General features: G+C 38.5%; 1 long non-coding RNA gene across 1 annotated transcript; it reads right to left on the bottom strand.

The window, feature by feature from the left end:
* Window positions 1-39987: 39987 nt before the first annotated feature.
* LOC136862793 (uncharacterized) lies at window positions 39988-143848 on the bottom strand. The gene is made up of 3 exons (XR_010859064.2): window positions 143615-143848; window positions 81705-81777; window positions 39988-40185 (listed from the first exon to the last, which is right to left on the bottom strand). It is a non-coding gene; the product is annotated as an uncharacterized lncRNA (long non-coding RNA).
* Between the last annotated feature and the right edge of the window lie 331 nt (window positions 143849-144179).

The following is a 144179-nucleotide window of genomic DNA, read 5'->3' as shown; positions in this document are numbered from 1 at the left end:
TTGGCACGGGATTGTTAATTACTAAGACGGTATTTGTCATCGATATCTCAAAGCCCGTGTACTCAGTTTGCATTCGCGTATTGCAAAAAATGTAATCGGTACGTGTTCCGCGATCGTGAAGACTGTGTGCGAATCGTTGTTTACCGTTCGGTATAAATTAATGGCGTGTGTGCGGGAGCACCATATTACACAGACGGCGATGGAAGAAGCCAGGACCAGCAGTGTATTTTGTAAAGCCATGCAGTGTGATGCAATGATGGCGTAATTTACGCCGACGCAGCGTCCTGGGGACCATGATGAATGCTGAGACCACACCACTTAAGTTCATCTTAAATTATAAGCATGCTTAGATAGAAGAATTGTCCTAGTTCGATCCTGATGTAGTTTAATTGTAAATGTCAGTATTTTTGTGGCTGTGCTGTGTTTTTATTAATATACAGTAATGTTTGGTTTCAGGGGAAATGCATGTTCGAACCCTGAAGTTTTCTTATTATTATTTTTCCTCTTTATTAGATGGAAAAGAGGGAAATTATTAGTTGTAGATAGGGGTATGTGTTTGTCATGGTGTTACTGTGTATTTCAATTTATGTCATGAGATGTAGAATAGAATCTTTGTTAAGGAGGCTCCACAGCCAAAAGATTGTATGGGAACAAATTTTTGTAGGGAACAGATTGTTTGTTTTAGTGCACGGAGCATGATTTATAGGTAATTGCATGGCAGATATATCCAGCCTAAAAGTGCATCGTTGAGTTAGTGTCTTTCAGACAGGAAAAGAGGACCAGCTAATTGTGAATGTGATGTGTTATAATATGAGAGAATGGCAAGATTAGCCCAGTACTCTTATATATTTATATAGATTTGTGTTAAGACAGGACAGAGGTGCCTGCAAAGTATTATAAGGGGAAAATATAATGGCGTTAGCTGCGTAATTAGAGAAAGGTTTTATTTGCTTAGATTATTCATTTTCACTACGAGAGTCGAACTCTTGTACCACGAGGTGTTAGGTCAGATGTGCCGTGTGTCATATAATGTAGCTGTGTTGAATTGAAATGTGTAATTAAGGTCGTAGTAATGCGTATTGAAGAGCATTGAGTTGAGTTCGAGGCCTACTGATTGCATATTGAACAGAGTAGTGATTTGCGGCGTTAATATGTCCCGCGGTATGTTAGAATTCCTCAGGCAAGAATTAAGAATCCAATTAGCTGATGTCACCTTTTGCGAGGCCTTACAGTTGGATAATTAAAAGTGCTAGGAAATTTATGATCCGACGTGCAAGATGATCTACCCTCAACATGTTTAACTGAGTCAGGATTTCCATGTGGTTTCTGATATAAAGAAGTTTAGCATCTCATAAAAATTGTATTTGAGTTATGTGTGTACACAGTGATATTCACTTAATTTTCTTTGCATGATATTTATAGGATTTATTTGAGAGTTTCATTTATATTAAATTTTGTCATATATTTTATTGATATTTATGTGTCATTGTCATCGTTCTTAAAGACTTGTTTCTTAAATACAAGCCCGTAGATCATTTTGACGGGAAGTTGGATATTTAAGCTATCCATTTGTAAAAGAACGGTCAGTTTGTAAATTCAGTGTAGATTTAAGGTAGGAACACCTGGAAAAATGTGATTTGTTTATAATTGTTGTAAATAAAACTTGTAATATGAATCGGATCTAGTATAATTCCATTCTGTCACGGTACGTCTTATAAAACGTTTATTGAAATAATATCCGTCAGGATTCATTAAGGTAAATTTAACTGCGTCGACTCGAAACGAAGTGTATATATTTCCCCAGATTTATTTTGTAAATATTTTTATATTAATACGGGATATTGCCCGTCTTTTCATGTAACGTATTAGTAATTTGTAAACCGGGCGAGTTGAACGTGCGGTTGGGAGCACGCAGCTGTGAGCTCACATCCGGGAAATTGTGGGTTCGAACCCCACTGTCGGCAGCCATGAAGATGGTTTCCGTGGTTTCCCCATTTTCACGCCAAGCAAATGCTGGGGCTGTACCTTAATGAAGGCCACGGCCGCTTCCTTCCCATTACTAGGCCTTTCCCCTCCCATCGGCAACATAAAACCTATCTGTGTCGGTGCTACGTAAAGCAACCAGCAATAAAAAATGTAATCTGTAACAATGTGCATGACACATATTTGTGATTTTGGCATTTGTTTGAGCCACTTTCAAGCGTTTTATTTATTTATTTGTTTATTATATCAATCACCTATAATGTTCATAGACAATAAATCTATCTTACCCCCTATTTTGCATTTTATTCATGTAATTTTGTTGCCGTTTCCCGATCACATACCTATGGTATATTTATCCCGAGATTTTTGATTTATTTTTAGCCCTGATCTTATTTTATGAACCGAACACGGAGCACTCTGACAGCACCGGGAGACTATTATAGGACGGGAATGGTACACTATATATTAGGCCGTGATAAGTGGCTTTAGTATGTGAACTGGGATGTAAATTAACACCACACTTCTGGTTTCCTTTTACAGATTCTACTTTTCATGCAACATTCAACACGTTAGCTACATTCAACTGTCACATTGCCTTTTCGACCAGCATGTCAACAAACCTACATGTCTTAACAACGTTATAGCATCATATCAAATGAGATGGTCCATAGAGGTCCAATATCAACACTGTATATTAAACTTCTACTACAACCTCGTACTTCTTCATCAAAGTGACCCACATCATCACCATATGCTATTGACTTTTATCGAAACAAATAAATAGAGGTAACTTGACCATCCTTGAACATTATTTTATTCAACATTATGTTTGCTTGCTTGCTTGTTGTTTTAAGGGGCCTAACATCTAGGTCATCGGCCCAACATTATGTTTTAAAAATACGATTTTGCCAGTATCCATTATTCGGGAGATAGAAGGTTCGAACCCCACTGACGGCAGCCCTAAAAATGGTTTTCCGTGGTTTCCCATTTTCACACAAGGCAAATGCCGGGCCTGTACCTTAATTAAGGCTACGGCCGCTTCCTTCCCACTCCTAGCCCTTTCCTGTCCCATCGTCGCCATAAGACCTATCTGTGTCGGTGCAGCGTAAAAACAACTAGCAAAAAAAAATCGATTTTGATCGTCATTCACATTATCTAGTTCTAACCGCTAGTCTTCAAGGCTTTTTATATATTAGGTTCATTTTTATTTATATGTAAATCAGGTGCCAGATTTTATTTCAAGGTTGAACCCATAGCTGATATTGCCTATATGTAAGGCGAAACATGTACCAGGTTATTTAACATGTCAGTGCAATTCAACAAAGACAAGATTTATTGTATCGATTATGTGGTCAAATTAATAAAATAACTTATTGTTATTATATCAATCAAATATCCTCAATACGGATCAAAAATGATATTTATCACATGTAATATTAATGCCACCAGGCAATATAAAACCTAACAAGTATTTGAACCTCAGAATTAAAATAGGCAAGATTTCTAGAGATATTACGTTTCTTAAAGATTTGCTTGAAATTAGAGTTGGTACCTAAGTTTCTCAAATCTTTACAAAGAAAAGGTCTTCCTCATTGAAAATCTAATGTCACTCAAAAGAAAGTAAATAGCATATGGTTAAAAACTGAAATCAAGCTATTATACAAGAAGAAATCTTTACTAAATTTACAATTATATATGACACATTTGACCATCTCTCAAAAATTATCTTCACATGAATGGATTTCATTTATAAGGTACACTGACCTTAAACTATCATACATATTGAGACAGGAAACAGAAAACCCTATACCATAAATTAATTTGTTATAAGAAAACAAACTCAAAACATCTGACCGAAATACAACCAATGAAGTGTCCACTTCCCATTTGACTAATATTTCCACAACCGGGCGAGTTGGCCGTGCGCGTAGAGGCGCGCGGCTGTGAGCTTGCATCCGGGAGATAGTAGGTTCGAATCCCACTATCGGCAGCCCTGAAAATGGTTTTCCGTGGTTTCCCATTTTCACACCAGGCAAATGCTGGGGCTGTACCTTAATTAAGGCCACGGCCGCTTCCTTCCAACTCCTAGGCCTTTCCTATCCCATCGTCGCCATAAGACCTATCTGTGTCGGTGCGACGTAAAGACCCTAGCAAAAAAAAAATATTTCCACTACAATCTATATATATATAAAATAACTTGTCCTGACTGACTGACTGATTCATCATCGCCGAGCCAAAACTACTGGACATAAAGAAATGAAATTTTGGGGATATATCCATATTAAGACGTAGGTGCTCGCTAAGAGAGGATTTTTGGATATTCCTTCGCTAAGGGGGTGAAATTTTAAAATCAGTTGCTCTATATCTCAAAACTTTAAAAGTTTACAGATGTAAAAATGAGTATTTAGAATCTTCTTTAAAAATAAGGACACACGTATTTTTTTGTTTTCAGAAAATCCCAATAGGAGGGGTGAAAAAGGGTGAAAATGGGGAAAAATGGGTTGAATGCCTTTAATCAGGATACCGGTACTTATATCTCAGAAACTGAAGATATTACAGACCTGAAAATTGGTGTTTGGGATCTCCGTTAAAAATAAAGAAACACGTATTTTTTGTTTCTGGAAAATCCAATTTAGGGGGGTGAAAAGGGAGTAATATCTTAAAATGAGTGTATCTATCTCAAAATTTTTAAAGGTTATAGATGTGAAAATTGGTATTTAGAATCTCCTTTAAAAATAAATAAACACACGTATTTTTTCGTTTTTGGAAAATCCAAATATTGGGGGTTAAAAGGGGGGAGGGTAAATTTTTTAAAATGAGTGTTTCTACATCTTAAAACTTTAAAATTTACAGATGTAAAAATTGGTAGTTAGAATCTCCTCTAAAAATAAAGGAACACGTATTTTTTGTTTCCTGTAAATCCCAATAGGAGGGGTGTAAAAGGGTGAAAAATGGGTTGAATGCCTTTAATGAGGATACATATATCTCAGAAACGAAATATATTACAGAACTGAAAATTTGTATATGGGATCTCCTTTAAAAATAAAGAAACACGTATTTTTTAGTTTTGGAAAATCCAATTAATGGCGGTTAAACAGGAGTGACAAATTGGGTGAATTTTTGAAAGACTATATCTACAGAATATCTTGGAAACGTAAAATGTTACAGACGTAAAAAGTGGGTGTTTGGAATCTCCTGTAAATCTAAAGAAACATAGGTGATTTGTGTTTGGAAACTCCACTTAAGGGGAACTCAAAAGGGGTGAAATTTTAAAATGAGAATTTTTACAGTTTATCTCAAAAACTTAACATGTTACAGAAGTGAAAAATGGTATTTTTTTATCTCTATTTAACATAAAGAAACGTGTATTTTTAGTTTTCGGATATACCACTTGGGTGAAAGGGGGGGGGGGGTAAAAGTGACTGAAAATGGTGTTGAATTCTTTTAATTAGGCTACTGATATCTCAAAAATGAAGATGTTACAGACGTGAAATTTGATATTTGCAATCTGCTTTAAAAATAAAGAAACACGTATTCTCGGAAAATCCAATGAAGGGGGGGGTGAAAGAACTGAAAAATTAATTGACTTAATTGTATGAGAATACATACATCTATTAAAAACTAAAGTTGTTACAGACGTGAAAATTCGTATTTGGATCTCCTTTAAAAACAAAGAACAACGCGTTTTGGGGGGAAACCATCTTGGAGGGCGGGAGTGTAAAGGAGTTGAATTCCTTTCATGAGGACACATAAATCAAAAACTGAAGAAGTTAGAGTCGTGATAATTGGTATTTAGAAAATCCTTTACTATTAAAGAAACAAGTATTTTTTGCGGGAAAATTCACTTAGGGGGGTGGGGGGAGTAGTGTGAAATGAAGTGAAAAAAGTAAATTATTTTTATGGGTATACTTATATCTCAAAACTGAAGGTAATAGACGTGAACATTGGTGTTTGGAATCTTCTTTAAACATAAGAAACAAGCCTTCTTTTAATTTTTTTGTGGGGGGGGGGGGGGGGTCGGTAAATAAACTTAACGGCGGTGGGGTGTAGAAGGAGGTGAGATCAATTGATTTTACTGTTCTTAATGTACTTATAAGGATCCTCGGCAGCGCGCCGGCCTCTCACAGCTGGGTTCCGTGGTTCAAATCCTGGTCACTCCATGTGACATTCGTGCTGGACAAAACGGAGGCGGGACAGGTTTTTCTCCGGATACTCCGGTTTTCCTGTCATCATCCATTCCAGCAACACATAATAATAATAATAATAATAATAATAATAATAATAATAATAATAATAATAATAATAATAATAATGTTCCGGACCGTCGTCAAATGTGCGGACCGCGCTGGAAACGGCTCCTGGACGGGTAATGACTAAGAATGCAGTCCAGCCGCGGGTTCAGTGCCTTCTAGGCACCCAATATGACACCACGCCGGATCTCCTGAAGGATTTTATCCATATTAAAAATGATTATAGTAAAAGATGGCAAAGATTTACGGACCCAACTGACCGGGAGGAATACCTGAGCCTAGCCCGGGAAGTACGAAATCGATTGCTGGAAAAAAAGATTGAAAAATGGGAGGAAACGTGCCGTAATCTAACAGAAAACGAGTCATATCGGGAATTTTGGTGGATTCTCGCAGAAAACGAGTCAGACCGCGAATTTCGGCGGATTATATATCTAAAACAATAAGCATTCAATTATAAATTTCAGTATAATACCGTAGCGAAGCACGGGTATCTTGCTAGTTAACCTATATAACACAACCTTCTCTGATCATGAGATGAATCTATTAGATAAGGGCATTAAACATAATTGGCCCAATCACAAAAAAGCAGAGGACATAATCACTGAAACCTAATATCGATAAACAAATTCCGATTGACAAACAAAATGACGTACGTTAAGTAAAACAAAAACTTCCAACATCTATATATATAAAATAACTTGTCCTGACTGACTGACTGACTGACTGACTGACTGACTGACTGATTCATCACCGCCGAGCCAAAACTACTGGACATAAAGAAATTAAATTTTGGGGATATATTCATTTTAGGTGCTCGCTAAGAGAGGATCTTTGGATATTCCGTCGCTAAGGGGGTGAAAAGGGGGTGTGAAATTTTAAAATGAGTGTATCTATATCTCAAAACTTTTAAAGTTTACAGATGTAAAAATTGGTACTTAGAATCTTCATTAAAAACAAAGAAACACGTATTTTTTTGTTTTCGGAAAATCCCAATAGGAGGGGTGAAAAGGGGTGAAAAAGGGGTTGAATGACTTCAATGAGGATACTTTTATCTCAGAAACTGAAGATATTACAGACCTGAAAATTGGTGCTTAATATCTCCTTTAAAAATAAAGAAATACATATTTTTTGTTTTTGGAAAATCCAATTAATGGGGGGTGTGAAAAGGGGGTGAATTTTTAAAATGAGTCTATCTATATCTCAAAACTTTAAAAGTTTAAAGATGTAAAAATTGGCATTTAGAATCTCCTTTAAAAATAAAGAAACACGTATTTTTTTGTTTTCGGAAAATCCCAATTGGAAGGGTGGAAAAGGGTGAAAAGGCGGTTGAATGCCTTTAATGAGGCTACTTATATTTCAGAACCTGAAGATATTACAGACCTGAAAATTGGTATTTGGGATTTACTTTAAAAATAAAGAAACCGGTATTTTTTTGATTTTGGAAAATCCAAATAATGGAGGGTGAAAAGGGGGGTGAATTTTTAAAATGAGTGTGTCTAAATCTTAAAACTTTAAAAGTTTACAGATGTAAAAAAATGGTATTTAGAATCTTCTTTAAAAATACAAGAACACGTATTTTTTGCTTTCTTTAAATCCCAATAGGAGGGGTGTAAATGGGTGAATAATGGGATGAATGCCTTTAATGAGGATACATATATCTCAGAAACTGAAAATATTACAGAACTGAAAATTTGTATATGGGAGCTCCAAGAAACCGGTATTTTTTTGATTTTGGAAAATCCAAATAATGGAGGGTGAAAAGGGGGGTGAATTTTTAAAATGAGTGTGTCTAAATCTTAAAACTTTAAATGTTTACAGATGTAAAAAAATGGTATTTAGAATCTTCTTTAAAAATACAAGAACACGTATTTTTTGCTTTCTTTAAATCCCAATAGGAGGGGTGTAAATGGGTGAATAATGGGATGAATGCCTTTAATGAGGATACATATATCTCAGAAATTGAAAATATTACAGTACTGAAAATATGTATATGGGAGCTCCTTTAAAAATAAGGAAACACGTATTTTTTTGTTTTTGGAAAATCCAATTAATGGCGATTAAACAGGAGTGACAAACTGGGGTGAATTTTTTGAAAGACTATATCTACAGAATATCTGAGAAACGTAAAATGTTACAGACGTAAAAAGTGGGTATTTGGAATCTCCTGTAAATGTAAAGAAAGATAGGTGATTTGTTTTTGGAAACTCCACTTAAGGGGAAATAAAAAGGGGTGAAATTTTAAAAAGAGAATTTCTACAGTATATCTCAAAAACTTAACATGTTACAGAAGTGAAAAATGGTACTTTTATCTCTATTAAAATTAAAGAAACGAGTATTTTCAGCTTTCGGAAATACCACTTGGGTGGAAGGGGGGGGGGGTAAAAGTGACTGAAAATGGTGTTGAATTCTTTTAATTAGGCTACTGATATCTCAAAAATGAAGATATTACAGACGTGAAATTAGACATTTGGAATCTGCTTTAAAAGTAAAGAAACACGTATTCTCGGAAAATCCAATGAAAGAGGGGGGGTGAAAGAATTGAAAAATTAATTGAATTAATTGTATGAGAATGCATACATCTAATAGAAACTAAAGTTGTTACGGACGTGAAAATGGTATTTGAATCTCCTTAAACAAAGAAAAACGCGTTTGGGGGGCGGGAGTGAAAAGGAGTTGAATTCCTTTCATGAAGACACATAAATCAAAAACTGAAGAAGTTAGAGTCGTGATAATTACTAGTTAGAAGATCCTTTACTATTAAGAAAACAAGTATATTTTGCCGGAAAATTCACTTACGGGGTGTGGGGGGGGGGGGAGGGGAGTGTGAAAGGAAGTGAAAATAAAGTGAATTATTTTTATGGGGATACTTATATCTCAAAACTGAAGGTAACAGATGTGAACATTGGTGTTTGGAATATCCTTTAAACATAAAGAAACACGTCTTCTATTTTTTGGGGGGGAGGGGGGGGGTAAATAAACTTAACGGCGGTGGGGTGTAAAAGGAGGTGAGATCAATTGATTTTACTGTTCATAATGTACTTAAGGAGCCTCCGTTGCTCAGGCGGCAGCGCGCCGGCCTCTCGCAGCTGGGTTCCGTGGTTCAAATCCCGGTCACTCCATGTGACATTCGTGCTGGACAAAACGGAGGCGGGACAGGTTTTTCTCCGGATACTTCGATTTTCTCTGTCATCATTCATTCCAGCAACACTGTCCAATATTTCATTTCATTTGTCACTCAACGATCATTGCCCCAGAGGTGTGCTTCGGCAGCCGGCACAATTCCTATTGTCGCCGCTAGATGGGGCTTTATTCATTCCATTCCTGGCCCTGTCGAATGACTGGAAACAGGCTATATAGTTTCGATGTACTTATTCTGATCATAAACCGATCATTTTTAATCTTTCCTGGGTTCGTTTTCAACAGCCATCTTTTCCTTCGGAGAACGTTCTTAGATTACAGTAGATTCTCCTGGCATGTAAATAAAAATTTAAACACATTTGAAATAAACGATAGGAATGAGATGGACCGTCAAATTGTTCACCTCTATAATAAGGTCAACAATGCACGGAAGTATGTCATTGGTATCGCCAGAAATCCCGCACACTTGCCTACGCGCGACGATGGTGCTGGTCACATTGTAACAATGACACTGGCAGCAGATGTAATTTACCGCCAAGTAGCGGTCTTGCATCTTGCTGTGGGGTCCAGAACATCTTTTAATATTAATAATAATAATAATAATAATAATAATAATAATAATAATAATGTTCTGGACCGTTGTCAAAATTGCGGACCCCCCTGGAAACGGGTCCTGGACGGGTAATGACCAAGAATGCAGTCCGGCCGCGGGTTCAGTACCGCCAAGGCACCTAAGACGACACCACGCCGGATCTCCTGAAGGATTTGATCCATATTAAAAACGCTTATAGGAAAAGATGGCAAAGATTTAGGGACCCAACTGACGGGGTGGAATATCTGGACCTAGCTTGGGAAGTACGAAATCGATTGCTGGAAAGAAAGATTGAAAAATGTGAGGAAACATACCGTAATCTATTAGAAAACGAGTCAGATCGCGAATTTTGGCGGATTCTCGCAGAAAACGAGTCAGATCGCGAATTTCGGCAGATTATATATCTAAAACAAAAAGCATTCAATTATAAATTTCAGTATAATACCGTAGCGAAGCACGGGTATCTTGCTAGTTGATTAATATGATAACATCTAACAACAATTACAACGTCTCGAAACAAATTCAAAACCTGAAATCCAAAATCGATAATAGCAACGTAATATTAACAAAGGCAGACAAGGGCAACACCATAGTAATAATGAGCAAGCAGGATTACAGAGATAAAACATAACTTTTTTCAAATAAAACCTATACAATAATTAATTAAAATCCAACAAACAATATACAGCAAACTTAAAGAACCTTTTTAAAAATTCTACTTTCATTTTAAATGATCAAGATTATCAGATTATCAAGATTACCTACTGTAAGATCATTAACCAAAATTCATACAAAGGAGGTCCCCATTTGACCAATAATTAATAGTATGAATAGTCCTATCTATAAAACTTCTCAATTCCTACACAAATTCCTAAAAAACATTTCAAATTCAACAATTCCAACCCCATAAAAAACTGGATCAAACGTTGCAATTCCCTAAACAAATTCAGTCTGCAACCAAGATACGTTTTATGTTCTTTCTACATTACTAACATGTATACAAATATTCCTATCAATAATACTATTAACATCATAAAGAACAATCTGACAACAAATAGCACAGTAAGTAAAATCGAAATTGATGAATGCTTAAAATTACTCAGTTTAGTTTCAATTTTCAATAAGAATATTTACAAACAGGAAGGTTTGGCGATGGGAAACCCGTTATCTGGAATATTAGCTTACATATACTTAGATAATCTCGAGCACAGTACGATAATTAATAACATCAATGGACTCTGTCTTAGGCATTGTTACGTTGATGATACCATAGCAATCATAGACAAACAAATCAACAACAGTGATAACATATTATTATTCCTTAAAAATTTAGGTAATAACATTAAAGAAGATGTGATCAATAGCTCTTTAAAATTCCTAGATATCAAAGCCACACCAGTATCAAACAAGTTCGACTTCCAAATATACAGAAAGTCCACCTTTTCTCCGACAACCACAAAAAAAATCATTCATTATATCCCAACTCACATCAAAAAAGCCACTTATCACAGTCTAATATATACGGCATTAAAAATCTATATGTCTTCTACAAATTTTAAAAAAGAATTATAATTAATTAATGAAATAGCTAAATTCAATGGATTTAATATGCATACAATTAATAAAATCATCAACAAAACCAAATTAAAACAAGCTACAAATTTAACTCCATTAAAACCTGCCAAACCAAAACACGCTAAATTCACATTCACTAACCATGCTATTCATCCAATTACCAATTCCTTAATGATACACGATGTAAAAATAGCCTATACAACAAAAACACTAATCATAACTTTAATCATAACTCTATTAACGTCACAGATAATCGTTACTCTGGATCAGATATATACAGATTAAAATGCTTTACATATCATTTTTCTTATGTTGACCAAACTGGCCGCAGCTTTTCAACCAGATATGTCGAACATTACAATGCACAAAGACACAATAAATTCTCTGCTATGGCCAACCACATGAGGGACACAGGGCATAAATTCACTATAATAGAACAGGACAAGATGGTGACTACTGTGTGTGTGAGTCTGTGATATCCGTAGTGGATAATGGTGTAAGATGCAGTGACAAATGTGGCAAATGCAGAAAAGTAGTTAAAAATGGGATTCTATGTCATAAGTGTGATGAATGGTACAATTTTCGTTGTGCAAATATTGTAAATAGTACTGATGTTGAAGAAAGTGTGTGGCTGTGCCCCAAGTGTAAACAAACTGATAGTGAGGCAGAACAACAAGACTTATGTGCTCTGAAACTTGAAAATGAAAGCTTAAAGGACAGAGTAAAGAAACTGGAAGATAAAGAAGACATTGGAGAAGAAAGATCGCCGTGGACGAAAGTGACGCGTAGCCATTTTAGGCCTAATGTTAAACATATGGGAGAAACTACATACAACTTAAAACCGGGAAAAAACTCTTTGCAGTGCCAAACAGATTTCAGTCATTGCAACAAGTTCCAGAAGAAGACACATCAAGTTTTCCAAATTATTTCAAATCCAGTGGAGGTAACCTACAGAAGAAGAACACCAACCGAAAATCAAGATCGCCAAAAATTCATCTCTACGCAGACAGTCAAAGGCGGGGTATGGCAGAAGGCATCAAGGATAAGCTGCAAAATACAGAAACTGAGGTTTTAGGACTAATAAAACCAGGTGCCAAAACTGATCCTGTATCCTGTGTTAGAGAAGGACAATTATGTGGTGATTGTGAGTGGTACAAATGACATTACTGCAAATGAAGGTGAGGAACTAATTACGACCCCCAGAGGTAAGATTTCCAAACTACCTGACTCAAAAGTAATTGCAGTTAATGTGCCACCCAGGTATGACCTTTTAGAGGACTCATGTGTGAACAAAGCTGTACATGATGTAAATATAAAAATCAAGAGATTATGTAAGAGTTTTAGACAGTGGCGGCCGGTCAGTACGTGCTACCGGGCTCCAGTACGCAGCTTGGAACTGTAAGGAATATTATTTATGTACAGTACAATTATCCTGGTGCCTTTTCGTTGTTTTGAGTACGATATGAATTTGTGTTTTGTGCAAATCAGGACGAGATCTGTCGAACACCTAGCGCCGTTCTCCCGGGGAACAAGGCTCGTGCTCATGTGAAGTGAGCCCTTGCCTGTAGCCTGAAGGAAGCAATACGCAGGCGCAGCCAAGCTTGCAACACTCCCCCTAGCCGGCGGAGTATACCGTAAACCGGGATCAACTTTCACTGATCCCGTCTATAGTTACTTCCTCTCCCGCAAGGGGGTAGAATTACTCGATGTCTCCTGCTACCCGGAGCGCAGCGAGGGATCCAGTCGGCCGTGCTTATGTTGAACGTGGTAAGCAAATCTGACACTAGAGAGTAGCATCGTCTGGGTTCGAAAGTAAAGCGTAAGTGGAGGCAATCTATCTCACACATGCTTATTAAAATATCCATCTTCCTTTTGTGTCAAAAATAAGGAATTCGTAGGTGAGTCAAAGAATCTTTGACTGACCCTAAATGTTATCCCGCATTACAATGTAATTTACTCTGGTGAAATGAAATAGCGTATGGCTTTTAGTGCCGGAAGTATCCGAGGACATGTTCGACTCGCCAGATGCATATCTTTTGATTTGACTCCCGTAGGCGACCTGCGAGTCGTGATGAGGATGAAATGATGATGACGACAACACGTACACCCAATGATGGTTAAAATTCCAGACCCTGCCGGGAATCGAACCCGGGATCCCTGTGACCAAAGGCCAGCGCGCTAACCATTTAGCCATGGAGCCGGACATTTACTCTGGTAATAGGGGAGGTCTCAATGAATCAGTTGGCAGCTCTTTCAGTTACTTTGTGCGGTTTTTAATCTCGCGGTTATATTACTGGTGCGTGTTTTTCCTGTCATTGTGTTAGTGCTAAAGTTTATACGAAGATTTATCAAATTATTTATCCACTGCAGTGTATATAAAGTGAAATTAAATTAGTGTTCTTAGTGGGGATCTATATTCCCACGATTCTATTTGCACTGATGTAAGTTGCGCCATTAGGTTAGTAAAAACAATATTTCTCCAATGAATTATTTATCTCGTAGACAGTTGTCGAAGAATTCATCTGCTTCCAAATTAATGTTGTTTTTGTTTGTTCTGAGTTATAAATTGTGAGAAAAGTTGTATTTTTATTATTATTATTATTATTATTATTATTATTATTATTAGTAGTAGTAGTAGTAGTAGTAGTAGTAGTAGTATTACCAAGTTTGAAGTATGCGTTGTTCATCATGGCAATATGCAGATTTAAAACAGCGTATTTAGCTTGTTTTTTGTAGCACGTAGGACGATTTTTTCACGAGCCGCCACTGGTTTTAGAAATGTCTATGTAGTAGATACTTTAGGTCTTGGCAGGCAAATGTTCACTAGGCATGGGTTACATCTGAATGGCAATGGAAAAGCAACTCTCTGTAGACAAATTGCTATAATTATCAACAGAGATTTGCAAACTAATATGCACTTAAGAAAACCCATACCACTAAATTGGCATATACAGGGAAACTTGCCAGAAAACCCAGATCCTTAAATCAAGATCTATGTACAAAGATCTGGGTTCCAGGGACGTTCTCAACTCATGAGTCAAAGGTTACCCAATTACAACAGTCAAGTTTTAGGGAGGAAGGGGGTCTGAGATTGCTCTTGGTAAACTGTCAGAGTGTAGTAAATAAACAATTAAAATTCGGTACATTGATGGAATCTTATGAAAGTGACGTGGTGATACGAGTGGAATCGTGGTTGAGAGAAGGGGTGGGTAATAGAGAAGTATTTCCAGAAGGGTATACAGTCTATTGTAGAGACCGAGGAGATAAGATGGGAAGGGGGGGGGGTGTTTATTCTGGTGAAGGAAACTTATTGTTCACATGAATGGTTTGCTGATGAAAGGGATGAAATATTAGGGATAAAATTAGTTTGTGATAATATATGAAGGAGGTGGGAATTATAGGAAAATATAGGCCTAGAAGGGAGGAAAGAGTCATGGAAATATTTGAGAAAATAATAAATTATACTCATAAAAACAATAATAATGATATGGTAAGAATTGGGGGAGATCTGAAGTTGAATGGAATGGAGCTGCAAGTGAAGCCCATGAAGAGAAACTGGCAAAAAGGTTAATTTAGGAGGGAGGATTTACACAAGTATACAAGAACCGACTCGTCTCCATAACTTGCTAGATGTATTCTTGGTTAAACTATGGGAAATTGTTGATAAAACTGAAGTAATTGAAGGAATAGGTGACCATAAGGCTGTAATAATGGTACCAAAAATGCTTAATAAGGGGGTCATACAAGACAAGAAATTATACAGAAAAACTAAAGTTGATGAATTTGGCACTTACCTTAAATCACAATTCAGTTGTTGGATAAGTGAAGGGAGTAATGTGGATACACCATGGGCTAAATTTAAAGGAATCATTTGGGAAGGAGAAAAGAGATTTGTACCTGTTAAGAAGGGTAAAATGACCTCAGACCCTCTTTATTATACAAGGCAAATAAGAAAATTAAAAAGAAAATGTAGAACAGTAAACAGGAAAATCAAAGAGGGTAGGGAGAATGGAGAAACAAGAACACAGCTAATGAGGGAACTGAATAGAGTGAAAAAGGAAGCAAAAGAGAATTATATGAATGGCATACCTCAAGAGGGTAATGACCACAGAGGGAAATGGAAAAAGCTGTATTCATATATTAGGAATCAAAAAAATACAGGAATGCAAATTCCTACAATGGTGGGAGAAGGGGATGAACACTATTTAACAGATACTGAGAAAGCAAATCTATTTAGTACGGAATTCAGAGATTCAGAGACACATAAGGGAAACAAGAAGCTTCTCATTCACAAATGAAGATATTTTCAGAGAAATCCAACTGCTTCAGCAAGGAAAAGCAGCAGGAAGTTATCAAATTACTGGGGAGGTATTAAAGACAATGGGGTGGTACATAGTGCCATATTTAAAATTTCTCTTTGACTATGACTATGTCATAAATAATAGTGTAATACCAAAGGATTGGAAGGAATCTATAATAATACCAATTTATAAAGGAAAGGGTGATAAAAAAGGAAACCAGAGAACTACAGACCAATCAGCCTGACCAGTATAGTTTGTAAAATACTGGAGAGTTTAATAGCAAAGTACATCAGAGAGATATGTGATGATAAAAATTCATTCATGAGGAGCCAATATGGATTTAGAAAGAAATTTTCTTGTGAGGCACAACTGGTGGGATTTCAGCAGGACGTATCAGATCAGTTGGATTCAGGAGGCCAGTTAGATTGCATAGCCATAGATCTTTCCAAAGCCTCTGATAGAGTGGAACATGGAATATTATTAAAGAAATTGGAGGGAATAGTATTGGACGTAAGGGTTATACATTGGATAAGAACATTTCTAAATTCAAGGGTTCAGAAAGTCAAAGCAGGAAATAATATATCACAGGAAGAGAAAATTTCGAAGGGAATTGCACAGGGTAGTATAATCGGTCCGTTACTTTTCTTAATATACGCAAATGATTTAGGGAACAATGAAATGAAATGTCGTATGGCTTTTAGTGCCAGGATATCCCAGGACGGGTTCGGCTTGCTAGGTGCAGGTCTTTCTATTTTACGCCCGTAGGCGGCCTGCGCATCGTGATGAGGATGAAATGATGATGAAGACAACACATACACCCAGCCCCCGTGCCATTGGAATTAACCAATTAAGGTTAAATCCCCGACCCGGTCGGGAATCGAACCCGGGACCCTCTGAACCAAAGGCCAGTATGCTGACCGTTCAGCCAACGAGTCGGACTAGGGAACAATATAACATCAAAAATAAGATTGTATGCAGATGACATAATTGTTTATAGGGAAATAAATAACATTGAGGATTGTTCAGAATTACAAAGGGACCTTGTGAGTATCCAACAATGTGTTGAAGAAAATAATATGAAGGTTAATGGAGGCAAATCAACTGTTACAACATTTACAAACAGGAGCTTTAAAACTGAATTTGAATATACTTTGGATGAGGTAGTTATCCCAAAAAGATGGCAAGTGCAAATACTTAGGTGTGAGATTTGAAAGTAATTTGCACTGGAAGGGTCATGTTGATGACATTGTTGGGAAAGCATACAGATCGTTACGTGTCATAATGAGGCTACTTAAAGGATGCAACAAAGAATTAAAAGAAATCAGTTACTTAAGTATGGTTCGTCCATTATTGGAATATGCAAACAGTGTTTGGGATCATCACCAAGCATACCTAATAAAAGAAATAAATAGTGTGCAGAGGAAAGCAGCAAGGTTTGTAACAGGATTTCAGGAGAAAAAGTAGTGTATCAGAAATTTTAGAGGAACGTGGGTGGGAAACTTTAAGTAAGAGAAGGGAGAAAACTACACTTATAGGATTATATAGAGCCTATACAGGAGAAGCAGCATGGGGAGAAATCCGTAAGAGGCTTCAGTTGGAAAATAATTATATCAGCAGAACTGACCACAAGCGTAAAATTAGAAGGAATTTTAGCAGAAGCGATTGGGGTAAATTTTCATTCATTGGGAAGGGCGTGAAGGAGTGGAACAGTTTACCAGGGGTAGTGTTTGTTCCTTTTCCAAAATCTGTACAGATATTCAAGAAGAGAAAAAACAGCAACAGAGAAAATAAATGAAATGTTAGAGGGCATTCGACCAGTGCGGGATATTGTAAATAAAAAATGTGTGTGATTAAATTAATTCCATCCCCTGGTCTATGGAGTTTGGACAGCCCAAGTAGGGGACTGCCTGTAGGGGTGAAGTACAGTGGGGACTTTGAGGGCCCTGGGACCGCTACGGTAGCTGTGAAGGCCCTTCAGGAACTCTGAAAAATGGTGGCAAAAAAGGCTCTGGTTAAGATGCAGCACGTCGTTATGCTACTTATATTCGAAAATGGGTAAAAAATAAATAAGTAAATAAATGCAATATTAATTTTAATCTTATACCAGTTGTATAATATTATTAGAAGTAATTTCACATACTGTATATGACTTGATTATGTTTGTAAGTACAGGAGATATTATAAGTAGAATTTTGTAAACAATATAAATTTATTAAGGATGAGGTGTGTGTTTAATAGAAAAAATTGTTAGCGTAAACTGTACAATATTGTATTCTAGGAAAATTTTCTTCTTCTCTTGTTCATTTAAAATTTAGTGCTTGACAATAATGTATTTTAGTGTACCATTTGCCACTGAGGTAGATACCTCATTTGCAAATAAAGAGATTTTGATTATTTATATGTAAATCTGGTGTCTGATTTTATTTCAAGGTTAAACCCATGGATAATGTTGCCTATATGTAAGGCAAAACATGTACTATTTTAATTAACATGTCAGTGTAATTCAACAAAGGCAAGATTTATGGTATTGATTAGGTGGTCAAATTAATCAAATAATTTATTGTTATTATTTCAATCAATAAGCCTATGAGTGTTTGAACTTATTGGAAGTGAGTGGAAAGCAGTATGAATCTTTGTTTGACAATTAAATTAAGCCCATAATTAACACGTAATCACATCAACATGAATGTAATTGCTGGAGAAGGAGATCATACTTTAACACTCTCATGATTGTAACACTTTGATGCCGCAGGTCGTGCTACTTAAAGTGTGCAACGTATTGAAATATAATTACAAATACTAAAAAAACAAGCTAAAATTGTTCCACCTATTCAAACTGTGAAGATTACATCAATTCAGGTTGCATTCAGGAATTTTAGCAGAAGCGATTGGGGTAAATGTTCTTTCATTGGGAAGGGCGTGAAGGAGTGGAACAGTTTACCAGGGGTAAAATTTTATTTATATGTAAATCTGGTGTCCGATTTTATTTCAAGGTTAAACCCACGGCTAATGATGCCTATATGTAAGGCAAAACATGTACCATTTTAATTAGCATGACAGTGTAATTCAACAAAGGCAAGATTTATTGTATTGATTAGGTGGTCAAATTAATCAAATAACTTATTGTTAACAATGACAGCACCATATGCTATTGATTTTTGACTTTTATCTTATGTAAACAAATAAATACAGGTCACTTGACCATCCTTGAACATTATTTAATTCAACATTATGTTTTAAAAATTACGATTTTGATCGTCATTCTCATTATTAGATAGTTCTAATAAAACAGTCAGAGCAAACAAAAAAAGTATGTGAAGTTCACCTTCAACAATCCTAACATTTACGTAATTACTAATTTATTTAAGAAACACGACATCAAGGTAGCGTTTTCAACGAACAATAACACTAGGCACACAACTGTAACATGTTTAATAAGAACGAAGAAGAATGTTTCCAGGATTCAGGAATTTATAAGTTGATATTGTGACTTCCCCTCTCGGAGAACAATCATCGAACGAGAAATGCAACCATTCAAGCTAAGGGCGCCAATCTTTAAGTTGAGGACTTAAAGATAAAAATTTATAATCAAGCTTGGACGGACTCTTATCACAGGGGTGGGGTGATAGTGCACTAATCATTAAGCAGGAGAATTAGAAATCAAAAGGCTAATTAAGGCAGATTGATTAAAGTGAACTAGAAAAATACTATTTATTATATTTAATATAAATGACGACAGTTTAACGAGAACTGAATTTAAAATAGAAAATGAATTTAACAAAAAATTGAATGACTCTACTTCGCGAAAACTTGCAATATCTTTAACTCGCTTGCTCACCATGTAGTCTTGTTCTGCTGGTCCTTGGAAAGCTTCCATCCTTGTAGCTGGAACATCACCGGTCGTCTTTGAGATCTCTTCATCTGCAGCTAAGTACCATTCCTGCCTTGCACATTGCACCTCCCACTAATTGGAAGATGGCTTCAAAACTAACACTCCCTATTATGCTCTATCCCATATATTGGAGATAAGCCCTAAGTCATAGTTAGAAGAACCACCTTGGGTTATATGGAGAGGATACTCAATTAAGAATCCTTCCAACTTTACTGAAAATGTGCTCTGAAGTTTCATTTCTATCTAGATTAATACTACCTATTGACTTAGACTGGTTCAAACCGGTAGCCGAGCTGTACGTACTTCCTGATGAGAGTGGCTATACACCCCTCATCCAGAAATTCCTAAGTACCACGTCGTGGTAATGAAGTAATTAATGTAGAATACTAATGCAGAATCAAACGAAGAATCCGAAGAATCAAGTAGAAGAGTGTAGAATAATCAAGTAGAAGATGAAGCCAAGAGCTCCAACACGCCCTTTTATAACCTTCTCTCGCGCTAATTACAGGTCGCTACACGTGGTCCAATCAGATGACACGTCTCTCCCCACTCCAGATATTAGAGTTGACGGGTCTTAACCATGATATCAACTGTTCTTCTATTAGTCCTTTCACTCAGTATCCATGGCAACATGACGCTCCTTTGAAAATATAGGCGGTGATCAGTTTGAATAATTCTGGTCGAAATACGGTAGCTATCGTTAGGACGCGTGAACACGTGCTCGCTTTTCCCAGAACTTGATGTCTAAATTTGTCCTTCCTTCTTCCTCGGTGATGTGGCAAGATAGAGGAAATCTACTGCAAGTTAATTTTAAACTAATGTCGCAAGAATCTAAGTGAATATTAGGATATTCAGCCCTCGTTTACAAGTCGTAGTTACAAAGTAATGAAATGATAGTGAGCAAATGATTAAACATGAATTATAATACAATTACATACCAAGATAAATATCATGACGTTAAATTCCTGAATTAATTACACATAATAAAATTAACATAATTACACTGTAACGTCTGGAACGTTACATACGCCCCCATGAGTTCTTAACAAATATCACATGAGTTGAGAACTCACACACTTACTCCCACATTGACTTGAAATACCTCTATTACCTGCCCATTACGAGCGACATTATTTTCATACAATTAATTATATCTCACTTTTTCCATATCTCTCTTAGACTGCTTACCATTGCGAATGTCTGTTATTTCAGTTCATCTTGAGGTTTAGATGCTAAATTATGCCCAACATGAGCAACTTTCCACTTTAAAAAAAAACAAGATTATCTTTGAGAATATAACATAATATATATACAATTCAGATTACAAACTCTGCCGAGTGTCTATTTGTCCTTTTACTCCCCATCTTTCCGACATTCTTTGCCAGATAGCAGTAACACGTTCTCTTCCAATCTTTTACATTAAAACCATGGAAAACAAATGATACAAACAATTTACACTTTTATCACTCTTTCGAATGTTTCAACCTTATCTTGAAGCAGGATGCAATACACTTCACACGAATACACACGTGATTTAAGCTCACGGTAAAATTATTGCAAGTTAGAAATGCACATACGGGAAAATTAATTATTTGCCGTCGTCAGCTTTAATTAGCCTTCTGTAACATCTCAGAAAACAAATAATCTATAAAATTTCATGGCCTCACATACAGAAAACAGATGATCTATCGTCAATGAACGAGCGTAACTCTACCGCCACACAAACACCTCCCTTGTTTACAAACACAACTAGGAAATACCACCACAATTGAGACGTAAACTCATTCCGCTCGTAGTCTGACATAACAGGTAGCAACTTCCCCGCGTTACTGACCTATATCTTACAATCCGGTTCAGCCACCTCACACGACAGGTATCTCCGTAAACTACTAATGTTATATGAACCATTCATTACGCTCTCGCCATCCGCTAACTTGTAAGCACAGGGTCCTAGTTTTCTATGTACTTTATAAGGGCCTTGATATAAAAGAAAAAATTTCTTTGTTACCTTATCCTCACTATTTGACAACATGGGAACTCTCACCAAAACCATATCACCTACCTCAAAGTTATCAAGTACCTTACGTTTCTGCTGCCTTTTACGTTTATCTCCAGATTTAATCAGGTTCTCCCGTGCCAGTCGGACGTAAAATTCAGCATTACGAGGTGGTTCCTCAGGCAAACCTAACACTCTCACTACGCTCTCGCATTCAATACACAGACGTATTGATCCATCAGACTTAGGCACGACAATTAAGGGATTAACATATTGACTGTTTGATAATTCAATCACATCGTCTGCTAACATAGCTTGAATTTGATCCTCTACGGCTATAGCATATTTGTGTGGTATTGGATACCGCGGTCCGTTGAATGGAGTCTTATCCAGCACAGAAAAAGAATGTTCATACAGATGGGTAACACCAGGTTTCTCGGAGAAAATCTCCACGTGTTCACATAACACTTCATATAACTTGTCCTTCTGGATTTCATTCAACTGATTTCTACTTACGGCTTCTTTCAAGCCACATATTTTATCCTCATTAATCCACAACTGGCACAACTTCAGGCCCTCACTAGCCTCTTCATTAACTTTAGAAACCTCTCTCATTCTCCACACTGTACTAACTTCCGTTTTCCTCTGAATTTCCTCCTCAAACTTGACCTTGATATCCTCATTAATCCACAACTGGCACAACTTCAGGCCCTCACTAGCCTCTTCATTAACTTTAGAAACCTCTCTCATTCTCCACACTGTACTAACTTCCGTTTTCCTCTGAATTTCCTCCTCAAACTTGACCTTGATATCCTCATTATTCCACCTCAAATTTAGCACTAACTCATTGTAATTTAACTGAGCCAATTTTAACGTTAACCAGTCAGATCCCAAGATAAGATCAAATATCAAATGCGGAATTACCAAACATATCTGAACGCTAATAAAATTATTAATACAGATCGGAACAACTACTTGTTTACAAATTTGCTTAGACTTCTTTCCAACAGCCGTAATGATGAAAGTAGACTTAACAGGCATTTCCTCCAACTGAATACCCTGTTTCACTAATGACTCATACCACTGAGAACTAATACATGATATTTGGCTACCAGAATCAATCAAAACTTTAACCCACGCCCCCCAGACTTTCAATTTAACAACGGGATTGACTACTTTATTACTTGAATCTCCATTATTCTGCTCGGGTTCATACAACAAATCGTCTCTAACATCTAGGTCATATGGTAACACTTTCATGACAAGACACTTCGCTACCTTCGTACTAGGCTGGAATTCTGACCTAACATTACAGCCTCTAGTTAGTTTAAAGGTTCCCTTTGTGTGTTGACGTTGGACTCATTAGTACATTGCTCTGGCCTCCGTTGGGAATTTCCTGTCCTATATTCAGGTGCTCCGCTCCTGCTGTTATGCTGAGGTCTGAACTGATTGCGAGCTTCGTGATTCTGTATTCTACCGTTATGTCTCATTCCGTTGTGATGACTAAAGTTCTGAATATTCTCCGTTCTACTCCTAAGGTTACCTAAAGCATCAAAACTGCCTAGTAGGTTCCCCATCTCCTGAATAGTACCAATTTTTTGCATGCAGGCCGCTTCTCTCACCCTGTCCGGAAAATGTCTCAAAAGTAGTCTTACTACATCAGACCCCTCGGTTATACCATCTAAGTTCTGACAAATCATGACATGGGCCAGGAAGTACTCGGTCATAGTGACTCCCTCATGCTGTTTGTACCTCCCAAATACCACCCTTTCTCTCTCCCTAGCTTGTATCGCTTCATTCCAGAATTTCTCTCTAAACTTATTTCTGAATTCTTTCAGGTTCGTCATCGTCTGCCTATATACCATGAACCAAGACCGAGTTTCTCCTACAAAAGCATGGTCAATATTTTCCATAACGTCTTCCCAGTCCATAGACCCTTCCTCTAGACGCTTTTCAAACCGTTTTTCTATCATCTTAAGGAAATCTAGCGGGTTCGTTTGTTTCCCATTAAATTTAGGTAGTTCAATTTCCCTAATGTAGCTATTTCCTAGACATTGCCTTCCCGTGAAAACCTGTTTATCCTTTGCCACCTGTTTTAACTGATTTTCTGATTTCTCCATCCGGCATTCTACATCTCTGTCTCTCCTATCAATTTCTCTCTCCAAATTAACCTGCTTCTCTTTCAATGTCCTAATTTCAATCTTATTCTCTTCAGCTATCGCAAACCTTTCTTCACTTGCCCGGGTCTCATCTTCTATTCTAAGCTTTACTGTGTCAATCTCTTGTTGGACGTGGTCTTTGAATATCCGTATTTCCCCTCTTTGAGTCTCAACTCCCTTATCAATACTAGTGACCTGCCTCATTACTTCCTCCCTAGTAGAGTTGTTTTCCTTCCCCATTAATTCCAGGAATTCACTTCTCTGCTCCGCAAACTTTTCTTCTACCTCTTTCCCTTGCTGTACATATTCGCTTTTCTGGTCCTCTAATCGCTTATTAAAATGTTCATTTTTTACCACCAGATCGCGTAACTGCCTACTGTGTTCGTCCATTCTCCGATTCGCTTCCTCCTTATTTTCCCTCATCTCCCTACTTAATTCAGCTTTAGTTTGCTCTAACTGTTCTTTAAGTTCATATTTAATACTCTCAATTTTAGTGTTATTTTGTTCTACATCTGTTTTAATTTGTTCCAATTCACTTTTAAGCTCAGATTTAGTTTGTTCTACATCTGTTTTAATTTGTTCCAATTCATTTTTTATTTCAGCTTTACTGTCCTCTATCTTACTTAACATTAACTGCATCATTCCCATTAACTGATCATTATTATTACTTTCATTGTTAGTGTTTACTTCCGCTTCGCCCCCCATCCTACTATCATCTGACTCCATACTGACTTCTTTCTGCTTGCCTTCACTCTCCATACTACTTACACTTCTATCTTCAATTTCCTCTACTAGACTACACAACTCTTCGTCTGAACTCAATACATTATTGCCTTTTATCGCCCGTCCACTGCGCAACATCCTCTCCTCTTTCGTCTGATCAGCCATGACCCTTCCCACAATCAAACACTCCTAATGAAACGTGGATATCCAAATTTTGCCCATAATACGAATTCTGATATCGTTACTGTCATTAACTGCTCCGTACTTAATGATTTTCTCGCCCCACGTTGGGCGCCATTTATGTGACTTCCCCTCTCGGAGAACAATCATCGAACGAGAAATGCAACCATTCAAGCTAAGGGCGCCAATCTTTAAGTTGAGGACTTAAAGATAAAAATTTATAATCAAGCTTGGACGGACTCTTATCACAGGGGTGGGGTGATAGTGCACTAATCATTAAGCAGGAGAATTAGAAATCAAAAGGCTAATTAAGGCAGATTGATTAAAGTGAACTAGAAAAATACTATTTATTATATTTAATATAAATGACGACGGTTTAACGAGAACTGAATTTAAAATAGAAAATGAATTTAACAAAAAATTGAATGACTCTACTTCGCGAAAACTTGCAATATCTTTAACTCGCTTGCTCACCATGTAGTCTTGTTCTGCTGGTCCTTGGAAAGCTTCCATCCTTGTAGCTGGAACATCACCGGTCGTCTTTGAGATCTCTTCATCTGCAGCTAAGTACCATTCCTGCCTTGCACATTGCACCTCCCACTAATTGGAAGATGGCTTCAAAACTAACACTCCCTATTATGCTCTATCCCATATATTGGAGATAAGCCCTAAGTCATAGTTAGAAGAACCACCTTGGGTTATATGGAGAGGATACTCAATTAAGAATCCTTCCAACTTTACTGAAAATGTGCTCTGAAGTTTCATTTCTATCTAGATTAATACTACCTATTGACTTAGACTGGTTCAAACCGGTAGCCGAGCTGTACGTACTTCCTGATGAGAGTGGCTATACACCCCTCATCCAGAAATTCCTAAGTACCACGTCGTGGTAATGAAGTAATTAATGTAGAATACTAATGCAGAATCAAACGAAGAATCCGAAGAATCAAGTAGAAGAGTGTAGAATAATCAAGTAGAAGATGAAGCCAAGAGCTCCAACACGCCCTTTTATAACCTTCTCTCGCGCTAATTACAGGTCGCTACACGTGGTCCAATCAGATGACACGTCTCTCCCCACTCCAGATATTAGAGTTGACGGGTCTTAACCATGATATCAACTGTTCTTCTATTAGTCCTTTCACTCAGTATCCATGGCAACATGACGCTCCTTTGAAAATATAGGCGGTGATCAGTTTGAATAATTCTGGTCGAAATACGGTAGCTATCGTTAGGACGCGTGAACACGTGCTCGCTTTTCCCAGAACTTGATGTCTAAATTTGTCCTTCCTTCTTCCTCGGTGATGTGGCAAGATAGAGGAAATCTACTGCAAGTTAATTTTAAACTAATGTCGCAAGAATCTAAGTGAATATTAGGATATTCAGCCCTCGTTTACAAGTCGTAGTTACAAAGTAATGAAATGATAGTGAGCAAATGATTAAACATGAATTATAATACAATTACATACCAAGATAAATATCATGACGTTAAATTCCTGAATTAATTACACATAATAAAATTAACATAATTACACTGTAACGTCTGGAACGTTACAATATGCAACCAGTGCAAGGCCACATATGTAAGGCAATCCGGACGCAACTTTGCAATAAGGTACCAAGAACACGTCAATGCGGAAAAACATATGTTTTCCACAATGGGAGTACATATGAAAGAGATGGGTCATAAATTTACAGATATCAAACAAGACACCTTGTAATCATTAATAGACTAAATAAAGGAAGACTGATGAATAGTTTAGAAAGTATTCACATTTTTCTGGATAAGTTAATTAACAAGGACAAGAACGTAAATGAAATGAATGAACAAAGAAATTCCTTATACGAACATATATTGGGATACATGGAATTATTAGGTAGGAATCAAATACGCCCAGCGATTGTAGCAACCAATCACGAGGCCACCGCGTCACAGACAGAAGCCACCTCCTCACGTAAAACACCAAATGATGACACGTCCTCGCTTCCCCTCCCCCCTCCGAATCAAGCTAGCATACAGACCCCATCACACCGCTACTACACAAGGTCGAGGACAGCAAAATCGGAACCACACCCGTAGTGACAGGAAGTAAAGGAAATAAATTGGATAGGGGTAAGTTTAAAATTTCACAATTAATTTCCATTATTCTAAATAGTTTCCTTAGGCAACACATCCCCAGGCGATCTTAACTAATAGACGCAATTTTCTTTCTGCCGGTTACAGGCGTACAACAAGCTATCCGACTTGGCGAGTTCATGAACACAAAAATTGTTTAATTCAACCAACAACGGACACACCCTTTCCACTTAGAAAAAAGGATAAGCAAGAGAATCACGCTTCATAGTACAGTATAAAAGTGACGCGTAAGAAACGAGAAGTCAAGTAAAGAAGAAATAGACTGAAGCATAAAACTTTTCTTCAGGACCACAATACTAAAAATCTTTAAGTTTTTTAAACAACAAGTGATTTTATTAAACCTTCGGGACTTATAATGAAACCAAAGACACTCTAGTCCATAGATAGTATTTTTAATTTATTTTAAGTTTAACGTCCTAGTAACAACCGCCCCCCTCCGCACACTACCTCCCCCCCCCCCCAACCTATACGTCCCTTACTAACACCAGTTTTTAATGTTAACTATGTGATTGTTGTATGCTGTTTTTATCTAAGCTTTGTGTAAACAGCTGATGATGATCGCAAAGCGATCGAAACATGTCCTGATATTATTAATGTTTTTATAAGTAGCCAAAGGCTAAATAAAAAGAAAAGTATCTATTAGGTCGAAACCTTTTTTTTCTTCATATATTGATTAGTGAATTTAGTGCAGAGAGTAGTGACGAAATTGTACCAGACACGCCGCCTGGTTTACTGCAGCTAAAGAAGAGATGTTTATTTCTTTCAAACAGCACTAAAGCTACTGTGAATGTGGTGGTATATGAAACTAGTGATGAAGATGATGATGATAATGTCTCTGAAGAAGATTTTATGGAAATTTCTCCCAATGAACCTGACAACATACCTCAAACTCCTACCTCCTTCATGGAAATTCATGGACCTAAAGATGCCCCTCCATCCGATTCTCCACTCATATTATACTTCAGTTTATTTTTCACTTTCTCTCTGGTAAACCTTATAGTCACAGAGACCAAGTGCTACGCTGACCAGCTCCTTACATGTAATGAACTGCCACCCATTTCCCGATCTTGATGCTGGAGATGCACTACAATTAAAAGTTGCATTAGGCTTAAATATTTTTATTATCTGTATGCTGTATCTGTTAGTGTAAATATACAACCATACTCCTATGTGCTTCAACAGTGGTCTAAAACTTTGGACAAGAACATAATATTAACTGGTGATAAGTCTTCAGCTCAGCATTTTTTGGTGAGTAAAATTATCTTGTCATTTTGTCTTTGTCTTATTTTGTCTTTTCTTTATTTTTACTAGTGACATATATTTAAATTTCTATTGTTATTGTCTTTTCTTTTTCTCATTCAGAGTAATTGTTTTACAGAATTCTGTTCAGAAATATATTCTCTATCATTATGCATACGCCAGTCCTCGTGAGCCAGCTGTAGCATACTTGTGTCTCACCCAGAGGCCATGAGTTCAGTTTTCGGCCAGGTCAGGGACTTTAACCTGGACCTGAGGGTTGGTTCGAGGTCCACTCAGCCTAAGTGATCACAACTGAGGAGCTATCTGACTGTGACATGGAGACCCCGGTCTAGAAATCCAAGAATAATGACCAAGAGGATCCGTTACATTGACCATGTGTCACCTTGTATACTGCAGGCCTTTGCACTGAAGAGAGGTCACTCAGTAGGCCAAGGCCCATCAGGGCTCTAGCACCATAGGTTTTTCAATTACATATATTCTGTTGTATTGCAAATGGTTTTTTTTTCCAATTGCGATCAACAATATTCTATAAGAGAAAAGTCATCTCCCATATGAAATTTCCATACTTTTTTTTCAGGCCAACTTTGCTGTTCGAGAGTGAAAGCTGTGTATATTCAGAATATCTTATTTATAAGTTAGAAGTAACAGACATGAAAGTAGAGAGAAAAATTGCTGATATCAACAGATGGAAACAATACCAGGAGGGTGCTTGGAATAAAGAGAGAAAGGCTAAATTAGGAATGAATTCTATTGATGAAGCTGTATGCATAAACCAGCTTTGATCGTGCGAGTTGGCCTTGCGGTTAGGTCGCGCAGCTGTGAACTTGCATATGGGAGACAGTGGACTCAAATCCCACTGTCACCAGCTCTGAAGGTGGTTTTCTGTGGTTTCTCATTTTCACACCAGGCCACGGCTGCTTCCATCCCATTCCCAGTCCTTTCCTCTCCCATTGTCGCTATAAGACCTAACTGTGTCAGTGTGACATAAAGCAAATTGAAAAGAAAACACAGCTTTGGTGTTAGGGTCGTGTGAGGAGAATGGCGGAGGATATATTGAGAATAATTGACTCAGCCATGTAAGGTACGAGAAGTAGAGGGAGACAAGGTGACAATGGTTACTCATATTTTAATAGTTTCAAGATAAGAGGTATGAAGCTAATGAGGCCACAGAGTTAATGACAAATTGAGGATTGTGGAGGCATTTAGTTTACATGCAGACAGAGCACTGAGGATGCATTTGGTTAACTTGCACAAGCTTGAGGGCTAATGCTGAAAGGCATAGTGTAATTAATTTTGGCACTTTTGCTTCCCATATTAAAGATGTGAAGTGTCAATATCTAAAAATGAAAGCTGACAAGATAGAAACTTAGAAATTAACAACTTTGTGAATAAAGCTATTAAGTCTATGTTCCAGATTTCGAACTTACTTTTATTACCTATAAATACCAGTTACAGCAGTCAATCATACAATCGGAATGACAAAATATTTTTAAAGGTAAATTTACATACCACATATTACTATGTTCAAAAAATGATGAATAGGGCCCAGATCTTTATGACATGTCACATTTTATTTCTTTATATTATTCCTATCGAAAATACAAGTTAACCTTTACATTGCTGCACTCGCAATATTGCGAGCGTGGAGAGTGACCGCTGCTCTGCTGCGCCCGTAATATTGCGAGCGTGACATTCTTCTGATTTTATCAAGGCAATACTCCCCATGTTGACATAAGAAGTCATTCAAACTATGTGGGCGGATACACGGATCTCTCTGCAGTAGATAGGAGCTTACGAAAAGACAATCTGTTGATTCATTCACGAGTTATTGAGATAAATACGACACTCTGCTTTACAAGCTGCTCTGCGGTGTGCCCGGCATGCAAGCTAGCAGTGAGGCCTGCATTAGGGATGAGTAAGCTACAGTATGTCGACCGCCAGAATAGTGCGCGATCTTACCGAATCCGAGGTTGTAAGAGTGCTATCCACATTAGAATCGGAAGATGAATATTCCGATCTTAGTGATTTCGAGAATAATGATGATAGTGATGACACCGATTATAATGAAAATACAGAAGTTGTCCAAGCAGCCGGGGACAAACCGCTTAGACTGACAGAGAGACATTTTCCTTCCCCTGTACCACCCACCCCGAAGAAGAGATTTCCTGGCAGGTACTGCCATGTGTGTTCAAACACCACGTTTGATGAGAAAAAAAGGAAAGAAAGTAGATATATGTGTGAAAAATGCGACGCTGGACTCTGTGTACACCCCTGTTTCGGAAACTACCATACCTTAGTAAGGTACTAAAGGAGATGAACTTGTTTCGTGCGAATGAACACTTCTAAAGAAGACATGCGATTTGAAAAAAATGTAGGCTACCCACAGTTTTGGAATTACCAGTTTTGTACAACCCTTGATTAACTGGTCTGGACCATTTTTTATTTTGATATCAAACCAAGATGTATAGGAATTTTTAATGCATTCTCAGTGTTTTATCTTGAATAATATTTTACCGTAAAATTTAGATACATTTTTACTCATTTTAGACACCCCTGAAGTTATTGTCTTCAGTTTAGTTATATATTGGTGCTTGGAAGTGGACAGCTAGGACCACCTGTAGCCACTGAAACATGTAAGTTGAGCTTTTTACTGTTATTTTAAATTATTAGTTCGATTTTTGTTCAATTGTTGGCCTTTTATGTTGGACAACCTTGAATTTCCTGCACAACATATAGCTAATTTTGTGTTAGAAAAATCAGTTTAGGACCTTCCACCATATTTAGTATTAAAATATATGACAAGCAGGCAAGAACCCTCTGGTTTTCTTCCCATCTTATTTCTGACTTTTATGTATTGAAGTTAATTATTCAAAATAATTCAGCACAGGGCTTTTACAAAAGAGAATATATATCAGCAATGATAAGGTTAAACATGATTTTATCCACAGTTACTAAAATTATAGAATTTTCACGGGTTATCATCAGTCATATTTCGGCTATTTTGACATTTTCTGTCATATTCCAGTAATTTTTCATATTAGTATTCATTATTATTCATATTATTTCTCTGTGAATTTTCATATTTTTGTCATATTTATATCTTTTTATTCAATTTTTGTACTCCAGTTTTCCCTGTCATCTGTCATTCCAGCAACACTCTCCAATATCATTTCATTTCATCTGACAATCATTAATCATTGCCCCAGGAGGAGGGCGACAGGCTTTGGCAGCCGGCACAATTCCTATCCTCACCACAAGATGGGGGTTTCATTCATCCCATTACTCACCCAGTCACTGACTGGAAAACAGGTTGTAAGTTTTCATTTTCATATTCAATTTTCACATACTGTACCATTATATTTAACCGCGAGAATGGATATTTAACGCAGTAAAAATTGTGCAGTAGGATGCCGCTTGTGAGGGCGTGATGCTATATGGGGCGCGGGAATCGAGAAGGTGATTTCCCGAGGCAAGGCGTGGTCATGTGTGACGAAGAAAGAATATGTGAGGAAGAAAGAAAGAGAGATGGGATTTTGTCTGGGGGAGAGACCTGCCATCTTAACAGAGATTTTTAGCGGGAGCAGACAGGCCCACCACATTACGGAAATTGAGTCGTAATTCCCGTAATTGAAGGTTTCTCAGGAAAATAAAAAGATGGAAATGATGGCCAGAATTTTACGAAGCTATAGATACCTCTAGGTTGATTAACATAGAATTAGATCAATAAATATGTAGCAAGCAGAACCACCGTGGGAAGCTCTGTAGTGGCCACATTCCAGACTCAAGTTGTTTCTCGGGGCTTTCCCTGGCGTCCTTTGGTGTGTTGCCTCATATAAAAGCTGAGTGATATGGGGGGAGATCATCCAGTCGATGATCATAATGCTGCCAGTACGCGTCGCACATCTGCCTAGATTGCGCCAGAAACCTTTTGTTCAGAACAAAGACAGTGTGTAATTATTACAGTGCGATAACTTTGATCCAGTGGATAAGAGACTTACGGAGTTACAGGTGGTGGATTTGTAAGTGGCGCGATGTTCAGATACCTATCAATGAGATCGCGTGTGCTTAATGGTATCAGTAACAATAGAAAGCCGTACTTGTAGACTCGGATAAATAGCGGTAGGGGCGAAGCTCCCGAGGTGCCGAGGAAGTGTGGACAATAGGCTAAGGAGGTCTATATTTATCCTCTGATAGACTGTTGAATCCAAATTAAGCGGGCATAAAAACACAATAACCGAATGGATAGTCTCTAGAGCAGAAAATAGTTTGTGGCATAGTGCACAAGTTAGCGAGTATGCAGTTATACGAGAATGGAGGACGAGGAATGTATATTGCAAAGTGTTAGCGCTGTGTGCTAGCTCAACCTAAATGAAGTCCAGAATGTTGTGTTGTGTTTAAAGTGAATATTTCATTGTAGTAAGAAGTCGAGATATTCCGAGGGAAGTGAGGTGCAAGAACTTCAGAACGTGGCTTCGAAGACGCTACCTTGAACGAGGCATCCCTCAAGAAGAAGACAGCACCATGGACCAGCGGGGCGGGAAGACCGGACTCCAAGAATCGACCCTGGCCGAGACCTCTACCATGATGGGCTAAATCATGATAGCCTACCCGGAGGGAGAGAGGAGGAGATCATCATGATGAGATAAGTGGACCATGAGATACTAGACATATGGTAGAGGTGGGGTGTCACGCAGAGATAGTAGAATTAAATTTGTAAATATTAACTTAGGATTTGATTGTGGCCCATCAGGCTGCATATTAAGATAGTTTGGATATATCTAAAGGGTAAGGGTAGAAATGATTTTTTTTTATGTAAAGCAGACAATGATGTAAATTTGTTAACGCGGCAAGAGGTAGTGTGCCTAGTTGATACATATTGAGTACGATAGACCGGATATTTTTCTTTGGGTCGGTCGTTAAATACATTTTCCTTGTAGGATTAGGATCACTATGTGTAATTCCCATTATATTCCAGGGGAAGGGCAGACATACCTGCATAATGTAAGGCATGCATGCTGATGGTATTTATTTAGTTAAGTGGCTCTATTTACGTGCCTTAGACGGGCGTAAACTATAGCGGAGGCGCAGGTTTTAACGCTATTCGACTCTGTGCTACTCTGCCAAACGTTGGGTTTGAACCTCTGACCCCCAAGGTTACTGTTGACACGCCGCATATTGACGGTGATGGTTTGATGTGATAGTATGGTAGAACACTTTATGTGATTTAACTGCGACCCGTGTGGGTAGTTAAATGAAGTCAGGTGCGTATGTGAGATGTGTCTTTCCTCACTTATTTTGTGGCCATTTGCTGCTATGAGTAGAAGCTTGAAAGTCCCTTTGTGAAAGAATGTAGGGTAAGACGTCTAGCGGTAGTTTGCTTACAAGTTTTTTTTTATGTAGGGGGAGGCTCCAGACCAGACTGCGGGTCAATGTTCGCCTGCTCTGTATTGGGGTGAGCTCGGCCATTTTTAAATCGCTCTGGAGGTAGGTCATTCTCCTTTGGCAGAGAAGCCTTTTGCAAACACAGTGCATCATTTATTTTAACCATTTTACCTCCTTTTCCTTTCTTGTGTGATTCGCATTCTTGGGGTTGCGTATTTTACTAATGTGATCTTGGCACTATGCTACTGATATGATTGCCCTGTTGACACAAAGTTCTGCCTGGTGGACGTGGGTTCACGTCCGTGTAAATATGTCATTGAGGGCGCTAGAGTAGGTTATCTGAGATTATTTTTATCACTTATTGTGCTGCTATTTTTGTGTATATAAATATCCCGATATGGGAGGAAACTTTCATAATAGCGGTAATCTCTGCGGGTATCCTTAGTTCTACCATCATGTCATTTTATGTCGCAGGCATAGTGATGATGTTTTCCATGTTGGGGACACATCCGTTTCGTTTCCTGGTTCACAGATCGACAAACTTCAGCACAACGTCATAACCCAGATTATGTTTTCTTTTGAACTGTAGACGTGAGCCTTTGGGGCATTTATTTTGGCACTACAGGTGCAATCCTTGTAAATAACTTGTGTTATGAATACAAACTTATGCTAAAAAATTCTGATCACAGCGAAAGTGTTCCTCATTTCGTAGTTTAATGTAACTGTACTTGCCCCCATGATCCTCTCGTCACAAGAACCCAACTATCGACCATTTCTGCCGACTGCAGCTGAGCTGGTGCCCGTATGCAAGAACAGATGAGCAGGTAGGTATGATCCTGCAGTGTTGATGTGCCCTGTAGGGTACAATACCTGCTTTCAGCCGTCTCAAAGATGGATTTTTCACATCACCTATTCATTGTTTGCAATTTCTTAATTTTTTTTTTAAAGAAATATATATTTATGTGAATTAGGAGGGTAAACTGTATAGAAAGCGACAGAAAGTTGAGCCAGTATTGAACACTAATGATTTGACATATTTCAAATAAGGCCCAATAACATCCTGCAATGTTGAGCGGTCTTTTTCCCATTACAAGTCAATGTTGTGCGAAAACAGAAGATCGTTCCTATTTGAAAAATTAAAAATATATGTAATTTGCTATTGTAATTCTTTCTGATCGCCCATCAAAATGTGACATTTATTTCATTCTGTGCAGAGTCGAGATTTACCACTGGATTGAGTAATTAAATAAATTCAAAATATAACATTAAAATAAATATTATCACTCATTTATTATTATTGAATGTTCTACATTTTAAAAGAATATTTTCAATATAAAGTTAACTTAAACAGTACCAAGATTTTGAAGATTTCGAAAATGTGATCAAAAAACTTTTAGGTCATATTTATTGTCATATTTTAATACATTTTTAGGTCTTAAAAGCTAGCAATTTTCTAACATTTTTAGGTCATAAACATCAGGGCCCTAGCCATTAGGCTTGAACATTAGTTCAAGCAATGCATCTCAATAAAATACATAGAGTTACTAACAAACTAATAAGGCACAATTATGAATTAGTCAGGTACAAAATACTTTGGCAAGCCCTTAATACTAATAATAATCAAGAAGTGAAATTAGCTTAATGGGAGTGTCCCATGAAATATTTACTGTAAATAAGTCATCAGTACATTCCTTATGAGTATCTCTATGTAGAAATAACACTTCAATCATGTGCTCAAGCAAAAAACAAAATCAATTGCATCTTGTTATCACAAAACAAACAAACAAACAAACAATATCACAATTAATCACATATGAATTTTAATATACAACAACACAGAATCTTCACATCATTTACCTATTCCAACAAGAACACAAGACAGGCCAATAAACAAATAGTTCACCTAAAATCTAAAATGAGCTTCCTAGCATATGTACTTAAAAATATGAAATTTTGTTGATAAACTCCAAGCATCAAAACACAAACATTAAATATTTGGCACAACAGTGATATATAATTATATTACCAAGTACTGTTTTACAACAACTTAAGTGTCTTTTAAACGCATTAAAAGAAGAATAGAGAATAACACACCAGAACTGGAAGTAACAAGACTAAACAAAATGAAGATAACTTTCCTTCCAGTACTTTATTTACTGTCCTGCAAATTAAATATTGTATTTTCATATTATTTTATTATGATAATATACAGGATTATCATAATCAATAGCGCAAATTGAAAAAGCTGTAAGTACATGATAGTAGAAGCCAAGAAGCCTTAGTAAACATGGGTCTGCAAACAAGACATTTGAGAGATAATTTAGAATTTGTGATTACCAACCACCACTGACTTGACTGTGTGTTAATGTCATTCTAGTTGGGAAAAGGCACCAATATAACATTAAAAGAGTCATTAGATACTTTGGTAGAAGTGCAGTTTTATTTATGAACAAGAAAACCATCTTACTCATTATGTTGCAACTACTATACAGTGCACTTATTCGTAATTAAAGGAAGTGTTCAAAGTGTTGACCTTGTTCCTGGATGCAGGCAATTCTGGAAGGTCATGCCGCAGAAACCAAAGGCAATTTTGTCCACTGAGTCCCGATAAGATGATAAGATGATCACCTAATACCCCTAAGCACACATTCAGTGACTCATGCACAGCATGTGGGTTTAAGCCTAGATGACTCCAAACATGAGAGTTCCACTCTTGTCAGTTGTTTGAGGAGTCTCAAGTGTGATGTTTACTAGTTGTGTAGTAGAAACGGTTCATGGTGTGGTCTTTGTTTATGCAACTGAACATTTTCGAGATGTGGAGTTCTAATGAAACAGTTGTGTTTTACGAGAGTTGTACAGTAGATAAAATAACACTAATGAGGATTATGTGGATGTGCATTTATTGTATGGTAGGGTTAACAACATTGTATGGGGGGCTACACTCTTGTACCAAGAAGTATACCCTGCTCAAAAGCATCACAAGAGTTGAACGTTTAGAAGGGTGCACCAATGCCTCCAAGAAAACGGGAGCTTTGTACATGCTGTGGGAGTAGGTAGGCCTGCATGAATTTCGACTGTGGTTGAAGATATGTTGCTGAAATACTAGACCACTCTCCAAGAATCTCAATAAGGAGACCTGCCGCACAACGACCTGGAATAAGCCATAGTACTGCTCGAAGAATAACATATCGCAATTCATTGTACTCTTACCACCTCCAACAAGTTCAGTTTCTTAGTGAGCTGGACTTTGGTCCTAGAATAATGTTCTGCCAGTGGATGTAACAACAAGCTGAAGGCAACCCTAGGTTTGACAATAACGTTTTATTTACAGACAAAGCAGGGTTCACCCGTGTAGTATTTTTAATTACTACAATTTTCACATTTGGAGTTACCGAGGCTTAAACCCACATGCTGCGCATGAGTCACCACATCAGCGAAGTCTCCCAGTGAATGTGTGTTTACGGGTACTATGCGATCGTCTAATTGGGGCATACATTTTGCCAAACAAGCTCAATGGATGGAAAATTACCTTCTGTTTCTGTGGCATCATCTTTCAGAATTGCTTGAGGATGTTCATTTGGAGCAACACCAGAGGATGTGGTACATGCATTATGGAGCACCGGCACAGTTTGCTGCTATTGTGCGAGGATATCTAACTTGCTGGTATGGCCAAGGATGGATTGGGCGAGGAGGGCCTGTACCGTGGCCTCCACGATCACCTGATCTGAACCGTTTGGATTTTTGTGTTTGGGGCCACCTTAAAGTTCTAATGAACAACTCTCTGGTTAACACGGTTGAAGAATTGTAGCATAGACTTGTAAATCCTTGTCAAGAATTTCAAAATGATCTAGGCGTGTTTGAAAGAATTCGAAACTCAATGCGGCGAAGAGTACAGGCCTGCATTAGGATAATGGGATGACACTTTGAACACTTCCTTTAACTACGAATAAGTACACTGTACAGTCATTGAAACTTTTAACTATAACATACTAAGTAAGACTGTTTTCTTGTTCATTAAAAACAACTGCACTTCTACCAAAGTATCTAATAACTTTTCTTAATGTTGTATTGGTGCCTTTTCCTAACTAGGATGACATTTACACACAATCAAATCAGTGATGGCTAGTAACCACAAATTCTAAATTATCTTACAAACAGCTCATTTGCAGACCATGTTTACTAAGACTTTATTGCTTCTAGTATCATGTACTTACAGCTGTTTCAATTTGCACAAGCATAGCCACCAGGATATCTCCAAATAGTAAGTATTTGTTAATAATAATAAAAGTAGTAGTAATACCCCACGAACAGCATATGATAAAACTGCACCTCTGCTGGCTTGGGTTTATAGAAAGTGAGTTTCCTGCTAAACGGATTAAGACGGGCTTAAAACATATACGGTATTAATTAATGCATATTTTGGACAGTAATTCTCATAAAAGCAACAATGTTTCACTAAAGCATGTTTAGGTTCTTCAACATTAGTTTTCAAAGCATATTCACCTAAAATATAACTAATTTTCATATTTTCAATTTGAAGGTAAAATTATCAACATAAATTCAATAAGAAACTAGCAGATGGGTACATGGAAAACTAGATTTCCTGGAGGAAAATTCTGTGTAGCGTGAAAGGTCTGATACTAGTATCAATAACCAAGAGGCAGGTTCTTGAAATTCTTTCATTAACCCATTCACTGCCAAACCCGTATATATACGTTACAGAATGCCATGCCTCGTCCACCAAACTCTTATATATATGTTTTGGTGCAGTGTGTACTTCACCGATTTCATAAATGAATGCAATATAGTATCATACTTTGAGATTCCGTGGAAATGCTCAAAGAAGTTCTGTACAGCAGATTTAACAGTCCATTTTGCGTGTTTTGAAGGCAATCTGGTGTTATTTCAGCTTCGTTGGAGTGGAACATCTTTCCCGCTAACGTGTAGCCATCATGGAGTCTTGAAGTATACATTCATCTCTTGTTGACGAAGAAATTGAAGGTTTCCTCATTAATAGTGATTCTGGAGAGCTATATTTCGATAATAAATATGGAGAACATCTAACTGGCAATACTGAACTACAAGAAAGTGCGAGACAAAGTAGAAATGATGAATCTCATGTGGAATTGTCACCCCTTCCTCAGATAAATTATTTTTTCCCCCAAATGTAAATGACTTTGATAATACCAGTTCTTGGATCAACAATTTTATGTTATATTTCAGTAATAGTATCACCAAGTGGAGTAGGCACGCGTATTAACATGCTACCGATATGGAGACAAGCTCTGCACTCGGCAAGTGAGTGGGTTCGAACCTCACCGTCAGCTGTCCGGAGGATGGCTTTTTTTTTCTGTGGTTTCTCTTTTACACTCCCAAGCAAATGTTGGGACAGTTTCTATTCATAAACTACAGCTAATTCCTTCCATTTCCTTACCCAGTGTCATTCACCATCATTCATTACATATTTATTATCTTCTCAACTGAGGTTTGCATCAGGAAGGAATCCAGCTGTAAAAATATGGTTAAAATAGCTCACTTCATCCCCGACCCCATATCGGACTGCGGGGCTAAGGGAATGATATGCATTCCATAAATAGTATCAGTAAATATGTATCTGTAAAAGTGCTACTTCCTTAAAAATACTGACACAGAGGTCATCTGGTCATCAAAACTCGGCAGTGAAAAGGTTAATAAAAAGAAATCATTGCCCGTGAAATGTATTAGAAAGCTGTTACGAGGGCTGTATGTGGTTCAGCAAATTGTTGTTACAGAAAATAATGAAAAACATAGGAAAAGAATGTCATTTTCTATAAAAGTTTTTTTTTTTTTTTTCCAAGGAGAGTTGAGTAACATAATACACATGGAGAAGCAATTTAAGTACAACTCTGCAGGAGAAAATTATTTTAAAAAACTCTAATAATTTGAATACATTACGTGTATTAGCTTTCTAATACAAACAGAAATATGTAATAAATGCAGGATTTTGTATCTTTTTTTAAAGTACAAAACTAAAATCCTATATCTGGAAAGTATTCAAATAAACAAACAATATTTTTATCAATTCTCACAGTTGTTGAATTACTTTGTGTTTAAGCACAAATCGAGTATATAACAAATACAGCAAAAATAAATCAGCTTTAGTAAAATCCATAAAGGTAAATATGTATTAAAATAATACACATGGAGGAGCAATTTAAGTACAACTCTGCAGGAGAAAATTATTTAAAAAAACTCTAATAATTTGAATACATTACGTGTATTAGCTTTCTAATACAAACAGAAAAAAATACAAACAAAAATACAAACAGAAAATAGAAAAAAATATTACTATGCTGACTCTAGTTGGTCACTCCATCTGTCAAGTGAACAAAAGAATTTGTTTCTGCTCCAGAAAAGGAGGATGAAAAACTACTGTGTGTTATTCAACTTCAATACATAAGTTATGTAGAAGGCATCAAACACTGGAGTCCCACTGGGATAAAAAGCTTGAACATGTCCAGAAATCACGTTCGGAACTAACACTGTGCAGCTAACAGCTGTTCATTGCAAATTGCTGCTAAAGAAGAGTCTCCATGTCCAGATGATCCAGTTCTATAATGGCACAAGACCACAGTGCTCCACTGCAACACACAAATAAAAACTGACACCTACTTTTGACAGAAAACAATAAGAGTTTAAATAGCAATATAGAACTTATTTTACAAATCACAGAATTTATAGAACAATGTTTCCTTCAATACAAATCAGATAAAAATCATTTGCACATGAAAGTAGTCTAGCTCCTAGGCTGAATAGTCAGCGTAGTGACCTTCAGTTCACAGGATTCTAGGTTCAATTCCCAGCCAGGTCTGATTATTTCCTCTGGTTCAGGGATTAGATGTTTGCGTTTGTCTCAATACAACCATATGCACAACACAACGCACCACTAATCCCAATAAAGTATGCGAACCTATCCTTGAGTCCTAGTTCCCATTCAGCACTATGGAGCTCAGGGCTCAAGAAAAGGTTTGCGTACTATAATGAATATGTTCCTCAACATACGGTCGGGTTTAGGGAGGCCATTTGGATGTAAAACAGGATAAAGTTCACATGTGCAACAAATGACCCCGACAGACATTTCACATAATAATCACAGAATACAGTCTAATGATAATACTCGGTATTCACACTATTTGAATGATAATGTTTTATTTAGGAGAAACAACAACTAAATCTATAATTTATGCCATTGTTTCTTACAAGAAATGAACTTTTCCTCTTTACAAATCTCAGATATATCTATCAGGCTCGCAAACATTGTAGCATCGCCACAAGAGAAAAATACTACAAGAATTTAGATGAACTGTAACAAGAGGAGGGTTTTGTACAATACTGCAACAGATTTCATCTTCAATGAGCTCTGCGAGAATGGAATAGCTTCTAAATTTGGTAATGAGCTGGTACCCAGTTTAAGGCCCCTAATAGTCCTAGACTTCACTGATGACACTGTTATTGTTGCAAAGGGCAAAGCATCAGCCAAATAATTCACCAGAATGTAGACCCAAAACCAATCGAATGGCTGAGTGGCCTTGTAAGTGGTCCTGAGAGTCGGGACACAGTAGCTATGGAATGGGAGTAGGAATCTCAGACATATTCTGAGTCGTGGCCCTCCTTGTGCTCAGGCGGCTAGGACTATACAATCCACCGGTGGTCCCGAACCCGTTAGAGGAGAGATCCTCACTTGAACTTTGTGTAATTAGGGTAGAATCCTGCTTCATGAATTTACTGAACTTAGAACATTTTAAGCAAGCCTCGGAGCTATGGGAGTAACGGAGTCCCACTCCCATTTGACAGGCGAGGGACTTCTTGGAAACAACTTGGCGAACGAAATGGAATTCGATGGCGAACTATCAATATTAATGGGACTTATGGAAGAAAGAAAGTAGAACTGGCTGAGTCAGCTAAGAGGATGCGTCTGGATGTACTAGGAGTAAGTGATATTCGGGTAAGGGGAAATAATGAGGAGGAGATAGGAGACTGTAAAGTGTACTTGACGGGTGTTAAAAAGGGAAGGGCGACGTAAAGCAAAAAAAAGAGGAGAAGAAGGGCAGAATATGGGGTAAGCCTACTGTTTATCAGGAATACCATTGCATGCAACATAGTTTCTGTTAGGCACATAAATGAGCGAATAATGTGGGCAGATTTGGCAGTTAGAGGAATTGGGACGAGAATTGTCTCAGTGTATTCACCATGTGAGGGTGCAGAGGAGGATAAAGTTCACAAGTTTTATGAAGCATTGAGTGACATCGTAGTCAGGGTCAACAACAAGGATAGGATAGTGCTAATGGGCGATTTCAATGCGAGATTTGGAAATAGAACGCTTTTTTTCTTTTTTGCTAGTTGCTTAACGTCGCACCGACACAGATAGGTCTTATGGCGACAATGGGACATGGCAGGGCTAGGAGTGGGAAGGAAGCGGCCGTGGCCTTAATTAGGGTACAGCCCCAGCATTTGCCTGGTGTGAAAAAGGGGAAACCACGGAAAACCATCTTCAGGGCTGCCGACAGTGGGGTTCGAACCTACTATCTCCCGAATACTGGATACTGGCTGCACTTAAGCGACTGCAGCTATCGAGCTCAGAAGGAAAAAGAACGGAAGGATACGAAAGGGTGATTGGTAAATATGGGGAAGATATGGAAGCTAATGGGAATGGGAAGTGTTTGCTGGACTTCTGTGCTAGTATGGGTTTAGCAGTTATGAATACATTCTTCAAGCATACGGCTATTGACCGCTACACATGGGAAGCTAGGGGTACCAGATCCACAATAGACTATATCTTAACCGACTTCGAAATCAGGAAGTCTGTTAGGAATGTACAGGTTCTTTGGGGATTTTTCAATGATACAGACCACTATCTGACCTGTAGTGAACCAACCACCATCTAAACCCCTTAGGAGAGAAATATTTTGAAGTATATTATATTTTACACTTAGGACATACGAGAAGACCCTTCTCATAAATTGCATCTTTCTACATCAAACAGTTTAGGAGGGATGAATAATTTTGTTTACGGAGTTAACCTCGTTAACCACTTTAGGGGTGGAACGTTAACAAATATTTCACACCTAGGATTTAAAGAATAGGCCTATACCACTATTTGGAATTTTATCTTCAAACGTGAACCGTTTAGGGGGAAGGAATGAATGTATTTGTTTTCGGATCTTAACCCCCATTTAACTCCATGAGCGGTTAAATTTGTTACAAACTTTCTGTTATTTAACACCTAGGATATATTTGAAATATTAACTTCATAATTCAAACGGTTTCATATAAATGCATATTTTTGTCATCATCCCTCATCCCCCAGTCAAAACCCCTAACGGGTGTGTTTTTAAGTCCACTACTTATTATTTATTTATTCATTTATTTATTTATTTATTTATTTATTTATTTATTTATTTATTTATTTGTGTCTATATTAAGTGGCGAAGTTAGGGCTCTTGGCTCTCTCTTACACTTAACCACATACAATTTTTTTTATTTTTACAGTATTAATTTAAAATATCACTGTAATTAATTAGAGTTATTGAGATAAGTCAGATAAGGAATAATATAATAATACTATTAATTAAGATTACTATTGATGAAAAATTATAGGATAAATAGAGAGTGGATAATAAGAAAAAGGTATCAACTTAATACCTAAAGAATATATGAATCGTTTGTTTCAGAAACGACACTTCTCCAACGTACCAAATAGTTCAGAAAACAGGAAAAACTGTCTGTAGTGTGTAATGTCATTTCTATCCTTCCGATATTTATTTTGCCTATTCTACTGTTGAAATGACTATGACAGATAGGTTGTTTGTATGAATTAGTCCAATACTTTCCTTTACAGACTTTGTTGAAAATGGTGGAGACGTGCTGTTTCTCCAACAAACACCATTAATGAGAATATAAGGAAGTGTAACATTGATTTTAACGTCATTTCAATTTCAAAAGGAACTTTATTAAATAAAGTACAAATTTTGTACTGAGGAAATACAGTGTTTTAACCCATTATTTAATAGTTATTTGTAAGACTTACTTATTTGCACATATTATGATTAGACCACATTGTATAGGAAAATAAACATAAGAATACTCCTTTTATGTCCCTTTCCAAAGTTCAAAATATATATAAAACAAAACAACACAATACAATACAAGTAACATGTAAGTCTCTTATCTTTGAACAATGCTTCTCACTTCTATTGCGCTGATGTTGTCCATGCAAACAGTTCATTATAAAACTCATGGTGTTCTTCTGGTATGTAAGATACCAACTTCTTTATGTCTGCTAATTTATTTTCATTTAATGGAACACAGCCTTGTGGATAAGCACGTCTAGTTGGTAACACAGGGAGACTGGTTGCAGAAATAAGCAATTTGAAAGTATGAACGCACAGTCCATCACTACAGTATTTTCCTAAGACATGATTTGCCTCATACTGAAACTCCATAAATTGATTTATATGAAACGCGACTTTTGCATCTCTTTTCACACCTCTTCCTAGCGACTCAAGTGAAGTAAAAACAACACCTCTCCAGGATAAGTGTTCTTTCTGCACGAAACGGAAGCTCTCATTCGCGACTGACAGGCAGAGACATACGGTAGAAGTGTTTTTCTGCACAAAATGGTAGCCCTTCGTGCATTAATCATGGCAGTATTAATAACTCATATAGTGTCAAAAAGTGGAGAAGTGCTGTTTCTGCAACAAACGATTCATATCTACTAACTAGCTTAAAGGAAAACTTATTCAAATATAAGGCTAAAATAAATTAACTTAATATTACTATGTTACAATCTGAGCATACCAAAATCGATGCTACTATGTAATCTATTTCTAGGAACAGTACATAGCGAGAATGTAAATGGGATAGCCTAAGATACTTAAATCTAGTACTAATTTTTGGTTTCATTCACACGTCATTCACTCTTACATTCAATTGAGTCAACTGTATGTACTCTGGAGGAATTTACGGTAGGCTGTTTTAAATGGCCTAGACGAGCAGGACTTTTTAATATCTTCCGGGATCACATTCCATAACCTAGAAGCAGAGACCAGGAATGAATGGCTGTAGGTATTTGCTCGATGCGGTGCTATTTCAAGTAGTGATCCAGAACGAGTGTTAATTTCGTGGAATGAAAAATGAAGCCTAAAATTGGACAACAGATAGGTGGGGCTGTTTGAAGAAAGCAACTGATAGACGAGGGTCATTTGGTGGGTTTTCCTACGGTCATTTAAACGTATAACCATCCCAAATATTTATAGTATGGGGTTATATGAGCATCGTGTTGGAGCTGGAAGACATATCGAATGCAAGAGTTCTGAACACATTGTAGTTTTACTGCTTGTTCACAGGTTAGGTCAATCAATATACTGTCACAGTAGTCAAAGATTGGAAATAGAAGTGTTTGTATGAGTTTTAATTTAAGGTCCAGTGGGAGAACATTTTTATGATGCTTCAAAGGAGAAGGGGATGCATGTATTTTTCTGCACACACACATTAGTTATATGCTCATTCCAGGTCAGAATCTCATTTAAGTTATCATCATAAAAAGAATTCAACTCCTTTTACACCCCCTTTAAGTTGATTCCACCCCTGACCCCTCCCCTGCCACATAACACATGCGTCTTTATTTTTAAAGGAGATTCAAAATACCAATTTTCACATCTCTAATATCTTCAGTTTTGGAGATACCAGTATCCTAATAAATATAATTCAACCCCCTTTTTCAGTCATTTTTACCCTCTACCCCTTAAATGTTTAAAAAAAAAAAAAATATTTTACATTATTTTTAGAAGATTAAAAATACCAATTTTCACATCTGTAATATGTTAAGTTTTTGAGATATACAGTACGTACTGTAGATATGCTCATTTTAAAAATTTATCCCTATTGTTACTTAGTTGGATTTTCCCAAATAAGAAATATGTGTAAGAAGTTTTTCAAAAATCTTTTTTTTTTTTTCTCCTGTACCATTCCCCATTTCTCCCTGAATCCAGCAATGTATCTGAAGTACATATTATTCATTGTTTTTGACCCTTTACAGCCTTATTCTTAAATGCCTGCATAGCTCTGACACACCCCTTTTTATGTCAGATGTAATTTTTCTTCATAATATACCTTCATAACCTCCATAGTATTTTCTAACTAAGATATTTTGGTGCAGTAATGGTAATTGCCTAAGCAGAAACGGTAAATGATATTTGCAGAAGAGGTTAGGCACTAGACTGAGGAAGCTGCAAAATGAACTAAAAGGTCAGAAGCTCTGTGGTGGGAAGTACCTGAGTGCGAGGGGTTGCCTCACTGATGGACAAATAGACCTACTACAGAGATATTATGGACTGGCCATTAAGATGGAGGAGGGAAACCTAGTTGCTATGAGAAAATCTGTATGGGCTAGTCATATATACAGATCATCAACTGATGAACATGCCTGCCATGCCCTTTGCCTAATAGGTCCTGATTCATGGTGCAAGTTCCAGAAAGCAAAGGGAAATGGTACTGAATATGAGCATAAGCATTCCATGGTGTATTCTGTTGAGGCAATAAAGCCTATTTTCAGGGATATATGTAAGCAATCCAAAATTACTGGAATCATCAACTTGTGAAAATTAAATTTATAATTCCACCTTTACAATAGTGTAATTGTCTTTAATGAAAAAACTACATTAGACTATATTCGTGATACATGTTTTAACAAGGCATCAGGAACATGTTAATGCGTCAAAATACGGCAGAGTCTCGGCATTGGGTTCTCATATGGTCGATACCAATCATACATTCACGGACATAAAATAAGACCTTAAAATTCTCCAATTAAGTAAGAAAGGGAATTGATTGAATATTCTGGAAAACATTTATATATATATATATTGATCAAAAATGCAACCCGATTTATAATCTGAATGAAATATTGGAGGAAATCAATATACTTTTCGAGAAGATAATCATTAAACTCTTTACATGAAGGTGTGTAATGCCCGAGTGCACCAACCTCGGTAAAGAGAATACCGCGGTAAACTTCACAATTTTACCAGGGTAAAGTCGTATTTCTGTTGCACCAAGCTCGGTTTCGAGTTTACCGACATTTTACCGCCGTATAATGTTTACCGCGCGTGAGCGAGCGGTTAACTAAGAAAACCGCGGTAAAGTTTGTATTTGTGCTCTGTGGTTAAAGATTCCAAGATGGAGCTTAACAACTATAGGTTATATCTCCAGTATCTTAATCAGTTTGAAAGAAATGAAGGGTGGATTATAGAAGAGAGACGCGATTTATTTGAAGAATTAAGCGATGTTTCGTTCCAGAGAAGATTTAAATGGTGAACAATTTGAATGCCCGACTGAGAGAAACTGTCCTATATCGCCTAGAAATCGTCTTTTAATAGCGCTGCGGTTCTATGCAACTGGAACATTTCAAGGAGTGATCGGTGACGTCTGTGATGTTGACAGAACAACTGTATGCCGCATAATACACAAGGTTTCTGATCTACTTGCGTCGTTATCGCCACAGTTCATTCAACTTCCACTTACGCAGCGAGAACAAAGAGAGGTTATGGAAGAGTTTCATACAATAGCTGGATTCCTTGGTGTATTGGGTGCGCTGGACTGCACTCATGTGCGAATACAGTCTCCCGGAGGTGAAAATGGGGAGGTATTTCGAAATAGGAAAGGTTATTTCTCGCTAAACGTGCAAACTGTGAGCGATTCGAACCTCACGATACGAGATATTGTAGCAAGATGGCCAGGGTCGACTCATGATAGCACAATATTTCACAATTCTCGGCTGAGAGCGCGTCTCGAGACGAGAGAAATAGCTAATGGCTATATTTTGGGTGATGGAGGTTACCCATGTAAATCCTTCCTCCTTAAAACACCTGTTCAGAATCCCACCTCCCCAGCAGAACAACGATATAACAGAGCCCATATTGCCACAAGGAATGTTGTCGAGAGACAATATTGTGTGTGGAAAAGGAGGTCCCCATCCATGTCTTTAGGACTTCGATGCAACCTTCAAAACATGTCGAACATTATTTTCCATTTTAAGGAGTCGATAACTTGCTTGCGCTGTCACAAAATGTAAACACGAGGGACAAGTGACTGTCGAAACGATCACTGCCGGCTGGATAAACTAAAGACAACTGACTATCGAAATGATCACTGCTTCCTGAATACTACTTCGAATTTCTTCCGAGGGGAATAATAGCGAGAAAATCAAGCGTCAAGAAACCGTGGTAACGAAACCGGGCGATAGTAATGGTGCACTGCTTTTACGACAATACCACGGTAAAAGTTTTACCACGGTTTCGTAAAGGCTGATAATTACCGAGCTTGGTGCACTCGGGCATAAGTAATGCTTTACCTTACACCTCTCCCCTTACATCAAACTCCCCTCCTAGTCGGTCCTGAACAGCCTTCGAGGACGTCACTCAGTTAGCTTTAACACTTTACTGTCACGCAGCTGATGATGGCACCATAATTAGCGCCTTAACTAGTACTGCAATTAAAGATATGTTGTAAAACATCTGACAACATTGTTTTTGTATTGAAGAAGGTGGAACCTGTAAGATTTTATAAGTATTTGTGAGGTGGAGTGGTCGACGCAGGACTGGCAAGGAGGTGAGTGACCAGATGGCACTCAGTTTTCATTTCAATTGAAGTTTTTTTCATTAGTTCACTCATACTTTTTTCTTTTTTAGGCTCATATTGTCAACACACAATCAAGTTCAACTTGAGTCATCAACATAACTCCACCTTCTTCAGTTAATCAAGGAAGCAATTTTAATGTGGCATTATCATCACACTATTTTATTACAATATGTTTATAATTTTATTCGCATAGCCACTCATGTTGTTTTATATTTGGGCAATTCTATGCAAATAACATTTTAATCTGTGTTTTAACTGGACTTCATGTTCATGTTCACGCCGCACCATTTTAGGATTCAAGATTGAGAAGACGCCAACTCATTAACCAATTTTAACATGTCCTCACCTTATTTTCAATGTTTGTATGTGTGACTGAAGATGTCCCATAAGAGGACAAAACATTTATCACGAATATAGTCTAATGTAGCCTTTTCAACAAAGACAATTACAGTATTGTAAAGGTAGAAATATAAATTTAATTTTCACAAGTTGATACTTTTTGACAATACGGGCTCTAATATGAAATTTATTATGTGCAATTCATGGAAGCACTCAAAATCCCAGTACTTCCATTGTTGCATATGGGGCAGTGCTCTTAAAACAGTTTTTGTGGGTGTACAGACACTAAAAACAGGAGTTCTAGATGCAGTGATATGTTTTAATAAAGGGACATTATACAGATGTATGGTTCTGGAGCTGCTAGGCTTGAATCAGGATAAAACATGAAACAGGCTCTCACTGCTTTTGACAGAAGAAGAGTTTCCGAGGCAGAGAAAATGTACAAGGAGAGTTCCAAGGAGGCAAGAACCAGAAATAGAAATAAAAAGAGGAAGAAGGAGGATGAATAACTTCTGAACATAGATGATTATGGGGATGGAATGCATAAAACATATCAGGTTATCCCACAACCTTAAGTAAAAGCAATTTCCAACTTCAAGTCCATTTCCCCGCAAGTTTATTTTTCAGATACTGTACATTTAATGTAATAGATAAATAACTACTTGAGCTACATAGCTGAAACTTTGTACACACATTCAGTACGATGACTGAAGGAAAGCAGACTACAATCATAACCTGTTTCAGAAAATAAGCACATGACTTTAGTTACACCCATCAAAAATTTCATTTATTTTAAAGCAAAATTTTAATTAATGCTGTTAATACATTTATTTCTAGACGTTCCCCATAATAGTCTATTTTATGAACACGCACATTCTCTGTACACAGTTAAAATTTTGGTGGATTTTATTGACAAGTTTCCAAGATATGGGTACCTAAAGAACCTATTGCACTTCTCAGAAGTAAATTCCTTATGAATGAAAAGTAGGATAAATACTGAAATATTTGATACACTAATTCTTTTTTGTTATCTTATTGTTCTAAAAAGGTCTTATCCAGTAGTAAAGTGAATTTCAAGTGTACATGAAGCATGAAGCATACGCGTTTCCTTATTTTTAAAGGAGATTTCAAGTACCAATTTTCATGTCTGTAATATCTTCAGTTTTGGAGATATCAGTATCCTAATAAAAATAATTCCATCCCCTTTTTCAGTCATTTTTACCCCCTACCCATTACATGTTCTTTCTGAAAACAAAAGAAAGTATTACATTGTTTTTAGAAGATTAAAGATACCAATTTTGACATCTGTAAGATGTTACATTTTTGAGAGATACTGAAGATATGCTCATTTTAAAAGTTCACCCCTTTTGTCACTCCTGTTTACCTCCTCTCTAAGTAGATTTTCCCAAAACAAAAAAAATATGTGTTTTCTTATTTTTAAAGGAGATTCCAAGTAGCAATTTTCACGTCATTAAACTGTTAAGTTTTTGAAATACAAATACACTAATTTTAAAAATTAACCCCCCACTTTTCACCCCCTTAGCAATGGAATATCCAAAAATCTTCCCTGAGTGAGCGTCTACATTGTAATATAGATGTATCCTCAAAAGTTCATTTCTTTATATCCAGTAGTTTTGGCTCGGTGATGATGAATAAGTCAGTCAGTCAGGACAAATTCTTTTATATCTATAGACTAGCAATTACCCGCGGCTTTGTTCGCATGGATTTCGTAACATGATCAAAGTAACCGTTCCTCAGCATTGTACTAAGACATTATCTAAAAATTCCTCACCCAAAAATTGAGTTTCATTTACCCCAAAAAATACATATAATGTAGATGATATACTGGTACTCATTTTAAAAATGTACACACTTTTCCAATTCTTTTCAGCCCCTTAACTGGATTTTCCAAAAACAAAAAATTCTTCTTTCATTATTTTTAAGGAGATTCCAAATACCAGTTTTCATGTCTGTACATCTGTAACACCTTCAGTTTTTGAGATAAATGTATACTCATTAAAATAATTCAATTTCATCTTCACTTCTTTCCACCCCTCCCCGCCTTAAGTGGACTTACCGAAAACAAAAAATACGTGATCCTTTATTTTGAAAGGAAATTCCAAATACCAACTTTCACGTCTGTAACAGGTTCAGTTTTTAAAATAAAGTATCCTCATAAACATATTTCAACTCCTTATTTACTTATTTTCAACTAAACACTCATTACGTAAATTTTCTGAAAGAAAAAAAATGTGTGTTTTGTTATTTTTAACGGAGATTCCAAATACCAATTTTCACGTCTTTGACATCTTTAGTTTTTGAGATACAAGTATCCTCATACAAAGAATTCAACTAATTTTTCAATTCATTCACCCCCCTTAAGTGGACTTTCCGAAGACAAAAGAACACGTTTTTCTTTACTTTGAAAGAAGATTCAAAATAGAAATGTTCATGCCTCTAACATCTTCAGTTTTTGAGATATAAGTATCCTCATAAAAATAATTAAACTCCTTTTCACCCCAGCCCACCAAGTTGATTCCCCACCCCACCCCGAAAAATCCGTGTTCCTTTCACACTCCACACTTAAGTGAATTTTCCGAAAACCAAAAATACTTGTGTCTTCATTTATAAAGGAGCTTCCAAATGCCTATTAAAACGATTGTAACATCTTCAGTTTTCAGATATATGTATCCTCATAAAAAGGAATTAAACTCCTTTTTCACCACCTCTGCCTCAGTATGATTTCCCCCCCAAAAATGCATGTTTCCTTATTTTTAAAGGAGATTCCAAATACTAATTTTCACGTCTGTAACCTTCACTTTTGAGATATAAGTTTTTCCAGAAAAACAAGTAAATTTTTTTCACTTCCTTTCACGTTCCCCATTCAAGTAAATTTTCCAAAAACAAACAGTACCCATTTCTTTAAAAGAGCTTCCAAATACCAATTATCACAACTGTAGCTTCTTCAGTTTTTGAGATATACGTATCCTCGTAAAAGGAATTAATCTCCATTTTCATCCCCCCCCCCCTACCAAGTTGATTCCTCCACCCCACCCCCCCAATTGCGTGTTTATTTTTGAAGGAGATTCCAAATACCGGTTTTCATGTTTGTAACATCTTTAGATTTTTTGGTGTATATATATGCACTGACTGACAGAGCAAATGCAACACCAAGAAGGAGTGGTTCGAAAGGGATGAAAGTTGGGGAAAAAACAGAGACGGCACGGACGAATAATTGATGTTTATTTCAAACCGACATGCAGGTTACACAATGCGCACGGCATCCACTCAGTAGGATGTAGGACCACCGCGAGCGGCGATGCACGCAGAAACACGTCGAGGTACAGAGTCAATAAGAGTGCGGATGGTGTCCTGAGGGATGGTTCTCCATTCTCTGTCAACCATTTGCCACAGTTGGTCGTCCGTACGAGGCTAGGGGCAGAGTTTGCAAACGGCGTCCAATGAGATCCCACACGTGTTCGATTGGTGAGAGATCCGGAGAGTACGCTGGCCACGGAAGCATCTGTACACCTCGTAGAGCCTGTTGGCAGATGCGAGCAGTGTGTGGGTGGGCATTATCCTGCTGAAACAGAGCATTGGGCAGCCCCTGAAGGTACGGGAGTGCCACCGGCCGCAGCACATGCTGCACGTAGCGGTGGGCATTTAACGTGCCTTGAATACGCACTAGAGGTGACGTGGAATCATACGCAATAGCGCCCCAAACCATGATGCCGCGTTGTCTAGCGGTAGGGCGCTCCACAGTTACTGCCGGATTTGACCTTTCTCCACGCCGACGCCACACTCGTCTGCGGTGACTATCACTGACAGAACAGAAGCGTGACTCATCGGAGAACACGACGTTCCGCTATTCCCTCATCCAAGTCGCTCTAGCCCGGCACCATGCCAGGCGTGCACGTCTATGCTGTGGAGTCAATGGTAGTCTTCTGAGTGGCCGCCGGGAGTGCAGGCCACCCTCAACCAATCGACGGGAAATTGTTCTGGTCGATATTGGAACAGCCAGGGTGTCTTGCACATGCTGAAGAATGGCGGTTGACGTGGCGTGCGGGGCTGCCACCGCTTGGCGGCGGATGCGCCGATCCTCGCGTGCTGACGTCACTCGGGCTGCGCCTGGACCCCTCGCACAGGCCATATGTCCCTGCGCCAACCATCTTCGCCACAGGCGCTGCACCGTGGACACATCCCTATGGGTATCGGCTGCGATTTGACGAAGCGACCAACCTGCCCTTCTCAGCCCGATCACCATACCCCTCGTAAAGTCATCTGTCTGCTGGAAATGCCTCCGTTGACGGCGGCCTGGCATTCTTAGCTATACACGTGTCCTGTGGCACACGACAACACGTTCTACAATGACTGTCGGCTGAGAAATCACGGTACGAAGTGGGCCATTCGCCAACGCCGTGTCCCATTTATCGTTCGCTACATGCGCAGCACAGCGGCGCATTTCACATCATGAGCATACCTCAGTGACGTCAGTCTACCCTGCAATTGGCATAAAGTTCTGACCACTCCTTCTTGGTGTTGCATTTGCTCTGTCAGTCAGTGTATATAAAATATCATGTCCTGACTGACTGACTGACTGACTGATTGACTGATTCATCATCGCTGAGCCAAAAATACTGGAAATAAAGAAATTAAATTTTGGGGATACATTTATATTAGGGTGTAGGTGCTCACTAAGGGAGGATTTTTGGATATTCCGTTGCTAAGGGGGTGAATTTTTAAAATGAGGATATCTATATCTCAAAAATGTAAAAGTTTACAGATGTAAAAAGTGGTATTTGAAATCTCCATTAAAAATAAAGAAACATGTACTTTTTGTTTTCTGAAAATCCCATTAAGGGAGATGAAAAAAGGGGAGAAAGAGGTTGAAAACCTTTTATGACGAGACTTATATCTCAAAAACTGAAGATGTCACAGACATGAAAAATTGGTATTTGGAATCTCCTTTGAAAACAAAGAAACACATATTCTGGTGTTTTTGGATAATCTGATGAACAGGGGGTGAATAGGAGTGACAAACGGGGTGAATTTTAAAAAAGATTATATCTGCAAATTATCTCAGACACGTAACATATTACAGATTTGAAAACTGGTATTTGGAATTTCCTGTAAAAGTAAAGAAACAGAATTTTTTTTTTGAAAATCCACTTAAGGGGAACTGAAAAAGTGGGTGAATATTTAAAATGAGCATATCTACAGTATATCTCAAAAACTTAAGGGGAACTGAAAAAGTGGGTGAATTTTTAAAATTAGCATATCTACAGTATATCTCAAAAACTTAACATGTTGCAGACATGAAAATTGGTATATGGAATCTCCTTTAAAAATAAGGAAACACGCATTCTTTTGTTTTCGGGAAAAAAAAAAACCTTAACGGTGAAAGGGGGTGGGGTGCAGGAATTGAAAAACTAGTTGAATTATTTGTTTGAGAATATATATACCAAAATAATCTACACATGTTACAAATGTGAAAACAGGTATTTGGAATCACCTTTAAAAGTAAAGAAACACGCATTTTGGGGAATTAACTTGAAAAGGGGGCGGGGGAGGGGGAAAACGGAGATGAATTCTTTTTACGAGGATACATATATCTAAAAAACTGAAGATGTTAGAGTCATGATAATTCGTATTCCGAAACTCTTAAACGGGTACTGTTTGTTTTTGGAAAATTCACCTGAGTGGGGAGAATGAAAGGATGTGAAAAAAAAATTGAATTCTTTTTCTGGAGAAACTTATATCACAAAGCTGAAGGTTACAGATGTGGAAATCGGTATTTGGAATCTGCTTTAAAATAAAGAAACACACAATTTTTTTAGGGTAGGGGAAAACCTACTTTAAGGGTGGGGATGGAGTTTAAAAGGAGTTGAATTCTTTTCAAGAGGATACTTATATCTCAAAAACTGAAGATTTTACAGACATGAACATTTTTATTTGGAATTTTCTTTCAAAGTAAAGAAACATGTAATCCTTTGTCTTTGGAAAATCCACTTAAGGGGTGAATTAATTGAAAAATGAGTTGAATTCTTTATATGAGGACACTTACATCTCAAAACTAAAGATGTTTCAGACGTGAAAATTAGTATTTGGAATCTCCTTTAAAAATAAAGAAACATGCATTTTTTGGAGGGTAGGGGTGGGGTTGGGAGGGAAGAATCAACAGGCTGGGGTGAAAAAGGTGTTGAACTCCTTTTATGAGGATACTTATATCTCCAAAATTGAAGATGTTAGAGACATGAATATTTCTATTTTGAATCTTCTTTCAAAGTAAAGAAACATGTGTTCTGTTGTCTTCGGAAAATGCACGTAAGGGGCTGAACGAATTGAAAAATTAGTTGAATTCTTTGTATGAGGACACTTATATCTCAAAAGCTAAAGATGTTAAAAACGTGAAAAATGGTATTTGGAATCTCCTTTAAAAATAAAAAAACACCCACTTCTGGGAAGGGAGGAATCAACTTAACGGGTAGGAAGGGTGGGGGTTAAGAAGGAGTTGAATTACTTTTATGAGGATACTTATATCAGAGTCCTGCAGAGAGGCCCAGCCCATGAGCTGCTTCAGCATTACACTGCAATGGGCTTTGAAAGGCTCGAACAAACGAAGCCCGTGACGCCATCGCACGGGCCGGTCTGGGCCAGCCTTCTGTCATTCGTACGCGGTGAGCCAAGGACAGCGCTGTGGTAGTTCTATGGGCTGACTGCTTCAATGTGTACAGTATACTGCGGGTCAGCGGAGTGCGTTGCATTACGGTCGAGTGGAGCCGATCAAATTTGCTGTGGTTTTCAGTTTGACTTTTCTCTCTATCCTGTTATCGGAAACGAATGTGGACTGCAATTCCAAAAGAAAAGAAACTGTGGCAAAAATCATGAAGTGAAAAAAGAAGCAACAAACGAACTAAAAACCGCACAATACAAGACTTCTGAACCAGATCCTAAACTTAAAAGTCGTATTTAGTTGGTATTCAAGCCTGCAGTTGACGGTGATGGGAAAGACGTTAATTTTGTGTGCTGTACGATCTGCGGTGAACTTTATGTACACACTAGCAGTTACTCGCTGCTTCTCGCGTGGATTTTGTAATTTGATAAAAGTAATCGTTCCTCGGTACTGTACTAAGACATTATCTAAAAATCCCTGAAGTATAAAACCTCACTGAAAAATTGAGTTTCATTTACCCCAGAAACTCTTTGTAAACAAAGTTTGTGGTATTGCCTTTTGGGGCTGAGATGACCATGCGACATAGAACTGTACACGTGAGAACGTCTTCTCTCAAGTAAAAAAAACCACGTTTCTTTATTTTTAAAGGAGATTACAAATACGTATTTCCACATCTGTAACATCTTCAGGTTTTGAGATATAAGTATCCGCATAAAAATAATTCAACCCCTACTTCAGCCCTTCCTCCACCCCCACCTACGTGGATTTTCCAAAAACAAAAAAGAGAGACATGTCTCTTTATTTTTAAAAGAGATTATATATACCACTTCACATCTGTAACATGTTCATTTTTTTAGATATATTGTAGATATGCTCAGGGATTATGTATACAAATATTGGTTGGCAGCTATGCCCAAACGTACATGCATAATCTCGCTGCTGTAGAACCCTGGAGCTGGCGTTACCATGGTTACGGCAGTTCATTTCCTTATCCGATTCCGAGAGCAGGGGTAGTGTGGTGCCAATATCTCCATAACGGTCGGTTTTAGGGCCGTAAAACATAGTTTTCGGGCCCATAGGGCTTACCGAGATTTGTTCTTTGGGTCAAGGGGCTCAAAATGAACTTAGTCTCGTCCTTGCACGACAAATTCGATATTTCGCCTATATTAGCCTATTATTTTTATGCCTCCCCTGTCGCCCCCACCTCGAACTGTTTTGAAAATAAAATACAGCCCATGGCCCTCAGGGATAATGTATATTTACATTAGTAAAAGGATTTTTAGAATTGGTCCAGTAGTTTCCGAGATTACCCTCCATATATACACAAACTAACACAATTTGCACTCTCTCTTTATTATATTAGTGTAGATTAAAGGAGTCGGACTGATTTCGTCTTTTTATGATTAGATATAAAACGTACGACGAACGAGGTGTGCTTGAATGACGAGCATTCTAATGTTTCCGTGTCATTAGACTCCATGTCCGGCTCCATGGCTAAATGCTTAGCATCCTGGCCTTTGGTCACAGGGGTCCCGGGTTCGATTCCCGGCAGGGTCGAGAATTTTAACCACCATTGGTTAATTTCGCTGCAACAGGGGCTGGGTGTATGTGTCGTCTTCATCATCATTTCATCCTCATCACGACGTGTAGGTTGCCTACAGCAGTTAAATCAAAAGACCTGCATCTGGCGAGCCGAACATGTCCTCGGACACTCCCGGCACTAAAAGCCATACGCCATTTCATCAGACTCCACGACTACGCCACAACCTGCCAAAGTAATGAAATTTTCTTCGTGGACCGACGTTCATGATGCTCCTATTCCAACAGATGAGCTGGAAAGATATTTAAAGCAAAATTATGGAATGCAAGAAGATAGATATAGCGTCCTATTGGAGAACAAATGGACAAAACTGTCCAAAATTTCACCAGATTGCTAAGAAAGTAATATGTATGCAAGCATCATGTTCAGCTTCAGAGATAAATTTCAGTTCAGCGGGCTTCATTCTCTTCTACAACCAGACAATAATTGCTGATGCTCTTCTTTTCATTCGCAGTAATTCCATTCCACCACATTAACAATGAATAATAAAATACGCACACTAAGTAAAAGCTATGTTCAGGATTGTTTTTGTTGTTGGCAAATTGCATGTCATTTCTGTTTATATTTTATTTTGAGGTAAACGTGAATGAAGTCCTATGAATATGCTTCGTGTTATTTAGATTCATTTTCAGTTAACTTGATGTCAATTGCAAACGAATATTAGTTTATAATAAAGTTTCTGTTTGTTTTCAATTATTATTATTATTATTATTATTATTATTATTATTATTATTATTATTATTATTACAGTGCAGGAGAAATCCCTACTGTTTAATTTCAAAATGCGATTAGCCTACTTTAAAGTATGTTATTAGCGCACGGGAATTCGTAGAGTGAATGATCCGAATAGTAGTGTGACGTGAACATTTCGTTGTGCACGGCGCACATGTTATTGTGGAGAAGTACTCAAGGTTATTCTACTGGGCCCGCCCAGTGCGGTGGACTGCGGTGGGCTCTATGAGCCCAGTGCTGTGGGCCAGTACGCTGCCGCGTCTGAAGAGAACGGCACTGCATGGGCTGGGCTGCCGGAGCCCGTGGGTTTGAAGTGCTGCGCGGTGGGCCTGGCTGCAGGACTCTGACTTATATCTCAAAACTGAAGATGTTACAGACATGAAAATGAATATTTGGAATCTCCTTTAAACATAAAGAAACACGCATTTGTTTTTTTGGGAAAATCAACATAAGCGGTGTGAGGTTGAAAATAAGTGAATACGAAGTTGAAATATGTTTATAAGGATACTTTATCCTAAAAACTGAAGCTTTTACAGACATCAAAGTTGGTATTTTGAATTTCCTTCCAAATAAAGAAACACGTATTTTTTGTTTTCTTAGTGTCCACTTTAGGCGGGAGAGGGGTGGAAAGAAGTGAAGAGGAAGAAGTTGAATTATTTTTATGAGTATACATTTATCTCAAAAACTGAAGATGTTACAGATGTACAGATATGAAAACTGGTGTTTGGAATCTCCTTAAAAGTAATGAAACGCGTATTTTTGGTTTTTGGAAAATCCAGTTAAAGGGCTGGAAAGAATTGGAAAAGCGGGTGAATTTTTTAAATGAGTACCGGTATATCTACATTATATGTAAAAAACTTAACATGTTAGAGACAAGAGACTTGGTATTTGGAAAGTCCTTTAAAAATACAGGAACACGTACCTTTCTGTTTTTGGAGAAGGCACTTAATGGGGGGTGAATAGAAGTGAAAAATAGTTGAATTAATCTTTATGAGGTTACTTATATCTTAAAAACTGAAGATGTAACAGACGTGAAAATTGGTATTTGGAATCTCCTTTAAAAATAAACATGTATTTTTGTTTTCGGAAAATACACTTAGATGGGTGTGAGGGTGGTGGAAGGACTGATCAAGGGGTTGAATTCTTTTATGGGGGATACTTATGTATATCTCAAAAACTGAAGATGTTACATGTGTCAGAATAGGTATTTGGGATCTCCTTTAAAATTAAAGAAACATGTATTTATTTTTTAGACTTGAGAGAAGACTGTTTCTCGTGTGTACAGTTCTATGTTGCATGGACGTCTTAGCCCCAAAAGGTAATACCACAAACATGGTTTACAATGAATTTCTGGGGTAAATGAAACTCACTTTTTGTGTGAGTTTTTAATACTTTAGGAATTTTCAGATAATGTCTTAGTACAGTGCCGAGGAACGATTACTTTGATCAAATCACGAAATCCACGCGAGCGAAGCTGCGGATAATTGCTAGTATGTATGTATATTATTTATATATATATAATTGCTAATACAACTAATTCAATTAATTTTTCAATTTCCCCCCCCCCCCAAATCAAAGAATTTTTCTGAAAACCAAGGAATATTCCTTATTTTTGAAGGAGATTCCAAATGCCAATTTTCAAGTCTATAACATGTTGAGTTCTTGAGATATACTGTATACTGTATATGCTAATTTTAAAAATTCACCCCCTTTTTAAGTTCCCCTTAAGTGGATTTTATGAAAAAATATTTATGTTTCTTTACTTTTACAGGAAATTCCAAATACCAGTTTTCAAATCTGTAATATGTTATGTATCTGAGATAATCTGCAGATATAGTCTTTTTTAAAATTCAGCCCGTTTGTGACTCCTGTTCACCCCTATTCATCGGATTATCCAAAAACACATAAAAATGTTTTTCTTTATTTTCAAAGGAGATTCCAAATACCACTTTTCATGTCTGTGACATCTTCAGTTTTTGAGATATAAGTCTCCTCATGAAAGGTGTTCAACCCCTTTTACATCTTTTTTCACTCCCCTTAATGGGATTTTCTGAAAACAAAAAAAATTCTTGTTTCTTTATTTTTAATGCAGATCCCTAATATCAATTTTTACGTCTGTATGTAAACTTTTAAGTTTTTTAGATATAGCCTCATTTTAAAAATTCACTCCCCTTTTCACCCTCTTAGCAATTGAATATCCAAAAATCCTCCCTTAGTGAGCACCTACACCCTAATATAAATGTATCCCCAAAATTTATTTTCTTTACGTCCAGTAGTTTTGGCTCGGCGGTTAGTTAGGACATGTTATTTTATGTATATAGATAGAACGCCATACCTGATTTTTCACATCAACTTTTCCGCCCAATGTTCCACGTTGACTTCAAACACACAGTTTGTACACAATTATTCTTCGACCAAGTGGGCTGCTTTACTTATTAATCTTCAGTGGTTGTCCTCATTTTATAACATTGTTAGATTTACATAACAAGAAGATTGTCTCCAACATTCAAGAATTGATTCATGGGGAATCCAGACATATGTTTTTTGAAAAAAACTGATATCCATTTTCACCAAGATGGACATTTTCATATTATATTTTAATTTTGTCAATTTAATTACATCATAGTTTTCTACTCACTGTTTTATATGCGGCTGAAGAAGGCCTACATATTTGGACAAAACATGTACCAAAGTTTTTTTATTGTGACATTTTAAGTGTGTTTTAATATAGGCTATATTGAAGTGTATTGACTAAGGTGGATTTTTAAAAAAATTTCATTTTTCAAGGGATATTTTGTATATTATACATCAATATGGACGAATGTGAACAAAAGATTCATGAACTGTAGCCTTTATACTTGTCAGCACTTAACTGATGATGTGTAGCCTTTACACTTGCCAGCACCAGCTTTTTTAGCTAGCTTCTCACATCTAAGGATAACATGCCCAGGAATACATGCCCACACATACAGCTCTCAGAAAACGACTGGAAACCAGCACTAATCCAACCCGCTTCAACTCAGAAGATAATCACGAAGCCTGACCAATTCAGGCTTTGTCAAAGATGTGAAAATTTGGTCCCGTGAACTTCCTTCACATCAACTCGTCAAATGGACCCCAGAAAAGAGATGTCCCCACTAACAATCAATACATCATGTAACGTCGAAAAAACATTCCAATATAATGAAAGGGAAACATGACGTAAAACAGACTCAAATATGGTCAGGAAAATGTGTTCTGCGCAGATCAAAATACAAAGATGGAGCCTGCATGAAAATAATAAAAGTAGTTAAACAAACAAAAAGTTCTATGGTGCCTTGTATAAATAAATAACCAGAATAATGAAATACAGAGTCAGGGAAAAGAATACAAAAATATTGTAATAATGTGAGGAAAGATATGAAAAGGAGCTGAATTAAACCAAACAGTCCTCCCAGGACTGTGAAAAGGCATATAATTTGCCATTCATAAAAACTCCACTCACCGGGTGAGTTGGCTGTGCGGTTAGGGGCGCGCAGCTGTGAGCTTGCATCCGGGAGATAGTGGGTTCGAAACCCCACTGTCGGCAGCCCTGAAGATGGTATTCCGTGGTTTTCCATTTTCACACCAGGCAGTTGCTGGGGCTGTACCTTAATTAAGGCCACGGCCGCTTCCTTCCCATTCCTAAGCCTTTCCTGTCCCATCGTCGCCATAAGACCTATCTGTGTCAGTGCGACGTAAAGTAAATAGCAAACTCCACTCGCAACCAGGAGCCAGTAAACATAAAGAAAAGGTACCAGAAAGCAATAAAAAAGGAGATGAACCGTTCTCGCAGAACCAAGGGATATAAAACTGCAGCTGGCCCCAATGTCTTCCCCAAAGACATTATCATAACGAAACGTAGCATCACACATTCCACCACAACACACAACACACGATTAAATAATCTCCTGTTAATAGCCTTGAAAAGTGCTGGAATGGACTCAGTTGAGGCAGACAACAGTGAGATTTATCAGGTTGGGGCCATAAACCATACGTGTAGAAAAATTCCAGGTGTAGAGAATGAAGTAAGATAAAAACAAGGCTCCAAACTCAAATCACCGGGTGCCCACACACACACAAATAAATATAAACCATATATCAGGCACTATGGAGATAAAATTTGAGCTGGACAAAGTGCATAATAATTGTATAACGCAAGGAATATCAAGGAAGTATAGAAAACATTTCTAGCTTGATAAAAAAGCATAAATTTAAATGTAAATAAAATGGAGCTAAGTTACTTTAATGGCTCCAATCAAAATATGTATGGCATCACGGAAAGAACACAAAATTACGAATTAATTGATTCCTTTCCTTACGAAGCCAAGAAGATAAAAAGACAGGATATAGGCCATTGTAAATGAGTCACCCCGTTTCTTGAGACTGGTATGATAAAACATTCAGTAGTAGCACAAAAATGCTGCTTGACACATTAAGGCCCCCATTTTTGCCTCTCTGCCTAAGGCAGAATCCCCAGAGGCAGAAACAGAGAAAGAAATAAAACCATATCCTTCTGCGAGATTGAAATCTTGCTGTCCTCTGATGGCAGAGAGGCAACACACATAAAGATAGAACGTGGGCAACACACATAAAGATAGAACGTGAATACAGAATAAAAGCGGTAACTTGGATTTGACATATACAACAAAGCTTTCAAATGCATACTCATACTTTATCTTTGATCTTCTGATCAGTAACCATACTGGTCTCATTCCAAAGCACTCCCCACTCTTCCCCTACTGTGTTTCTGTCACACTCTTCATTTAGTAATTGTAAAATACAATCCTTGGCTTCCATTTTCTTAAACTTATCTCTTTGCTTTCCTTCCCTTCAATAATTTCTTGATCTTCAATTGATATTTCATTATCACTAGCTAATGTTTAGAGTTCATATCTTGTAGTCCAACACCTGATTTCTGAATCTCAGCTTAACAATTTTCTTTTTCTGCTACATATCCCACACCTGAGGTCACAGGTCCAAACTGTGTCAAGTATGTGGTTTTGGCCAAGTGTTACAGTCAGAGGCTCTTCCTGACATCAACCCTACATGGAGGGAGGTATTCACTATTACATATTTCTGTGGTGACCACTGGTATGGTGTGTTGTTTGTATATGAAGAGGAGTGTATTGAAACAAACACTCAGTTTCCAAGTCAGAGGAATTAACCAGAAATGGTTAAAATTCCTGGCATGGCCATGAATCAAATCCAAGATCCTCTGAACCAATGGCCTCAATGCTGACCATACAGGCGAGAATAACTTGTTTAATTAAAAGAATAATTGACTGAAAATCACTTTGTGTTGATCCCTGTTCCTCAGAAAAACTTTTAACACATTCTTAAAACCTATCAAAATCAATCTTAACCCTCAAATTGTTTGTCTGTCATAACATTCCTTACCTGTGGTCCCACAAGATTCCTTCTTTTAGTTTAGCATCAGACAGGAAGGAGAATTTCTGACAGGTGTACTTAAAACAGTCAGCATCTTTATTCAATCCCTTTATGAACTGTTTCATGATCCCCAATTTAATATGGAAAGGTGGCAGAATGACTTTTTCTCATTTCACTAAAGATGCTGGCCATTCCTTTCTAACCAAGTGTGCATCATTGTCCCACAGACAGACGAAATATGGATATTTTGCATAACATGACTGTTGTCCAAGAAGCATTCCTGTAACTTTTAGATCACCACATAAAATCCATTCATGCTCTGAATACTTAACTGCTGTTAATAACACCACAAGGGTTTCTAAGTTTTCCTTCAAGACATAAGAATACACTACTGGTATCAAACCATACTTATTGGTGATGTGCAAGAATACAGCATTTATATATATATACTTTTTGGGGGGGGGGGGGGGTCCATCGATAAAAAACCTCCATTCATTCTTGTTATATGTAATTCCGTATTTTGATACTACTCCCTTAATGTTATTACAGTAAACAAGAAGGCCCTCTTCAATGAAGTACTCACAAAATTCATCTTCTCTTGTTTAATACCAGGAAAATGTTGTAACTGGAGCTAGCAGTCTTTTCTCCTGTAAACAAGAACCCAACATTTGTGTCAGCTTCTTTGAGAGACAGAGATTCCTTAGTACGTCGTTTAGTTCACCTTGGGTAAACAACTCTGGTTGTAGTTCTTCTGTGGTCATCAAGATTTCATCACAGTCACCGAAATCAGACAATGATGATGATTAAAGGGTTGCAGGAGGGTTAGGTACTGGAATGTTAGGTCCATGTGGTACAGGTGTGATTGCTGATTTGAGGTTTGGATATGCATTCATTTGAATACTTTTCTTGTTATGGTCTTGAACTTTTACCATACAAAGATAACTATCATCAATGTGATTTGTTTGCTCTTGCCACATCATTGGAATTCCAAAAGGTAACGACTTCTGCTTCCCCTGGATCCATTTTCTTAATCCCGTAACACACGTATGACACATGCTGAGTGGCACAAACATTTTGTCTTGTCGCCTAACTTGACACCAAAATAAGCCAGGTAAGCTTTTTTCACGAATGAGGTTATGCTCTCTCTTCTCGACTTCAAAATCAATGAGCCACTAATGAAACAAAAGGAGTTGGAATTGTTTACACACTGTCTTCAGGAACTCTCCATTTGTAGACTGACTTGCACTTGCAAATATATGTACGTGTAGCTATCTAAAGCACATTCCAAAATAAATCTAGAACAGTTGCAGTGTTTCTGTGTGAACACAGACATCAGAAAATATTGATTTTAATACAACCGACCATTTTCAATTACTCTAATGTACATATTTTATCGATCAGTGCACAATGTTATGTGCGAATGCTAAAAAAATGCAAAATTATGTTTTTACATAAAAACTGTAGGTGTTACAAAGAATTTGATACCATATTCGTAAACAGCTCTAGGAAATGATCTAAGAACACTCAATTTTCATGCAAAGCCCGAAAATGATGTTACTCAGTGAATAATAATAATAATAATAATAATAATAATAATAATAATAATAATAATAATAATAATAATAATAATAATAATAATAATAATAATAATATATTATTTATACAAAGAAAAAGACTATACTGCCAGAAAAAGAAAAAAAAAATTCCATAACGGTTGTGTTAGTGATTCATTTGTCACGGACATCGGCGATCAGATGGTGCTCAGGAGGCCTGTCCATGCACACTATGTTTTGACTGTTGAACAACTACAGCTATTTGAACGGGGCTGCATGGTGGGCCTGCGGGAACCTGGATGGACGTATCGACGGATTGCTGCACATGTTGGGCACAATGTATCAGTGGTGTGTTGCTGCTTTCAGCAGTGGTCTATGGAACATTCTCACACCCATAGACCAGGCTCCAGATGTCCGCATAATACAGACACGCATCAAGATCGACGCATTGTACGAGCAGTGGTGGCCGACTGAACATCATCAAGGAACAAAATCTGGTCACATGTTGCATCTGCTGTGTCACCAAAGACCATTGGGAATCGTCTGCTTGCAGCAGGATTATGATCGCGTGTGCATCTGGCTAGGCTACGCCTCACACCATGACACTGCCAAGCATGGCTACTCTGGTGTCACGAAAGAGTCGACTCGAGAGGGAAATGGCACTCTGTTGTCTTTAGTATAGGTTCTGTCTGTATGTATGCAAATCATGGATGTATACGTGCATGGCGTAGACTTGGTGAGTAGTCTATTCCTGAATGCATTCGCCCACAACACCCACGTCCCACCCCAGGCTTTGTGGTGTGGGAGTGCCATCAGTTACAACGCGTGGTCACAGTTGGTGTTTCTGCATGGGAACGTAACCAGTGCCCGCTACATTGCAAAGATTGTTCTCCCAGTGCTAATGCCATTTCTTTGACAGCAAGGTGATGTGCTTTTTCAGCAGGACAATGCATGTCCACATACAGCTGCTGTGATGCAATGTGCTGTACAGGCTGTACAATAACTGCCCCGACCAGCAAGATCACCGGATCTCTCGCCAATTGAACACATATGAGACATGATGAAGCGGGAACTTAAGCATTCTCCAGAGTCTGCAAGGACCATTGGCAAATTGCATAAAAAGGTGCAAGACGCTTGGAAGAGTCTATCGCAGGATGCCATTAGGCACCTTTATGATTATTTGCATGTGCGAATACATGCCTGCATTGCCACCAGAGGGGTGTTACACTGTGTATTGATGAGATTGTTTGGGCTCTCTTTACTGTGACGTGTGTTTCATTTGGTCTGAGTCTGTAATCATAGACTCCTGCAATGATGAACTACCTGTCACATTGCTTGTGAATAAAATGACCTTGCCCTTGAGGATGTCGCTGTGGTTTCTTTTTTCTTCCATCACTGTATTTTGAGGTAACATAGAGACATACTGAGCGACTACCCAGCTCACAACCATACAAATAAAAATGGAGGGAGACTCGTAAGTTTTTGCAGACTACTTGATCTTAAAATAATGTCAACCCTTTTTAGAAAATTACCAAGAAGATAGAAAACATGGTCCTCACCAAATACACATTTAGGTTCATATCAATTAGATCATATGGCAATTATGAAACAAAACTTTAGAGAAATCATGAATTGTTAGAGTAAGAAGAGGACTAAATATTGACCCTGACCTTTTTTAAAATTCTTTTTACAGAGATCAAAACAAAATTCCAGCCATATAAATCCAAACCAAAACGTTCACAAATCCCTAAAATAGATCCAAAAGTTTTATCAGACAATAAGACTGAATTTATCAATAAACTTCATATAAAACGTATGAGCAACTGGGAGACATCAGAAATGTAATGATAAAATCAGCAAAAGAATTGGGACAGCCACCAAGAAAAAGGAAACACTGGCGGTGGAAAACATGTGACACAGTGCCTGTACGTAGACTCGCAGACTGGCAACTATGGAATGTCATATGTACACCATCCTACACGTAACCTGAACCTTGTAAAATCTTCAGTTATTATGTTTAACATACTTTAATTATCTTTTATTAAATGTTAAGTACAACTAACATATGATTTCCCTGTAAATATGTATTGTAAGTTTGCATAACCTCAAATACGTATTGTGAATATGTCCAACTTCAAAATCTGTGTGGTTGAAAACTGTAGAAGACTCTGTGATATTCATATGTTAGATGTAGTCCTCTATAATTTTGGTACATATGGGGGGTTTCTGGAAACTTACAATAATGTTTTATTATCCAGATACGTGTGAAAACTTTAGAATGTTTTAGATCTCTCCATGTGTGTTTGTAAACTGTAATCGAACATTCGACTTTTAACTACTCCACTTGACTGGCCAGTCAACAGATGTTCGGGCGTGTTCCATTGCAAAAACATTTCCAGAAGTCCATATTTCTAGTCTATCAACTGGTATACCAGGCGAGTCCGCTGCGCTTGACTTTTCTTTATTCTCAGGCATCCCAATGAACAGTGGTGGTATGATGGTCAATTCTCCTTTGCTTATACCATGCGACAGTTGCCTTTAAAGCACTGACTGCGTCATCACAGCAACGACTTTCACAAAAACATGTATGCATCAAATTGTCATACGGTTATGTAAAATGTAAGTGCCAATTATAAGCTTTCAAACAGATATGAAATTAATGCTAAAAGCGATGGCATACTAGTAGAAAACATGCGAGAGTTTGTGAAGTGGGAAGTAATTTTACATCAAGTATGCTTTCTTGATAACCTCGAGGCAACAGTCACCGTAGTGTAATGGCTAAGCACAGATGTCATGCATGTGCGTTGGTAAGTGGGTTCGAATCCCATGGGCGCTAAATATTTTTATTCAAATTTTAAGCTTTGAGGATAAAATACAAGGCCTTTCGTGCCATATTCCCAATAGCATGCACATGTAATGTGTACTGGCATGTCACTTGGTGCAGCCTAGCACAGTTGGTCATTTCTTCACTATGTATTCAACAGATAAGTATGTTGACATTCTTCATCTAGAGCCAAGCAAGACAGAATGCACAGGAAGCACAGCACCTGTACCAGGAAAGATTTCCACACAGATGACAACCAATCGCAAATTCTCTTAGGAGGGTGGAGCGACGTTTGCATATAACTTCATCACTTTCCCGAACATTTCCTGTTAGAGAGGCACCAGTTATGTCCGGTGAAACTGCTGAGGTGGTTTTGGACACTTTCTGGGGGAATCCTCACACAAGTATCCGGGCAGTAGCACAACAGGTTAACACCAGCCAGTCGTCTGTTGTAAGGATCTTGCATTCCAGTTTGTTTCGTCTGTATAATCTGCAGCTAAATCAAGAGTTCCACGGACGAAACTTTGAAACCCGTGTTTTCTGTTCAGTGATACTGACTACGTGGCAAATGATCCCACATTTGTATCTCATTTTATTTTTGGACGAGTCATGATTTCATAATAATGGCTCTGTGAATTGTCATAATATGCACTACTGGAGTGTTGAAAATCCCCACTGTGTTAGGCAGGCAGCATTTCAGGCATGATGGGGTGTAAATGTCTGGTGTGGTACACTAGGTGATCACCTAAATTGGACCATATTTCTTTGAGGAGCCCGGGGCCCGGTACCTACAGTTTTTTCAAGAACTACCACCACTGCTGCTCACCCTTGGGTAAGAGTGTAACCGTGTAGTATCAACACGACGGAGCTCCCCCTCACATATTAGCAGATGTTCGCAACTACCTGGATGTTACACACCCTGATCGATGGATAGGAAGAGGAGGACCTGTTACCTGGCCTGCTAGATTGCCCAATTTGACGCCACTGAATTTCTTCTGATGGGACTATTTGAAGGATGTAGTGTACGTTCAGCAGTCAGAAAATCCTGAAACCCTTCGAAACCTTATTACGGAAGCCTGTAAAACCGTAAAACCTACAATGCTACAACACGCCCAAATGTCAGTTGAACGGCTCATGCTCCAGGCCACTGCCCTTGAGGCAGTAGAGATGGGATCCCTCACTGAGTCTGAGGGGAAAAACTAACCCTGGGAGGTAAATGAATAAATAAATAAATAAATAAATAAATAAATAAATAAATAAATAAATAAATAAATAAATAAATAAATAAATAAATAAATAAATAAATAAATAAATAAATAAATAAAATAGCATGCCCTGACTGACTGACTGACTGACTGACTGACTGACTGACTGACTGACTGACTGACTGACTGACTGACTGACTGATCACCACCAAGCCAAAACTACTGGACATGAAGAAATGAAATTTTGGGGATACATTTATATTAGAATGTATCTGCTCACTAAGAGAGGATTTTTGGATATCCCATCACTATGGGCGTGAAAATGGGGGTGAATTGCTTAAATGAGTATAGCTATATCTCAAAAACTTAAAAAAGTTTACAGATGTAAAAACTGGTATTTGGAATCTCCTTTAAAAATAAAGAAACACGTATTTGTTTTCGGAAAATTACCCTAAGGGGGGTGAAAGAAAAGGTGAAAAAGGGGTTGAATACCTTCTATGAGAATACTTATATCTCAAAAGCTGAAGACGTTACAGATATGAAAATTGGTATTTTGAATCTGCTTTAAAAATAAAGAAACATGTATTTTTTTGTTTTTGGAAAATCAAATTAATGGGGGGTAAACAGGAGTGAGGAAGGGGGGTGAAATTTGGCTATATCTAAAGTATATCTCAGAAACGTAAATGTTACAGACATGAAACTTGGTATTCTGAATCTCCTGTAAAAGTAAAGAAACACTGATAATTTGTTTCTGGGAAATCCACTTAAGGGGAACTAATAAGGGGGTGAAATTTTAAGACGAGCATATCTACAGTACATCTCAAAAACTTAACATGTTACAAATGTCAAAATTGGTATTTTTAATCTCTTTTAAAAGTAAAGAAACATGTATTGTTTTGTTTTCAGAAAAAAAACACTAAGGGGGTGGGGTAAAAAGAACTGATAAGGGAGTTGGATTCTTCTTATTAGGATACTGATCTCTCAAAAAGTGAAGATATTAACGCACATGAAAATTGGTATTTGAAGGAGTCGCCTCTCAAACTAAGAAATACATATATTTTGTTTTCGGAAAATCAATTAGTGGGGGGGGGGCTGAAAGTGTTGAAAAATTAGTTGAATTGTATGAGGATAGTTATATTTCAAAAACTGAAGATTACAGACGTGAAAATTGGTATTTGGAATCTCTTTTAAAAATCAAGAAACACGCATTTTGGGGTGTGAAAAAGGAGCTGAATTTTTTTAATGAAAAAAAAAAAAAAAGGTGGAAAAGGGGTTGAATACCTTTTATGAGGATACTTATAATATATCAAAAATTGAAGGTGTTACAGATGTGAAAACTGTTATTTGTGATCTCCTTCAAAAGTAAAGAAACATGTATTTTTTGTTTTCGAAAAATCCACTGAAGGGGGTGAATAGAAAAAGCAGGTGAGTTTTTAAAATGAGTACCGGTATATCTACTTTAGATGTCAAAAACTATAACATGTTACAGAAGTGAAACTTGGTATTTGGAAAGACCTTTAAAAATATAGGAACATGCACTTTCTTTTTTTTTTCTTTCTTTCTTTCTTTCTTTCTTTCTTTCTTTCGGAGAAGGCAGTTAACGGGAGTGAACTGAAGTGAAAAGAGAGTTGAATTATTTCTTATGAGGATACCTATATCTCAAAAACTGAAGATGTTAAAGATATGAAAATTGGTATTTGAATAGGTATTTGGAATCTCCTTTAAAAGTGAAGACTTCGACTTGAGAGAAGACTGTTTCTCTAATGTACAGATCTGTGTCGTATGGTTACTTTAGCCCCAAAAAGGCAATACCACAAACATGGTTTACAAAGACTTTCTGGGGTAAATGAAACTCAGTTTCTCTGTGAGTATTTATACATCAAGGATTTTCAGATTATGTCTTAGTACAGTACCGAGGAACAATTAATTTTATCAAATTATGAAATCCACACGAACGAAGCTGCGGGTAACTGCTAGTAAATAAAAATAAATAAATAAACAAATAAATAAATAACTGAAGAACTAACTAACTAACCTATGATGTGAGGGCATTTGGATACATTGGCTTTGTAGATGATTCTCGAAGTACAAAATGCGAAAAAATTATCAGGCTGAAGTGGGATTCCAACCTACCTACCAAACACAACTGTATTAGCAGCACTCACTTAACCTATGACACCACAGTGACTCTAGCAAGTAGTTTACCAGAAAGCCTACTAGATGGATGACTATTTCCGCTTCAAAAATGCACACACGTTTTCTATCAGTATGCCATCCCCTTTAGTGTTCATTTTTTTTTTTTTTTTTTTTTTTTTTGCTAGGGGCTTTACGTCGCACCGACTCAGATAGGTCTTATGGCGACGATGGGATAGGAAAGGCCTAGGAGTTGGAAGGAAGCGGCCATGGCCTTAATTAAGGTACAGCCCGAGCATTTGCCTGGTGTGAAAATGGGAAACCACAGAAAACCATTTTCAGGGCTGCCAATAGTGGGATTCGAACCTACTATCTCCCGGATGCAAGCTCACAGCCGCGCGCCTCTACGCGCACAGCCAACTTGCCCAGCAGCGTTCATTTCATACTCTACTGAAAGCTTATAATTGGCACGTACATTTTACATAACCATATGACAGTTTGATGCATTGTGTAAATACCTGTTGGATACGGTACATGTTTTTGTAAAGACAATGGTGCAGTAAGTGAATAAAGGTGATTGTTGCTTGGTGCACGGCAAAGGAGAATCAATCATAACTCCACCAGTGATGTTCGTTGGGATGCCTAAAAACAGAAAAAGTCAGGCGCGACTGACTAACCCAGTATATACATCGAGCTGAACGGCTGAGAGGCTGTACTGGTACCAACCAAACACTAGCTCCACAACATGTTCACGATATTACTAGGACTCAAACTCATAACATTTACACTTACTTAATACCATGTTATGGAACACAACCAACAAAAAGAAAAACTGTTTGGGCGCCAATGTACTTAATGATAAATGATATGAACTTAGCATGAGACTAATGTATCTTCCAGGGAGGGGTCATAAGCTGACGATATCCTTACTAGCTTACCTAACCTGATGACTTGTTGAACTGAAAAGGTATGAGGATATACTGGCTAGGTTATACTCTTTTCTGAAATAACACACATTGAATTAAAAAATACCGTACTTACGCAAAAAATCCCCGCACCCTAACTTTAGGAAGGCTGATTTTGAAAAAAATGCCAACATTGACACAAAAACCTGCACCCCAATTTCGCGCCTCAATTTTTTTTTTAAATATGTGGGTATTATTCGCGTAAATACAGTATATACTTTCAAAATTAGCCACCTCAATATTCCTGTAGCGTACCAATAGGCTACCATCCACCTTCACAACACAACAACATAAACAACAATGTAAGATATATGCACTTAAAATTAATGTTATTTGCTTTACGTCCCACTAACTACTCTGTTACAGTTTTCGGATACGCCGAGGTGCCGGAATTTTGTCCTGCAGGAGTTCTTTTATGTCCCAGTAAATATACCGACACGCTGACGTATTTGAGCACCTTCAAATACCACCAGACTGAGCCAGGATTGAACCTGCCAAGTTGGGGTCAGAAGGCCAGCGCCTCAACCGTCTGAGCCACTCAGCCCGGCGCACTTAAAATTAACCACTTTGGTATACCTATAACATACCACTACAACCCCCCCCCCCCCCCTCCATCCACATGACAACACAAATTACAACATATGAAATACACTGTTTTCTCTTATTAAAATCAGCACTGAAATTACACAACATAATTACTGAATTAAATAAGTTTGTACGATGACCTTGCTATGAAATAAATACTACATTAGGACTTTCTCCGTCCCTTGACACACGCTAAACTCCACTGTATATATCTACACAATATCTTCTTCTTGGCATGAATTTCTATAAGTTACCATATATCTGACAAGTCTGAATACCCGGATCACGAACCTCAGCCGCGTAACCTTCTACACCATCTCGGAGTTGAGGTTAAATACCACCATAACTCGCAAAAACTTGCCGATAACTTTCCTGACAAGTTCATGATCTGTTTTCACAGTGAAACCATACTCATATTATATTCAGCTAAGTCTAATGGCTTACAACTTCATAACAGACTTCTATATAACATGTAATGATATCTAAGGCTGTCAAATGCTCCAACCAGACGTCCAGAGACAAGATGAGGAACAATTCTCCAAGACACAGATACTAGCATTCAATAGGACAGAATGTTGCATACTTCAAATGGGACAACCAGCCAATCACAACATTTCCACTAGTCAAGACCACTAATACCAAACTTCCAGCAAACCAGCCATAAAATAAACTCTCCTAGTAACATGGTTTACTCTGTCCTAGCTAATCACCATCTTCACTTTCTGTCACATGTGGCACACTGTTTTCAAAATTGTGACGCTCAACATTGGCATACTGATGCCTTGAAAACTGCTGAAAGTCATATATCATGTTGGGCAAACCAACTCCTTACACAAATTTTGCTATATTTAGTTCTCTTGCTTAACCAACTTTTGGTGCCACAGAACGCCACCAGTTTAACACACAGTTCTTACAATGACTAAATAATGTTTATGTTACCTTAATAAATACCTACAGTATTCCTACAATGAAATAAATGATGCTTACAATACATAAATAGATACATAACCTATAACTTGGCATAAATATTCCCATAAATACAAAAATTGACTTCACATGGGGTTGGAATTCTGTACGATTACAAGGCCAGAGCGGGTTACAGTGAGCGAGTCAGAGGGGAGGGTACTTGTGAGGTTATGCCATGTATGTTAATATGAGTTTATTTAATGTAAGAACATGTAATTAATAGTATATAACTTAATATTGCCTGTATATGTGATGTATAAATCCAATGCAATATTATGCAAGACACTGTAATATCCAGAACAAAGTATCTTTGGCACTAGAAAGTTATAGAAAAATCCATTCATTACAAACAGAATCGATTATGTAGTGGTGAAGTGAATGATCAGTGTGAGGACTTGTTGATGTCTGTACTTGTAAACTGCTTCAGTGCATTCCTTTCTTAAGTGTTTTGGTGTTGCTTATAACTGTGTATAATTGTGTGCTGTTAAGGAATAGAATTACAATGAAGTGGTTTTATGCAAGGATGTGAACGTATCTTGTGTGATATTTGCACCAAATAGTATTCCATTGGGAATGATAACTGGTGACCGTGACAGCACTTTTGGACTTCAAAATTGATGCAAGTGTAATGGACTAGTATAACTTGGAAACAATTCTCTAACCCATGGGTAAATAATGGAAATATCGAGCTCGATGGCAATGATTTATTATGACTTGTGAGGTGTAGCTGTTGTTGTGTTGTTTGAGTCATCAGTCCATAGACTGGTTTGATGCAGCTCTCCATGCCACCCTATCCTGTGCTAACCTTTTCATTTCTACGTAACTATTGCATCCTACATCTGCTCTAATCTGTTTGTCATATTCATACCTTGGTCTACCCCTACCGTTCTTGCCACCTACACTTCCTTCAAAAACTAACTGAACAAGTCCTGGGTGTCTTAAGATGTGTCCTATCATTCTATCTCTTCTTCTCGTCAAATGTAGCCAAATCGATCTCCTCTCACCAATTCGATTCAGTATCTCTTCATTCGTGATTCGATCTATCCATCTCACCTTCAGCATTCTTCTGTAACACCACATTTCAAAAGCTTCTATTCTCTTTCTTTCTGAGCTAGTTATCGTCCATGTTTCACTTCCATACAATGCCATGCTCCACACAAAAGTCTTCAAAAATATCTTTCTAATTCCGATATCAATGTTTGAAGTGAGCAAATTTCTTTTCTTAAGAAAGCTCTTCCTTGCTTGTACTAGTCTGCATTTTATGTCCTCCTTACTTCTGCTGTAGCTATGAAGTTGTTTACATCTATTATTATTATTATTATTATTATTATTATTATTATTATTATTGACATAGTTAGGTACAGACGATTGTATTATTTGTGAGGTTATGCCATGTATGTTAATACGAGTTTATTTTTTTATATTTTTTTTGCTAGTTGCTTTACGTCGCACCGACACAGATAGGTCTTATGGCGACGATGGGATAGGAAGGCCTAGGAGTTGGAAGGAAGCGGCCGTGGCCTTAATTAAGGTACAGCCCCAGCATTTGCCTGGTGTGAAAATGGGAAACCACGGAAAACCATTTTCAGGGCTGCCGACAGTGGGGTTCGAACCTACTATCTCCCGAATACTGATGAGTTTATTTAATGTAAGAACATGTAATTAATAGTATATAACTTAATATTGCCTGTATATATGATGTATAAATCCAATGCAATATTGTGCAAGACACTGTAATATCCAGAACAACGTATCTTTGGCACTAGAAAGTTATAGAAGAATCCATTCATTGTAAACAGGTTATTGGAGACTCTCGAAATTACTGGAAAAGATGTTGTGTCATATTCTTCTAGAAGCCTGGCCAGGCAATGTATATTAAGCGGCAGTCTTGACGGTAGATCTGAGTTATTTTAATGAGACTTGTATGGAAGTCGTGAACTCGTGTTGTGACATGCTAATGGAGCAGTCTTATTCTTATTCTTCGTAGTAGTTGGAGTTGATTTAGTGAGAGTGATGAGTGCAAATCATTAATCGAATATGTGAATTTGTTACGATGGTAGTTGGCCGACATGCAAGAGTTGCCGTCTCCAGTCTTCTTATTCTTCATAGTAGTGTTTTGTTTATGATGGCAGTTTATTAGTTGTGTAGAATATGTGTAAATAACTTGTAAATAAAACAGTGTACACAAATAACAGCATTTCGTGTGTGCATCTTCGTGGTTACATCAAAATGAAGATAGATTGATTAGGAGCTATGTTAGAACAGTTAACTTCCTCGATTCAGGCCCAATCCGAGAAACTCGAGGAACACAACGGAGTAATTGAGGCCCAGTCTGTGGAAAACGAAGTAAGCTCTCTCAAAACCGAGGTGATCACTGATGTGCAGGATGACAACGAACCGGACGGGAAAAGGTCCGAAGTGATGCTCACAGTTGTGAAGTCCGTAGTTCGAGGCCAAGCGGACCCTGTGTGAAGGTACGACGGCTGTGGAGACATGAGTGAAGCCTACAAACAGTGATGGAGGCTCTGGTTTTGTGAAGGTGGCAACCCAACAGGACGACGGGATCACTTCCTGGGGAACATGCCAGGCCCAGTTTGAGACCGGATCGACGTCAGAAGAGGGAGCCGAATACCCGATCGCTGGACTACGTGGACAGGAGGTGGAAGTACGATGTGGCCCCCAGCTGTGTTTGATCGGCGAGGAGGTTATGGGAGAATTCAACGAGTGCGACAATGTCCACCAACCAAGGGTCGACTACCGAGTCCAGCTACAGGAGAGGATTCAGCGCGCCGGTAAAACGCTGCAGCTAATTGACGCTGAGACTGAGCGACCAGGCGACACGACTGGGAAGGACTGTACCAGTATGACATGAAGCGCAAGGCAGCCGACAGGTGCAGTAAGCTTCGCAGCTCCAAGATCCATCCAGGGAGGATGTTCGGCGTGAAGCAGATCTACAAGAAGGCTCAGATGATGTCCCAGGAGATGGAGGCAGCGATAGCAATGACACCGGCTAGTGGGACCCTCTCTTGGAGACAGAGAACCAATAGGGTCCGAACCGACAACCAACAAATGAGGGTGCCGCCTTACCAGGACATTTCTCCTGGCAAGAAGCTACATGCCAGTAAGAACATCGAGTTCAGCACCCCGGAAAATAGAGGAAACTCAACAGGGCAAAGTCCGAGATATGCAAGCCATTCTCATGCATCACACCAGCAGACCAGTGGGCCCTGAGAGAACACAAAGTTGCAAATGAGGGGAAAGCCAGTGAAGCTTCGACTGCCACATAAGGACCTGAGGATCATAGCCAAAGTGAACGAAGACACCATTGACAGGACCCAGTGGATCCCCCATGGGAGGGTGGTGGCCGTCAATCGAACTGTGGACTGTGACAGCTCCTTCCTTCCTTCCTTCCTTCCTTCCTTCCTTCCTTCCTTCCCAACAAGGGGACTGTGTGACTGAGGGAGTCTGTGTGTAGTTAAACTAATAATAATGTTATTTGCTTTACGTCCCACTAACTACTTTTACGGTTTTTCGGAGATGCCGAGGTGCCGGAATTTAGTCCCGCAGAAGTTCTTTTACGTGCCAGTAAATGTACTGACACGAGGCTGATGTATTTGAGCACCTTCAAATACCACCGGACTGAGCCAGGATCGAACCTGCCAAGTTGGGGTCAGAAGGCCAGCGCCTCAACCGTCTGAGCCACTCAGCCCGGCCTGTGTAGTTAAACAGTGAGGACTAAGATATAAGAACACCTAGATGGAATTTACGACCTAGAGTAAGGAATGTACAGGATATTCGTATATTAGGTGTATTCTGGTATAATTTTGATACATATGGGGGTTTCTGGAAACTTACCATGATGTTTTATTATCCAGATACATGAGGAAGCTTTACAAATGTTATAGATCTCTTTATGTGTGTTTGTACTGTGTAATCGAACACTGAGTTTTATCTACTGCACTCGACTGGCCAGTCAACAGTTGTACGGGTGTGTTCCATTGCAAGAACATTTCCAGAAGTCGATATTTCTAAACTGTTTGTTGAATGCTGACAGACCGAGAGGCCAGAGCGTGTTTTACAGTGAGCAAGTCAGTGTGAGGACTTGTTGATATCTGTACTTGTCAGAATCCACAGTGAATTGCTTCAGTGTATTCCTTTCTTAAGTGTTGTGGTGTTGCTTATAATTGTGCATAACTGTATATTGTTAAGGAATAGACTTAGGGACAATAAAGTGGTTTTACGCAAGGAAGTGAATGTATCCCATGTGATATTTATTTAAACCAGATAAAATCACACTGAGAACGATAGGAATTTGACCCCAAAAAAAAGCAGATGACTGAACTAATTTAGTAGAGATCAGAAAACAAACATACGAAATCATTCAGATAGATAAATGTAATTATGATAAGAAGTGATAGAAGAAATAAGATAAATTTAAAAAGAACAATACTAGAGAATTCTACGAAGTATTTTGGGAAGAAATACAAGTTTATAAACCGCTGAACCTTCAATTTAAGGAGGAACTCCTTAATTGTGAAGAAGCTTTCAAAAGACTACATTTTACATCACCACAAGAAGAGAACCCTCTGTCAGAAACAACATGTGCACAGCAGACACAGCAATATATCAACCATCATAAAAATAATAAGACACCTGGTGAAAATGGGATACAAAGAGAAATGTTGAAACTCAGTGGTAAATTGGCAGCTGAATCTTTATATAAGGTCATCACAGATTGCTGGGAAAAAGGAACAATACCACATGACTGGAAACAGACCATAATCCACCTCCTGCACAAGAAAGGGGATAACACAAACCCCAACAATTAAAGAGGTACAGTGAACCCTCGTTAGTACGTTCCTCATTAACACATTTTTCCGCTTAGCATGTCGTAAATTTGAAGTCCTGATGCCCATCGTATTAAATCTGTATAAAAAAATACCTCACTTAACACATCATGATTTTTTGCCTTCACCTCTTGGTAGATCATATATTCCCCAGACCTGAAAATGTCCTTTGTCATCTCTTGTGTATGGAATGTGATTTCCAACAGAGAAAAAAGCCCTCGCCATGGGTCGGTTGGAGAATGTTGTGCAATAAGAGGAAATGACCTTGAATTCTCGAACATGGAGTATATTGCACCTTCGAGGAGCAAGCTGTTAGCTTCGGTGAAGTTGAGTTTTGCGTCACTGATTGGCACAATAATTCAGTTTTTTTCAAAGCTGTCCTGTTGACATATATGGCTTATGGCTGGGAGTCATCCGAAATTATGAGTCACAGAAGTTACCCCCACAAAATGTGTAACAGAAGTGTAACTCTAGCAACCGTGCAGCCATTGGTGGATGGTCATGACCGAGAGACATCTATGATCATTTGATTTTCTCAAAGGGAAAAGTGGTTTATTTTTTGTTCTATGAAAAGGTCTTTGTTGTCAGTGAGGTTCTTGAATAACCCAGTGTGCTTGATTGTGCTTGTAGCCTATTTCGCATTCCAATCAGAAGTTAGAAATTTATTTATTCAAAATCATTCTTTCCAACTTCAGAAACTTTCCTTCGCGCACTTGTTTTCTTTTTTCCGTTCCTATTTTGCTTATACGCATTTTCAATTTTATCTTGGTTACCCGCAATAGTGTTCCAAGTAGAAGGTGCTAGTTTTAATGTTCACACCAACTCTACGCACCTAAGATGTGGATTCCTATCTACTTCCTGGAGGATTTTAATTTTTTCTTCATTAGTGAGTGGTTTCACAACCCTTTTTTTATCCATAGCTAGGCTATCACAAGACAGATACCATACGTACAGTGCTACTGAACTTCTCATGATTATCCTATTAGTCTGTAAGTAGGCTGTCACGTGACAAATAATCACTTCACTTCTTTCTACAACTCAACACAATAAATTGAAGGTAATGCCAATAACTGTTCTTGTGATAAGATGATTTAAATCAGTGTGGTACGACTAAAGTTAAAAAAAGTCTATAGTCGTCTGTGGGTGCCGTTAAGTAATAAGGCTTCCATATACTGTAGGCCCATCCCATTTAAAAGTTATGAAAAGATGCAGGCAATAGTAAAGCGGTGTACCATTCATACAAAAATACAAACTGCTAGTTTGACAGTTGGCATGTTTTTATTATTCACCGGCAAGTCTGACCAAACCAATGCCGAGTACTGCCGAAGTTTCATGTTCAAGATGGCGGCTGAAGGCGCTTAATCACGTATGGCGAGTATAACTTCGCGAGAAATTTAAGCTCGAACAAAGTGACCAGAAAACAGTGTTTAATTACCCACTGGTCAGAAACCTAAAGCTTCAACTAAAAAATCATTATACAATTGTTTTAGGAACAAATGATCTGTTATAATACGTAGGTACTGCAGCAAACAAATGTCATTTCTGTTCTTCCATGTTTTTCACATCTTTTAATAGTCTCTTGTTACTTTAACAGGCTCCTGTAGAGAATTACTGATGTTTGTTCTCTTGACTTTTTCACACTTTTTAGTGCTCTCCTTTATCTCCTGAAACACTACTCACACAATGTAAAATGTACTAATGTGTAAAGTGATACCATTCCCCTGTTGTATAGTTTTAATGGGATATTCAACAGTAAGTTTCCCCATTTAACACAATTTTTTTCGTCGTCCCCTGCAGAAATGTATTAACGAGGTTTCACTGTATTTCCTTACAGCCAATAGCTTACAAAATTCTTTCTAAAGTGTTGTTAAACAATCTAGAAGAACAAGCAGAACACACGATCGGTGAGTACCAAACTGGATTTTGAAAAGGCTGATCTTATCCAGAGCAGATATTTGATCTCAAAACAATCCTTAGAATCAGAACATTACATAACTTCAACACAGTTGTCTCTTTCATGGATTTCAAAAAGGCTTATGATTCACTAGATAGGCAGTCCGTATTCCTAACTCAAGCAGAATTAGGTAGAAAACTGGTTGAGCAAACACTTAGAGATACACCCTCAAGAGTTAAGTTCCTAAATGAACTTTCAGACCCTTCGAAATCAAGGTTGCATTTCAACAAGGTGATTTACTTGCACCAATTCTCTTGAATTTGTATTAAACAAAATCATGAGGGAATACGAAATTAGATTACAAGAAAAAAAATTCAAAGAATCCATTTGGGCCAAGGGAAAGGAAGATCGGGGTGAAATGTCTTTCCTTTCCTGATGATATAGCAGAAATTTCAGAAAACAAATCACAAGCACAAATAATGATGGAGACTCTACAGTACATGACATACCCATTTCATATGAAAAAGCTAAATACACTGAACATAGACATAATAGAGAAAATTACCTAGCAACACAACATGTACATATTCAAAGAGTTGATAACACAACCTGCAAAGAGAGAGTGAAGGAGAAGGACATGGCTGATAAAACTCACACAACACTGTTACAACAAATGTTCACTACTGTTCTGGGCAAAACTCAGGCACTACACAACTGTAATTATGCCAGAGGTATTATATGGATCAGCATGTTTAATGCTGAACAAAAGAGGTGAACAACAGAACTGGAAAAGAAAGAAAGGAAAATACTTTGGAAAATTTTGGGATCCTAAAAGAATAAAGATATTTGGATCAAAAGAAAACATGGAGACATCTACCACAATATGGAGAAAATTACAGGCACAATTAAAAGACGAAGGCTACAATTTTAGGGTCACTTTCACAGAATTAACAATGATAGGCTAACTGAGAAGATATTTTTTTATACCTCCAAATTAAAACACACCACCGGTTGGCTGGAAGAGATACGATGGGATCTACAAAGACTGAAGATCGCAGATGACTCAATAAATAACAGGGTGGTATTCCGGCGACAGATCACTTCGGCGAATTTTTTGCTTTTGCAACTTCAACATCAAACTCTGAGAGTGTTATCAAAGGAACAAAGGTAGGTGATCAGCCGACGTATGAAGAAGTTCTGGGAAGAAAAGGAAACTGGTCTGTAATTGGCAAAATTCTTTAATTAAAAAATATACATTTTGAGGTCATGTTAGTGACTATTCCATCATTCTATTCTGTAGTGACTGCCAGAATACCCAAGTCTCCCGGGAGAGAGTTATTTCAGACAGTGAACAGGATCAAATTAGTGCAACATACAACTCGGTCGTTTATGATACCAAGAGAGAGAGTCTTCTCCCATGTTAAAAAGGCCTTCATAACAAGGAGGCAGTAAGTCTAGAAAAATGTCTTGTAAGGGATTTAAGAAAAAAAAAATTGTCATCTTATTCTTAATCATACCATTACAACTCAGATGAATGGTAGATTTGACCAAAGAAACAGGTGTGCAAGACATAAGTCATCAATTGTAAATGTATACAGTACATCCTTTCTCAAACATGAGCATATTGTGTAATAATGCTTTCTTTTTCCTGCATTATTTGTCAATTTTATACACAGCAACAATGATAAATGAACTTTTCAGAAACAACTTGTTACTTCTCATTAGAACAACCACTCACCTCACAGCAAACTTCTTTCAAACCCCATACATAAGAGAATGGGCACATTACTTCTTCAACCAACTCCATTTTTCTGCAATGAAGAAGAGTTGCATACATCATTTAATAGACAGTTTGCATTAGTGCAAACAACTGAGTAAGAAGAACTTACCAAATATTTTTTCTAAACTGAAATAAATCAATTTATACAGTAAAATTATTCTCAGTTAATTCAGTCAGTAACTTTCAAGAATCTTTTTAATTATGGTCAGCACTAAGGCAGGAGTACAACAGTCATTCATAAAATAATGCAATATAATTAAATTTCCAATCTACCAATTTGTTAGCACAAACGTTTGCTCAAAACTATTTCTCTTCAAAGTTGTAGCCATTATCATTTCCACTGCTTGTTTAGAGGACAGGGATGGTGAATTCATAATCTTGTTAAGAGTGAACCAGTGGCGGCGCGTTCTATATGTTCAGTGGTTCAGTGAACCCCCTAGAAATGCATAAGTCTAGGTAAAATGGTTTATCAGAGCCTATTCCTTAAATTTGCTCCGTATATCAGCGCGCGTAGCGGTATTTTTGACATGAACACTCGGTTGCTCTCCGTAACCAGCAAATAGGTTCAATTTCAGGACTGAACGCGCGGGGTCGTGAGACGTAAGGAGGGTGCGCAAGGCGAGGGGTTATGAGAAGCAGCGAAAACATAGCCCAGGAATCGCTGGCAACTGGACCAGCGATAGACACGAGTTACATCGAGCAGTCCCGAAATTAGCCGAAGCATTGTCAGAGCGTGCGGTTAAAATTTGCCGTACATGGTAGGTTTTGAAGGGATTTTAATTTGGCGATTTTGCCATTCTGATGTAATTAACTGCAATGGGCCAGAATATTTTGCTAACTACGGTTTGTATAGCATCAATAAGCGTACGTAACCTAAGTTTATGTAATTAAATGAAACTTTTCATTAGTAATATGTGCTTTATGAAAAGTAAACAGCAAAATACGTCAACACATAATTAACAGTAGTCTGCCTAACATGTTCTTGAAGAAGTTATTCCTACGTAAGCAACGTCTTCAAAATGAGGGGAAACTGGATCAGCTTAAAGTAATTGCACCTCATATTCTCTGTCTTTCATTCTTCATTGTTTTGATAACTTCTTCGAGCTGAATTCGTGTCTCTGCAAAGCAAAGTCGCGTTTCTAATCAAGCAATGTCACTATTTTACATCTATGTAAACATCAAGTAACAATATTAATCTGAACACGTTATTTTCCACAACAGTGAACCCCCAGACGTTTCATCCACGCGCCGCCACTGGAGTGAACATTGTCCAATGACTTGTGTTGTCTATTCTGAGTAATTCATCTTAGTGTGAAATTTGGAAGAGAATCTTGGTACTGGAAATAAGACTTGTCTCGTATAAGTAGTGGGCAAATGTGAGACAGACCACACTCAGAATAGCTGCAATGGGATATACAGTAGAGTTTCACAAACTCCCCCTCATGTGGACTGAGAGGATGTTAAGTAACAAAAATGTTTAGTTTTATGGACACGTGAAAATGTCATATGAAACTCATTTCTATATATTAAAATATGGAAACCTATCAACAAAGAGGCTGAAAGAAGATGATATAAAACTAAATCTAAGGCAATTTATCTAAAAAAATATGTATGTCAAATTTTAACTCATCCAGTTTCATTTTCACACTGAACATTTGTTTGTTACTTCTTGTCACTCAAAGTTTCCACCAGTAAAACAACATAGCACTCAACCTTAAAACCTTGCCACACAACAAATCACTTAGAAATGGCAGATCCAAACCACAGAAAGTTTAAGGGAAAGAAATTCATACAGGTACTGCACCTTTACTATTCATTTTTTGGAAAAGCCTGTCGCATATAACCACCCACAAACATAGAAAGGAATGTAATGAGTGACGAGTAACTGATGCAAGTTATTCCGTATTTAAAAACTGCTACCTGAGGGTACAAGTCACCAAGAATAATAATATGTATTAAAATAAGTTACAAAAATTACTGCCCCTGGTCATACTGCTCGACCAGTGCAAGCACAGAAATAAGATTATTTCATGATTTAACAGCTATAGGAAAAAAAAACCCAAATCTTTTACAGATGTTCAGTTTTATGGAATATCAAGTTTCCTAGAGTCAACTTTCCATGACTCTAATGTATCTCAACAATGTAACATTTGAAATGTAACATTTGAAATTTGCTGCTCACACTAAGTGAAGTTTAGCAGCAATTATACTGGTTTCCAAACGTTTTCAGATTGATAGAAATTTAGAACCATACATTTGGTTGATATTCTCAGCGATAAGTATTATTAAGACATCCACGTCACCACAACTGACCATTACGTACTCTGGTATGCAAAAGTAAAGGGACAAAGTTTCTTTTTCTTTTTTTTTTTTTTTTTTTTTCGAATACCAAGTTTAGCTCCTTTAGGAGGGGGATGCCATTCTGCTATCAGTCTCCCTTAGACTGAAAACATAGTGGAGCAGGGAGCAAAACAGAGAGCACAGCGGTAAGTAAAGCAGCAAACTCAAACTCAATACTGAAAGTGGGAGCGTGCATAGCGCAGTAGAGATCTGAACATCACTTTTATTACAAGGAGAGAGCAAAGCACAGCGTTCAAAATAATTTGATTTTGCTGCTCGTACCGTCAACTACTTGGCAAAATCAAACAATAAAACACCCTCCTCCTCCCAAGTCGACGGTCATCAGACTGACGAGGCTCCAAAACTTGCTTCATTACCTTACCTGCTACTATTTAACTGTGGAAATGAATTTGGATAGTATGCCAGGGTTTTTCTTACTCCACCAATAAAATATTAACATACGCTACACTACTAGGAAAATACTCCTGAAACAATATAAAACAAAACAAAAAATCCACCAACAATAATTATCATGTGATGAGTCCAACTAGTTTTGCCACTAACAAAACTGAACATCCACAAACAAAATCTACTATTTACAAACGTACATAGTTCTGAAGGCCACGCTTCAAATTGATGATTACAGTAGAATGAAAATGTTCTAACTTTCAATCAAATTGATAGTTTCATACATGTAAGACGACCGCCCGTTTTTAATCTTATTTACAAGAACAAAATAGCACCATCACCATGGAATCAATTTGCCATGCGTTATACATACATACACACATACATACATACATACATACATTATAGACTGTTATGACTTTCAGCGTTCAGTCTGCAAGCCACTGTAAATTTACTAAACGTCACCACAATCCTCGATTTGCAACTAGTGTTGTGGCCTCATTTAGTTCTATACCTCTTATCTTTAAATCGTTAGAAACCGAGTCTAAACATCGTCATCTTGGTCTCCCTATACTTCTCTTACCCTCCATAGCAGAGTCCATTATTCTCCTAGGTAACCCATCCTGCTCCATTCGCCTCACATGACCCCACCACCGAAGCCGGTTTATGCGTACAGCTTCATCCATCGAGTTCATTCCAAAATTAGCCTTTATCTCCTCATTCCGAGTACCCTCCTGCCATTGTTCCCACCTGTTTGTACCAGCAAACTTCTTTTTGGATTCAACAACTATTTGTTTCGCTCTGTTTCTTTCATCTACGTACAAATCCCTGTCTGCCTCGGCCCTTGTTTGGAGCCATTTCTGATAAGCCTTCTTTTTACGTTTACAAGCTGCTCTCACTTCATCATTCCACCATGATGTTCGCCTTTTCCCATCTTTACACAGAGTTGTTCTTAGGCATTCCCTTGCTGTTTCTACTACAGCATCCTTGTATGCCACCCATTCACTTTGTATATCCTGAACCTGCTTACTGTCTACTGTTCGAAACTTCTCACTAATCATATCCATATACTTCTGTCTAATTTCCTCATCCTGGAGATTTTCTACCCTTATTCGTTTGCAAACAGATTTCACTTTCTCTACCCTAGGACTAGAGATACTTAGTTCACTACAGATCAGATAGTGGTCTGTATCATCGAAAAATCCACAAAACACTCATACATTCCTAACAGATTTCCTGAATTCAAAGTCAGTTAAGATATAGTCTATTATGGATCTGGTACCCCTAGCCTCCCATGTGTAGCGGTGAATAGCCTTATGCTTGAAGAATGTATTCGTAACAGCCAAACCCATACTAGCACAGAAGTCCAGCAAACGCTTCCCATTCCCATTAGCTTCCATATCTTCCCCACATTTACCAATCACCCTTTCGTATCCTTCAGTTCTATTCCCAACTCTTGCATTGAAATCACCCATTAGCACTATTCTATCCTTGCTGTTGACCCTGACCACGATGTCACTCAATGCTTCATAAAACTTGTCAAGTTTATCCTCATCTGCGCCCTCACATGGTGAATACACGGAGACAATTCTAGTCCTAATTTGTCCAACTGACAAATCTACCCACATCATTCACTCATTTACGTGCCTAACAGAAACTACGTTGCGTGCAATGGTATTCCTGATGAAGAGCCCTACCCCAGACTCTACCCTTCCCTTTCTAACACCCGTCAAGTACACTTTATAATCTCCTATCTCTTCCTCATTATCTCCCCTTACCCGAATATCACTTACTCCAAGCACATCCAGATGCATCCTCTTTGCTAACTCAGCCAGTTCTACCTTCTTTCTTCCATAAGCCCCATTAATATTGATAGCTCCCCATCGAATTCCATTTTCGTTCGCCAAGTTGTTTCCAAGGAGTCCCTCGCCTGTCAAATGGGAGTGGGACTCCGTTACTCCCATAGGTCCGAGGCTTGCTTAAAATGTTCTGAGCTCGGTAAATTCATGAAGCAGGAAGCTACCCTACTTACACAGAGTCCAAGTGAGGATCTCTCCTCTAACTGGTTAAGGACCACCGGTGAATTGTATAGTCCTAGCCGCCTGAGCACAAGGAGGGCCAGGACTCAGAATATGACCGAGATGCCCACTCCCATTCTATAGCAACTGGTATCCCGACTCTCAGAACCACTTACTAGGCCACTCAGCCGTTGCCCATGGTTCACGAACTAGGACATGACTACAGTAACCCACAAACATGAACCATCCATGCGTTATAACTGCCAAAAAAAAAAAAAAAAAAAAAAATTACAATCGCGGTCACCTCACTATACTCTGTTAATTAAGCATACACTTTCACAGTGTAAAATGGCTACTGTGGAATTAATAAATAATGATAACCATGTAGTATTAGTCAAAGAATGAGCAAGTAATAAGAACCTGGCCTATGGATTCATCTAGCCACAATCAATTCTGTGCAAAACAATACATTACCTCCAAATTACACATATAAACAACCTCACACACTGTACATTATGTCAGAGAGGAATACTGGCATACAATAGTATGATTGACAAATTAACACTATGTAGCGTCTTCCGCAGAATACACACCGGGAATTACTTGTCATAATCTCGTTATATTACAATTTGTTTTATGTCGCACCGACACAGATAGGTCTTATGGCGATGGGGGGATACGAAAGGCCTAGGAGTGGGAAGAAAGTGGCTGTGGCCTTAATTAAGGTACAGCCCCAGAATTCGCTTGGTGTGAAAATGGGAAACCACAGAAAACGATCTTCAGAGCTGCTGACAATGGGGGTTCGAACACACTATCTCCTGGATGCAAGCTCACAGCAGCGCGCCCCTAACCGCACGGCCAACTCGCCTTCCTAGTATTCTTGGTAATGGTACAGTGATGACTCCACAATCCAGTTTTCTTCAACACTACTCACTCCGTAATGGATAATGCACTCACTAGCTACAATAATGGCTCCATGAATAACAGTCAACTCGACGCATATGCATATATATATATAGGCTTGCTCCACGTGGCGTAACATCTGCCAAAAGCCCACCGGTAGCAACACTCTAACTGAAACATCTTCAAGCGTCACTCAGTCAATGCAAGCACGTTCAAAACAGAGCTTTTGGAATGGTTACCAAGCGGCCGATACACAAATGAGCGAATACTCCCATTCATCCACATTGATGAATAACAATCTTCAGCATACACTTCCCAGCTGTACCCCGAGTTTTCAAGCAACGTGTTGCAACACTTTCAACAGATGTCAACCATCTTTCCCAATACAGTCAAAGTTTCCCAGGTTACACAATCTTCACTGCTAGGCCATGTGTACCGACTCTTACCCAAATTAAAAGTTATACGATTATATGGAGAGGCCTATACAGCACATATTCAATATTCCCCAACTACAAATCCTTCTTATAATACTATGTTGTTATATCTAAATTTAACAAATCACATGATATTCACTACTTTATATCACAAATTATTTACAAAAATTTCCTAACCTAATATCAGGAGATTGTCATTCACAAACATTTCCTAACATAAAATCGGGGATTGTACTTTTGTACGGTTACACATAGCTGATCATATGTAACTTGGATATATTATGAATCTCGATCAATTAATTAGTGCTCTTTTCATTTACAATGCTCTGCGGGACCAGCAGGGTGAACACCACCACAATGGCTTTGTTTGAGATACGGTTAGGGATGAAGATGCTGCAGAAATTAAAAGAACAAATAAGTATGTAGAGATACAAAAGTACTGTAGTACTTCTTCAGTGACTTTCCCATCTGCCTAAAATTTAAGGTATAATAATACAATAATAGAAGGCAAACTCATCTAATTTCCAATATAATAAGCTTTAATTACTTGTTCTTCTATGCGAGTTGAAAATGTGTAATGTTGCAAAACGTACAACAATAACTGGTAGCTGTATATTAAATATATAGCCACCACGTGCATCTCAAGTATTTCCATGACATATTTTATGTAGAATACAAATTGATTACACTATACACCAACTACAACAGTTTATATTAATATATACATTTTTTTTTTTTTTTTTTTTTTTTTACAATTGGTTTCACGCCGCACTGATACACAGACACAGGTAGGTCTTATTGTGACAATGGGACAGGAAAGGGCTAGGAGTGGGAAGGAAGTAGCTGTGGCCTTAATTAAGGTACAGCCCCAGCATTTGTCTGGTGTGAAAATGGGAAACCACGGAACACCATCGTCAGAGGACTGCCGACAGTGGGGTTCGAACCCACTCCTGCCCGAATACTGGACTGGCCACACTTAAGCAACTGCAGCTATCAAGCTCGGTATTATTATTCACAACCTTTTAATGATAAGCATTGAAATTGCACTTATTTACTAAAATATGTGTATTTTCATTGTTTAATACTAAACAAGGATGAAATGGAAATAGTTTTAAACGCAACGGTGCAATACATCTAACAAGGTTATTCCTGAATTAAGAAGGTAAAGAAAATTTGTGTTCTCGTCCTGAGGTGGTGCAGCTCTTTTCAGGTACACCGTCAGTGGAGGTAAGTTGCATGTACTGTTTTAACCACATACCAGCCCTCTTGCCTATCTAAAATTTCTGGCTTTTTGGAAAATGAACTTGTACCCCCGAGGATGGCAGCTATTAGTGCTAACCGATATACGACAAACGTGGACATTACAATATTACAGAATTAATAATATTAGAATAACATTTAAAAGATACTTGGCTTAAGTTTGGTTTTTTTTTTTTTTTTTTTAAGATGCTGCATTTGTGGAGACACATTCAGGCTTCTTGGATAATGTTTCTCACCAGGTTGTTCCACCACTGACAGACATGCATGAGGAAACATACAAATGAATTTCATACTCTGAATGACCATGACTCCAAAACAATCAGTGGATCCAATTTGCAAAGCCTTCTTTTTTCTTTCTGAGATGATGCTTGTTGTCCAAAGGGGTCAAATATCCAGGTCACTGGCCTCTCATAATGGTACTAAGCACTGTGAAGTAGAACCTTGATGTTCAGCATATAGTGGTACTAATCAAGAGGTAACGTAAGATCGTGGTATTCCTCAAATGATGGTACTAATCGCAGGTCACGTACTGTAGAACCATGGCATTTCACACATAATCGTACTAATCATAGGCAACATAGACATATAGTGTTCTTCACATAATGGTACTACTCACAAGCAACGCACACCCATGGTTTACCTCACACAGTGGTACTAATCACGAATGCCGGCATACCCGTGGTGTTCCTCGCATAGTGGTACTAATCACGGCAATGCACAATCCCATGATGTTCCTCACATAGCGGTGCTAATCACAGCAATGCACAATCCCATGATGTTCCTCACATAGCGGTGCTAATCACAGGTAACATAGACTCATGGTGTTCCTCGTATAGTGGTACTACTCACAGGCAATGCAGACCCATTCTAAATACAGGGGAACCAATACATTCGAGCGCAGAACACGGCATGTTCTCCTGCAGGGACACTGGTCTGTACAACTGAGCGCCCGCATCCCCACCTCGGTGGGATGCACACGATGGTACTAAGCACAGGCAACACTCAGACCTGTGGTGTTCCTTGCATAATAACACTACTCCCAAGTAATGTAGACCCATGGTGTTCCTCACAGGGTGGTACTAATCACAAGTAATGTCGACCCATGATGTTCCTCATGGGATTGCACTTATCACAAGTAGTCTCGTGGTTCTAATTCCATCATCCCTTGGTCGCCCCTTACAATAGGCAGGGGATTTGAACACCAGGTCAGGGTGTTGCCTGTGATTAGTACCACCATATGCATCCCACCGAGGTGGGGGAGCGGGTGCTCAGTTGCACAGACCAGTGTCCCTGCGGGAGAACATGCCGTGTGCTGCACTCAAATTCTTTATCTACGTCCTCCTCCTCCTTCACCAGGCTCTTTTGTCACTGACAGATATGCATATGAATGATGAAAATTAATGTTTGTGCACTTCTTAGTCCATCATTTACCACCTGACTGTGAAGACTTTGGCACACAGTGCTCAGTGGTTTGCTCTTCGCTTCACCATGATTTCATTGGTGATCACCCTTACGAATTCTTGGCTCTACGAGTTATTTACAGTTGCATTTATGTAACATTATTAAATCATGACGAGTGCATTACTCGGTAGTTACAAGTTTCCTGGTGAGCAGTCAGTGGAAGTCTCTGTAGTGTTCTTTTGTAAGTAAGACTCGGGATTATTCCCCTCCAAGGAATTCTGGGTAGTGTTTTATAGGTGTTATCTTAAGATAATGTGTTGTGCACAGAACTGACTATTGCCAGAAGAAATTGTAGGCCAAGTGTTCAGTGCTTGGTTGTTCTTTGATTGATTTGATGTGGCATTTGTCTTGCATCTAGTCCACAGAAGGTTTTTTTTTTACATGGTGAAGTCGTTTGATTAACAGAGTATAGTGAGGTGACTGGGTTTTTTTTATTTACCGTTATAACGCAAAATAAAGAGATTCCATGGTGATGATTCTATTGTGTTAATGTAAGATAAGGTTAAGAAAGGACACTATCATTGTCAGTACAGACCATAATGAAATTCATAACTTAAAAGTTAAGAATGGACAGTTGTCTATCCATACAAAATCATTAATTTGAACTGAGGCCTTCAGAACTATGTTAGTTTGTAAATAGTAGATGTTGTTTGTGGAGGTTTATTTTGGTAAGCAGAAAAAGGAGTTGGTTTCATCACATGATGATTATTGTTGGTGATTGTTTTGTTTAACTTTGTTTTGGGAGTAAATTCTTAGTAGTGAAACTTTATAGTAAATCTTTTATTGGTAGAGTAGGGAAGACTTGCCGTGCAACCCAAATTTATTTTCAGGGTTAAATAGTAGTAGGTAAAGGTAATGAAGCAAGTTTGTAGCCTCGTCAGCCTGATGACCGTCGCCTTGGAAGGAGAAGTTTTCTCCTTTTTATCTGCTGTTTTATGTAGGTTTCTCCTGTCCTCTTCAAGAGTTCCTCATTTGTGATGGTCTCTGGCCAATGTATACGCAGAATTCTTCTGAGGCAATACTTGATGAAAACCTGTACACTCCTGGGGATTTGAGGTGTTACTTTCCAGGTTTCACATCCATACAGGAGGACCACTTTAACACTGCTACGGAAAATTCGTAGTTTTGTCTTGGTTGAGATGTCACGGGCTTTCCATATCGCATATAGCTGAACAAATGCGAAATTTGGCCTTCTTGATGCGCCTCTTAACATCTACGCTGGCACCACGTTAATGGCAATAACACTGTGGTAATTGATGCCTCTGAGGAAGTTGCAGCATCAGTAAAGGAAGCTTTATGTGAAGGTAGTGAAAGTCATTTGGTGGAAGAGGAGTCTTTGAAAGAAGATTATTTTTTATTGAAGAAGATATCTGATGTTGCAGATGTTTGTGTAAGTGATGAGATTAATGTTGCATTGATAATGTGCCAGAGTATTTGTTGTAACCAAGGTTGAAATTTACAAACACAACTTTATTTTGCTTCACTTTATGATATTTACACAAATAACTGAAATTTATTTTGAAGCAAAAAGGAATATTGAATCTTGAGAAAAGTCTGTCTTTATACAATATGTACAGGTTTGCAGTCTTTATATACACTTCTATCTTGAAAAGATAGTCTTTGTGAATTGACACGTTGATAGTCGAGAACTATCTGGCACACTAACATAAATGTCTATGAGAGTCCTTGTTTGTTGGAGTGCCTGAATTCCTAAAAAGCAAGTTCAATTGATTGAAGAAATTCCACCTAGCGAAACTAAGGGAGCTTGCATAAATCAGGGAATGAAAATGGCTTGTAAAAGAATTACGGGACTTAGGCAGCGGAAACAGGTAAGGGAGCGGTGACCAGAGGTGAAACCTCGTACTGCCAGAAATTCAGTCCACCTGGTCGAAGCACATTTTCAAGAGGAGTAGCCTCCGTGCTCGACGTAGGGTGTATTCTGGAGCTGGACACCGGGGCAAGTGGGCAAGGGAGCAGGCAGGGAGCTCCTATTTATAGTACACTCGATGGTCAGGCACGCGCACTGAGGGCTGCGCGTCGAAGCTAGCAGAATGATACACAGGCGCGCGTGCAGCTGGCTGACGGAGCGAGAAGGGAGCGCCGGACATACAACACCCTCCCCTCCTAAATGCGCCGGTACGGCGTGAAACGGCGGCGGCGCTGGCGGCGACTGCGATGCTGGGGCGGAGCTGCTGATATCTCTGTTGTATTGTCCGGAGCTGGAACTGGGCGGAGTGGCGCTGTCTCGTCCTGAAAGGAACCCATTGTTATTAAATGATCTAAAGCGCGTTCAGCAATAGATTTATCTGGTTTAGCAATAGCATCAATAGCTGGACAGGGGCGGTAGCGCAGACGTATCTGATCTTGATGGCGGCAGATACGTTTCTCCGTAGTCTGTATCTCGTAGAGACGATGACCCAAAGATCTGCAGATGACTCCAGGTATCCAGAGTGGGTTGGATTTGAATGTCCTGGTGTAGACCTTGTCGTTGAGGGAGAACTTCGTTGGTGAGGTCTTATGCTGGGCCGGAAGAGGCTGTAACAGAGAAAGTAAAGTTCTGTGAGGTCGTCCATGGAGCTTCTGTGCAGGAGTGATATTATCAGCGCCGGGTAGAGTTCTGTAGGTGTTTAAGAGTTGGAGCAAGGCTTGGTCGTTAGTTAAGCCTGAAGAGACAGCTTTCTTCATACTTCTTTTAAATGTTTGTACGAAGCGTTCAGCTTCACCATTAGATTGAGGGTGAAAAGGTGGTGCTAGGATATGACGAATGCCATTATGTGTACAAAAGTTCTGAAAAGCAGTAGCTGTAAATTGAGGTCCGTTGTCCGAAATGAGTACTTGCGGTAAACCTTCTGTAGTAAAGATTTTCTGGAGAGCACGAATGGTAGCTTCGGTTGTAGTAGTCGAATGCATATCCACGACATATGGAAAGTTTGACAGTGAATCGATGACTATTAACCACATGGAATTGAGGAAAGGACCTGCGAAATCGATGTGAACTCGTTCCCATGGAGTAGTAGCAGGAGGCCATGAAGCAAGATCAGAAGACGGGGCGTTCTGATTCGTTTGACATTGCTCACAATGACGTATTAGCTTTTCGATGGCGGCATCAATACCGGGCCAGTAGCAGTGTTGACGGGCGAGTTGCTTTGTTCTGGAGATACCCCAATGGCTTTGGTGTAATAACTCTAGAACTTGTTTCTGTAGGCTAAGTGGGATAACCACTCGGAAGATGGTGCCTGCTTCTAGTAGTACAACTCCGGCACGAGTCGTGAGACGATGCTGCATACGATGATAAGGTGCCAGGTGGGCAGGAAGTGTGCTCTGAAGAGGCCAACCGTTGCGGATGTAAGTACGTACAGTAGCAAGCGTACTGTCCTTATCCGTAGCTTTAGCTATGCAGGTAGCATCAATAGGAAAACTGGATACAGTATCTTCAAGTTCTATGTCCAACTGAAGACATTCAGATTCTTGAGAATCGAAGGCAGTATCAGGACCAACGGGTAAGCGGGAGAGGGCATCAGCATTACAATGCTGGGATGTGGCTCGATATACAATCTGATAGGAATAATCAGAAAGGAACAGGGACCATCTTTGAAGCTTTCGGAGGGAATTCTCTGGGATCTTATTACCAGGATGGAATAAGTGTACGAGAGGCTTATGATCGGTAATGATCAGGAAATGGTTGCCATAAAGATATTCATTGAAACGGCGAATACCAAAGATGATGGCTAAAGCTTCTTTCTCTATCTGTGAGTATCGACGTTGATGGTCATTGAGTGTTTTCGAAGCGAAGGCGATGGGGCGTTCTTGTCCATGACGATCCTTCTGGGAGAGAACGGCACCGACACCATAGTCTGAAGCGTCAGTAGCTAGCGTGATGATCTTGTCGGGCTGAAAATGAGTGAGTTGTATAGCTTGAATTAAGGCGTTGTTGATTGTTTTCCATGCCTGTTGGCATTGCGGAGTCCACTGAAACTTAACACCTTTTTTACGTAGAGCGTTTAATGGAGCTGCTACTGTAGCGAAGCGTGGAATGAACTTATTATAATAGTTCGCTTTGCCTATGAAGGACTGAAGCTGCTTGAGGTTCTGAGGTGCTGGCATGTTTACTATCGCGGAGACATTCTGTATACTAGGACGAATTCCATTCTTATCAAGTATATGTCCGAGGTAGTGAACTTGAGGCTGAAAGAAGGTACATTTAGCGAGATTCGCTCGTAGGCCATTGTCTTTCAATGTCTGGAGAAGAAGGCGGAGATTGGTTAGATGTTCCTGATGATCTTTTCCAGTAACAATAATATCATCCAGGTAGTTAGCACAACCGGGAATTGAGGCGGTGAGTTGAGCCAAATAGCGCTGAAAAATAGCCGCTGAGGATGAAACACCGAATGGGAGCCGCTGGAGCTGGAGCAGTCCGAGAGGAGTGTTGAGTGTGAGAAATTTCTTAGATTCTTCGTCTAAAAGTAGCTGGAGATATGCTTCTTTAAGATCAACTCGAGAGAAGAATTGTCCACCAGAGAGACGACGGAATAAGTCTTCTGGACGTGGAATAGGAAAGATATCGGTTTCGAGTTGTGCGTTGACTGTAGATCGAAAATCGCCACAAAGTCGAACATTACCATCAGGTTTCTTGATTACCACGAGTGGAGTAGCCCATTGACTAGAAGTAACTGGTACTACAATTCCAGTTTGTATCCATCTTTCTAATTCTTTCGTGACCTGGTCTTGAAGTGCTAGGGGTACTGTACGTGCTTTGAGGAAGCGAGGCTTAGCTCCGGATTTCAGCTGTATGTGAGCTGTATAGTCTTTTGCTGTTCCGAGCTGAGAGTCGAAGACTTCAGGAAACTGCGCTAGGAGAGCGGTAACGTCAGAAGTAGGATGCAATGTAGATACGACGTTAATGTTGTCATGTATCTGGAAACCAAATAAGTTAAATAGATCCATGCCCATAATGTTTGATGCAGTGTAGTTGTTAACTACGAGAAGAGGAATGGCCTTCTGAATTCCTTTATAACTAGCCTGAAGCTTAATTTGACCTTTGATGTCAATTTTCTTCTTGTTAAATGTCACGAGCTGGATGTCAGCTGGAGAGCATGAAGGTGAACCTAAGTCGTGGTAGGTAGTCAGGTTAATAATAGAGACAGGTGATCCAGTGTCTAGTTGAAAATCGACAGATCGATCAGAGAATGAGAGAGGAATGATGATTTTGTGAGAATCCTTCGTGGGAAGAATAAGATTGATCTGATCAACTTCCATGTCTTGGCGGGGCTGTATATGCTTCCGGCGCGCTGCAGTAGTCTTAGCAGGGCGGGGCGAACTTTGACAGACAGTCTGAATGTGTCCAAGTTTATTACATCGTTCACAAGTAGCTTTGAAAAAACGACAGTCACGACGTTCATGATGCTTGAAACAACCTCGGCAGGAAGGCAGGAGTTTCGAGGTGCTTTTAGAATTGGGCTTCCGTGTAGCATTACGAGAGGGAACCTGGCGAGAATGCTTGGTGGAGAGCGCCTTATCCGTACGGTTCACTGTAGCAGAGGACTTGCGGGCCTGAGGCGAGACTTGTGCAACTTCGTGTGGAGAAGCTATGGCTGCGGCAGTCTTGGTAGTAAGCTCATAAACCGTAGCAATACGCTGGACGTCTTCTAAAGAAGGGTTACTCTTCTTGACAGCGTCAAAACGTATTTTGTCTTCAGGAGTATGTAAAATTATCATGTCCCGAATGAGAGAATCAGTGTAGGATGAACCACAACCGTCCTTGGAGCAGATGAACTGGCAGGGTTTAGCTAGACCACGCAATTCAGTTATCCATTCAGTATGTGTCTGATGGGGTTGCTTTCTGCTCTGAAAAAATTTATAGCGAGCAGCCACTATGTGAGGAGCTTTGGCATAGTGTTCCGTGAGACGGGCTAAGAGCTGCGTGAAGGGTACCTCAGATAAGTGTTCTTCTGTACTTAATTTACGGAGTAATTCACACGTAGCATTGCCAACCGAACTAAGAAATAGTGCGCGGCGGCGTTGATCGTCTGTGACAGAATGGCAGATGAAATGCTGTTGCAAGCGGGCTAAATAAACTGACCATTCTTCCTTAGCCGGATCAAAAGCAGAGAACGGAGGAATAGCTGATGGCTGTGTAGAGACAGAAATAGCTTGAATAGCCTGAATTAATGCTGCCTGTTGTTGTTGCATAAACTGTTGTTGTTGCTGCTGTAAGGCTTGGAAGACCGTAGCGAGTTGTTCCGCAGTAGCCATTGCGAGATGCGTGCAAGAAATAGTAAGGTAAGCTGTGTGTCAGAACTGGTTGGAGTGTCGTTGTAGTTTAGCACGTCGCCGGAGAGTTGACAACTGGGCCCGTTGAATTGTAGTGTTGGTTTCGTGTATACCTCGTCGCTATAGAGTTGGCAACTGTGGCTGAAGAATTGTTGTTTGTTGCTTTTTTACCTCGTCGCCATAGAGTTGTGTTGTAACCAAGGTTGAAATTTACAAACACAACTTTATTTTGCTTCACTTTATGATATTTACACAAATAACTGAAATTTATTTTGAAGCAAAAAGGAATATTGAATCTTGAGAAAAGTCTGTCTTTATACAATATGTACAGGTTTGCAGTCTTTATATACACTTCTATCTTGAAAAGATAGTCTTTGTGAATTGACACGTTGATAGTCGAGAACTATCTGGCACACTAACATAAATGTCTATGAGAGTCCTTGTTTGTTGGAGTGCCTGAATTCCTAAAAAGCAAGTTCAATTGATTGAAGAAATTCCACCTAGCGAAACTAAGGGAGCTTGCATAAATCAGGGAATGAAAATGGCTTGTAAAAGAATTACGGGACTTAGGCAGCGGAAACAGGTAAGGGAGCGGTGACCAGAGGTGAAACCTCGTACTGCCAGAAATTCAGTCCACCTGGTCGAAGCACATTTTCAAGAGGAGTAGCCTCCGTGCTCGACGTAGGGTGTATTCTGGAGCTGGACACCGGGGCAAGTGGGCAAGGGAGCAGGCAGGGAGCTCCTATTTATAGTACACTCGATGGTCAGGCACGCGCACTGAGGGCTGCGCGTCGAAGCTAGCAGAATGATACACAGGCGCGCGTGCAGCTGGCTGACGGAGCGAGAAGGGAGCGCCGGACATACAACAGTATTGATGATTTTGAGATTAATGATTCTTCAATTAAGAGGTTCAAGAGCAACAGTGTTAATGACATGAATGATGAGCGAGTGGGAGCTAAGATGAAAGGTATGGAAGATGGAGAAATTGTGAGGGAATCTAGCAGTAATGATGGGGATCTTGAGGTAAATTATAGTGGTGATTTCAGTGAGAAGACAAGTGTGAATAAGGGAATGTGTGAGAAGAGTTGTGTGAAGGAAATTGAGGTGATTGAAGTTGGTATGTTGTATGACGATGAGTGGACCAAAACTGTCACTGTTGTGTGTGAAACCCTGTGTGAAGGTGATAATAGGTCACGTTGTGTGTATAATAGGATCTAATGGAAACAAGAGAGGTCCACCTATTCAATACCATACAATGTCATAAGATAAGATAAAAAAAGATAAATTCAAACTATGCACTCTTTCGATATAGTAAACAGGTTTCCCAGTATAAATACCAAGGAGCTTCTTCCTATCATCAAGAAGAATCTTCTTGCCAATAGTCAACTAACTAAACTGGAAGTTTTAAGTTTTATGAGTCTTCTTAACTTGCAAATTAATAATAATTACTTTACTTTTGATAATACCATTTATAAGCAGAATGGTCTGGCAATGGGGTCACTGGCATCCGGGATTTTGGCACAGATTTACTTAGACCTTCTAGAAATTAATGCTATAATAAAAACCTTAACCTTCAGTAATATTCATTTCTGGGCAAGATATGTGGACGATACCTTTGTAATTCTTGATGAACGGTCCACAGATGCAAAAGCTACTCTTGACAATCTTAAGGGTTAGATCAGAATATAAAGTTTACCTTAGAATCTGAGAATAATAATCGTTTGAATTTTTTGGACCTAACGGTTACTCGATCATTTTCTTCCTTTTCATATAATATCTATAAAAAACCTACTCAGAATGCTATCACCATCAGGAACGATTCTTCCCATCCTCAGGCCCATAAAAATGCTACCTATAATAGTCTGGTTGACAGAGCCTTTAGAGTTCCTATGTCGAAAAAGAATCTGAATAAAGAATTAAATTTAATTCGGGCGATAGCTAGAAACAATGGTTTTAGGAATGCTTTCATTGAGAGAATCATTAACAAGTTTAAGTACCGTCCTAATACCACTCTTTTGAGAGAAAAACCCAAAGTTAGTACTTTTTTGACATTCACCTTTACAAATAAAATAAACAGCATCACCAACATCTTCAAAAAACATAACACTAAGATTTCTTACAGAACTAATAATAGAAGTATTGACATCCTGCATAACTCCACTTCATTAAATAGAAATAATGTTTTTCATAGTTCTGGAGTATACAGATTATGCTGCCATGACTGCAGCAGTTCTTATCTTGGACAAACAGGACGAAGCTTTAAAATTAGATACACGGAACACGTTAATGCCGTTAGGTACAATAGGTTTTCTGCAATGGGATAGCATATGAAAGATTTTCAACATAATTTTACTAGCATTGATCAGGATCTCACAGTTTTACAGGCTATTAATAAAAGTACTTTGCTTGACATCACTGAGAGCTGTTTCATTCACCTGGATCAATACTTTAATGCTGGTTTAAATCTCAATGATATTTCTGAGAAACCAAGAGTATTATTCAAATTTTTGATAGCGTTTTCCAGACTCAGAAAAGCTTCCAATTGCAAATCAGTTTTTCAAAGCATACAAAAAACGTTCTCATGCCACGCCCTCTCGCCGCATCGCCCTGCATAATTCCCCTCCCTCTTCCCTCCTTCCTTCATCGCCATTACCTTTAAGCCCCTCCTACTCCTTCTCAGTACCTCCCTTGATCTGCTTCCCCCTCCCTTCCCCTCCAACGCAGGTTCATTGGTCACGGTGTCTTGCGGCTCTCAGTGTCTTCTCTAACGTCTAAAAACACACATAATATACGCTGCCAGAGGTGAGTTTCTTATTCACGTTAATTCTTACATCAAGACCTTTTAAGAAGCCTTTCTTGACATTCTTTTCTTTCTCTTTATTTGCTTCAGGTCCCGATTTGAACCGAGAACATCGTTCAGTACCCTGGAAACACGGTGTCCACCATTTTTCATTTAAAATATAACAAAATATCTTGTTATTTATTACTTAGCAGACTAAATCCAGCCACATTCTTTAAGTTAGAGAAGACATATGTTTTATTACGCAAAATACTGACTGAAGTTCCCTCATGTTCCTTTTTAGTACTAGAAGGGGTTACGTCTTTTGACTGGTTACGATATTTTAAAGACAGCCATTTTTAACCAATAGAAAAATGGTTTCTTAATTTTGGCACCTGTTACTCCAATACTGAATGGATGTTCAGCAAGAAAACCTTTTATACATATATTCTTACAAAATAAGAAAATATGCTCTTGGACTTTTATGATAGCGAAGCTTTTTTTTTTGTCCTTGGCTCAATTTAATCTGCGCACACATGTTTAATGTTTTTAGATTCAGAGGACTTTTGTCAAGAGGACGTATATTCAAAGTTTTAAGACAGTTGGTGCTATTTTTTAGATTTAAGTCATAAGTTAATGTTTATGGATCTTGTTTTGTAAAATTTGTGTATACTTTATGCATTTTTTTTGTAACCTTGTCATTGTATATTTTTCTTATTTTTGGCTGATGATGAAGCACACCAGCATCGAAACCGGTACTAAGAATAATAAAATGTTATAATTTATCTTATAACATTGTATGGTATTGAATAGGTGGACCTCTCTTGTTTCCATTAGATTCTCGGTTCAATACGGAATTAACATGAAGTTTTTATAATGTTTGAATGTATAATAGGATTTGTAGGAGGGGTGTTAAATATTTTGGCAATTCAGGGTTTGAAGATTTTGTGAAGGGTAATTGTGTTCGAGATTATTTGGGGGTGTGGAGAAAGTTCAAGGGAATGAGGGTGGCAATGTGAATGAGAGAACAGGAAGTCGATTCAAACGTATGTTGAGTGGAATATCTGATGCTGAAAATAGTATGAACGATTTCAATGATGTGTGGCAGGGGATTAACATGAGATGTGGGATTGTGTATTCAGAAGAGGAGGGACGTTTTGAATGTTAAATATATGTGTGTTCTGAATGGCAGTCTGTATAATTTGTGAGTGCAAGAATGAGAAGAGAGTTTTGTGTGAGGTTGGTAACAATGATAGGTCTGTCCTCGGCAGAGAAGGTACCTCTGAAAGTGATCATCCAGTTGACGAACACCAATGCACACAAGGTGGGTGAGGTAAAGTGGGAAAAACAGCAGCAGGAAGGGGAAAAATTTAAGGTAAGGGAGGAGATCCCATTGCAGATCAGGGGCAGATCTGCAAATGTTTCAGGCCTTGTGAGGCCCTATACGTTATTGTAGGCATGATGGGTGAATGTTCATTATGCCTGGTTAACGATCAGAAGGAGGTGGTTGGCGCCTATGCATACTGTAACTGAAAACATTATGCAAGATGACAGGCAGTGTGTCACAGTTGTATGTGTTGTATGTATTTCTCATTTTGTCTGACAAGCCTGAGCTATCAAACAGGCCTAGTATAATTGTGATTTGCTCGATTGTCATGTGAATTTAAACAAATCAAGGGGAGGTATTGTAATCACACAAAGGTACATTCCCCAATTGTAGGTTATAAAATGTTTGTAAAGTATGATCTCCCAATTTTAGATTAGGAAATTTTTGTAATATAATTTGTAATATATAATAGTGAATATAATGTGAGTTTGTTAAATTATTATTTATTTTATTTTATTTATTGACTTTAGCAGTGGTGAATTTAGGGCTCATGGCCCTCTCTTATACTTAACCACATAATTTATGTACAGATAATACATATATAAAAGAAATGTACTATTCTATCATAAAATCAAAGATAAGCTGAAAATTACAGATATGAACAACATATAATAAAGAAAGAAAGCAGAGTTCAACAAATAAAATAGAATAAAACTTGGAGCGTAAAGATATAGAGAAAGAGACAAAGTCATAATGAAAAAGATACAAACTGAAAAAATAAGCAATGCATAAAGAGAACACAATAAGTAATAAAGTAAATGGAAATATAAGTATGGCCATAAAAGTGATCTATGTACATGAGTAAGAAGCTAAATATTATGTACATTACACTACAATAATAATAATAATAATAATAATAATAATAATAATAATAATAATAATAATAATAATAACTGTTCCGAGGTATCTGTGGAACAGCAGAGGTGAAAGAAGGTGCCGGGGTGAATGGGTCTAACTACAAGGCCGAGATATGAATTAAAATTGCATTAAAGGTTATATTTTCGAAAATAGCAAAACTTAACAATTTTCACATAGAATTTCAAAATTTAATAAATAACAACAAGTCAACAAATAACCAACAATCAGGTACAAGACCAGGAAAGCCAAGATTTAGAGACAAATTAACAATCTGGGCTTCAAGCCCCAATTTTTACAATTTCTGAGCTCTCAGCTCCCAACCACATATTTACCAAAGGGCAGAAAACCCCTAATAACATGGAGCACTTGCTCCCACCTAGCGATGTCAGGCCTCCTAGAGGCACATATCCAAATACTTAAAAGAGCTGACCCGCTCTCAGTTTTCCAAGCCTATTGAAGGCAATACCAGGCTTTACACTAAATTGCCATCAAGGCACAACTTACACAAAATGAAACAGGGGTATCTTGTACCCAGCCTACTGGGCCTTAGTAGAAAAATTAATAGGTTAAGTAAATGGCCCAAAATGCAAAATGAATGGAGGCATGAACTTGCACTCCTACATGAAACTTCTTAAAACCTAAAAGGCACTAGGCCGATGAAACAGGGGCTATTCCCAAACTATGGAGGTGACTCGTATACTGAATAAATTTAACACATTAAGGAAGAGTAGAAAATCGGTTACGAAAACGTAGTCACCTCAAATCAAAATGAAGGGGAGCTCGAGAGGGTAAAGCACTCTCTATCCCCGAATTGCAGTTACAGATTTAATGAAGTTTTTACATCAAACGGAAAGATAGTTTACATTGTAAAGGGATTCGGACCTCTCCCGAGGGTTAAACTGCTGAGCTAGCAAGAAATAAAGATGTTAAACGGCCATTACCTTATTGAAGAGCTGCTGCCTGATGAAAGAGGCGCTTCTCGCCTCCTGCTACATGTCCATACACTAGGTTAGAAGTTGATGAAGTGGCCGAGAGACAAGAAAATTAGCAGTTTTTATACCCTCAGGGAAAATTCGAGACCTTTCAGGAATAAAACAGCCACACCCATTCAATTTTATTGGTCAGTGTAGACAGTACACTCAAAATGGAAGAAGAAGAAAGACATGATTGGTCAAAAATTAATTACAGAAATTCTGGATTGGCTCAATTCAAAACTGGCTGAAAGAAAAGATTAATATTGCCAACCCACAAATGAATGAACGAAATTTAGTAAAGAGAAAACTTATGAATACAAACTTTCTTCAAAAAAGTTCCTTCACTTCGCACCAGGGTGCATGATCATAGTTTTTTAGTAGAGACATCTATAAGAGAATGTCCACACTTCTTGATCAATGGAAAACAAAACAAGTTGAAATCCACACAGTATTGACAACTTCGTAATCACAAAATTTATGGTAGTGACATCTTCTGAGAAACTTACGAGTTGATCCAGTTTTTAAAGTTCAGAGTTTCTCCTGTAGAGGAGGATTTATTGGCGCAAGATTTAAAACTGTGGTGTAGGGGTGTACCGCCCGGTACAATAATAATAATAATAATAATAATAATAATAATAATAATAATAATAATAATAATAATAATCACAATCACACTACCTATCATACGCCATCATACAGATGAAACAATCAGCGGTATTCAACAGGTAATCTCTACATGCAGTCTTAAATTTCGATATTGAGTTAGAGTTCCTGACAGCAGCTGGGAGTGAATTCCAAAGTCGTGACCCAGCCACAACGAAGGATCTGTTATATATTGAAGAGTGGTTGATGGGAATAGCGAGGGAAGTGCCAGATCTAGTGTTACAATTATGGAATGAGGATAATAAATGGAATTTTGAAGAGATGTATTCGGGTTGATTTTCCTTCCGAGTTCGATATATCAACGTAAGTATGTGGAATTTCCGTCGCCTCTCGGGTTTCAGCCAGGAAAGAAATGTGTAGCTTGGGGTTATGTGAACATCGTAACTCAAATTAAAAACAAATCGAAGACCAGAGTTCAATGCTCGTTGAAGTTTCATAGTTTGTTCACGGGTCGCATCAATGAGGACAATGTCTGGAGTAGTTTTATCTTTACGTCTTGTGGCAAAATGTCCTTATGTCGTTTCAGAGGGTGTAACGTCGTGTACATCTCTCTACATGTATTTCTTACGTGTGCAGACCGGTCAAGAGTTTCAGTCAGGGTCATACCTAGGTTCTTCACTTCCTTACTGAAAGGGAATACGGTGGCATTTAATGTCACCGGAGGAATAGCATACTTTTTATACATGATGTTTAATAATTTCTGAGAACTGATAATGATTGTTTGAGATTTTTGGGGGTTGAGGAGGAGAGAGTTTTCACTGGTGTACACACTGAGTTGTCGGGATTCGGAGTTAATATCTCTTATTGCATTCGACATATCATTTATATTAACGTGGCAGCAAATTTGGAGGTCATCGGCAAAGAGGTGATATCTATTATACTTTATTTTAGAGGAAATGTCATTTATATAGAGGACAAACAAAAGGGGACCAAGAACAGAACCTTGGGGTGTTCCTGCCTTCCAGAGTCGCCACTGAGAAGCAGTATCTTGTACTGTAACACGTTGCATACGATCTGCAAGATATGCGGTGAAAAATTTTAAAGCAACATTACCGAAAAACGATTTGAGCTTCATCAGCAATGTCTGGATGTTTATCATGTCAAAAGCACTGCTGAAGTCTAGGAGTGTGAGTATTGTCACTTGTCTTTCGTCCATTGCTTGTCTGATGTCCTCAGTCACTTTGAGTAAGGCAGTGACTGTGCTATGACCCTTCTTGAAGCCAGATTGCAGTGGGTCAAGAAGAGAGTGAGCCTGAAGGTATTCCAGTATTTGCACATGTACCAACCGTTCTAACGCTTTGGAGAGAGCAGGGAGAATTGAAATGGGACGGTAATTGGATGGGAGTTTAGAACCTGGGTTTTTAGGAAGTGCAATTACAGTACATTGGCGTACTTCCAAATTGTCGGTAATGTGCCGTTTTTGAGACAGTAACTAAAAATATGGGTGAGAATGGGTAGAATAGCGCCAATAATATTATGTATGAAAGTAATAGGAATTTCATCGACACCGCTTGCTTTGGATTTAATAGAATACAAGACTTTCTTAACTTCATTAGTGCTGACGATACAAAAGACAAAGCGGGGCGATTTTGTGGGACAGGTGCTAGGACGTTATTTACGTGTGGTAAGTGGATTAGACAGAGCTCTCTCTTCCGTGAAATACTCATTTAAATCGTCGAGTGGAATGTCAGGTGCCTGAAGCTGTTCATGTGTTTTTCCTATGCCCATGGCTCGGAGATGTCTCCAGGCACTAGCCGTATTTAGGTTACTTACTGATTCGCGAACATATTTAAATTTAAGATTTCGGATTATTTGTTTAGTTTTATTTCTAATTATTCTATACTGTTCATAGTCATTTGGGTCCTGAGTACGTTTGTAATGTCGGTAAAGAGCATCACGTTGAGACATCATATTTTTAACTGCAGAGGTTAGCCATGGATTAGGTTTGTGGGATATTCTGATCTGTCTTTTTGGTGCATGTTTGTTGTATAGATTGTGTATTAATGAATTAAATGTATTTATTTTTTGATCAATGTCTGTCAGATTTAAAATGCTATTCCATGGAAGATTGTAGGCATCGTGTCTTAATTCATGTCAATATCTTTCATATTCCTGCACGTTATATACCTAGGTTTATATTTCGGAACGCGAAGTGAGTACGCAAGAAATATAAGATTGTGGGTGGACACGGCCGGTACTGATATTTGTCCATGAGTTACCACTTTCTGAGGGTTGTTTGTTACTTAGAGATCTATTAAGGTGTGGGAAATGTTGTTGGCAGTACGTACATGGTTAGTAGGGTCAGAGGGAAGGATAATCAAGTCACATGAGGAAAACAAGTCTTCTAGTTTCTTAGTATCATATTTCTTCGTAAGTAGATTTATATTGAAGTCCCCTAATATAAAGATATGTTGATAGGCTGGTAGCAAGTTAAGTAAGTGCGTTTCACCGGGCGAGTTGGCCGTGCGCGTAGAGGCGCGCGGCTGTGAGCTTGCATCCGGGAGATAGTAGGTTCGAATCCCACTATCGGCAGCCCTGAAGATGGTTTTCCGTGGTTTCCCATTTTCACACCAGGCAAATGCTGGGGCTGTACCTTAATTAAGGCCACGGCCGCCTCCTTCCAACTCCTAGGCCTTTCCTATCCCATCGTCGCCATAAGATCTATCTGTGTCGGTGCGACGTAAAGCCCCTAGCAAAAAAAAAAAAAAAAAAAAAAAAAAAAAAAAAAAAAAAAAGTAGGTGCGTTTCAAACTCGGTCAAGTAAGATACTTTAGGTGGTCGGTAAACCACTCCAATAAGTATTTTCTGTCCACTAGCAACTACTTCAACGAACATAAACTCCGTCCTCGGCAATTCACCGGTCGATGAGGTACAAATGACACGGCTCTTCAAGTCATCTCTGCACCCCTCTTATTTGTACGATCATGACGATAGAGGTTATAGCCGTCAAGGTGAATCATGTTGTTTGGAATTGATGACGATAACCAGCTTTCACTAATACCTATCAAATGGATGCTATTTTTGTGAAATATAGCCCGAATTTCGTCATTGTGTGCGGGCAAACTTAGGCTGTTCAAGTGACAACACTGGAGAGTATGAGGATATAGTGAAAGTTCTTGTTTCAAAAGGTTACCGGCATCTATGTTCTGTGAAGGAGTGAGGGGTGTGCTATTCTTAGAGAGGTCATTGTCATGAGGAAATCCCGTAGCTACCTGACTAATGGGTATACTTTAACTGAGCCAAAAATAATCTTACCTGGATTTCCTGAAGAAATGGACTGCTGACTGGTTAAGGCAAAAAAAAAAAAAACACACACACACACACACACACACACACACACACACACACACACACACACACACACACACACACACACACACACACACACACACACACACACACACACACACACACACACACACACACACACACACACACACACACACACACACACACACACACACACACACACACACACACACACACACACACACACACACACACACACACACACACACACCACAAACGTAAATTTAATAATAATAATAATAATAATAATAACAACAACAACATTTAGTGAGTACATCACAATGGTCATATCACACCGATAATCCACCTAACCGCCTCATATGTAAGTTCAGTTCATTAGGTGAGCTAATGTGGAGCTTTTTCCCGTCTTCCAAATGAACGATAGTGCGGCCGCCCTGCGTCGAAACTTGACGCATACCCCAGAAGTCCCGAGCTATACGCAGTACTTCTTTCCTTGTGAACGTCAGAGATTCTGTTATTAATAATTTGGCACTTTTAAGAACTCGCTTGGCACGCCAGATGCGGTCTCTTTCATGGTACCCGAGGAATTTAATGATGATCGGCCTATTACCTGCGGACACCACCTCAGCTGCTGTCCTCTTTATACGGCCCAGTCTATGACATCGATCTATACTGTCTATAGACAATCCGATGTTCAGACTGTTTTTTAACGTACCCAGTGCCACAGCGTACGTGTCCTCGTTGGGATTCTCACAGACACCATGAAGGAGTAGGCAGTTCCTTCTGCTATATTGCTCTGCCTCGTCAATCAGGATGTCCTGCTGGTCGAGACGTTCCTGTAGATGCCTTACCTCCTTCTTCATTTCACTTAATTCCTCCAAAATTATTTCCCAAAAGTCTGGAACTCTGAAGCGAGGCCGGTTAGTGTGTCGTCTGGGTTGGCAGCACTGGTCGCGCCAGCAGCCATGGCTTCCTCCATGTGTGCTTGGAATTCTGCCATTCGCTTCTCGAACTTCGAAAGACGTTCATTTACGGCCTTCAGCGTCATACTACTTCACGGCTATTGCAGTTCACACTTAAATAAAGCACTAGCACACCCACGAATATTAAAATAATTATTATCTGGCTTATATGGCAGGTGAATTGCGGAGCACGTTTACTCGCGTTGTACAGCGCACGTCATGATGTAAGCACATAGTATCATAAGAAGAATTTGTAGTTAGGGAATACTGAATATGTATATCCTTATTTTTGTATAACTTTTAATTTGGGTAGGAGTCTGTACACATGGCCTAGCAGTGAAGATTGTGCAACATGGGAAACAGCGAATATATTGGGAAAGACGGTTGAAGTCAGGTGAAAGTGTTGCAACAAGTGACTTGGAAACCTGGGGTACAGCCGGGAAGTATAGGCTGAAGACAGTTATTCATCAATGTGGATGAACATGAATGATTGCTTATTCTCATACTGGTTGCTCGGTAACCAATTGCGAAGCTTCGATTTCGAATTATCTTGTGTTGACTGAATGACGCTTGAGGATGTGACAGTTGGAGCGTTGCTTCCAGCGGACTTTTTCAGACATATCAGCCACATGAAGCAAGCCTATATATACGTGTGCGCATGTGCGATGAGTTTATTACTATTACTGTTCATGACCATTGCGGTTGCTGTTGATGACAATCACCATTACGAAGTCTTTGTCCTAAGAGTTCTTTACGGTTGCATTTCTGTACCATTACGAAGTCATGACGAGTAGCATTTCTCAGTAATTACAAGTTTGATATAGATGTTGATTCCCAAAGGGTACCTGAAATATTTGTCCCGAATGAGTAAATTTATTATTACCATTTATATTGGTATTATAAATGTACTCATTTGGGACAAATATTTCAGCTTCCCTATGGAAATCAACATTTATATCATCTGGTGGCCAGGCAAGCATCAATTTTAGGTAATGAGACTAAGTCTCTCATAGTGCACTGGCACTGCCAGTGGCTCCAAGTAGCCTACGCAATGGTCTCCACGGTATGCACTAGCCATGCGCCTCGGTGGATGTGCTATTTACCAACTGATGAGCCCAACTTAGCACACTGGGGCAAAATGCTAGCAACCAGGAATGAGTTAGCTGGAAAATTTATAATATCCAATAACGGACCATTGGTATTATAAATTTACTCACTCGGGACAAATATTTCAGGTTCCCTATGGGAATCAACATCTGTATCACCTGATGGCCAGGCAGGCATCAATTTTTGGTAATGAGACTAAGTCTCTCATAGTGCATTGGCATTGCCGGTGGCTCCAAGTAGTCTACGCAATGGCGTCCACTGTATGCACTATCAATGCATCTTGGTGGGTGTGCTACTTACCAACTGATGAGCCCAATATAGCACACTAGGGCATAAACACTGGCAACCAGGAATGATTTAGCTGGAAAATTTATAATGTCTAATAACAGACTATTTATATTGGTGTTATAAATTTACTCATTCAGGACAAATATTTCAGGTTCCTATGGGAATCAACATCTATATCATCTGATGGCCAGGCAGGCATCAAGTTTTGGTAATGAGACTAAGTCTCTCATAGTGCACTGGCACTGTCGGTGGCTCCAAGTAGCCTGCGCAGTGGCCTCCACGGTATGTACTAGCCATGTGTCTTGGTGGGTGTGCTATTTACCAACTGATGAGCCCAACTTAGCACACTGGGGCGAAACGCTGGCAACCAGGAAGGAGTTAACTGGAAAATTTATAATGTCCAATAACGGACCATTTATATTCATATTAATTACAAGTTTCCTGGTGATCAGTCAGTGGAAGACTCTACAGTGTTCTTTTGTAAGTAAGACTCTGGATTATTCCTCTCCGAGAAAATGCACACTGGGGGGGGTAGTGTTTTATAGGTGTATTCTGGAGATAATGCGTTGTGCACAGAACTGACATTTGCTAGAAGAAATTGTAGGCCAAGTGTTCAGTGCTTGGTCGTTCTCTGATTGATTTGATGTGGCATTTGTCTTACATCTACTGTAGTCCACAAAAGTTGTTTTTTTTTTTTTTTACTTGGTGAAGATGTTTGATCAACAGTGTATAGTGAGGTTACTGGGTTAGTTTTAACATACAGGATGAATAGATTTCATGGTGATGATGCTATTGTGCTAATGTAAGATAAGGTTGAATGGGCACTATCATTGTCAATACGGACCATAATGAAATTCTTAACTTAAAAGTTAAGAATGGACAGTCGTCTTATCAACAGGAAATGATCAATATGAAGCGTGGCCTTCAGAACTATGTATGTTTGTTAATAGTAGATGTTGTTTGTGGATGTTTATTTTTGTAAGCAGCAAAATCATCACGTGATGATTATTGTTGGTGTTTGTTTTGTTTTTGGAGTAAATTCCAGTAGTGAAACTTATAGCAAATCTTTTATTGGTGGAGTAAGGAAAAACCTGGCATGCTATCCATGATAATTTCCAGGGTTAAACAGCAGCAGTAAGATAATAAAGCAAGTTTGTAGCCTCGTCAGCATGATGACCGTCACCTTGGGAGAAGGAGTTCATCCATATTCTACAGAGTCTATTATTCCTGTAAATCTTTCGCAGGTAGTGCCAAAGTTCATTTTTTATATTTTATTCTAGTTACCATTTATCTGTTTCATGTTTTTATTTCATCAAGCGTTTTGTACCAGTATTATATATTTTCTCATTTGGGACAAATATTTCAGGTTTCCTATGGGAATCAACATCTATATCATCTGATGGCCAGACAGGCATCAATTTTTGAAAATGAGACAAAGTCTCTCATAATGCATTGGCACTACTGGTGGTTACAAATAGCCTACGCAGTGGCCTCCATGGTATGCACTAGCCATGCATCTTGGTAGGTGCGATATTTACCAACTGATGATCCCAACTTAGCACACTGGGGCGAAACGCTGGCAACCAGGAATGAGTTAGCTAGAAAATTTATAATGGCCAATAACAGACCATCTATATTATTACAGTATTAATGCTGTGGAATAATAATCATGATGTGATTTTATTTGTGTAAACAAGTAAGTTATTGCGAATGCTCGTTTCTTTTGGATTTTGATTAGGTCGTGCTGTTGGAATTTTACAGTGAGGTCACCGAACCTGCTATACCAAATATTTGTGTGGAACTGATGGGCACAATTGAATTTTTAGTTACAAGCTGCAGTGACTTGTTGATTGTAGTTCCCATTATATATTTGGTGTGTTAGATGCCACCATGCTTTTTCACTGCAGCATGACTTGGACACTTTGCTTTTTCAATGTGTTTCTATTAGGGCGTATTTCCGTTTCTATTATAACGATTTACTTCAACAATTGACACCTCTGATATCAGCTGGCAAATGAAAACTGGGTCAAACAGGAGTTCATTAGCCTTGCCACTAATTCGGGCCATCCAAAGCACTCCAAGCAACAGATATCTCTCTCTCTCTCTCTCTCTCTCTCTCTCTCTCTCTCTCTCTCTCTCTCTCTCTCTCTCTCGCAAAAAATTAAACCATTCATCCATTCATAACAAATGATGGAGATATAACCCGTCTCACCCATTGAAAAAATGAATCTTGACCAAGACTTTTTTTTTAAATAATCCTACTTTCTATCGGTTAAGGTGACACTCCGGAGATAAAAATCTATGTTTTCATTATTTTGGTGAAATTTGTTTGACCAAAATTGAAAGGATTGACTTTTTACTTGTCACAAAGTTATTCTGCTGAATTCAAACAATTCAATCACTGTAATAATGCTTTGTTTGCCAATTGTAATTTTACATTTAAATCCCATTTTCCTCCCATAATACTCTGCCAAATGTAACAAAATTTGTATGCTATATGCATCACAGCTATATTAAGAAACCTGCATATGGAATTTTTGATTGCAGAATTTTTTCAAGTAGTAGGGATTTTTAAGTCCAACATTTTAGAACGTAAAAATTACACTAAATTTAGTACGATCTATCTCCTTATATAAATTATGTACAGAAAAATCAATACACAGTGCTTTTAAAAGAAGTTTCATCTACCTAATTATGAATTTAACATGGTAATTACAGTCCATGAATAAAATGGAATTAAAAATTTCAAATATAAAAAAATATTTTGGAAGAATTATTAATTGTATATGAAAGAAATGTTTGTGATATCTCTACTTTGATGTAGGTGACATTCCCACAAAGTTTTATGAAAATCCATGCATTAGGTAAAAAAAAAAAAATTTTTATGACCGGAGTGTCGCCTTAAATGATGCGACTAATATAACCTTTAAATCACTATAATAATGATTTATTATTAAATAGTATCCTCCTTATTCAATACATTATGGTATAAAGCAAATTTTTAAAAAAAATTATTTTCACATTTGTCACATCTATACATGTTTTGATCCTAATTGGATCATCTTCAGTAGATTGCTGAAAAATGACATTATATCTTAGCTAAAAATATTTAAAATTGAAGAAATGAAGATGTGGATGTTAAAATGTTCTTATTAAGTTAAAGTCATGTCAAAATGTTTTAGACTATTTTATTCCTTGCTAGCTAACTGCAGTATTTTAACTTACTTATCCATTTCATTACCATTGGATTAAATTACTCGAATCTTATAAAACCTAAAAATAACTAAATAAGACGTTAAAATCTTTTAAAAAACTAAAAAAAAAAAAAACTAAATGGGGTATTCAAGACAATGTTACATTATTTTGAAACAGAAGTTCCAAATATTAATGAAAGTGAATGATTTTTTAAAAATAAAAATTATGCACGACTTTTTGAAACAACTTCATAGTTTGGAACTGGAAGTGGTCTGTAAGTATAACTAGTGTGAGCAAAACATGATACGATACTATTTCACCAGGGTTCAGTACAAATCCAGAGGCAGCCCCCTGGCGTCCACTGACCTGTATCTAGCAGGTACAAGCCCGCCTGACTTGCCAACTTCAGTGCATCTCTCATTGTGTACGGTCGACTACCGCCAGCTACTGTGCTGTTCACTGTTTATACACATTATTGTGCGACAGACTAAAATTAATTTTTCCTATAAATCAATTTATTATTGAAGGCAGTTTAAGAAGCTTACACATATCAGAAGTAGCGATGCCTAAAGCCAAGTCATCTCGAAGTTGGTTGATTTGCCAGTGGATTGGTAACGATCCGGACATTACTACAGATGGCAAAATCATATTCTGTCAAGTCTGCCAAAAACAGGTAAGGAATTATTTAGCATACCTCCAATTTAAAAAAATCCCCATTAATGTAATGAAAAGCAAGTTTTATAGAAAATTATAAATAAGTTAACATAAATATTATGGGCTCTCATAAGACGAATGCTGCAAAGCAAACCTTGGATAAGCAATAGTACAGTACACGCAACTTTTAGTGATACCTGGTTTTATGGGGGTGAGGAGTAAGGAGGGAGCTCTCCCAGTACTGGTAATACTGCCAAATTGAATGGAAATGAAATCTGAATTGAATCGAATGTCTTATATGGATTTTCTAAACCTTTATTATCTTAGCATGAATTCTCTGAAATATCACTTCTACAATTGTCACTGCTACCTGCAGTACTATGAATTCTCAGACATATCACTTCCATAATCACTTTCACAATCGTCACTGGTATCTGCAGAACTATTAATTACAATCTCGTCCATGGCTATTTCCATGACACCGTCGTGCCTCCAGTATTCCTCTTCTAGTTTTTTCACTTTTTGCAATACACCTCCCAATCTGCAGCAGACACTAAATGGAATGCCCCGATGGTCAGTCATCGTAAGTTAACTGCTGACATGTCTCCCGTAATATTGCGTTGTTTGAATTTGCGTTTTTTAGTTTTGCCCATGCCAATTCAATGGCATTCAGATCACAGTTGTATGGAGGAAAACGAAGGCTGACGTGACCTGTTTCACCAGCCATGACGTCAACAGCATACATTTTATTAGGAGGCCTGTTTTCCTCACTCATGCTCAATCCTAACCTATATTTTGGCTTCGCTGTGTAAACAACAACAGTACCAGTACATAAAATGTACGCCACATGTCACACGACGATGCATAATCAATTCATAGTTTGTGTTTCAAAGGTTGCCAATATGAATCTCGAAGATAACCGAGGTCTACCGATTCAGCACTAGGGAGCCCAGGTATCATAAAAAGTTGCGCATACTGTACTAGGGAGTCCAGAGAAAATGAAAAGTGGAGCGAATAGTACATACCTTGTGTTTGCAATAAACTATAATTATTTTATTTACATATTTTTCCAGGTGACATGTGACCAAAAATCACATTTTATGCAGCACAAGGAATCTACAGGACATATCAGCAACATTGCTATCAAAAAGAGGAGCAATTTTCCATCACACCAGCCACTAAGTTCCAGTTTTCCTGGCACTTCAACGGTGGATAATTTTAATATTGGTTTATGTGAAGCGTTGGTTTTGGCAAACATGCCGTGGAATGCGCTACATAATCCTGTGTTGAAGAAATTTCTTGAGGACATCAGTTGCCGGAAGATACCAGACGAATCCACGTTTAGAAAAAGTCATTTTGAAAAACTGTACGAGAAAACTGTCGAAGATATAAGAGGTGATATAGGTGATCTGCCTTTCGGTGGACAAGGCCACAGAGAGTTGAGGTCGTTATATCGCAAACGTTGTGGTAGGTAAATTAGATGCCATAGAGCCTGGTAAAACTCATATTATTCTGTGCAAGATGGTGGAAAAAATGAACCATAGCACTATAGCCTGCACCGTCCAAGATGCTCTTCTCATTCTTTGGCCAAGTGAAAAACAGGATGACAAGTTTTTACTTCTTCTTGAGTGACAGTGTAGCATATATGATCAAAGCTGGTGAAGTATTGAAGAGTTTCTACCCTAACATGCTGCATGTAACTTGCATAGCCCTTGGCTTACATAGATTGGCTGAAGAGGTTAGAAATAATTTTCCAGGAGTAAGCAGTATTGTTTTTTCTGTGAAACAGGTGTTCCGTAAAGCTCCTAGCCGCATTCTCACATTCAAGGAAATGTTGCCTCAAACTCCTCTTCCTCCCAAACCCATCATCACTCATTGGGGGACATGGCTCAATGCAGCCATATACTATGCCAATCACTTTCCACATTAAAAATGTTATTAATTCTTTTGATGTCGATGATGCACTCTGCATAGCGAAGGCTGAAACAACTCTCATGAACAAGAACGCTGTTTCACTGGCCTTCATTAGGGCACACTTTGCTGATCTTCCTGCAGCTATTGAGCGTGTTGAGTCGGCATCGTTACCATTAAGAGATGGAATAGAAGTTGTGGACACCATTTTCAAGAAGGAAATACCAGGACCAATGGGTGCAACCTATTTATTCAAGCTCACCAAAATTCTACAGCGGAACCCTGGGTTTTCAACAATGAAGAATGTGTCTGCAGAACTTCAGTGAGAAGAAGTTACTTACGAGGTACCATGGGGACTGAGAGCTATTGCTTCAATGAAGTTTGCTCCAATGACTTCTTGTTGTGTGGTGCGTATATTTTCCTGCTCTAAGAATATTTTGACAGATAACAGAAAAAGTTCCTACTCTGCAAAATCTGGAAATGTATTTAGTTGTAGAATGTAACAGCAAGTGAAAACAAGTGAAAACTGTGTTCTGTGCTTCTGAAAATGTTTGCTTCTTGATGCACTGGAAGTGACAAAAATTTAACCTACATTAACCATTTATTGTATTTGTGCATAAATATTCTTTGTTATTTTTAATTTCAGTTGGTATGATGTGTTTGAAATGCTTTCATTAAGCCATTCTGTCACATATTTAGAGAGTATTTTGAAATAATTGGTATAGTTTTGTACTTGAAAGGTGTGAAGTTTACAATAAAGTACAAAAAGTTTGAATGAATAGTATAACTTTAGTAATGATTGAAATGACCATTAAAAACCATTTCAGGAGGATAAAAATCTATTTTGAGCTATTAAAAAACTAGAAAGTGGTTTTTAAGAACCTAAAAATCCGGGCCCTATCCATTAGTTAAAAGTTTGCTGATTGGACTAGGCGGTATTGTAACTGTACAACAGGGTTACAGATTCCATTCAGTATTTATTATTATTATTATTATTATTATTAACCCGATTCATTAGATTTTATATTCTGTTTCTCATCACTTAGACTGTAATAATTAGGTATCACGTATATTATTGTATTTAATCATAGGTTAAGTGAAATTTGTTTGTAATTATTCTGTATTGTAGTAAGTGAGATTTGTTGGTTTCATATTGTCATGCTGTGGCTTGTAACTCTGGCTAGATGAGCTGGCATAGTATTTTACAATCGAGGCTATGTTTAACTGAGAATGTTATGTGCATGTAGATTTCCCGGTGACGCATGAAACTTAGTCATCTGCAATCCGCTTGGGCACGCTTAGACAACACTTGACTGATGACATCAGTGAGTGGGCGCGTGATTGCGACCAAGTGTCAGTATTCGCCAGCTACTGTATGTTGAAGTGGAAGGGATGAACAGAGAGTAGGGAGACGAGTCGTCATCGCGAGGTTATAAAAGACGATGCAATGGTGGTGAGAGGTATTCAGATCATATCGTGCAGATCATATGTAACAGGTCAGATGTATCAAATGGAAGAAGTGGTCTTAGTGTGATGGTCAGAGCTAAGAGTTGTGTTTTCAAGAGGTCTTGTAATAATCGAGGAGGTCTACAAGTGGTGGTTTTTTTTTTTTTTCCTAGGGGCTTTACGTCGCACCGACACAGATAGGTCTTATGGCGACGATGGGAGAGGAAAGGCCTAGGAGTTGGAAGGAAGCGGCCGTGGCCTTAATTAAGGTACAGCCCCAGCATTTGCCTGGTGTGAAAATGGGAAACCACGGAAAACCATCTTCAGGGCTGCCGATAGTGGGATTCGAACCTACTATCTCCCGGATGCAAGCTCACAGCCGCGCGCCTCTACGAGCACGGCCAACTCGCCCGGTGCAAGTGGTGGTTGTATCCGAGCAGAGACGGGTACTATGCTGATAAAGAAACATCATCTTCTTGTGAGGATGGACTTCACAAGATGTTTCAATAATATTTTCAAATTTCTGATAATATATTGAGTGGACGTAATTACATTGGAGCTCCCTACACACGTACATAGTATGTAGGCAAACTCCTTGTTATATAAGAAGATAACAGCAGACGGCTCCCGACTTTAGCTCATAGGTTTTCCCAAGAATTTCAAGTTCAACAGCGGTGTATGCAGACATCAGGTAATTAAAGCATCAGACATGTTATGCATTCATAACATGAAGAAGAATGTAATCAGCGGCGATATCACATCTCACTTCAAGTTCATGCCAATAGCTTTTTTTGTTTAGATTAAATTTTCCTTTTATTTTTTACCGCAAATCTCACTATATATATTTTTTTGTTAAATTAAAAGACGTCAATGCTTGTTCATTGTGACGTAAATTATAGTCATAAACTCAGTTTTATTTTAATTATAATAAGTGATTCCAGTTCCATGTACAATCCTCAATTGTGGAAATGCAACAGTAATTTAATATTGTCCTGATCCATATCCCTGTATATTGCCAAATATGTGAGTTTATCACCTCACGCCTTGAGATAATTGATATAAGAGGTATGCTCTACCAAATTTTGTTGTTTTTTATTTAAAAAGCAACTGGCGCTCAAACAAATGTTATGTACTTTGTGTGAAGGAGATGAAGGTATAAGAGTAGTGGTTGGAGTAGCCACAGTATCTGATTATTAATCAATGTTTCATGATTTGGTTAGCTGCCAATAAGGATTACTATAATTACATATGTCTCGGATGATGCCTGTAATTAGAAAGTTAACTGAATGTCAAAAAAAAAAAGTTTAATCTCATATGAAGGGTGCAGGGAAAGAAAGGGCTAAGTCCATTTTTATTTTTTTCATTTTTTAATGTGAATGAGATGTTTATTCCCGGTCCTAAACAATATCTCAGGTGGATTTGGAAAGAAGGAGCTAGGCCCACAAATACAGCAAAAGCAAGAAACAGTGCCCTGGGAAAGAAGGGCTCATGTCCAGTGGGTCAGGGAATAAACGGGCTCTTAAACAGTAGTTTTGAACCTTTAAGTTTCCCAGCACTGTCATATTAATTATTATAGACATGATACTGTATAGGCTTTTGGGCTTATGCCGTGTCTAGAAAATAAGGTGGCATTCTTAACGTTTCGCAGAGAACTGTGCTCTGCATCCTCAGAAGAAATCTCGACTGTCCACGAGAAAGGCTTCTTAAACAATGACACTTTGAATTTGGACGTTATAACAAAGTGGAAATGGTACGTTCATTCACCACCAGATGGCGTACCATGTACCGTTCAGTATTCAACAATGAATTCAATATCAGTTTTGGATACCCACGAACAGACACTGGTTCTACCTGCAATGAATACAAAGCAAAAGTCATCATTTTAGAGAAATGAAATGAAATGTCGTATGGCTTTTAGTGCCGGGATATCCCTGGACAGGTTCGGCTCGCCAGGTGCAGGTCTTTCTATTTGACTCCCGTAGGCGACCTGCACGTCGTGATGAGGATGAAATGATGAAGACAACACATACACCCCAGCCCCTGTGCCATTGGAATTAACCAATTACGGTTAAAATCCCCGACCCGGCCAGGAATCGAACCCAGGACCCTCTGAACCGAAGGTCAGTACGCTGACCGTTCAGCCAACGAGTTGGACGTTTTAGAGAAGGAAAAAGCAAACTGTGGGGACTTTGCTAGAGCTGCACGAATTTCTGATGAAATAAGAAGACTTTCAAGTTGGAAATGGGGTCTATCTTACAAGGGCTGACACGTTCTATGTCAGAAAATGGAAAGCGCGCATACGTTGTAACGTTCAAGCGTAAAAGAAGCAATTTGCATTGATTATGGTAGATCTGTCTATCCCTAACATACCAACTAATGATGCTTATTACAAGAGACAGCTGTCTCTTTATGTATTCAGTATTCATAGACTATCCTGTGGTGAATGTCAGTTTTTATCTCTGTACAGAAGTTGAAGGAAGGAAACGCAGCGATGTTTGTTCGTTATTACATGCTTATTTTTATAATCATCTGCCCATGAAAATTAGAACCATTCGAATATTCTGTAACTCTTGCGCAGGACAAAATAAAAATCACACTGTCTTTCGATTTCTTCACTATCTTGTTCATTTTGAGAAGAGATTTGATTCAATCAAAGTGACATTCCCTATTCGAGGTCACATTTACATGGAGTGTGACTGCAACAAGGGCCTAGTTAACGAAAAAGCACGTATTGAAACCCCGGAAGACTGGGCATACGTCTTCAGCACAGCCAGAGAAAACCCCCTCACCTTTTCAAGTTCGACTCCTTCATACATCGGAAGAACCGTTTGCCACATCGTCTGCCATAAGTGATTTCATTTTTGCGAATTGGATGTGCACCTCTCTCAGTTTTGTAAGAAGAAATTTCCCAGTCGACCTATTTGCGAAATTGTTCTGGACAACAATGACAGAGGAATAAAGTTCCGCTGTACATACAAGGGGGAATGGACTGATCAGGAAATGATTTCCAGAACCCAGAAGCAGCTTCCCAAAGGACAATTCTTCTTGCCAGGACGTAGCTACTCTACTGGTAAGTTAAATTTACATTACTTTGTAACCCTGTATCCACCAATGGAAAATAATGTTGCACATGATGAGCTAAGTGAGTTATGGTCTAACTACTTTTTGTTTTAGGTTAAATCCCAATATCTAAGGCAAAGCGCGATGACTTGCAACACCTGGCAAAATTCTGTGGACCAAAGAAAAATAAATTCAAAATATTCCATCCACCTCTCCAGTGATTCCCTGGGATCTATTATGAGTTCACCCGAATTACTCAAAACACTGTTCATTTCTTTTTTCCCTCCATTCCTAAGATTCCTTATTACTGTCCAGAAAGGTTTCCCTGCTGCTTAACCTAGCCTTTCCAGGTTGTTACCAAAATCTTTCCACGACTTCTTTTTGGATTCAACAACTATTTGTTTCGCTCTGTTTCTTTCATCTACGTACATATCCCTGTCTGCCTCGGCCCTTGTTTGGAGCCATTTCTGATAAGCCTTCTTTTTACGTTTACAAGCTGCTCTCACTTCATCATTCCACCAAGATGTTTGCCTTTTCCCATCTTTACACACAGTTGTTCTTAAGCATTCCCTTGCTGCTTCTACTACAACATCCCTGTATGCCATCCATTCCCTTTCTGTATCCTGAGCCTGCTTACTGTCCACTGTTCAAAACTTCTCACTCATCATATCCATGTACTTCTGTCTAATTTCCTCGTCCTGGAGATTTTCTACCCTTATTCGTTTGCAGACAGATTTCACTTTCTCTACAATAGGCCTAGAGATACTTAGTTCACTACAGATCTGACAGTGGTCTGTATCATCGAAAAATCCCTGGAAAACTCGTACAATCCTAACAGATTTCCTGAATTTGAAGTCTGTTAAGATATAGTATATTGATATACTCCGATATCTCATTAAGATTTTCGAGGAGTTAATCAATAAATTCTTTTCACGAAGGTGCGTGAGTATACGTCACCTCACGCCTCTCTCCTTACGTCAAACTCCTCTCAACCTCCCCTCACAGTCAGTCCTTCGAGGACGTTACTCAGTTGGCCTTAGCACTAGAGGGGAGTGGTCGATGTAGGACGGGCAAGGAGGTGAGTGACTGGATGGGCACTTAGTTCACATTTTAACGGCATTTTATTCTTCAGTTCATTTATATTTTCTTTTTCTTTTTAGGCCCCTATTGTCAACACACAATCAGGTTCAACTTGCATCAGTATAACTCCACCTCCTAATCAAGAAATCTATTACAATGAGGCATCACCACAATGCTGTTTTATGTACAATATGCACATAATTTTATTTGCATAGCCACTAACGGTGTTTTATAATTGACAATTTGTTGTTTTGAACAACAGTTTTAACATATGATTTTAATTGGACTTCATGCTTCATATCATGTTCACACCGCACCATTTTAACATTGAAGATTGACAAGACGATATCACGCCGCGTCACAGGATACAAAAACTTTTCATTTACTTATTTTAATATGTCCTCGCCTTATTTTTAATGTTAGGTATTTGTATTTGTGACTGAAGATGTCCTCTAAGAGGACGAAACATGTTTCACGAGTGTAATTTAATGTAGTCTTTGTAATAAAGACAATTACAGTATTGTAAAGGTGGAATTATAAAATCTAAATTTTCACAAGTTGATACTTTGACAATACGGGCTCTAATATGAAATTTATAACGTGCAATAAAATCAGTTGTCAATCCTGCAAAGCATCCTAGGTCATACAAAATGGGAGAAACTTTACAATAAGATATCAAGAGCACTTAAATGTTTTTAGATGTAAACATTTCTCAGCCATAAGTATACATAAAAAGAATCCAAACACGATTACATGTCAATCAAACAAGATTTAAAGATTGTTCGTTTGGCAGAAAAGGGCCTTTTACTCAGTATCTTAGAGAACATATACACTGACTGACAGAGCAAATGCAACACCAAGAAGGAGTGGTCAGAACTTTATGCCAATTGCAGGGTAGACTGACGTCACTGAGGTATGCTCATGATGTGAAATGCGCCGCTGTGCTGCGCACGTAGCGAACGATAAATGGGACACGGCGTTGGCGAATGGCCCACTTCGTACCGTGATTTCTCAGCCGACAGTCATTTTAGAACGTGTTGTCGTGTGCCACAGGACACGTGTATAGCTAAGAATGCCAGGCCGCCGTCAACGGAGGCATTTCCAGCAGACAGACGACTTTACGAGGGGTATGGTGATCGGGCTGAGAAGGGCAGGTTGGTCGCTTCGTCAAATCGCAGCCGATACCCATAGGGATGTGTCCACGGTGCAGCGCCTGTGGCGAAGATGGTTGGCGCAGGGACATGTGGCCTGTGCGAGGGGTCCAGGCGCAGCCCGAGTAACGTCAGCACGCGAGGATCGGCGCATCCGCCGCCAAGCGGTGGCAGCCCCGCACGCCACGTCAACCGCCATTCTTCAGCATGTGCAAGACACCCTGGCTGTTCCAATATCGACCAGAACAATTTCCCGTCGATTGGTTGAAGGAGGCCTGCACTCCCGGCGGCCGCTCAGAAGACTACCATTGACTCCACAGCATAGACGTGCACGCCTGGCATGGTGCCGGGCTAGAGCGACTTGGATGAGGGAATGGCGGAACGTCGTGTTCTCCGATGAGTCACGCTTCTGTTCTGTCAGTGATAGTCACCGCAGACGAGTGTGGCGTCGGCGTGGAGAAAGGTCAAATCCGGCAGCAACTGTGGAGCGCCCTACCGCTAGACAACGCGGCATCATGGTTTGGGGCGCTATTGCGTATGATTCCACGTCACCTCTAGCGCGTATTCAAGGCACGTTAAATGCCCACCGCTACGTGCAGCATGTGCTGCGGCCGGTGGCACTCCCGTACCTTCAGGGGCTGTCCAATGCTCTGTTTCAGCAGGATAATGCCCGCCCACACACTGCTCGCATCTACCAACAGGCTCTACGAGGTGTATAGATGCTTCCGTGGCCAGCGTACTCTCCGGATCTCTCACCAGTCGAACACGTGTGGGATCTCATTGGACGCCGTTTGCAAACTCTGCCCCAGCCTCGTATGGACGACCAACTGTGGCAAATGGTTGACAGAGAATGGAGAACCATCCCTCAGGACACCATCCGCACTCTTATTGACTCTGTACCTCGACGTGTTTCTGCGTGCATCGCCGCTCGCGGTGGTCCTACATCCTACTGAGTCGATGCCGTGCGCATTGTGTAACCTGCATATCGGTTTGAAATAAACATCAATTATTCGTCCGTGCCGTCTCTGTTTTTTCCCCAACTTTCATCCCTTTCGAACCACTCCTTCTTGGTGTTGCATTTGCTCTGTCAGTCAGTGTATATTCACATTGATCAATATATTAACCCTGAACAAAATTTAAATGAAATTAATGAAAAACTGGATTCTTTATTGGAAACTTTTATTTTGCTTCTTTGCAGAATTGCATCCTATAATGAAAGGCCCGCCCTCAACCAATGATAACTTCACCTTCTCCACCTACAGTTCCTTTACAGATTACGTCAAGTTCGGTCCCCTCCCTTCCTTCCTTCCTTCCTTCCTTCCTTCCATTCCGCGTCAAGACCATGAGCTACAGCATATGATAAACTGGGTTAGTGTGCACAGGACCATGCATGTAAGCACATCATTCAACTGGACAAAGAAGGCCAGTTATAACTATTACTAATAACATATAAGACTATATTTTTCACGTTTCTTCGCCATTCAATTAACTTTAACTTTCTATTTACAGGCAATTATATCATAGAGACATATGTAATTATGGTAATCCTTATTAGCAGCTAACCAAATCATGAAACATCGATTAATAATCAGATTACAAACCATCACTCTCATTTTTGTTCTGTATTGAAAACAGCGATCTCACTTAGTTTACAAAAGGAGTATATTCATTACCCCACCTATTCAATACAATTAATACCACGTTATGTGGTTAAATAAACATAGAAATTCTAAATTTTAAGGGGACATGTTTTGCCCTTCTTTTATTGGGCATCAACAGCCTTGTTTAATCTTAAAACAAACATTCTTTAGAATAAATTGACATTTATAATTTATAAAAAATGAACTGTGATTTCTTAAGGTTAAAAACACTAAGGAATAGTAGCTATAAAATATGATGTTGAGACATGACATATACAACACATGTTAAAATCCTTGTGAACAATTTTAAAATCTTTGTCCAAAAGAAAATTTATGTCATATAAAATTCTAAAAACAACTCTTGTCTGGCACTGAAGAGGATCTTCTTCGTAAGAAAATTCCAGCCAATGTTAACTTGAGGCAATTGTCAATACAAGTCTTCAATAGACTAAATTGGTTGAAACGTTGAGGTTGGATTTTGTTTATTTTGTGAACAGGAGCTAAAGAATATTGGCCAGGAGAAAAGGCGAATGTTTTAAATTATCTTATTAAGTTGGTTGATACTTAAATTACCGTGATGTATCGTAATATAACCAATGCAAAAAAGATGTTGATGTGCTGGTTGAAGCTCCTTTTGAGACGAGTACATCTGGTATTTGACAGGTATGTTTGACTGTCTCGTGAAAGTGTAGTCCCTTTAGAAGATGTAGAACATCGTGGAAAAGGATGTGGTTATATTATTCGCTGTAACTATGTCTATCTTAGTGTATTAGCAGCGTTGGGTCTGTTCGCAAAATAAACGAAATCCAACCTCAATGTTTCAACCAATCTAGTCAATTGAAGACTTGTATTGACAATTGCCTGAAGCTAACATACATACATACATACATACATACATACATACATACATACATACATACATACATACATACATACATACATACATACATACATACATACATACATACATTATCATTATAGACTGTTATGCCTTTCAGCATTCAGTCTGCAAGCCTCCGTGAACTTATTAAATGTCGCCACAATCCTCGATTTGCAACTAGTGTTGTGGCCTCATTTAGTTCTATACCTCTTATCTTTAAATCGTTAGAAACCGAGTCTAACCATCGTCGTCTTGGTCTACCTCCACTTCTCTTACCCTCCATAGCAGAGTCCATTATTCTCCTGGGTAATCTGCCCTCCTCCTCACATGACCCCACCACCGAAGCCGGTTTATGCGTACAGCTTCATCCATTAAGTTAATTCCTAAATTAGCCTTTATCTCCTCATTCCGAGTACCCTCCTGCCTTTGTTCCCACCTGTTCGTACCAGCAATCATTCTTGCTACTTTCAGGTCTGTTACTTCTAATTTATGAATAAGATATCCTGAGTGCACCCAGCTTGCGCTCCCGTAAAGCAAAGTTGGTCTGAAAACAGACCGATGTAAAGATAGTTTCGTCCAGGAGCTGACTTCCTTCTTACAGAATACCGTTGATCGCAACTGCGAGCTCACTGCATTAGCTTTACGACACCTTGATTCAATCTCACTTACCATATTACCATCCTGGGTGAACACACAACCTAAATACTTGAAATTAACGACCTGTTCTAGCTTTGTATCACCAATCAGACATTCAATTTAGTCTTCGAGAGGCTAATTTTCATACCATACTCATTGCACCTATTTTCAAGTTCCAAGATATTAGACTGCAGGCTTTCGGCAAAATCTGCCATTAAGACCAAGTCGTCAGCATAGGCTAGACTGCTAACTACATTTCCACCTAACTGAATCCCTCCCTGCCATTTTATACCTTTCAGCAGATGATCCATGTAAGCTACGAACAGCAAAGGTGAAAGATTACAGCCTTGTCTAACCCCTGTAAGTACCCTGAACCAAGAACTCATTCTACCATTGATTCTCACTGAAGCCCAATTGTCAATATAAATGCCTTTGATTGATTTTAATAATCTACCTTTAATTCTTTAGTCCCCCAGTATGGCGAACATCTTTTCCCTCGGTACCCTGTCATATGCTTTCTCTAGATCTACGAAAAATAAACACAACTGCCTATTCCTCTCATAGCATTTTGCAATTACCTGGTGCATACTGAAAATCTGATCCTGACAGCCTCTCTGTGGTCTGAATCCACACTGGTTTTCATCCAACTCCCTCTCAACGACTGATCGCACACTCCCTTCCAAGATGCCAGTGAATACTTTGCCTGGTATACTAATCAATGAGATACCTCGATAGTTGTTGCAATCCTTCCTGTTCCCTTGCTTATAGATAGGTGCAATTACTGCTTTTGTCCAATCTGAAGGTATCTTACCAACACTCCCTGCTAATCTTACTACTCTATGCAGCCATTTCATCCCTGCCTTCCCACTATACTTCACCATTTCAGGTCTAATTTCACCTATTCCTGCTGCCTTATGACAATGGAGTTTATTTACCATCCTTTCCACTTCCTCAAGCATAATTTCACCAACATCATTTTCCTCCACCCCATGAGCTTGGCTGTTCATGTCACCACCAGGATGATCTCCTTTAACATTGAGAAGATGTTCAAAATATTCCCTCCACCTTTCCAGTGATTCTCTGGGATCTATTATGAGTTCACCTGAATTACTCAAAACACTGTTCATTTCTTTTTTCCCTCCCTTCCTAAGATTCTTTATTACTGTCCAGAAAGGTTTCCCTGCTGCTTGACCTAGCCTTTCCAGGTTGTTACCAAAATCTTCCCATGACTTCTTTTTCGATTCAACAACTATTTGATTCGCTCTGTTTCTTTCATCTACGTACAAATCCCTGTTTGCCTCAGCCCTTGCTTGGAGCCATTTCTGATAAGCCTTCTTTTTACGTTTACAAGCTGCTCTTACTTCATCATTCCATCATGATGTTCGCCTTTTCCCATCTTTACATACGGTTATTCCTAGGCATTCCCTTGCTGTTTCTACTACAGCATCCCTGTATGCCACCCATTCACTTTCTACAGTAAAACCTCGTTAATTCAAAGTCGTTGGGACTAAAAAATTGGACTTCGAATTACGTGATTTCGAATTAACCGCCAATTCGCAATTCAGATCTACCAAACCTTGCCGCGTTACGAAATATTCTAAGGCCCGTTACTGCATGCATTTAACCTTGATTCACAGTTTATACCTTTCAAATGCCATGAAAAAAGAACTATTTCCAAAATGTATCCAAAAAGGTGCATTTGCAGTATTCAAATAATGCACTTACATACCTTACTGGCAAATATCACCTCATGCAACGATAAAAAGAAAAAAAAGCACGATTCAAAGACGAGGATAAATTATGCCGGTTCCCCTGTGCAAATGCTTTATTTTTTGGATATCTGTACTGTTTGCATTTTTAGATGCTTTGTACTGGGATGTAAAGTGCCCGACGCCCTTAAAACATTGTAGCTTATCGAACGAGGGGATAAAGTTTCTCGCTTCCATGTGCATTGTAATTGCTACGCACTACTATGACCCCCATCCCCGACCCTTGTACGATTCCCGGCTGGCACTTTCTCCTTTAAAACCATAAGACCGTTTGGGCTCGCATTAAAATAAAGCAATGCAGTTTCATCGGCAATGACAGTATTGTTCGGTGTCTACGAATTTATTATATGAGCCACGCTTTTTCGTCAACTGTCGGTATCGCCAGTGTTCGCGCATTCTGTTTTCCCGCACACTGCCTGTTGCGTGATATTACGGCGTTCCTTAAAAGGTTGAATACAAAAGAATTCCGATTTCATTCAACTTGGCAATCATGAAGCGCACTGTAGACCCAACGAAGTGAGTGTAAGTGTGGACAGCTACCCCTCCACATTCCGGAACACGCGTTCTATTATGACGCGGATAAATTTTGAGTTGAAATTACTCTGTAACATACTATTGTTTTAAAATGTAAAGGCAGTTTCGAATTAAAAGTATGAATTTCGGTAATGGGGCCGACAATGTACTTCGAATTACGAATTATCCGTTTTTCGAATTAAACAATTTAAATAACATGCAAAACTGTATCTCATGTTTCCGGGAACGACAGCTTCTTCGAATTACGTGCGATTTTGAATTAACCGATTTCGAATTATCGAGGTTCTACTGTATATCCTGAACCTGCTTACTGTCTACCGTTTGAAACTTTTCACTAATCATATCCATGTACTTCTGTCTAATTTCCTCGTCCTGGAGATTTTCTACCCTTATTCGTTTGCAGACAGATTTCACTTTCTCTACAATAGGCCTAGAGATACTTAGTGCACTACAGATCAGATAGTGGTCTGTATCATCGAAAAATCCACGGAAAACTCGTACATTCCTAACAGATTTCCTGAATTCAAAGTCTGTTAAGATATAGTCTAGTCTCCCATGTGTAGCGGTGAATAGCCTTATGCTTGAAGAATGTATTAGTAACAGCTAAACCCATACTAGCACAGAAGTCCAGCAAACGCTTCCCATTCCCATTTGCTTCCATATCTTCCCCACATTTACCAATCACCCTTTCGTATCCTTCAGTTCTATTCCCAACTCTCGCATTGAAATCGCCCATTAGCACTATTCTATCCTTGCTGTTGACCCTGACCACGGTGTCACTCAATGCTTCATAAAACTTGTCAACTTCATCCTCATCTGCACCCTCACAATTAAATACACGGAGACAATTCTAGTCCTAATTCCTCCAACTGACAAATCTACCCACATCATTTGCTCATTTATGTGCCTAACAGAAACTATGTTGCGTGCAATGGTATTCCTGATAAAGAGCCCTACCCCAGACTCTGCCCTTCCCTTTCTAACACCCGTCAAGTACACTTTATAATCTCCTATCTCCTCCTCGTTATCTCCCCTTACCCGAATATCACTTACTCCTAGCACATCCAGATGCATCCTCTTTGCTGACTCAGCCAGTTCGACTTTCTTCCATAAGCCCCATTAATATTGATAGCTCCCCATCGAATTTCATTTCGCTCGCCAACTTGTTTCCAAGGAGTCCCTCGCCTGTCAAATGGGAGTGGGACTCCGTTACTCCCATAGGTCCGAGGCTTGCTTAAAATGTTCTGAGGTTGGTAAATTCATGAAGCAGGACACTACCCTACTTGCAACATAGTCCAAGTGAGTATCTCTCCTCTAACGGGTTATGGACGACCGGTGAATTGTATAGTCCTAGCCGCCTGAGCACAAGGAGGGCCATGACTCAGAATATGTCCGAGATGCCCACTCCCATTCCATACCAACTGGTATCCCGACTCTCAGGACCACTTACTAGGCCACTCAGCCATTGCCCATGGTTCACGAACTAGGACATGACTACAGTAACCCACAAACATGAACCATTCAAGCTAACATAGCCTCGAATTTTCTTACGAAGAAGATCCACTTCAGTGCCAGACAAGAGTTGTTTTCAGAATTTTATATGACATAAATTTTCTTTTCAACAAAGATTTGAAAATTGTTTACAATGATTTTAACATGTGTTGTATAAGTCATGTGTCAACATCATATTTTATAACTACTATTCCTTAGTGTTTTTAACCTTAAGAAATCACAGTTCAATTTTTATAAATTATAAATGTCAATTTCTTCTAAAGAATGTTTGTTTTAAAATTAAACAAGGCTGATGATGCCCAATAAAAGAAGGGTGAAACATGTCGCCCTAAAATTTAGAATTTCTATGTTTATTTAACCACATAACGTGGTATTAATTGTATTGAATAGGTGGGATAATAAAGATACTCCTTTTGTAAACTAAGTAATAATCAGATATTGCCTAGTCCAATTAACAGACTTTTAACTAATAAAACATAAAGAGGATATTATGACACTAAGGATTTTAACATGAGTTATTAAGAGCATGAATGTTTTTTCAATAAAAACATTTTAACATTGTCAACATCATTTCTTCAATTTTAAATGTTTTCAATTATGATATACAGTATGTAAATTTTTAGCAATCTACTGAAGATGATCCAATTAGGATCGAAATGTGTATAGATGTTATTAATTATGTCAAGGTCAGCCTTGTCAATACAGTTCAAAATCTAGTATATGCTGTGTACAAAACCATCAAATACATAAATATATGTAAGTACCAGTACATGTTTCAAGAATTAAAATTCTCTTCTTCAGCTTACAGATCAAAATCACATGCATGTAAAAGACCTTATTTAAAAAATGTTATGTCCTAACAAAATACTGGATAAAAACAACACTACAATAACAACATTAAAAGTTCAAACATGAATAGCATTCATGTTATGTCCAATGTCCTTTATAAAAGTTTGTATATGGTACTAAAATTGAGCTGGTTGACAATTATCTAATGTTATTGTGGTGTGGCATCTTATGACCTTCATAGTCTCACCACCCTTCATGGGTCTGAAGTTGTTATACTTAGTAAAGTCAATACAGTATGGGTCTGCTTATACCACAACAATATTGCGGCACATCTAACAGAAATGATTACATTGTTTTTTGGAGATCAAACCTGCCAGGTTAAATTGGACTTTCTTTGTTTGTAAGAAAAAAAAATACTAAAATGTAATGATTCTAAGGCAACATGACGAAATAAGAAGCCAACGCTGAAATTAAAAGCAAATTACTTTGGATGTGAAGGCCTTACAGGTGTGTTGGCACTATAAGTTCAATCGGCAGACTGTCTAGCTAGCGAGTTGAACATCCGAAGGGGTGGAGTGGGAGGAGTCTGCAACACAGGATTGAAGTTGACTTTTTACTGCCCACTTGTGCTTTTCTTCATTGTCCCCCTCTTGTTTCTCTTTCCCTTTCATTCTCTTTCTAGAATATTGGATTGCTAGTTTAAATAACTGACTGTCCTCTGCCATATGTTCATTTAGGCTATTTCCCTTGTCACGTTTCTCTAACTTATAAATTTCTAATTTCTCAAGAATATTAATTTGTTGGCTTTATTTAAAGGGTGTAGCAGAACCATATCACGTTCGATACTCATAAATTGGTGATTGTTATCATGCATATGTTCACACATGGCAGAGTATCTTGCATATATTCTAGCATTGACAGGCTTTTTGTAGTGTACTGCTACACTTCTACATGACTGTCCCACATACTTTTTTCTTGCACTCTTGGCATGCCAACCTGTACACGTCAGATTTACTATAAGTACAGCTTGTGTTCACACTGTTAGAATTGAGCAGGATTTTATTATTATTATTACTAGTCCTGAAAGACACACTGATATTATGTTTTGCCAACAGTTCGGCCAGACTATATGACTGCCAATCGATATAAGTAAATGTCACAAATTTCTTCTTTTCTTTCTTGTTTACGAGGAAATTTTAGGTTTAATCATAATCTTACCCTTAGTCCTATTTACGTAATTTTTGGAGTAACCATTTCTTCTGGCAATGCCGTATATGATATTCATCTCTGTGGATCCGTGGTAGAGTGTCGGCCTCCGGATCCCAAGATAGCGGGTTCAAACCCGGCAGAGGTAGTCGGATTTTTGAAGGGCGGAAAAAAGTCCATTCGACACTCCATGTCGTACGATGTCGGCATGTAAAAGAACTCTGGTGATACATTTGGTATTTACCCGACAAAATTAATTAAATCTCAGCCATAGACGCCCAAGAGAGATCCGGTTTACTCTAGGTCCGCTAGATGGCAGACAGAGTAAACCAGAACGTCGAAATTGACGAGCAGACAGCCAGATGGCGTCAAATCGAAATGTCTGCAAACGGTAGCTGAGGCCATACGATTATTATTATTATTATCTCTTTACTGAATTTATTTTTCTCTAAAGGTATGTTAGTAGCTCTATTAACACGTTTACTGCTATAGTTATACTGTTGAAATTAAGCCTGAGTGCATCACGGGTCACCGCTGTCTCGTACCGTACTTTGCTGGTGTGCATCACGAGGCACGTATGACTCGTCCCATGGAAGTAGTTCTGCGGACTGCCGGTGAATGGCAAAAATATATTACTTCAAAATAATGAGATTGGCAGCTGCAAGAAGTCATGTCAAGTTCTCCCATTCCTCAGCAGGGGGATCCACCAACGCTCGGTTTAGCGGCAATAATCATTGAAGTCCACGAGTCACCGATGCCTTGCGTAGCACAGAACAGAGTGTTAACATCCCTTTCTACATGGTGGCAAAGGTTGAATTACATGAGCATAAATGAATTTTTAGGCAAACAATATATGAACATATTTTTTTGCTTTATAAATAATAAATAATATTTTTTAAATAATACTGTTCTTTGTTTGAACCCAATTGCCTATTTCTTTTCACTGATCTCGAAATTCCCTAAACTATTTACACTCATGATCTCACTAATTTTTGTTATTATACAATGTCAATTTTTATTTTCAACACCATAAGTTCAATTTCAGCATTTATTAATACATCCAATGCATACGAATGGTTTGTTTGGGCATTCCTCACAGTAGTTTGTCACCTGTTTTGTTTTCTTGTCAGCGTCTTTCGATGTCACACAATCTCGCTGAGCTTTGTAGCAAACCATGTATTGTCTTCGAACTTTTCTGGCTGGTCCTTCCATCTTTGAGAGTGTGTCCGCACGTCTACTCCCAGGACTGATGACAGGTTCTGTCTGTGGTCCAACCAGGCTTCTTGCGACCTTCTCTTGAAATTGCAGAAGTAGCATTTTTTTCGCAGACTTCATGGTGTGAAGTATCCAAGCATTAACCAAGGCCGTTCTAATGTTAACTTCTAGGGCTACTTTCCTGTACCATTTTAAACTTTTCTGCAGACCTGAATAATAGGAACACATTTGATCCGTGAAATCGACCCCCTTTTTAGCTCCATTGTAATCAAGAACAGAGAGAGGCTACCTGACAGGTTCACTGTCTTTGTTTCTCTTTCTCTACCAGACAGTCATTATGGCTCGGCAGTGTTGAAAGCATTAGAACAGGTCGCTTGTCAACCCACTTGATAACTCGAGTACCGTGCTGACGCATCTTACCCACCACCTCTCCTTTCTTCATTTTCTGTTTCACTATCATCGGTAGTCCACCTCTATTGCTATGAAGGGCCCCACACATAAATGTTTCATTCCTCAGAAGTTCTCCTGCCAGAGGTACACTGGTGTAGAAATTATTGGCATAGAGGATACGTCCTTCATTTAGAAATCCACTTAGAAGCTCCATTACAACAGTATGAGCATGACCTACTCCGCTTTCACTCACACTGGATTTTCCTGCATAGATCTTCGTTCTAACAGTGTAGCCTTCTTTTGTACACAGTTTATAGACCTAAACTCCATATTTGTGAGTTTCGCTTGGAATGTACATTCTGAAAAATAAACAGCCTCTCCAAGGAACCATAGTTTCATCTATAACCATTTCTTTCCCCACTGTCAAGGCATTCTCAAAATTTTGGTTTAATTTATCAAGGAGGGGTTGGATTCGATAAAGACGATCGCCTGGTTGTTGGTTAGCTTCGTTGTCTGCGAAGTGCCAGAATTTCAAGAGAAGAAGGAAACTATTCCATGGCATCACCCGTCTAATACGTCGCACATCATATAGTCATTCTTAGATCAGTATGAGTTAATAGCTGGGTGAGGAACAAGACCCATATACATGATAATTCCTAGAAACTGTTTCATTTCCTCAACATTAATTTCCTTCCATTTCAATCTTCTGGACTTGCTTGTCTCATTATGACTTTGTTTAAAATGATTGGCATATTTGTTGGTTTCCTGAACCATAATTTGTAATAAGCTGCCATCCACGAAGTGAGAGTATATATCAATGGGCTGTCCCTCTTCTAACTGCAACTGAACCTTTGCTTCCCCAGGAAAAACAGTGAAGCCTAAACGATTCCTGGTTATATAACCCCAGCTGCAGTCTGATTTAACTGATTGTGTTTTAACTTGTTCACTGTCATTTTTACTGTGGCTATCATGTACCTCTGTGTCGGTTCCAGAGGACACCAGTGAAGACGATGAACTTGACAATGAAAAATTGGGATCCTCAATATCACTACATTGGATATCTTCATCTCCTAAAAGATCCTCAATATCCGATTCTTCTAATGGTTTCTCTAAATGAGATCTCCTGGTTCGTTGTGAAGAGTTCAAACTGGAACACTCTTTGGGTAGTTGGAATGTTAATCTATGTTTCATCTGAAACAATTCACACACATTCCTTAGCTTTCTATGCTTATAGTTGAGAATAAGATACTGAAATCTGTATATAAGTAATGTTCTTACCATTATGCTGCATAGAAAAGGTGCCCAATTGTAAATCCTGTAGTTCCTTCACACGATGACAAGGGTATTCACACGCTGTCATAACAGATTTCTGCCAGCCTATAATGATGGCTAGAGCACGATACTACTCGATCAACAACATATAGCTCCTATTGTGGACCGTAGTCGAGCGGGACGTCTAGTAAAAATGCGAGGCACTGGTGACTCATATAGCAAATAGTAAAAGTTGCATTACATCCGTGCGTCATGAGTCACCCGTGTCTCGTGGTGTAACGTAGTTGTTAAACATAAACTTGTCATAGTACAAGACAAATACCACCTGTGACTCTCTGTCGTACTCTTATGCAATGTTATCACCATAGCAGCATAGGAATAAAATGCATACGAGGCACATGTGACTTGCAAAGCAGGGAATGTGTTAATCATGGTATAGAATACTGCATTCTTGTGTTATCCCAGATGGTTAGAACTGTTGTTATTTATGACATCTGTTTGTGTAGGTTTCCTACATACTTGGTATACCAGATTTTCATTATTTCTAGTCATTGTTACATCCAAATAGTTCAAACTTTTGTTCTCCTCCATTTCAATTGTACACTTGACGCATTTATCTATATTATTTAACTGCTCTAACAAACTATCCAGCTTAAGTTCCTGTTCATTGATAATAACAAACACGTCGTCCATGAACCTCAACTAAAGATCTAATCCCTTTATTTTTATTACCATTTGCTAGATTCTAGATAGTCCATACAGATGTCTGCCATCTGCCAGGATACCAGATGCCGGTGATCCCATAGTCAACCCTCTTACTTGCTTAGAGATATTACTGTTAAATGTAAAAAGTTATTCTCAAGTGTGAACGTTAATAAATTAATGAATTCGTTAATTTCCACTTTGCTTAAGGAACCGTGTGTTGCTAAATCTTCTTTGACTATGTTAATTGTTTCACCAATCGGAATGTTCGAATACATATCCTTGACATCGAAACTATGGACAGTATTGTCCTTAGATAATATTATGTTTTTGGTTCTATTACAAAAATCTATAGTATTGCAAAGACTAGTTTGTGCATTAAACTTATAATGTTTATTTAAGAACTTATGTATGAATTTTGCTCATTTGTACGTGGGACTGTTCCTAAAATTGACAATGGGTCTAATCAGTCTTCTTTGTTTGTGTGGTTTAGGGATTGCCCTCAACGTGGGCAATCCTGGGTTCATATTTACCAAATAATTTGCTTCTTTCGACTCCATCAAAAAGTTGGTATTTGCCAAAATTTGTTTAAATTTCCTTTGTATGGTATTAGTAGGATCCCTTTTTACCTGACTAAACTTATCCTCTGTTAAAAAATAATTTGTTTTATTAACATAATCTTCTTTATTCTTTGTTGGCCTTGTCTGCTTTCACGATAATAATGTTACTCTTATTTTCATATTGATCAACTGCAAATTATTATTTATACTAACATCTGTGGTAGTTTTTTGTTCCATTATTTTTGAAAATTATCTTTCTGGCCTCGAACCTATCTCCTGTTCATTTATTGGAATCTCTGCATGTGCGACCTCAGTTTCTGCTATCGATTTCCCCAATTCCCTATTATGAAAGGACTTGTGTGGCCAACTGTGTTTAAGGTCTTTTTCTAGAATCTCAACTTCATTTCTATTAAAATCAACATTGGTAAGGATTTTTACTGGCAGATAAAATGCATGTGTTGTATTCTGCATTTCTACTCTTGTGTTATATTTGGCATAAATGAGATTCTGTTATTTTTTATCTTTCTTTAATTTTGTGAACAAAGAGAATTATATGTTAAACTGTGCCTCCTCCCATTCCACGGCCGAGATTCTCTTGGTGATAAATAAGTGCAGCTCATAAAGCGAGCTATTCAGCATTGTTTTTTGAGATGTAGGAACTTAATTTCGTCCTTAATCCAAATGAGGTTCACTTTATGCTGTCCACTTTCCAGATGTTCAACTCGCTAGCTAGACATCTGCTGATTGAGCTTATAGTGCCGACACACCTGCAAGGCCTTTGCATCCAAAGTAAGTCGATACATTTTGGAAATAGTGTTTTACATGGCATTTGAAAGGTTTAAACTGAGAATCAAAGTGATTGCATGCATTAATGGATCTTAGAATACTTTGTAATGCGGCAAGGGTTGCCATTTCTGACTTCCGAGAGAAGTGCCATGGCAGGAAATCGTACAAGTGTAGAGTCACAGTAATGTGTTATAATGCAGACGGAAGCAAGAGACTCTCCCCATGTCATATGCAAGTTTGATAAGCCATGATATTTTAAGGTCATCGGGAACTTTCCTGTGCATGTACAAGGCATCTAAAATGCATGCAATGAATAAAGCACTTGCACAGGGGAGTAAGTATAGATTTCTCCTCATCTTTGATTTTTTTTCATTGCATGAGGTTATGTTTGCCAGTGAGTTATCCAAATGCATTATTTGAAAACTGTAAATGCACCTTATTGGATGGCTACATTCTGGAAATAGCTCTTTTTCATGTCATTTGAAAGGTTCAAACTGTGAATCAAGGTTAACTGCATGCAGTAACAGGTCTTAGAATATTTCTTGACGCCGCAAGTGTTGGCATTTCTGAATTACAAGTCGGCAGGTAATTCAAAATCACTTCGCAATACGACTTTTAAGTCCCAATGACTTCGAATTAATAAGGTTTTGCTGTATTTATGTATTTGATGGTTTAGTATATATACTAGACTAGCAAGATACCCATGCTGGGATACTGAAATTTATAAATGAATACTTAACATTTTATTTGTAATCCGCTAAAATTCACAATCCGATGGCAAAATTTTTCAATCTTTCTTTCCAGCAATCAATTTTGTACTTTCCGGGCTAGCTCCAGGTGTTCCGCCCGGTCAGTTGGGTCCCTAAATCTTTGCCATCTATTCCTATAAGCATTTTTAATATGGATCAAATCCTTGAGGAGATCCGGCGTGGTGTCGTCTTAGATGCCTTGGCGGTACTGAACCCGCGGCGGAGTGCATTCGTAGTCATCACCCGATCAGGACTCGTTTCCAGCACAGTCCGCACATTTTGATGACAGTCCAGAACATTATTATTATTATTATTATTATTATTATTATTATTATTATTATTATTATTGATGTTCTGGACCACACAGCAAGATGCAAGACCGCTACTAGGCGGTAAATTACATCTGCTGCCACTGTCATTGCTGACAATGTGACCAGCACCATTGTCGCGCGTAGGCAAGTGCGCAGGATTTCTGGCGATACGAATGACATACTTCCATGCATTATTGACCTTATTATAGAGGTGAACAATTGTAGGCCAATATCATTCCTATCGTTTATTTCAAATGTGTTTAAATTTTTATTTACATGCCAGGAGAATCTACTGTAATCTAACTTTAAGTTCTCCAAAGGAAAAGATGGCCCTTGGAAACAAACCCAGGAAAGATTAAAAATGATCGGTTTATGATCAGAATCAACTTGCTGATATAAATAAATGTTGGACGGCTGCACGAATGGAGTGCATTTTGGCAGGATAACTTTAATCATCTTCATCGGTCAAAATCTCATCATTCAAAACCAGGCTTGTTTACCTTCCCCAAGAATCGATTAGGAAACATTTTTTCTTCCTTCACGTATGGCTTCATCACATCGATCAGAAAACCTTTGTACAATGCTGTTGGCAAATTGCTAGACTTTGACAATATAATGGCAACGTCTGTATATATTTTCGCATATGCATCTACTAATTTTTGCACCCTTGGTCTATATTTGCCAGTTGCCTACTACAGACAGACGAAAACCATTGGAAGTAGTTTTCCGGATAGGTTCATGGCATATTATGCTGTGTATGAATGCGTGACCTTATTCATATCCCACTGCTTAACAAGCGAAACCTTCAATCCTTTTTCAGCGAGGGTTCGGTTGTATGTCGACTGGAATTGGCACCCTGGAAAAAAAGAGTCGAATGTAAGTACTTTATTGTCTACATGATATTTTACTTTGATACTAGCAGTTACTCGCGGCTTCGCTAGAAGGATTTCATAATTTGATGAAAGTAATCACTTCTTGGAACTGTACTACGACATTATCTGAAATTCCCTAAAGTGTAAAAACTCACTGAAAAATTGAGTTTCATTTACCCCAGAAATTATTTGTTAACCACGTTTGTGGTATTGCCTTTTGGGGCAAGATGACCATGCGACAAAGAACTGTACATGTGAGAAACTGTCATCCCTCAAGTCAAAAAAATGATCAAAAACACAATGTTTCCTTGTTTTTAAAGGAGATTCCAAATACCAATTTTCACATCTGTAACATCCTTTGTTTTTGTGATATAAGTATTCTCATACAAAGAACTGAACTCGGTTTTCAATTCATTTACATACCCTTAATTGGATTTTCCGAAAACAAAAGAAGGCCTATTTCTTTATTTTTAAAGAAGATTCAAAATACAAACTTTCATGTCTGCAACATCTTTAGTTTTCGAGATATAAGTATCCCCATAAAAATAATTCAACCCCTTTTCAGTCCTTTTTACAGCCCCTTTAAGAGGATTTTACGAAAACAAAAAAAATGTGTGTTTCTTTATTTTTAAAGGAGATTCCAAACAACAATTTTCACATTTGTAACATCTTCAGATTTTGAGATACCAGTATCCTAAAAAAAAAAAAAATTATAATTCAACCCCCCTCCCCCCAGCCATCCCAAGTGAATTTTCCAAAATCAATAAAGTATGTGTTTCTTTATATTTAAAAGAGATTAAAAATACCAATGTTCACGTCTGTAACATGTTACGTTTTTGAGATATACTCATTTTAAAAATTCACCCCCTTTTTCAGTCCTGTTCACCCCCTCCCCTCAAGTAGGTTTTACAAAAACAAAAACAAAAATACCTCTTTTCCTTAACCTTTCATAGGTCAGTGGCTAAATATTTTGCCACCTGAATTTTCCCTGAGTGACCAAATTTTATTTTTTATTTGAAGAACATTATTTGTAGCAGAGGTAACTGTTAGTTGTATGTCATTTTATTTGATATTGTTTTTTCATAAAGCTCTTTGAAACAAACTTCAGAACCTGGTGACTTAATATTTAGCCACTGTTCATTTCTACTGACAATAGGCTGGTGGCTAAATATGTGCACCGTTAGCTATTAGCTTCACATGGATTACTGACAATAGTTAAAAATCATTATACTTACATGAAATTATGAATATCGGGATATAATATAGCAATCACTCCAGAAACACTCAATATATAGCAACACACTGAGAATATACACAACATGTGATACTACTAGGTATGCAAGAACTCAGAGTCTAAATATTTAGCCACTTTCATCCCAAATGGCAGCACAATGCAGGAAATAACACTCAAAACAGAAAGAGGCCAAGCATTAAGCCACTGAACATCTGCAGACACCATCAAATTCAATAAGGCACAATATCAATGGCTTCTCTCAAGCATATTCAACTTTACTGAAGTGTCTAAATATTTAGCCACTGTTCATCTACGCGAACTAAACATAAAATAATGCGAGCGTTAAAGGGTTAAAGGTGATTCCAAATAATACTTTTCATGAATTTAACATCTTCAGTTTTTGAGATATAAGTAACTTCAAAAAGGTATTCATCCCCTTTCTCACCTCTTTCCATGCCTTAAGAGGATTTTTCCGAAAACAAAAATATACACGTTTCCTTATATTTAAAGGAGATTAAAATAGCAATTTTCACACCTGTAACATCTGCAGTATTTGATGTATACGTGTCCCCATAAAAAAAATTCAACTAAGTTCACTTCTCTTCACCCACCCCACACCGTTACGTGGATTATCTGAAAACAAAAAAATAGTTTATTTTTAGAGGAGATTCCAAATACCAATTTTCATGTCTGTAACATCTTCAGTTTTTGAGATATAAATATCCACATAAAAATAATTCAATCCCTTTTTCAGTCCTTTTTAATACCCCCCCCGCCCCCCACGAAGTGTTTATGAAGTGTTTTTTATGAAAACAAATATGTATTACTTTTATTTTTGAAAGAGATTCAAAATACCAATTTGCACATCTCAACGTGTTAAGTTTTTGATATATACTGTATATATGCTCATTTAAAACATTTACCCCCTTGTACACTTCCCCTTAAGTGGATTTTCAGAAAACAAATTATGCGTGTTCCTTTACTTTAACAGGGTATTCCAAATACCAGTTTTAATGTCTGTAACATGTTACATTTTTGAGATATACTCATATTTTGCTGGTGAGATGTAGTGTTTACAGTGCACTATGTCTTCTGGTATGGGCTATATCAAATTTGTTACTTTCATTGACCTGTCTCAGTCTCACCCTTGGCTTTGACAATATGAAAGTGACTGAGGTATGAGTGATGCTAGTAATACCATTGCTTATACAGCCAGTCCCTGTTATGAATGGTGTGAAGATATCGCTCATAGGGTCGGTTGGTGCATGCATTTCAGTGGGCTTGGCAGACTGATATGTAATAGCAGCGGCTGGCTCGGTGAGGAAAGCAACGGGAAACTACCTCACTCCTCATTTCCCTAGTACGCCTCTTCAGTGACGCCTAGGCTATTTATGACAGCTGTTGGCAGAGCTGCAGAAGATCAAACCAGCCTTCGGGCTGAATACCCAACATACAAGAATTTACCCCATTTGTCACTCCTGTTCACCATCCCCTAAGTAGATTTTCCAAAAAACAAAAGCTTCTTTATTTTTAAAGGAGATTCCAAATACCAATTTTCATGACCGTGACATCTTCAGTTTTTGAGATATAAGTATCCACATGAAAGGTATTCAACACTTTTTTCACCATTTTTCACACCCCTTAACAGGATTTTCCAAAAACAAAAAACAAAACAAAAAACTTTATTTTTAAAGGAGATTGCAAATACCAATGTTAATTCAGCCCCTTTTCACCCGCTTAACGATGGAATATCCAAAACTCCTCCCTTAGCAAGCACCCAGATTGTAATATGAATGTATCCCCAAAATTTAATTTTTTAGGTCCAGCAGTTTTGGCTCGGCGATGATGAATCAGTCAGTTAGTCAGGACAAGTTATTTTATATATATGTATATAAAACAAACATATTTCTTTCCCAAATACCTCATTGCTCGGTGTTGATGACAAAATCTTTGTTGTAAGATAGGATGATGGCTCGTGTTTGCATTCAAAACTTTTCTGCTGCAGCAAGGGTCTCCTCCATTGTCACTGTTAATCTCTGACACAAATTTTGTTATTTTTATTTCTCAAAATAGGTGTCTTCATTTGAAGACCTTGACCCAAGCCTCTAAAACATAAATTTCAGTTCCGGAAATTGGCTGGCAGCAGTCAAAGCCCATTGCTGCAAGTTCCTTGTCGTGACTTGACAGTTGGATTGGTGAGCTTCTACAAACCAATCATGAGACCATGTATCAATTGTTTTGTATTTATCTGCCGTGGATCGACCTCTCCTAATTTGTTTCAACCATATCTTCAACTGATCCATTCTCTTCAGATGGGAACCTCCCTGTCTTTGCAGAGTTTTCAGGGTCCAATTGGGTGGTCTTTTGCCAAATTGACCACCTTAATTTTGTAATCAAGCAGAATTATATCTGTATAGATTTACGACCTTTTCTCATCTGGATGTTACTTGTCGTCCGATTGAAGGACAGAATCTTCAACTTCTGCGAAAATGCTTTCTTCGTCAGGTTCTTCAAACACAATATCATCCTCTGTAACAATTATATTTTCCACCAAAGTTTCCATTATTTTGCTGAACAATTGTGCTCCGATTTTCATGTGTTGTTCTTTAATCACTGCGGAAGGTTCCGTTGTCATGTTATTATTTTCCAGAAGGAGCTGCTCACAATACAGTAGCGTAGTTTTAACTGTAGTTTTGGCTCTTCACTAGTCTGCAAATTTGAATCAGGTTCACTTTTGTGGGGGATAAAAGTTAACCTGTGTCCTCATCCTGAGGCGTTGCAGCTCTTTTTAGGCACACCCCTGATGGAGGTGAGCTGCATGTACCATTTTAACCACATACCACCCCTCCTGCCATTCTTACATATCTGGCAGTACCGGGAATCGAACCTGGGCTCCCGAGGACGGCAGCTAATAGTGCTAACCGTTACGCTATGCAGGCCTTCGAAGGCCTAGGCACATTACTGTCACATGTAAAATCAGACATATCACAAAGTAAAATATCACGATGCTACTACGTCAAGAGCCACGAACGAATGCGGCTTCTAATGGTTGCATAGACACCGTCTACCCGTCTGCTAACCAAAATCTTTTGTTCGTGTGCAGCTGTCCTCGTCAGGTCAAAACGTGTCCCAACGCATACCCCTAGAATGAGTCACTGCTTGCGGGATGTGAGGAAGTCTGATATTTCAGAGAAGTGAAGAAAGGAACAAACAGTGCCTTTTACATAAAAAATTACACATATAATAAACGTGTACAAACTTGTATAATAATAATAATAATAATAATAATAATAATAATAATAATAATAATAATAATAATAATAATAATAATAATAATAATAATAATAATTTATTTGCAATGCAGATAACTTAGAACGAATGTGATTGAAAGAAAACGTTTACTGCTGTATGATTCTTTCAGAGCACTTTTTCCGCTACAAAAATAATTTATTGGAATTGATTCGAAAATGAATGTCTGCCTCTGTGGTGTAGTGGTTAGCATGATTAGCTGACACCACCGGAGGCCCGGGTTCGATTCCCAGCTCTGCTACGAAATTTGAAAAGTGGTACAAGGGCTGGAAGGGGGTCCACTCAGCCTCGGGAGGTCAAGTGAGTAGAAGTGGGTTCGATTCCCACCTCAGCCATCCTCGAAGTGGTTTTCAGTGGTTTCCCACCTCCCAGCCAGGCAAATGCCAGGATGGTAACTAACTTAAGGCACAGCCGTTTCCTTCCCTCTTCCTTGTCTATCCCTTCCAATCTTTTCATCCCCCACAAGGCCCGCCTCCATAGCGTAGGTTAGCACTATTAGCTGCCATCCTCGGGGGCCCAGGCTCAATTCCCGCTACTGCCAGAAATGTAAAAATGGCAGGAGGGGTGGTATGTGGTTAAAATGGTGCATGCAGCTCACCTCCATCGGGGGTGTGCCTAAAAAGGGCTGCAACACCTCGGGATGAGGACACAGGTTAACTTTTATCCCCCACAACGCCTATATTCAGCATAGCAGGTGAGGCCGCTTGGGCAAGGTTCTGGCCCTCCTCCCCAGCTGTATCCCCGACCCAAAGTCTCGTGCTCCAGGACACCGCCCTTGAGGCGGTAGAGGTGGGATCCCTCGCTGAGTCCGAGGGAAAAAGCAACCCTGGAGGGAAAACAGATTAAGATTAAAAAATGAACATAATTGAAGACACCTTCATTTGTGAGCAATGTGAAATACTGAACAAAATAAAATTGTTTTGGCGGGATTCGATCCAGTGACCTCACGCTTTCGAAGCGGAGCTCTTGCGGCTGCGCCACAAGCTCGTTGTCTTTTTCACAAACATATTTTGCACATAACCACACTGCAGTTTTTCATTAATTAATTTCTTGGAAATGGCTGAGAATTGTGCCTAACTACTTGCTCCTGTTATACTCCTGGTCATGCCCTACACGTGTATCAAAAAATGGAGCGAATCTGTCACCCATGCGCCATAGCCTCCTTTTGTAAGGCTAAAGGAAGGAGAACAGAGAGGTAGTTCAAGTCTACAGTGGCTGGACTTGATCAAGAGCAGCATAATAAGAAGGAACCTCTACTGGAACACACATGAGGAAAAGGAAAGGTGGTTGGATAGAGCAAGATGGAAAGGTGCCAATATTATCCCAACCCAGCTGGAGCTGGAAAAGGAAAATTTATTATTATAATAACCTGCAACTTTCATGGGTTCATCTAGTACAAGAAAAGTGATGTTCAGTGAAAAAAAAAGAAAAGGAAATATCCCCAGCAGATCCAATTAAGCACCATATCTGCTAACAGTAATTCAATTAATTTGACATTTATGTTTAATTCACAACAATGATTAAAATATCCCGTTCATTACAGTATCTTTACATTAGAAAGGAATCTGATAATGAGCTCATGAAGCATCACAACTAAAATGCAATAGTATGTAAAATATTTACCTTTAGAATCAGACAGCCCCAGGAAAATATGAAGAAGGGGCATTCCTAGGCTTGACAGATTTAGCTCTTAGACTACCTCTGGTAGGTTCTGTGGATTTCTTTCTTAGACTGGGTGCATCAACTGGCTGACACTCCTGCTGACTGGCCATTTTCTTTACGGTCTCTTGGGGTCCACCCAACTGGGAAATGACTTCACCCTGGGCAACAGCTTCACTTTGGGCAGCTTGGTCACTCTGAACAGCTTGGACACCCTGGACAGCACGGGCACTCTGAACAGCATGGGCACCCTGGACAGTAGTGGGCACCACAGACTCCGGTGAACTCCACCTTACATTAGCACTAGGAAATCTGTTTTAATTTGAAAACAAAGCCAATCAAAAGTATGCCAAAACAATTTGTAGAGAATTAAATTAGTCAAATCAGTAACATTCCAAGAATTGTTCATATGATAAAGAAATTCAATCAACATGGAACACTTGATTCCACCTCCTCAGTTGTATTAACATGTCACCTCCTGCCTTCTATTCACTAGAAATTGCAAAACCGTGGGGGGAGTATACCAGGG

Source organism: Anabrus simplex, chromosome 2 (assembly GCF_040414725.1).
Source record: "Anabrus simplex isolate iqAnaSimp1 chromosome 2, ASM4041472v1, whole genome shotgun sequence".
NCBI classification, from domain to species: domain Eukaryota; kingdom Metazoa; phylum Arthropoda; class Insecta; order Orthoptera; family Tettigoniidae; genus Anabrus; species Anabrus simplex.
The sequence above is the reverse complement of the archived record's forward strand: the minus strand, read 5'-3'. Positions and strand labels throughout refer to the sequence as shown.